The 124,352-nt window shown below is 43.1% G+C and overlaps 5 protein-coding genes across 5 annotated transcripts in view; 3 read left to right on the plus strand and 2 right to left on the minus strand.

The window, feature by feature from the left end:
• Positions 1-1,333: 1,333 nt before the first annotated feature.
• Positions 1,334-66,120, plus strand: LOC133527446 (CD109 antigen). Its single transcript, XM_061864463.1, has 32 exons — positions 1,334-1,524; positions 2,097-2,509; positions 4,384-4,564; positions 5,118-5,289; positions 6,017-6,129; positions 14,538-14,678; positions 15,469-15,697; positions 16,603-16,778; positions 17,724-17,894; positions 18,819-19,043; positions 20,149-20,326; positions 31,294-31,469; positions 32,320-32,430; positions 34,252-34,392; positions 35,472-35,621; positions 38,919-39,058; positions 39,398-39,561; positions 40,138-40,361; positions 45,542-45,718; positions 46,527-46,709; positions 47,587-47,823; positions 49,251-49,435; positions 50,647-50,749; positions 51,703-51,888; positions 52,514-52,615; positions 53,890-54,076; positions 54,364-54,590; positions 55,478-55,639; positions 60,995-61,188; positions 62,180-62,354; positions 62,553-62,658; positions 63,401-66,120. Exons 2-32 carry the CDS (start codon positions 2,118-2,120, stop codon positions 63,586-63,588), a joined length of 5,496 nt encoding a protein of 1,831 aa, XP_061720447.1. The 5' UTR covers positions 1,334-1,524; positions 2,097-2,117; the 3' UTR covers positions 63,589-66,120.
• A 1,360-nt stretch (positions 66,121-67,480) lies between these two features.
• LOC133527444 (ER membrane protein complex subunit 7) lies at positions 67,481-68,380 on the minus strand. Its single transcript, XM_061864460.1, has one exon. The coding sequence runs from the start codon at positions 68,222-68,224 to the stop codon at positions 67,556-67,558; it is 669 nt and encodes a 222-aa protein (XP_061720444.1). The 5' UTR covers positions 68,225-68,380; the 3' UTR covers positions 67,481-67,555.
• Positions 68,381-68,654: 274 nt separating this feature from the next.
• Positions 68,655-82,101, plus strand: LOC133527442 (beta-hexosaminidase subunit beta-like). The gene is made up of 7 exons (XM_061864457.1): positions 68,655-69,056; positions 74,844-75,030; positions 77,615-77,724; positions 78,373-78,581; positions 79,706-79,818; positions 80,384-80,588; positions 81,921-82,101. Exons 1-7 carry the CDS (start codon positions 68,895-68,897, stop codon positions 82,084-82,086), a joined length of 1,152 nt encoding a protein of 383 aa, XP_061720441.1. The 5' UTR covers positions 68,655-68,894; the 3' UTR covers positions 82,087-82,101.
• A 7,707-nt stretch (positions 82,102-89,808) lies between these two features.
• Positions 89,809-103,674, minus strand: LOC133527776 (nose resistant to fluoxetine protein 6-like). Its single transcript, XM_061864941.1, has 13 exons — positions 103,514-103,674; positions 102,357-102,496; positions 100,594-100,770; positions 97,621-97,766; positions 97,032-97,146; positions 96,458-96,545; positions 96,084-96,250; positions 93,975-94,160; positions 92,602-92,775; positions 92,027-92,180; positions 90,983-91,169; positions 90,673-90,815; positions 89,809-90,264 (listed from the first exon to the last, which is right to left on the minus strand). The coding sequence occupies exons 4-13, from the start codon at positions 97,697-97,699 to the stop codon at positions 90,091-90,093; spliced, it is 1,467 nt and encodes a 488-aa protein (XP_061720925.1). The 5' UTR covers positions 97,700-97,766; positions 100,594-100,770; positions 102,357-102,496; positions 103,514-103,674; the 3' UTR covers positions 89,809-90,090.
• Positions 103,675-110,255: 6,581 nt separating this feature from the next.
• LOC133527917 (uncharacterized) overlaps positions 110,256-124,352 on the plus strand; it is an 18,933-nt gene continuing 4,836 nt past the window's right edge. Inside the window, exons 1-9 of the mRNA XM_061865114.1 lie at positions 110,256-110,813; positions 110,882-111,167; positions 116,840-117,244; positions 118,822-118,873; positions 119,503-119,657; positions 120,152-120,231; positions 120,786-120,906; positions 121,776-122,220; positions 122,860-124,352. The exon at positions 122,860-124,352 is cut by the window's right edge and continues 551 nt beyond it. Of these exons, the coding sequence (XP_061721098.1) occupies positions 110,751-110,813; positions 110,882-111,167; positions 116,840-117,244; positions 118,822-118,873; positions 119,503-119,657; positions 120,152-120,231; positions 120,786-120,906; positions 121,776-122,220; positions 122,860-124,352 (3,100 nt within the window). The 5' untranslated portion in view covers positions 110,256-110,750. The remainder of the gene's footprint in view (positions 110,814-110,881; positions 111,168-116,839; positions 117,245-118,821; positions 118,874-119,502; positions 119,658-120,151; positions 120,232-120,785; positions 120,907-121,775; positions 122,221-122,859) is intronic.

Here is a 124,352-nt window from a genome sequence, read left to right on the forward strand (position 1 = left end):
GCCATTCTGACTGTCAGGATGGCGGGTGTACTGTTTTTTGATGATAACTTTATGTACCGTGAGGTACAATTTTTTTTAACGGAGGTACTAAATAGTACAAATTAGTTACAAAAATATGGTATGCTTTTCGTTTATTTTTATTTAGGTACACCCGCCAATCTGACTCTCACTCGAATATTGTTATTCTAACGATCTGCTGTAATTGGTGCATAGATATTATACGTGGCCACTATACTTGTTACTTTGCTAGCTTTGTTTATGTACTGTTGGTGTGTCTTATAAAATAAAATATAAAATAAATAAAAAATTCTTTGAAACGGAAAACTATTATCAGGCCCGAAATCGGGATTGTTTTCGTGCCCGTTACCGGGAAGTATGGATGTAATTGCCGCTTAAGACTTGATTGCGGTGACTGATATCAAATTTAGGGCTCTATGTATTGAACAACTTTTCCGAAAAAAACAATACGAAAAACGAATTAGACATACCTCTCTATCCCCAACAGTTTCGGCTAGTTTTAACGTTTTTCTTTTATGAATATGCTGATTTATTTTCTTTGTGTAAGTGATGTGATTGGTCCCATCATGGGCACGGGAAAAAATTGTACACAATGACCCTTGTTATTCTTAATCATGACCCCAGTATCACAAGCATGCAATTCATTATTCACACATAAACTTATAGGTACGCATGTATTGATGAATCATGCATTGATAAAACTAATGAACGTTTTTATTAGTTCTTAATTTAAAGATCATGATTAGGTGAATTGGGGTCCATTGCCTAGTCCGGACACAGCGTTACCTGGATGGATGTCATAGATGCTTTCAATTCTCTTCAGGGTTATAGTCTAGCACGTCTTGACGCGACTTCATGTCAACTCGCGCGAGATGCTGATACCAAGATCCTGAAATTTTGGAACTAAAATATGAAATTATGTTGAAAAAATTCGTTGGTAAAGCCCAACTCCAAACCGCCACGTTATTTATTCTCACGCTTAGACCATCCCATTTAATTTAAACTTATCAAAAATCCAAGAGTCTTGTAGTAGTCAAAGAGCATATAATCACTAGTAGTAATTTGTTTTTCCCGCGTCATCTTTAGTGCTACGTGCTTCCACAGAAAATATATCAAGACACTTCTTCCATACCATAGACACGCCATTCGTAAAGCTGAGAATACACGAGTTCATATTGGAGCGTTTTTTAAAACACTAGGGTTGTACTTTTTTCGGTGAATACCGGTTAACGGCTAAACTGCCGGGCGTGGTGCGGCTGCGCGAGCTGTGTGCTTGTGCTTTGCTTTTGCTATCCCGTCAACAAGTGAAGTGAGTAATAGGCGGTGTTAACGTAACTTATTTAGTTCAATCAATTAAAGTATTTTCAATGAAATTTGTACGCTAAATAAGTTTAAAACTTACATTTAAAGAGTTTTTTCATATTTAAGTAAAATAACAACACAAATGTGCCGGAGTTCCGTGTGTTAAAAGATAAAACCAGGCGTTTCCATGGGCGTTAACTTCAGGTTAAGTCGTTGTTAACTTATTATTTAATTATAATTACGGTTAAGATAGTATTAAACCCTTTCAGGCTTGTTATTTGTTGTAACAGTAGGTTAATTACTTTATAAGCCGGTGATAAACACTGAACTATGCGATAAACTTTGTGTTTACGTTGTCTAACGAATGTTATTTGAAACTTGAATCAAGTTTGTTTTTCCTGTTACTTTGTTTATATTTAACACATGTGGCTTCTTGAGAAATATATTAAGCTCTTAACCTAACCAATATGGATGTTAATCGAACTTAATAATTAGTACTTGTATCCTTAAATAGCATAATTTTATGCATAAAAGTAGTCGTGAATGAAATAGTCCTATTCAGGCATGAAATTCTTTTATCTGAATGTTGATGAAGTGTTTAAGTAGTCAAATCTTATCATTGAAGTGAACATCATTATATTACAATTGTTAATTTCATTTTGAAAATGATTTTGTTTACACATAAAAAATACATATTTTGTTTTGACACCTAAAATTAATTTGATTCAAATTTGGATTCTTATTAGATACTCATTATTTAACTATTATTGTTGCAGGCAGCTAACAAAATCGGAATTATGAATTTCATATCAATATACATATCATTACTGATATCACAATGCTATGCCCAAGATTACAATCCTACATATGACCCGAGCCAGCCGAGCCCAACCAATGACTACTTTAACACAAATCCAAATGACCCAAGATTTGATGACAAGCGATATGAAAATCCTTATGACCCTCGGAACCCAACAAATCAGTACAATAACCCATATGACACCAGAAATCGGTACCCAGACCAGAGGTACAATCAGTTTGATAATAGAAATGATCTAAATTATAATCAGAATAGAAATGATCCGAATTTTCCACAAGATGTAACTCCAAGAGCATCATGGGACATACAGAGGTCTTACAGTAGTCCTGGTGCTAATGTGGAAATGGAAGGACTTGTGGTGAGAGAAGCGTAAGTAGTATTTCTATATTATTGTCTGTGATTTCACACTTTGTGGAGAAAATTTAGCTTTCCCTAATTTCATACTTGGAAGTCACCTATCTGTATCTGAACTTATGTGAGTGTGTATGTATTTCATATATTTGTAACTCAGATATGTTTCAGCAGAGCTGTATAGGTTAAAAATCAAACACATATATTGACAATATTTCCTATATACTGTCAAGACATCTTATTTATGAAAAAAATGTGTTATACCCCACGAAAGAATAGACCTATAAAACATTTCTTTTGTGTTCTCTGAAAAATCTGTTAAAGATATTTTAATTTTATAATACTTATTATTTTAGTCACAGAATGGAAATTTAATTTAGTGTTGTTATTTTTTAAACATTTTTGTTCATAATTTAATAATAAAGTACTTACTAAAGACCTTAAAGCATTGTCTACCAGTCAGCTTTAGTCCAAGTGTATCGTAAGACGAGTCTCCACTTTCCGCGCGATTTATTTAACTGCGCGAAATCACTTTTTCATACAAATATAGTCCTCATTTTCCTAACTGGATATTAACATTAGGTATTGAAAATATTTTGACTAAATTAGTTGTATATCCATCACAGCTATGCCCTTACATTTTATTTTTTTCGAATTTTTAATTATTGCATTTCAAAATTTGTATGTAATCTGTTTTTCGCTCCAAATTTTTACAATGATCAAAAAAATCGAAAGAAGTCAAACGTTGGGGCATAGCAATAGTTAATATACATCAAATTATGTAAAAATATTTTCCATAATGTCATTATCCAGGGAGGAAAATGGGGACTACTTTTGTATGGAGAAACGGCTCCTCTTTCCTCTTAAATCTGCAAATAATCAGTATACCCATTAGACCCCTAATTTTACTAGTCCAACATAAGCCACCTGCAGCTTCACATCACGTGTCTCGCATTACGTGCCCGTTTTTATTATCAAGCACCTACTGTTTTAATAATTCTACATTAAGTATTATACAATAACAAATTAAATTAATTAATTTACGAACATTATGAGTAACAAACAACCCCATAAAAAAAGTCCTCAAACAGTGGGTGGTGATAGGAAAGACTGATTCACACCCTTCCCTTTAAGTGTTATTAAGGATATTTGATGCATCCCTACTGATAACATAGAGGACCCTTCATACATAGAAAATATTTACAGATAGAGAGGCGTATATTACAATGCTCTTATAAACGTCAAATTAAGCTAGAATCAGACCAAGCTAAGTAGGCAGTGATTTTCATAGCCCAGACGGTGTTATTCCTGAGCTCAAATTAAGTACATTTCTTTCTTCTCATTAACTCCATTTTGGAGATAATCAATGATTGATTTTTATCTGATAAGATCTCTACGAGCGTGTACACTTACCTTAGGGCCCGTTTACCTATTAATTAGTGTTTAGTACGTGAGTTTATACATTTGCTACTAAACATAAGCATCTTGGTTGATTGATGTTCTAAATGACATTGATATGTCACAATTTTCAATTGTTTGGTTGATAAATATAATACCCGTGTTACAATAACGCTATATGCAACAACTAAATCCTTTTATTAATAAAAAAAAAAAAAAAAAAAAAAATTAACTATGCCATTTAGTATCTTTAAACGTACCCATACCGCAAAGTTAACGGAATTCAATAAAAACATGGTGTATATAATGAAGAATCGCATATAAGATAATTACACCATAGAATCGATTTATTGTCGCAGTTATCAGTGCTCAAGTGCACAAAACGAATACTCTAGTCAGTACAGTAAAGTGCTGATTCATCCCACAGATATACAAATAATGCTATGGCGTTTGAACTCTCATCTCCCAATACTATCAACACCCTTCCCTTCCAGCACCTACTTCATAGTCGCCTCCCGCATGGTCCGGCCGGGACAGATCTACAAGATCTCTGCCAACATTCTGCGCGCGCGCATGCAAATGACCGTGCGCGCGTCTATCTCGCGCGACGGCGTCGAGATGACTGACGTTAGCATGAGGGTGAAGGAGGGAGTGCCGGAGATACTTAATTTGAGGGTAAGTTCCTTTATTTTGTCATAAATAATCTGCTCGTTGGTGCCCCAAAGTATTATGCCATACGCCTTGAGCGCACGCAACTACTCTCTCCTGTCAAAGTGATTAAACACACAAATAAATTCTCTTCCTGGGATTCGAAAACCTCATTAACCCAATCATCATACTAAAGGGCTTGAAACGAAGAGTTTTTAAAATCGATACACACGATACAAACGGTTTAAATTGCTTTATTTTATTAACAACAATCCAGGTCACTGAAGACTGATATCATGACCATATATGTAATTATCAGTATGCAAGACAATAAATAATGTTAATGTTACTCTGCACGTGATTTGCATGTGAAGCGATTGTCATTGGCAGTCGTCAATGTATGTCAATGGCGCATAATTAATTTAGAAAATAAGGAAAATAACAGATCGATTGGATTCACTTGTTACATTACGAGTACATCTATGTTACATTATGCTAAATTCGAAATTCTTTTTTGGCGGCGGCTAGGTTTATGTGACTTAATATGATTAGGAATGGTAAATCGTCATATCTTCTGCAGGTCCCACCGACAGCGGTTCCTGGCGACTACAAGCTCCGCATCGAAGGCCTATACCTTGACAATCCGTTCGGCGGGCGCGCCTTCGTCAACGAGACGGCTCTGACGTTCTCTCGCCGCTTCATGACCATCTTCATACAGCTAGACAAGCCCGTCTACATGCAGGGACAGACTGGTAAGATAACTTTTCAGGTCCCAGCAGCAGTTCCTGGCGACTATAAGCTTTGCATCGAACGAGACCGCCCTAACGTTCTAACAAAATCAGAGGATATCCTTCTCTCCCAATCCATAAGGAGTTTACCAACCTGCCTATGGCGCGACTTAAGTAAAGTTCCTTCAACTACGTACGGAACTTAAATAAACTAGTCAACCTTACTATATCCCCAAACTAAAATAAGATGCACTCATTATGCACCGCGTGTTTCGAGTCTATTGAGTTCATTCACTTATCTATTTTTAGATGTTTTGTAACATACAGATTTTAATTGTAATCATATGTTTAGTTAAAGATACTCGGTTGAAATATATTTTTATTATGCACAATGCATATGCATAAGCTTGGACAGAATGGAGTTGAAGGGCTGAGTGATTAAAATCGTCTTTAATTGTATCGTAATAAGAGTACCATAGTTTCATTCGGTACCATAAAGTTTGCCTCCGATAAACCTTAGCTTATTATTGGGCCCTTCTTTTTCTAGCACGCGACATTAAGTCAAGTAGTACCGAGTTGTCCATAGAACTCCTATCGGCGTGCGTATTTTGCCTTTTGATTCGAATTTATATGACTCCCCGCCATTGATCTGAACTTGATAGACAAAGAGTCTTTGTTCAATTAAATCATCTGAAACCCTGTTATGAAATGTCTGTTACCATATCATTATATATACATTATCGTTTGACAGTGCGTTTCCGCGCGATCCCGATCTCGACGGAGCTGAAAGCATTCGGGCGCGCCATTGATGTTTTCATCCTGGACCCCAATGGCCGCATCATGAAACGGTGGCTTTCGAGACAGGTGAGTACTTTACATCTCATACTTTTTGACGACCTGACTGGCCTAGTGGGTAGTGACCCTGCCTATGAACCTGATGGTCCCGGGTTCACGTGTTCCTGGGCATGGATATTTGTTCATTAGTCATGGGTGTTTTCGATGTATTTATTTATAAATATTTATATATTATATCGTTGTCTAACTACCCACAACGCAAGCCTTATTGAGCTTACTGTGACATAGTCAATTTGTGGAACAATGTGATATATAATATTTATTGATTATTGTAGTATGCGTGAAATGGAATGGCTCTCTGCGGTGTGTCGTGTCTGTGTATTGTTGAGTTCCAATAAAATAAATCTACAAAATTAAGTAGTTTTAATCCAAGATATAATATTGGCGACGAGGACATTCGGACAGCACGGCGAAGCAAATAAATTAACCACAAGAACAAAAGCGATCAGAAGTAAGAAATTATTTACTTAAATATATGTGATGGTAATGGCGGCTGCAAACTCACTGTGAGGTTATCTACAAAATACAAGGTACCTTAATAAGTCGTTATTACTCACATTCAGGGACCGGCCAAACGTGAAATGAAACGTAATGACAGATGTCAAGGCGGGTGATAAAGAAAATAAATTGATAGAAGACGCGGATGTCTTAATATCGTTGGTAAAACAAGGAAAAAGAAGTTATATTTACCGGTGTGGAAAAGACATTTTAATAAAAATAGTAAATGAAGAAGGTTTACAGTGCCCGCAAAATCCAACTGTCGACGCGTTACGGAAGTTGTTAAGTGATTACTACCAAAATAAAGGGCAAAGCCAACCAAAAATTTTAAAACACAATATCATGACAAACTACGAAATAAAACCATTTAACGGAGACAACTGGGAGGTCTTCGAGCAACAGTTAGAATCTTTAATACTCTTAAATGATGTACCAGAAGATAAACAAGTGGCATTGCTTATTACTAAACTAACCCCAAATGTATTTGAAACATTACAAATTCTGTGTAAGACAAAAAAACCAATAACATTAACTTACAAGGAGTTATGCGACAAACTACGAGATAAATATACACTAACTAAGACACCATTGTTAGACAGAGCCGAGTTTAGACGACGCAACCAACTACCTACTGAGACAATAGAAGAGTATGTGTTAAATCTCCGAAAATTATCTCGCAAATGCCATTTCAAAGACGAAGAAGACCAGATTAAAGAAAAACTTGTTGATGGAGTGTTCTCTAAACTAATTAAATTTGAACTGATGAAACAAAGTGCACAGGCAAAATTAGAAGATCTTATAAACCTAGCAAAAACAGTGGAGTCTGCATATAAGCAAGCTAATGGCGAAGAAGAAACAAGTAATATTTCATATGTCAAACCGAATTCCAGAACACCAAGACAGAGGTATGCACCCCCAAAGAAGAATAATACTAATAACATGAAAAGTAAGTGTTTCTGCTGCGGGAAAGATAACTACATTAAAAATGATTGTACACTGAAGACAAAGTTTTGCTCGGAATGTGGCCAACAAGGTCATATATTTAAAATGTGCCCAAAGAAGTATCGACACACAAATGTTTTGGATGTAGCAAAGGAAGAAAACAAAGAAGATCAAGGATTAGAAGAAGAAAAAAATTGTATGAAGAGTATGAAACTTATACATTTGACAGAGTAAGTAGAATTCCACCACATTTAATAGAGCTGACAATAGGACAGGGACAGAAAGTGCAGTTTGAAGTGGATACTGGTGCTGAAGTTTCAGTGATGCCCCTTAGTTACCACAAAAAATATTTAAAAGAGTATACTATGGAAAGATCGAAAGCTATATTTAGAAATTTTGACCAATCAGAGTCCCAGCCACTGGGCATTATTCGTAATATACCAGTTCAGTATAAGAATGTATACAAAGAATTAAATATATATGTGTCACATGACTCAACACCTTGTTTAATGGGTCGTGATTGGCTAAGTCAATTAAATATGTGGCCTCCAATTTTTAAGAGTGTAGCTTATTGTAATCCTAATACATTGGTTAAAAATGTTTCAGATGCCAAACAATTAATTGATCAAGAGTTCGCAGCAGTATTCAGCCCGGGGTGGGGTGCATTCAAAGGTGAAGCAATTTCATTAAAATTAAAAAAAGATGCTGTACCAAAGTTTCTGCCTGTTCGTCGTGTTCCCTATGCACTTCGAGATAAGGTAAAACATGAAATTGATAGATTACAACAGAATGGTCGCATAGTGTCCGTCGAACAGAGTCAATGGGGTACACCTGTAGTACCCATTATAAAACCGGACGGCTCTGTAAGACTTTGTGGGGATTATAAAGTCACTTTAAATCCAAATTTGGAAATAGACCATTACCCCCTTCCACACGTGGAGGACATTTTTGAAACCTTAAAAGAGGGAGAATACTACTGCGAGCTGGATCTTCGGGAAGCTTACTTACAAGCTGCTTTGACTGAGGAGAGCCAATTATTAACCACTATTGTAACAGAATTTGGGACATATAAATACAAATACTTACCCTATGGAGTTAATACTGGCCCTGGGTCATTTCAAAGACTAATGTGTAAAAAACTAATAGGTATACCAAACACAATTGTGTTTATTGATAACATCTACGTGGCAGGGAAAAGTTTGCAAGAAACTTATGAAACCCTTGTCAAAGTGCTTAATAGACTACAAGAATGCAATTTCAAATTAAAGCCCGAAAAATGTAAGCTTTTCACAAGCCACATAGATGTGTTTGGTTTTCGCATAAATAAAGAGGGAATGAGCCTAATAAAATCAAATATTGAGCCATTGTTAAATGTTCCAGCACCAACCAATCTAACAATGTTAAAATCATTTTTAGGTAAAGTTAATTATTACTCTAGGTTCCTTAAAGACATGGCTAAGATTCTTAGTCCATTATATGAATGTACCAAAATAAATAAATTCAACTGGACAGCGGATTGTCAAAAGTCTTTTGACACAATAAAAAATAAATTAGCCTCTGCAAACAATTTAAGACATTTCAACCCAGATCTCCCGATAATAGTAACTTGTGATGCTTCAAATTATGGACTAGCTGCCGTCTTATCGAACCGGGACCAAAATGGTACAGTTAGGCCCATAGCATATGCGAGCAAGAAATTAAACACAACTGAACAAAAATATGCTGCCATAGACAGGGAGGCCATGGGAATAGTGTTTGCGGTCACCAAGTTTTACAACTATATTTATGGCCGACAATTTGAATTGGAGACAGACAGTTCGGCTCTAGTCAGGATTTTTGGACCAACTAAAGGTATACCAAAAATGGCTGCAAAGCGGCTACAACACTATGCTATATTTCTCTCAGCGTTCAACTATAAAATTAAACATATAAAAACTAACAATAATCCAGCAGATTATTTGTCCAGAAATCCTGACAATAAAGAATGTCCCAGTCAACATGTCCATCCAATTTTTTATGTAGATAATTTGATGCATGTACTATATGCCAACAGTTCTGACATAGGCTATTTAAATTTTAAAATAATACAAGAAAATACAAAAAAGGATCAACTTTTGAGTAAAATAATTGAATATTGTAGAACAGGCTGGCCCAATAAAAATTTAATTAAATCAGAGCTTTTACCATTTTATAATAGGAAAACTGAAATAAGTGTGGATCAGGGCTGTTTACTTTGGGGACATAGAGTAATAATTCCAGAAACAAATCAAAAAGCAGTGTTAAAAAGTTTGCATAAAACACATTTTGGTATTATACGTATGAAAGAAGTAGCACGGTCTTACTTTTGGTGGCCAAATTTAAATTCAGAAATAGAAAATATAGGAAAGTCATGTCTCATCTGTTTATCAAATCTTAAAAATCCCATAAAGTCCCCACAATCATGGCCAACGCCACCTACGGCATGGTATCGACTTCATGCGGACTTTTTGGGGCCATATTATAATAAGATGTATTTAGTAATTATAGACAGCTATAGTAAATGGCCAGAGGCTTTTGAAATGTCAAACATGACAGCTGCTAAAACAATTGATGTACTAGATAAGTTATTTAGCCGATTTGGATATCCGGACCAACTAGTTACAGATAATCAGACTACGTTCACAAGTACGGAATTTAACAACTATTGTAAAGAGAATAGCATTAAACAAATATTTGCGCCACCGTACCACCCAGCGACCAACGGAGCTGCGGAGAGATTTGTACAAACTTTTAAATCAGCTGTTACCAAAATAAGAGAAAGTGGATGCAGCATTAATGCTGCAATCAATTTATTTTTGTTTGACTATAGGACCACACCTCAACGGACTACAGGTGAAACGCCGGCCCGTTTGTTGCTGGGGAGGGAATTAAGGAATAGATTTAGCTGCCTGAAACCTCCACCTATAATTGAAAGTTTATCTGAAAGGGAGGGGAGAGAGGCATGTAAAAGAAAAGTTAAATTTGTAACAGGACAAAAAGTGATGGTTAGAGACTATAGAAAGGGCCATAAACCTTGGATAGTAGGGAAAATAGTATCAGAATCTGTTCCAGATTTAACTTATATAATTGAGGTACAAGGTATGATGTGGAAACGTCATATTGATCAAATGGTGTATTGTAATGAGGATGTCGAAAGTAATTAGACTTAAGTTATATGTCGTAGGCCAAGTTGAACTTGTATTTATTTATAAATGATGCCAAGATATATGTACTTGTTTTGAACAACTTAGTAACCAATCTAGGGTGATTCAAAGCATACTATCTAATAACTATTGTTGTAGTTCTTTTAGGGCTACAGTAGGATTAATTAATAATCCTTTGCCATGTATGTAGACCTAAGTAAAACTAGATTAGTTTTAGGATTAGTCCGGGAGAGTGTAGTATGCGTGAAATGGAATGGCTCTCTGCGGTGTGTCGTGTCTGTGTATTGTTGAGTTCCAATAAAATAAATCTACAAAATTAAGTAGTTTTAATCCAAGATATAATAATTATATTACTTATAATTAATTCCTGAAAAAAAAATTAGTACAATCTGGGGTCCGTTTCAAGATAGCGTGCACCTTGCAGCTTGAAAGTATCTTTTCATTTCTCATGCTCTGAAAGAGGGTCATTGTTGTTCTAAAAAGTGTGCAGAAAGAGATACGTTTCTGCACTAGAGTATTTCACTTTTTAATTGCCTTTTTTACAAGCCTTGGAGACCCTCTACATTTCTAAGGATAATTTAATATCTTTTTTATATTTTATCTCTGACACTTAGAGACTTATACATCTCTGAAGAATTTTAGTATTTGTTGGTTTTATCTTTTTATCATAGTTTTTTTTTGTAATTTGACATTTAGAGACAGTATACATCTCTAATGAAGTATTTATTATTTCATCGATTCCAAATTGCTGTGGCCTATTTGCTGAATAAATGTTTGATATTTGAATTAGCGATAAGCAATTGAAATTTGGTTTTAAATGGATTTGTAATACCATTTCCATTCTGATATTGAACTCTCCATTCCATAAATAAAGTACCCTCAAATGCTGTAAAAACGTATACTTATTCATGTTTTAAAAAACACGTATTTTACTTTCCTCGTATTCGAAATGAAAAGTAGAGTGTTTAACTCTGGTGAAAGGCATCATTTCAGCCTCGGACCTCGGCAGAAATGAGTGCCTTTAATCCCTTGGTTAACAATTTACTATTCAAATGAAGCACAATCTTGTCGGGTCAGAGGTGTAGGGTTAGAGCCGGCGTAGCTTTATTTGACGTTAATAGGCGCATTGTAATATGCCTACGTGAATAATAAACTATCTTTCTCACATCTACTCTTCTTCTTTGCCTTGTCCCGTTATCTGGGGTCGGCCCTCCTCGTTCGAAGGCGCCAGGTTTTTCTGTCCTGGGTTGTCTGGGTGTTGATCTGCGCCCACTCCATGTCTTTGGTAACGGTTGTCCACCACGTGGCGACCTCCCTTTGCCGTTCTTTTTCTCTGGAGTGGCCAAGGCCTTTTTGACCGCATACTTTTCGTCGCGTCTCATTATATGCCCGAACATCTCAAACGATCTTTCTCACATCTACTGAGTTTTAGTTAAGACCTGCTGCAAGTTAAAGCTAAAATTATCAAACAACGACACAGACGTTGGACGTTAAAGAAATGACAGTATAGGTAGATGTCTTTTTTTACCATCACCAACAAGAGTCAGTTGTCATTATTGTATTGTATCGTTACCTAAGGTGTAAAAAATATAATTGAAATATCATAAAAAAATATAATTGAAACATTAATCGCTTTCACTGGGTAAGCCTGCAAAAAAACAACGAGTCAACTTTTTTAGAATCCGAAGCACTTTCCCTGAGGCCCTTGAATTAAGTAAGAATATGTTTTTGTTCACAAAAAAATTATAGAGACCTCTTTTGCAACGACTTAAGAACATTATTAGTTTTATTAAGTTACTACATATTTCTATTACCTATTGTTGAATAATGCCTTCAGTCATAACTACGGAAGGTGGAGGTAAGGAAATAAATCTCCATGTACCAAAAAGTGTCATCAAAAACCTTAGGGCTCCTCTACACGATGGCCCAGCGCAGGCCAGTCTAAGGGACGCAGCTATGCGGTGAAATGAGATAGCAATATCACTTGCTCCCTCTAACGCATAAATGCGTCCCTAGGACTGGCCTACGCTGGTCCATCGTGTAGAAGAGCCATTAAATAGGTGGCGCTACAATACCTAGAATACTTGAATAAAAAAATCAAATCATAGACAGCGCACTTCACTCCGTCAATAGCGCCTAGGTTCTTAGCTACTCTAGCGCTACTCTGGAGAGATTTGGAACTATTATTTATAGCTGACAGCTGGACACTTTTGCAACAGTTCTACCATAAGAGATGTCACTCCTCTTAATTTCACACTCCATAGTCATAACTGTAGTCGTTCACAATATTTGAAAATATATACATTTTTACTTTGCATGGATGGCATAAGTAAGTAAGTAAATATTCTTTATTGCACCAACAATTATACATTTTACATACATGTAAAACTACAAATGAATATGAGTACTGATATTGTCATTATAAAATATACGGGAAATTTTATTAGCTTTCCGAAAATATAAGTTTTATTGGTGTATGAATATATAACCAAATAATGATGAATTTTGTTCAGCATAGCTCACGCAAGTCACGCACCGTCACATAAATGGTGGCCGACCGTCGTCGACATTTCGTTATTCCTTGTGTTCTATTTTACGGATCAATTCGTGTGAGGTGTCGTTTGAAAGAACATTAAACGCACTATTATTGTTTGTTAACAACCGTAGTCATAACCGTTGTCGTTAGTTAGCAGCAGAAGTAGCTAAAAGAGTGAAGTATTCAAAATGATCTGAATAGAACTTTATTGTTAAGAATGTAAGAGCGTGTGTACATCATTTTGAACTTCCCGCTTAGCTACTTCTGTTGAGTAATCTGTCGATACCCCCCGTCAGGGGGGTATGAGGGGCCGCTACCGCGTCACGGCTGCGGCGGCTGTCGCGGGTACTTCTGCTGATGGCTGTATTTATGAGTACTGTTTGTTCATAATAGATCGAATTCATGTGTAAATACTGCAAAGTAACACACCTTCTCAATTTCAAACCATTTTGCACCTCTTTTGTGTAACCAAAGCAAAATATCACATTTACTGCCCCATTGTCCTTTGTTTGTTATGAGTTGTAACAGTGGATCAGATGTCCACCTGCTTATGATTAACGGCGTGACTAGAGGTGTGTTCAGATATATGTGGTCACCTTGGCAGCACTGATATATCTGATAATGTTTATACATTTATTAACACGTAACCCTTTTCCAGGCGTAGTGCGATTTATCGACCACATACGTGTCATTTTAATTTCAATCTTAGTATTCCGATTTAAGGTTCAAATTAGATTGGTCTTTCGGGAAATGTGACTAATTTTCAAATTAATAGGCGGGTCCACACAGAGCGAGCATACGCGTGAGGCAATTTCTTACTTGTTGTGTACAATGTTTACTTCAGTACTAATTCTAGCTATGCCAGGGACACACGGAAGAAAATATACTTGATATTTTTTACTATGCGTTTCGAAATAAACTGTCATCTTGTACTCCGGAGTTATTAATTAATACCACTATTGCGTTACGGCGCTGCATTATTTGTTTGATATATTGAGGAAAGAGATACCTAATCGAAACTCAAACCACGAAGTCCGGTCATTTTGACCTTAGTCTGATAATATCCTTTATCTCTGTAAACCCTTCGCAGTATACGCAAAATCTTCGTAAAGCATGTTTAATGTCAACTATAGTTCGTGTCTTCCACGTTAACGCTCAGATTTGTCATTCTAACTTTAATTACATAACATTACGATTCAAGGCACGCGTCTTCGTGAATGACACGTTTTATTGTTACTAACGTTTTTTTTTGTCCATAGAGTAACTTCGGTACAGTGAGCCTGCACTACCAGCTTTCTGACCAACCGTTATTCGGCGAGTGGACCATCCGAGTGGAGGCGCTGGGCCAGATGGAGGAAGCTCAGTTCTTGGTGGAAGAGTACTATCAGACCAGATTTGAGGTAAGAAAACATCGTCGATTTAAAAAAATTTATAGAGGAAACGTTTGAAATTTACCACCTCAATCGAAACTCGAACTTGCAGTTCTGGGACGCCAGTTTTCCGATCTATTATTTGAGCTACCTGATCTTAATTTGTTAGTCAGGCCTTTAGCCGGGTGCGTCTATTTTTTTTATTCGTCGGAATACTATCAGTCGTGGAAAGTTAGATAAAGAGTAGAGTAGATATGTCGTCTCATCATCTCTCTTATTATCAGACATAGAAGTTTTTGTGGCAAAATAAAGTGATTGACAAAATCAAATATCGACATGTCCGTTATCGATGTTACCTTAGCGTTATAGATATTTTTAACATTGTATAAAAAGATAGCTACCGCGAAATCCCCATTAGTAGTTTTCTTATTTTTTGACACTGTATTCTGCGGTTTACTTTTTTTTTAATACTTAATATCTGTAATAAAGAAATTATGGTCGAAATTGTAATTGATTTGCATTCTTGAAATTTCTCGGTAAATTACAGCAAGTATAATTTACATTTTTTAATTATTAATCTATGACTGACTTATCGATGTTATTATTTGTCGATGTTTCATTTTCTCAAGCACTCGTTTTTGCCACAAAAACTTCTATGTCTGCTTATTATAAATAGAAGAAATACTTTGCTAGAGAAGGAGATCCACTGTCTCTCTAAACTTATACCTATTGGACAATTTACTGCTAGTCTTAGCAGTGGTTTCAATAGGAGAAATATTATATGAATCTGTGATCACTATACCAAGTCTTGTATCCCCAGGTGAACGTGACAATGCCTGCGTTCTTCTTCAACACAGAGCAATACATCCACGGACGTATCATGGCCAATTACACCTCAGGAGCCCCCGTGAGAGGCAACCTCACTCTTAAAGCGACTGTCAGACCGATCCCGCAGTACCGCCCGCGGTACTATAGGGAGGGCCAGTTCAATAATAGAGGACAGTTCGGCGTACCGCCTGTGGGGTACAACAATAATCAGTATTCCAGAGGTGAGTATAATCTAGACGAAATTATGGTAGTGTATGTAATTCTAGATTATGGAGCCCTGCTGTCACCTTTGTGCAGGAGCACCTGGATGCCAGCCTGGACTCTTCGACTCAGTCCAAAGGCGCGCTGTACGAATCGTCAATGATCCCAAACTCACAAGCGGCATTGAGCCTTTAAGTCTACGGAGAGACTTTGCCTCCTTGTGTGTTCTACCGCTTGTACGATGGGCTGTGCTCTGAAGAGTGTTCATCCTCACACCCTAGAATCTAAATGGTCGCGCACTGTGCGGTTTAAGAGGAATTTCCTCCCGCGGACGCTCCGGCTGTGGAATGAGCTCCCTGCCGAGGTTTTCCCGACGGTATACAGTATGGGGTTCTTCAAAAAAGTAGTGTACAGGTTTTAAAATGGTCGGGAACGCACATGTAACACCTTTAGAGTTGCAGGCGTCCATAGGCTACCGTGACTGCTTACCATCAGGCGGGCCGTATGCTTGTTTGCCACCGAGGTGGTATAAAAAAAAAATCCCAACCTGTATTTACTACCATTAAATTTAAATGTTAGGAATGTTGCTAGTCGTTCAGTACCCCTAGTGTAAATAAATTCGATTTCGAAACGTGACGTACGCGTTTGCGTTTAGTCTCATTTTGTATGTGATTTAGAAAGAGCGCGCCAAGCGGGACGTTTTTGGAAACTCAAAATCCTATACAAAATGAGACTAAAAGCAAACGCGTTCGTTACGTTATGATGTCGATTAAATTTACACTAGGGGTACAGATATGTATCAGTAAAAAAAAAGTTTCTGTTTCCATCTACAAAAAAACGTAACCTATTCCTTAACTCAATACAGTTGAAAAATACGAAATAATATCAATTTATTCTAAGACTAACGCTATATTTCTATCGACAGTCCGTCCCAACTTCAACCCATACCTATACAACGAGAGCTACCAGCAATACGAGTACGGGTTCCCAGACGAATACGCCAGGCCAGACCATCGACATTTGCCAGGGCAACCCAACCAAATAGACCAGCCTGATTGGTGGTACGACCCGCAGAAGGTCTACACAAGGATGTTCAATTTTGTAAGTATACTGAGTACTCTTGGCTGTTTCGGTGCGACCAGCGAAGCAAAAAAAAAATGCGGCCTCAATGCATGCTGCTCAGAACCCTTACCCCCTTATTCATAAACGTCTACTAAAGTTGACAAGCCGCTAATAATCGTTTGTCCCTTTCCATCATACCAAGACGTCGGAAAGGGACAAACGATTATTAGCGGCTTAGTAGACGTTTATGAATAAGGGGGTTAGACGCTGGATGCAACGCTGCATATCCCACTGAACATATGGTGGCTCGCCATGCAGTTGTCCCGTAAAACCGGAAATCAGATCTGGTCACCCTAGGCTGGGCTATTAAAATCGCTGCCAACTTATCTTGGTCAGAGTCTACCTTAGAATTTAATATTCGTTCGATACATCGCACAAAATAGGGAGCGTGCATGAACTATAGGAGGCAGCACCGGAGCCGTCAGATTTTTGGCGCGAGGCGTAAATGTGATGTTTTTTTGTTCCGATGTAGCCCACAAGATGGCAGAACCTACTATGCACAAGAAAACACTTGACGTGTAAATGTGCCTGTTTATGGTTCCGATTCAGACCACAAGATGGCAGACCCTCCAACGCGCACGGTCCCTATAACCCACTTGAAGTAATGAAATGTTCTCAGTGAAAGTATTTGTGACGTTTTCAGGAAGACGAACCACACTGTCCCCATTTAGCTCGAAAACGGAGAAAATGAGCGATTTACGACTATATTAGCTATCTAAAAATGTTCATGGCTAAACTGAAAATTGTTACAGTTTAAGATATTATCTTATCAAGACTTAAAGTCTGCAGCGATTTTGATAGCCCAGACTGTGCAAGTGCTATTTGATGTATGAATTTATGACGTACAAACACTTGCACAGTTTGTGCTGTCAAGATCGTTGCAGAGTTATCTTGGTCTTAACTATATGCCCTTTTTTGTTACAGGATGAAAAATACCCGTTCTGGATGGAGAAACCGCATTTGTACGACAACCAGTACGGGTCCGATTATGCCAACCAGTACAACTCGTACAACACACAGAACAACGCCAACACGCAGTACAACAACTACTACAACAATCCATCGTACTACGACAAATTACCGTACTTGAGATATGTAAGTATTCAAACATATAATCTGTCAATAGCAGTGTAAACCAAAGTGAAGTAGGGCAACACTCAAAAAGCAGTATTGCGTGGTAATGCGCTAAGAGAAGCAGCAATGTACATCGCACCAAAAACATGTAAATATCATAAAATATGAGAAATATGATCGATATGATGATGACGACTGGTCTAGCCTTACTTACTTTTACTGCCAGCCTTTCTCTGCAGACCTAGTAGGTATTGACCCCCCCCCCCCCCCCCCTATGAATTCGATGGTCCTGGGTTCGAATCCCGGTAATGGCATTTATTTGTATGATGAGCACAGATATTTGTTCCCGAGTCATGGATGTTTTCTGTGTATTTATGTTTGTATATTATATATGTATATATCGTTGTCAGAGTACCCACAACACAAGCCTTCTTGGATAAATAGATACTAGTTTTGCAATTAAAAAAAATGCTACTTTGAAAACGTCAGACAGTTGCCAAAGCACAGTAAAGTGCCTTGTTATTACCCATGAATATAGTATTTAGTATGGATCGGCATGAGGGGTGGAGGGAACTGACAGAACGGGATAGTCTTATTGTATCTTTCAGTAGGAGTAGCAAAGAAAGCGCTATTATTGTTTGTCCTTGTCATAGTCTCACTTTTCCTTTCTGTCTACTTCTAAAAAGTCCAAAGTGACGTAGACGTTTTTTGTTGCCCACTGTTTTTATGGTGGCCAACAAATAACCCGACCAAATTACATAGGTTTTTGGTATGTTGTCAGGAATATTAAAACGTGTTTTTAATTTTGTCGCATTGCGTATGTTCTGTCCCTCACGGACGCATGCGGTATCCCATCTATACGACCGTACCATCTATGTCATTACCGTATTTTGTTTAAAATTACTGCTGAGTTATTCGAATATATTGTATCGAATTCTTCCTCAGTTCAACGGCACATTCGACTTCAAATACCCAATGTCAGAGCTAGCCCAGCTAGTGCCCACGCTAGACGGCGTGGAAGTCATCATCACAGCGTCCGTGGGAGACCCGTTCCTGGACGACGTCATCGAAGGCTACAGCATCGCGAGGATCTTCAACTCTTCCCTGGCTGTGACGTTCCTTGGTGGGACGCCGCAGGTGTTCAAGCCGCACATGCCTTTTGATGTCTACGTAAGTATCTTCCAGAGTTTTACATTAAGCATTAAACTTTTTAGGCACAAAGAAAGTTATGTATGCACGAAGGCTCTGGATGTAGTTATCATCATAGTGTCCGTCGGAGACGTTCCTGGACGACGTCATCGAAGGCTACAGCATCGCGAGGATCTTCAACTCTTCTCTGGCTGTGACGTTCTTTGGTGGGACGTCGCAAGTGTTCAAGCCACACATGTGCCTTTTGATGTCTACGTAGGCAGCCAGAATTTTTTGAAACGTCTTAGGGTTATCAGGCCCAAATATACTATGTATATATGAAGACCTTGGACAGGTGATCGTTACAGCATCTGTTGGAGACCCGCTCTTAAATGATGTGATAGAGGGCTATAGTATTGAGAGGATCTTCAATTCTTTGTTGGCTGTGACGATCCTTGGTGGGACACTGCAGGTGTGCAAAGTAAACTTTTAGGGTTTTCCATTAGATGTAAAGGTTGTCAGGACTATCGGGACTTTATTCATAAAACATATAAACCTCTATTAAATGTTGTCTCTTTCTGACAAACAGAAATGTCAAAATGATGGAACGGGACAAACCATCCATGGTTTGTTAGATTTGCCAAAAATTTATGAACTACACCATAAACACCGGGGTCTCTCCCAGAAGTCGTCGGCAACATCAAGGGTCTGCTAGGCTTCCTGGTAGAGTTGGGTTGGCAGGAGGAGTGCCGTCAACCCACCATCACGCAAAATAGGCGCGAATTGCGACGTCGAGTTGCGGAAACCCAGCCCGCGAATACGAATTCGAATACACCATAAACAGGATCTTCAGGACCCGTTGGACCTTCAGTGTATCGCTAGTACGGCGCGTGCGCGCCAGCACCAATGCCATCATAACTATGATTGCGAACAGGATTGACTGTCTGTACATTATGCACGTTGTGGGCTTCATAAGCCCAGCAATGGTGAATTATTGTGGTTTTAGTTAAGATATTTATTGTTACTAACATAGTTTTTAAGTTTTACTGTACATAACTAACATTTTACGAACCACGAGCTTGAAATAAACGTTAATTTAATTTAAACGCACATATTACGAGTGATCGAAAGTATAATTATGGAACAGATGGTCGTGTCGTACCACGACGGGTCTCCGCTGCCGCGCTGGCAGGCGGCCGGCGTGTCGCTCACCGTGCACGTGACGGTGGAGGGCCGCGGCGGCGGCGTGGAGCCGCAGCACCCCACGCTCGTGCCCGGCCACGACGCAGTGTGGCGGCTCAAGCTCGACCTCTATAAACTACTCAGTAAGTAGCTAACTGTACTGCCGCGCTGGCAGGCGGCCGGCGTGTCGCTCACCGTGCACGTGACGGTGGAGGGCCGCGGCGGCGGCGTGGAGCCGCAGCACCCCACGCTTCGTGCCCGGCCACGACGCAGTGTGGCGGCTCAAGCTCGACCTCTATAAACTACTCAGTAAGTAGCTAACTGTACTGCCGCGCTGGCAGGCGGCCGGCGTGTCGCTCACCGTGCACGTGACGGTGGAGGGCCGCGGCGGCGGCGTGGAGCCGCAGCACCCCACGCTCGTGCCCGGCCACGACGCAGTGTGGCGGCTCAAGCTCGACCTCTATAAACTACTCAGTAAGTAGCTAACTGTACTGCCGCGCTGGCAGGCGGCCGGCGTGTCGCTCACCGTGCACGTGACGGTGGAGGGCCGCGGCGGCGGCGTGGAGCCGCAGCACCCCACGCTCGTGCCCGGCCACGACGCAGTGTGGCGGCTCAAGCTCGACCTCTATAAACTACTCAGTAAGTAGCTAACTGTACTGCCGCGCTGGCAGGCGGCCGGCGTGTCGCTCACCGTGCACGTGACGGTGGAGGGCCGCGGCGGCGGCGTGGAGCCGCAGCACCCCACGCTCGTGCCCGGCCACGACGCAGTGTGGCGGCTCAAGCTCGACCTCTATAAACTACTCAGTAAGTAGCTAACTGTACTGCCGCGCTGGCAGGCGGCCGGCGTGTCGCTCACCGTGCACGTGACGGTGGAGGGCCGCGGCGGCGGCGTGGAGCCGCAGCACCCCACGCTCGTGCCCGGCCACGACGCAGTGTGGCGGCTCAAGCTCGACCTCTATAAACTACTCAGTAAGTAGCTAACTGTACTGCCGCGCTGGCAGGCGGCCGGCGTGTCGCTCACCGTGCACGTGACGGTGGAGGGCCGCGGCGGCGGCGTGGAGCCGCAGCACCCCACGCTCGTGCCCGGCCACGACGCAGTGTGGCGGCTCAAGCTCGACCTCTATAAACTACTCAGTAAGTAGCTAACTGTACTGCCGCGCTGGCAGGCGGCCGGCGTGTCGCTCACCGTGCACGTGACGGTGGAGGGCCGCGGCGGCGGCGTGGAGCCGCAGCACCCCACGCTCGTGCCCGGCCACGACGCAGTGTGGCGGCTCAAGCTCGACCTCTATAAACTACTCAGTAAGTAGCTAACTGTACTGCCGCGCTGGCAGGCGGCCGGCGTGTCGCTCACCGTGCACGTGACGGTGGAGGGCCGCGGCGGCGGCGTGGAGCCGCAGCACCCCACGCTCGTGCCCGGCCACGACGCAGTGTGGCGGCTCAAGCTCGACCTCTATAAACTACTCAGTAAGTAGCTAACTGTACTGCCGCGCTGGCAGGCGGCCGGCGTGTCGCTCACCGTGCACGTGACGGTGGAGGGCCGCGGCGGCGGCGTGGAGCCGCAGCACCCCACGCTCGTGCCCGGCCACGACGCAGTGTGGCGGCTCAAGCTCGACCTCTATAAACTACTCAGTAAGTAGCTAACTGTACTGCCGCGCTGGCAGGCGGCCGGCGTGTCGCTCACCGTGCACGTGACGGTGGAGGGCCGCGGCGGCGGCGTGGAGCCGCAGCACCCCACGCTCGTGCCCGGCCACGACGCAGTGTGGCGGCTCAAGCTCGACCTCTATAAACTACTCAGTAAGTAGCTAACTGTACTGCCGCGCTGGCAGGCGGCCGGCGTGTCGCTCACCGTGCACGTGACGGTGGAGGGCCGCGGCGGCGGCGTGGAGCCGCAGCACCCCACGCTCGTGCCCGGCCACGACGCAGTGTGGCGGCTCAAGCTCGACCTCTATAAACTACTCAGTAAGTAGCTAACTGTACTGCCGCGCTGGCAGGCGGCCGGCGTGTCGCTCACCGTGCACGTGACGGTGGAGGGCCGCGGCGGCGGCGTGGAGCCGCAGCACCCCACGCTCGTGCCCGGCCACGACGCAGTGTGGCGGCTCAAGCTCGACCTCTATAAAACTACTCAGTAAGTAGCTAACTGTACTGCCGCGCTGGCAGGCGGCCGGCGTGTCGCTCACCGTGCACGTGACGGTGGAGGGCCGCGGCGGCGGCGTGGAGCCGCAGCACCCCACGCTCGTGCCCGGCCACGACGCAGTGTGGCGGCTCAAGCTCGACCTCTATAAACTACTCAGTAAGTAGCTAACTGTACTGCCGCGCTGGCAGGCGGCCGGCGTGTCGCTCACCGTGCACGTGACGGTGGAGGGCCGCGGCGGCGGCGTGGAGCCGCAGCACCCCCACGCTCGTGCCCGGCCACGACGCAGTGTGGCGGCTCAAGCTCGACCTCTATAAACTACTCAGTAAGTAGCTAACTGTACTGCCGCGCTGGCAGGCGGCCGGCGTGTCGCTCACCGTGCACGTGACGGTGGAGGGCCGCGGCGGCGGCGTGGAGCCGCAGCACCCCACGCTCGTGCCCGGCCACGACGCAGTGTGGCGGCTCAAGCTCGACCTCTATAAACTACTCAGTAAGTAGCTAACTGTACTGCCGCGCTGGCAGGCGGCCGGCGTGTCGCTCACCGTGCACGTGACGGTGGAGGGCCGCGGCGGCGGCGTGGAGCCGCAGCACCCCACGCTCGTGCCCGGCCACGACGCAGTGTGGCGGCTCAAGCTCGACCTCTATAAACTACTCAGTAAGTAGCTAACTGTACTGCCGCGCTGGCAGGCGGCCGGCGTGTCGCTCACCGTGCACGTGACGGTGGAGGGCCGCGGCGGCGGCGTGGAGCCGCAGCACCCCACGCTCGTGCCCGGCCACGACGCAGTGTGGCGGCTCAAGCTCGACCTCTATAAACTACTCAGTAAGTAGCTAACTGTACTGCCGCGCTGGCAGGCGGCCGGCGTGTCGCTCACCGTGCACGTGACGGTGGAGGGCCGCGGCGGCGGCGTGGAGCCGCAGCACCCCACGCTCGTGCCCGGCCACGACGCAGTGTGGCGGCTCAAGCTCGACCTCTATAAACTACTCAGTAAGTAGCTAACTGTACTGCCGCGCTGGCAGGCGGCCGGCGTGTCGCTCACCGTGCACGTGACGGTGGAGGGCCGCGGCGGCGGCGTGGAGCCGCAGCACCCCACGCTCGTGCCCGGCCACGACGCAGTGTGGCGGCTCAAGCTCGACCTCTATAAACTACTCAGTAAGTAGCTAACTGTACTGCCGCGCTGGCAGGCGGCCGGCGTGTCGCTCACCGTGCACGTGACGGTGGAGGGCCGCGGCGGCGGCGTGGAGCCGCAGCACCCCACGCTCGTGCCCGGCCACGACGCAGTGTGGCGGCTCAAGCTCGACCTCTATAAACTACTCAGTAAGTAGCTAACTGTACTGCCGCGCTGGCAGGCGGCCGGCGTGTCGCTCACCGTGCACGTGACGGTGGAGGGCCGCGGCGGCGGCGTGGAGCCGCAGCACCCCACGCTCGTGCCCGGCCACGACGCAGTGTGGCGGCTCAAGCTCGACCTCTATAAACTACTCAGTAAGTAGCTAACTGTACTGCCGCGCTGGCAGGCGGCCGGCGTGTCGCTCACCGTGCACGTGACGGTGGAGGGCCGCGGCGGCGGCGTGGAGCCGCAGCACCCCACGCTCGTGCCCGGCCACGACGCAGTGTGGCGGCTCAAGCTCGACCTCTATAAACTACTCAGTAAGTAGCTAACTGTACTGCCGCGCTGGCAGGCGGCCGGCGTGTCGCTCACCGTGCACGTGACGGTGGAGGGCCGCGGCGGCGGCGTGGAGCCGCAGCACCCCACGCTCGTGCCCGGCCACGACGCAGTGTGGCGGCTCAAGCTCGACCTCTATAAACTACTCAGTAAGTAGCTAACTGTACTGCCGCGCTGGCAGGCGGCCGGCGTGTCGCTCACCGTGCACGTGACGGTGGAGGGCCGCGGCGGCGGCGTGGAGCCGCAGCACCCCACGCTCGTGCCCGGCCACGACGCAGTGTGGCGGCTCAAGCTCGACCTCTATAAACTACTCAGTAAGTAGCTAACTGTACTGCCGCGCTGGCAGGCGGCCGGCGTGTCGCTCACCGTGCACGTGACGGTGGAGGGCCGCGGCGGCGGCGTGGAGCCGCAGCACCCCACGCTCGTGCCCGGCCACGACGCAGTGTGGCGGCTCAAGCTCGACCTCTATAAACTACTCAGTAAGTAGCTAACTGTACTGCCGCGCTGGCAGGCGGCCGGCGTGTCGCTCACCGTGCACGTGACGGTGGAGGGCCGCGGCGGCGGCGTGGAGCCGCAGCACCCCACGCTCGTGCCCGGCCACGACGCAGTGTGGCGGCTCAAGCTCGACCTCTATAAACTACTCAGTAAGTAGCTAACTGTACTGCCGCGCTGGCAGGCGGCCGGCGTGTCGCTCACCGTGCACGTGACGGTGGAGGGCCGCGGCGGCGGCGTGGAGCCGCAGCACCCCACGCTCGTGCCCGGCCACGACGCAGTGTGGCGGCTCAAGCTCGACCTCTATAAACTACTCAGTAAGTAGCTAACTGTACTGCCGCGCTGGCAGGCGGCCGGCGTGTCGCTCACCGTGCACGTGACGGTGGAGGGCCGCGGCGGCGGCGTGGAGCCGCAGCACCCCACGCTCGTGCCCGGCCACGACGCAGTGTGGCGGCTCAAGCTCGACCTCTATAAACTACTCAGTAAGTAGCTAACTGTACTGCCGCGCTGGCAGGCGGCCGGCGTGTCGCTCACCGTGCACGTGACGGTGGAGGGCCGCGGCGGCGGCGTGGAGCCGCAGCACCCCACGCTCGTGCCCGGCCACGACGCATTGTGGCGGCTCAAGCTCGACCTCTATAAACTACTCAGTAAGTAGCTAACTGTACTGCCGCGCTGGCAGGCGGCCGGCGTGTCGCTCACCGTGCACGGGACGGTGGAGGGCCGCGGCGGCGGCGTGGAGCCGCAGCACCCCACGCTCGTGCCCGGCCACGACGCAGTGTGGCGGCTCAAGCTCGACCTCTATAAACTACTCAGTAAGTAGCTAACTGTACTGCCGCGCTGGCAGGCGGCCGGCGTGTCGCTCACCGTGCACGTGACGGTGGAGGGCCGCGGCGGCGGCGTGGAGCCGCAGCACCCCACGCTCGTGCCCGGCCACGACGCAGTGTGGCGGCTCAAGCTCGACCTCTATAAACTACTCAGTAAGTAGCTAACTGTACTGCCGCGCTGGCAGGCGGCCGGCGTGTCGCTCACCGTGCACGTGACGGTGGAGGGCCGCGGCGGCGGCGTGGAGCCGCAGCACCCCACGCTCGTGCCCGGCCACGACGCAGTGTGGCGGCTCAAGCTCGACCTCTATAAACTACTCAGTAAGTAGCTAACTGTACTGCCGCGCTGGCAGGCGGCCGGCGTGTCGCTCACCGTGCACGTGACGGTGGAGGGCCGCGGCGGCGGCGTGGAGCCGCAGCACCCCACGCTCGTGCCCGGCCACGACGCAGTGTGGCGGCTCAAGCTCGACCTCTATAAACTACTCAGTAAGTAGCTAACTGTACTGCCGCGCTGGCAGGCGGCCGGCGTGTCGCTCACCGTGCACGTGACGGTGGAGGGCCGCGGCGGCGGCGTGGAGCCGCAGCACCCCACGCTCGTGCCCGGCCACGACGCAGTGTGGCGGCTCAAGCTCGACCTCTATAAACTACTCAGTAAGTAGCTAACTGTACTGCCGCGCTGGCAGGCGGCCGGCGTGTCGCTCACCGTGCACGTGACGGTGGAGGGCCGCGGCGGCGGCGTGGAGCCGCAGCACCCCACGCTCGTGCCCGGCCACGACGCAGTGTGGCGGCTCAAGCTCGACCTCTATAAACTACTCAGTAAGTAGCTAACTGTACTGCCGCGCTGGCAGGCGGCCGGCGTGTCGCTCACCGTGCACGTGACGGTGGAGGGCCGCGGCGGCGGCGTGGAGCCGCAGCACCCCACGCTCGTGCCCGGCCACGACGCAGTGTGGCGGCTCAAGCTCGACCTCTATAAACTACTCAGTAAGTAGCTAACTGTACTGCCGCGCTGGCAGGCGGCCGGCGTGTCGCTCACCGTGCACGTGACGGTGGAGGGCCGCGGCGGCGGCGTGGAGCCGCAGCACCCAACGCTCGTGCCCGGCCACGACGCAGTGTGGCGGCTCAAGCTCGACCTCTATAAACTACTCAGTAAGTAGCTAACTGTACTGCCGCGCTGGCAGGCGGCCGGCGTGTCGCTCACCGTGCACGTGACGGTGGAGGGCCGCGGCGGCGGCGTGGAGCCGCAGCACCCCACGCTCGTGCCCGGCCACGACGCAGTGTGGCGGCTCAAGCTCGACCTCTATAAACTACTCAGTAAGTAGCTAACTGTACTGCCGCGCTGGCAGTCGGCCGGCGTGTCGCTCACCGTGCACGTGACGGTGGAGGGCCGCGGCGGCGGCGTGGAGCCGCAGCACCCCACACTCGTGCCCGGCCACGACGCAGTGTGGCGGCTCAAGCTCGACCTCTATAAACGACTCAGTAAGGAGCTAACTGTACTGCCGCGCTGGCAGGCGGCCGGCGTGTCGCTCACCGTGCACGTGACGCTGGAGGGCCGCGGCGGCGGCGCTGGAGCAGGGCGGCCGGCGTGTCGCTCACCGTGCACGTGACGGTGGCAGGCGGCCGGCGTGTCGCTCACCGTGCACGTCGGTGGAGGGCCGCGGCGGCGGCGTGGAGCCGCAGCACCCCACGCTCGTGCCCGGCCACGACGCAGTGTGGCGGCTCAAGCTCGACCTCTATAAACTACTCAGTAAGTAGCTAACTGTACTGCCGCGCTGGCAGGCGGCCGGCGTCTGTCGCTCACCGTGCACGTGACGGTGGAGGGCCGCGGCGGCGGCGTGGAGCCGCAGCACCCCACGCTCGTGCCCGGCCACGACGCAGTGTGGCGGCTCAAGCTCGACCTCTATAAACTACTCAGTAAGTAGCTAACTGTACTGCCGCGCTGGCAGGCGGCCGGCGTGTCGCTCACCGTGCACGTGACGGTGGAGGGCCGCGGCGGCGGCGTGGAGCCGCAGCACCCCACGCTCGTGCCCGGCCACGACGCAGTGTGGCGGCTCAAGCTCGACCTCTATAAACTACTCAGTAAGTAGCTAACTGTACTGCCGCGCTGGCAGGCGGCCGGCGTGTCGCTCACCGTGCACGTGACGGTGGAGGGCCGCGGCGGCGGCGTGGAGCCGCAGCACCCCACGCTCGTGCCCGGCCACGACGCAGTGTGGCGGCTCAAGCTCGACCTCTATAAACTACTCAGTAAGTAGCTAACTGTACTGCCGCGCTGGCAGGCGGCCGGCGTGTCGCTCACCGTGCACGTGACGGTGGAGGGCCGCGGCGGCGGCGTGGAGCCGCAGCACCCCACGCTCGTGCCCGGCCACGACGCAGTGTGGCGGCTCAAGCTCGACCTCTATAAACTACTCAGTAAGTAGCTAACTGTACTGCCGCGCTGGCAGGCGGCCGGCGTGTCGCTCACCGTGCACGTGACGGTGGAGGGCCGCGGCGGCGGCGTGGAGCCGCAGCACCCCACGCTCGTGCCCGGCCACGACGCAGTGTGGCGGCTCAAGCTCGACCTCTATAAACTACTCAGTAAGTAGCTAACTGTACTGCCGCGCGGGCAGGCGGCCGGCGTGTTCGCTCACCGTGCACGTGACGGTGGAGGGCCGCGGCGGCGGCGTGGAGCCGCAGCACCCCACGCTCGTGCACGGCCACGACGCAGTGTGGCGGCTCAAGCTCGACCTCTATAAACTACTCAGTAAGTAGCTAACTGTACTGCCGCGCTGGCAGGCGGCCGGCGTGTCGCTCACCGTGCACGTGACGGTGGAGGGCCGCGGCGGCGGCGTGGAGCCGCAGCACCCCACGCTCGTGCCCGGCCACGACGCAGTGTGGCGGCTCAAGCTCGACCTCTATAAACTACTCAGTAAGTAGCTAACTGTACTGCCGCGCTGGCAGGCGGCCGCCGTGTCGCTCACCGTGCACGTGACGGTGGAGGGCCGCGGCGGCGGCGTGGAGCCGCAGCACCCCACGCTCGTGCCCGGCCACGACGCAGTGTGGCGGCTCAAGCTCGACCTCTATAAACTACTCAGTAAGTAGCTAACTGTACTGCCGCGCTGGCAGGCGGCCGGCGTGTCGCTCACCGTGCACGTGACGGTGGAGGGCCGCGGCGGCGGCGTGGAGCCGCAGCACCCCACGCTCGTGCCCGGCCACGACGCAGTGTGGCGGCTCAAGCTCGACCTCTATAAACTACTCAGTAAGTAGCTAACTGTACTGCCGCGCTGGCAGGCGGCCGGCGTGTCGCTCACCGTGCACGTGACGGTGGAGGGCCGCGGCGGCGGCGTGGAGCCGCAGCACCCCACGCTCGTGCCCGGCCACGACGCAGTGTGGCGGCTCAAGCTCGACCTCTATAAACTACTCAGTAAGTAGCTAACTGTACTGCCGCGCTGGCAGGCGGCCGGCGTGTCGCTCACCGTGCACGTGACGGTGGAGGGCCGCGGCGGCGGCGTGGAGCCGCAGCACCCCACGCTCGTGCCCGGCCACGACGCAGTGTGGCGGCTCAAGCTCGACCTCTATAAACTACTCAGTAAGTAGCTAACTGTACTGCCGCGCTGGCAGGCGGCCGGCGTGTCGCTCACCGTGCACGTGACGGTGGAGGGCCGCGGCGGCGGCGTGGAGCCGCAGCACCCCACGCTCGTGCCCGGCCACGACGCAGTGTGGCGGCTCAAGCTCGACCTCTATAAACTACTCAGTAAGTAGCTAACTGTACTGCCGCGCTGGCAGGCGGCCGGCGTGTCGCTCACCGTGCACGTGACGGTGGAGGGCCGCGGCGGCGGCGTGGAGCCGCAGCACCCCACGCTCGTGCCCGGCCACGACGCAGTGTGGCGGCTCAAGCTCGACCTCTATAAACTACTCAGTAAGTAGCTAACTGTACTGCCGCGCTGGCAGGCGGCCGGCGTGTCGCTCACCGTGCACGTGACGGTGGAGGGCCGCGGCGGCGGCGTGGAGCCGCAGCACCCCACGCTCGTGCCCGGCCACGACGCAGTGTGGCGGCTCAAGCTCGACCTCTATAAACTACTCAGTAAGTAGCTAACTGTACTGCCGCGCTGGCAGGCGGCCGGCGTGTCGCTCACCGTGCACGTGACGGTGGAGGGCCGCGGCGGCGGCGTGGAGCCGCAGCACCCCACGCTCGTGCCCGGCCACGACGCAGTGTGGCGGCTCAAGCTCGACCTCTATAAACTACTCAGTAAGTAGCTAACTGTACTGCCGCGCTGGCAGGCGGCCGGCGTGTCGCTCACCGTGCACGTGACGGTGGAGGGCCGCGGCGGCGGCGTGGAGCCGCAGCACCCCACGCTCGTGCCCGGCCACGACGCAGTGTGGCGGCTCAAGCTCGACCTCTATAAACTACTCAGTAAGTAGCTAACTGTACTGCCGCGCTGGCAGGCGGCCGGCGTGTCGCTCACCGTGCACGTGACGGTGGAGGGCCGCGGCGGCGGCGTGGAGCCGCAGCACCCCACGCTCGTGCCCGGCCACGACGCAGTGTGGCGGCTCAAGCTCGACCTCTATAAACTACTCAGTAAGTAGCTAACTGTACTGCCGCGCTGGCAGGCGGCCGGCGTGTCGCTCACCGTGCACGTGACGGTGGAGGGCCGCGGCGGCGGCGTGGAGCCGCAGCACCCCACGCTCGTGCCCGGCCACGACGCAGTGTGGCGGCTCAAGCTCGACCTCTATAAACTACTCAGTAAGTAGCTAACTGTACTGCCGCGCTGGCAGGCGGCCGGCGTGTCGCTCACCGTGCACGTGACGGTGGAGGGCCGCGGCGGCGGCGTGGAGCCGCAGCACCCCACGCTCGTGCCCGGCCACGACGCAGTGTGGCGGCTCAAGCTCGACCTCTATAAACTACTCAGTAAGTAGCTAACTGTACTGCCGCGCTGGCAGGCGGCCGGCGTGTCGCTCACCGTGCACGTGACGGTGGAGGGCCGCGGCGGCGGCGTGGAGCCGCAGCACCCCACGCTCGTGCCCGGCCACGACGCAGTGTGGCGGCTCAAGCTCGACCTCTATAAACTACTCAGTAAGTAGCTAACTGTACTGCCGCGCTGGCAGGCGGCCGGCGTGTCGCTCACCGTGCACGTGACGGTGGAGGGCCGCGGCGGCGGCGTGGAGCCGCAGCACCCCACGCTCGTGCCCGGCCACGACGCAGTGTGGCGGCTCAAGCTCGACCTCTATAAACTACTCAGTAAGTAGCTAACTGTACTGCCGCGCTGGCAGGCGGCCGGCGTGTCGCTCACCGTGCACGTGACGGTGGAGGGCCGCGGCGGCGGCGTGGAGCCGCAGCACCCCACGCTCGTGCCCGGCCACGACGCAGTGTGGCGGCTCAAGCTCGACCTCTATAAACTACTCAGTAAGTAGCTAACTGTACTGCCGCGCTGGCAGGCGGCCGGCGTGTCGCTCACCGTGCACGTGACGGTGGAGGGCCGCGGCGGCGGCGTGGAGCCGCAGCACCCCACGCTCGTGCCCGGCCACGACGCAGTGTGGCGGCTCAAGCTCGACCTCTATAAACTACTCAGTAAGTAGCTAACTGTACTGCCGCGCTGGCAGGCGGCCGGCGTGTCGCTCACCGTGCACGTGACGGTGGAGGGCCGCGGCGGCGGCGTGGAGCCGCAGCACCCCACGCTCGTGCCCGGCCACGACGCAGTGTGGCGGCTCAAGCTCGACCTCTATAAACTACTCAGTAAGTACCTAACTGCACTGAAGTTTAAGTTTATGTCTTCTTCTTGTCTGTTACCTTCCGTGATTCTTCTCAATTGATGGTCTCACCAGAAGATCAGACCTGGACGCCACCAGCAACATGCTGAGATGAGGCCATTTCGTGGCACTTTATACTTTCTATGTTTTTTGTTATATTATGTAATTTGGCTTGTCTTGTGAAAATAATCTATTCTATAAAATTGCCATATTGGGTCGCTGCAGGCTTAAGTTCAACGGACTTAACAGATGAAATGACTATTTTTACTTAATTTTTCCTTTAGAACTCCAAAACGATCCGAACTACCGAGACGTCTTAAACGGCGTGACCGGCGTCCGCCTGAGCGCGTCGCTCAGCGACGGCGGCGGCGCGCGCGCCTCCGCCGACCTGCACGTGGTCGCGCACTACAGCCCCAAGCACCAGCACATACGGATATCCACCAGCACCACGGACGCGAGGGTAAGAACCTGACCAAATCTGAAACAACGCTAGGATGATGACTACCGCAACAAGGGTGAGGCAGTATACGGTCGCCCACTATAGCCCCGAGCACCAGCACATACGGGTATCCATCGGCACCACATTAACCAGGGTAAGCAACGAGGCCCAGCAAAGCCATTGCTACGCTGCCATCAACGTATACTTACGGACTAGGTTAGGATACAAAATACATTAATAAAATCACGCCTAGCCACAAAACCCGGAAGAATTCAATGCGTCAGAAGAAATAAAAAAATGATAAACACCTAGAAAAAAAAAGAAGCAAATTGAACTGAAAACTATCGGGGAACACATTCGGGATAACCTAACTTACCTTAACTCTCTTCACAAAGCAAATTCAACTAAATTATCGGAGAACCCAAATTCCGGCTACCTAATTTACCTTAACTCCCACAACTGTACTGTTAAATTAGAAAACTTGTTCAATTGTGTACATTACTCTCGCACAATAAAGTACATGTTGGAACTAGTTACTTAATGATTACTAGTGTGATTGGTAATGGAGTAGAATAATCCTGGTCAAAGCACCAATTGTTCAATGCACCTAAAAGTATCTACCAATATGCCCAATAAATTCCGTCCTTGCCAATTATTTGTATGATAATGGTATAATACTGTCTTCAACTTTACCGAATTTATTTATTTAAAATTTATTGCACATAATATATAGAAAAATGTACAACAAATGGCGGACGCGGTGCAGAGAGAGAAAACAAAATCAATGAATTAAAAAGAAAAGCAAACTAATATACTTATAAACTACATATATCACATAAATGATATAGGTTAACATTATATTTTTGTTTAGGTGGGCGAATACATAATCTTCCACGTGCAGACCAACTTCTACATAGAATCTTTTAACTACGTCGTTATGTCCAAGGGCATCATTCTCACCAGTGGACAAGAAAATATGGAGGTAAGTTTTTTTTTTCGTTCAATCCTATAGTTTCATAAATCTGGAGGCACGGCAGTGCCTCCGCCAAGTCGACCAAAAAAGCGGCACGGCCGTGCCATCCTTTTCTCGAAGCAGTTCAGGCCATTTTCGACCCCCCTATGACTTCGTTGTGGATAAAACTAAAAGCCTGAAATTTCAGTAACCATGCAGGCTATGTATAAGCAGTATATTTAAAATTTCATTGAATATGAACTAGTAGTTTAAGAATTATAACTAGCCAAAGTTTCTTAATTTTGTCACTTACTGACTGACCGATCATCAAAACTCTAAGGCACTTCTAGCAGACATAAAAACTTCAGATTTAGAATACAATTACCCCCTTATTCATAAACGTGTACTAAAGTTACGATGCCGCTAATCATCGTTTCCGACGTATTGGTATGATGGAAAGGGACAAACGATGATTAGCGGCATCGTAACTTTAGTACACGTTTATGAATAAGGGGGAGTGTTAAATGTATAAATCAAAGAAAAACTAAAATATTTTGCTCGTAAAAGTTTCTGAATCTTTTTTTTTTATTGAGAGGAATAAGAATTAAACTTCTGCATCTACATTAAATGAAAATTTTAATACATTTGCGACAGTGTCAATAAAAAAAACCGGCTAAGTGCGAGTTGGAATCGCGCACGAAGGGTTCCGTACTATTACGCAAAAACAGCAAAAAGTCACGTTTGTTTTGTTGTATGGGAGCCCCACTTATTTAATTCTGTTTTTGGTATTCGCTGTTATAGTGGCAACATACAATACAATCTGTGAAAAATCCAACTGTCTAGCTACCAAGGCTCATGACATACAGCCTGGTTACAGACAGTGGTCTTGGTAATGGGGTTCCGTTCTTACCCTTTGGGTACGGAACCCTAAAAAACTGTCTGGAGCTGTTTGTGGAGACCGGTCTGTTTTACACGGGGTACAGGTTATGTTAAAGTATGTAACTTTACTTTTGAGTGACATTAACGTGAGACACTTCATTCGGTTCTTGTCTGTTTTAATTTTTTTGTCTTTTAATTATTTATATAAGAATTCAAGCCTTGGTGACCCTCTACATCTCTAAGGATAATTTAATATATATTTTTATATTTTATCTCTGACACTTAGAGACTTATACATCTCTAAAGAATTTTAGTATTTTATGGTTTAATTTTTTTATCATAGTTTTTTTTTTGTGTAATTTGACATTTAGAGACAGTATACATCTCTAATAAAGTATTTATTATTTCATAGATTCGATATTTGTAATTGTTTTTTTATTTTAATTTATTGTTTGTAAAAATGGACATGTAAAAGTGCCCCTGTGGCCTATTTGCTGAATAAATGTTTGATATTTGATATTTGTCAGTAAAATTATTAGACTTAAGAGTTACGGACATGACTGTCATGATCATGACTTTGTCCTTGCTTGAATAATGGACTGCTGTTGTCGCGAATGCAACTTATTATCATATAAAAATATTCCCAATGCAGTAGCTAAACGCAGCCGTCGGGCTCGGCTAGTATTCGGAGGCTTTTCAAAAGCACCAACAGGAGCGCTCCACATATTCTGTATCGCGGCCAATTAGAAGCACCTAAATTTAAACCACTTTTTGTACTGATCAAATATTGCATCACTCCTTCATCAGCCTCAATAAGCAACACCCACTTTCTACATTTAACCGTTTTGGCAAGAACCCTTGTAAACCAGTACCTTCACTTCATTATAAATCGAAGTTTTATTTGTGTCGTCGAGATCCTGACCTGCATGGCGGCTACATATGTATGTGTATTAAACAATAATTATGTTTCAGGATGGCGTCCGAACGTTCGCGGTAACGTTGTCTGCGGAGATGGCGCCCGTGGCTACCGTGGTGGCGTGGGGCGTGGAGCGCCACGGACGCGTGCTGGCCGACTCGCTCACCTTCCCCGTCAACGGCATCTCCCGGAACAAGGTACCGTGCAGTGTACACCTTGCTGCGCACGTCACGTAGCGGAGGTCACCGGGTGTCTGTCTCCTAACGCAGCTCGCTGAACACTACCCATGCCCGCATCGTGGATATAAATATTTTTTCACCACACCGGTAAAGGTCCTCTTGATTGTTCAAAAACTGATGAGAAAGTTGCATTGTATCCACATCTACATCCAGGGGCTATGTACTGATGATTTTAAATTATAAATATTTAATGACGTTCATTTGAATTTGTTTGATATCTTACAGTTAATATTTTCTTCGGGTTGGTCTAGTGCAACTCGCAACGCTCTATATTCCTTTTTTGAAGCACTGGCTACGCTCGTGGTTCCATTTTGGAATCTTTCGCTCGAGTATCAATATTAGCACGAGTGGTTAAACAACAACTTTGCCCCCTTGCAAAACAAATAACTATTGAATTGTTATTTTTAGTTTGTTTTAACAAAAAAGTAATTGATTATTACGATAAAAAAAAATTACGTATCTTTAGAAGCAATTTTCATGAATTGCTACAATATTTTTAAAATTTTAGTGGTGCGTTTAGACCTATATTCGTGATTTTTTTCTATCGAGCAAAAGTTGTTTAATCAGGTTTCTAATCGATGAAGTTACCAGAGAAAGGTCTCATGATTTCTGTGCATATTCTTTGGAAACCGTATTATGATTTATAAAAGCACTACGATTTTTCGAAAATTCTATTGACTGAAGCCACCGCGCCATAAAGCACAGAATAAATAATAATACTACCGTACACAAATGACACTTCCTACAAAACCGAAGTTTGACAGCGATTCAGGGACGAATTATGCTGTCCCTTTCTAATGTATGGCACTATCCCTTTCGGATATTTAGGGTTGTCAAAATTCAAGTTATTATCTTATCTGTGGTCGTGCACGCATAGGGACGTCAAGTTGTGCCAACCGGAATAATTGCTCGGAACAATGCTGAGCCAAGAATGCCCGAAAGGAGAAGTGTTGCCCCACTGGTTAAAGCAAAAATGGCCGGTTTCGCAGTATGTGACATTGCAAAGGAACCTAATTAAACAGCTTTCTTGTTTTCAGTTCTCAGTATCTATTAACAATCGCAAACATCGCACGGGCGAGCGAGTGGAGATCGCCATATACGGCGAGCCCGGGGCCTACGTCGGTCTGTCGGGCATCGACAACGCCTTCTACACCATGCAGGCTGGCAACGAACTCACGTACGCCAAGGTAACTTATATACTAGATTAAGATTGGATATATTTATTTATTAAATAAAAAGCGGCTAAGTGCGAGTTGGACTGGCCCATTAAGGGTTCCGTGCCCTTTATGACGTATTAAAAAAACTACTTACTAGATCTCGTTCAAACCAATTTTCGGTGGAAGTTTGCATGGTAATGTACATCATATATTTTTTTTAGTTTTATCATTCTATTATTTTACTACCTACTTACCAAGTTTCAACAGTATTGTTCTTATTGTTTCGGAAAAAAGTGGCTGTGACATAAACGGACAGACAGACAGACATGACGAACGAACGACATAAGGGTTCCGTTTTTTGCCATTTGGCAACGGAACCCTAAAAAGTCAACATTAGAACACAAAAAAAAAACTGTAACGCAAAAAAAGAGATGTCAATGTATACATAGCTAGAACCAATCTAGGTATTGTTAAATGTCAAAAACAAGAAAAAAAATCTAAAATACAAAAATAATTACGTTTTGACCACCATGACATTAATATGATGATATATATAAAGATTCATTTTAAATTATCCAGTGGTCGGCTATTGCAAATAAACATTTTATTTTATTTTTAAATAAATTTTTAACCATATTTAAATTCATCCGAAAATAGAAGAAAAAGCTCACTATAAAAGGTATAAATATTTAACCATAACCTATTGAAACAAATATTCCTCTAGAACTATTTATTGAAGTCTGTCAAATACACATTTGAAAATACAGCAGTTATATATAAAAAGTATGTACCTGATGGCCAGTTTCAACAAAATTGTTATTATTTTCTTAAAATGAGTTTTTTTTTCTACAGTGTGTGTCTTTCATAACGACATTGGTTTTAAGTAACGATAGTTTAAAGTGCTGTTAACAGTTTTATCAAAAGAATATAACGATTGCCTTTAATAGTTAAGCGTAATTAATTAAAAAAAAAAATCTCGAGCAGCAATGTAATGCAAACATTTATTTGACGTTTCAGAGAGGAAGAGCTAGTTTCGTTTCCATTTAAATTCGATTAAAACATTAAAGTAACTCGGAACTGTTGCCGACGTTAACTTATTTACTGAATTATTCACTACTAGAAAACACTGCAATTTAAAACATACGCGATTTTACCACACTAGCACAACAAATTTACATCAACAAATCTTTCTGTGTCTTATTGTTAGCCACCACATTTATGAATCGCATTATTCACCGAACTAGACTGATACCAAAAATCACTGCACATACATTTATTATCACTTCTTAGAAATCACATTACCTAGTTCAAACATGCTTATTCAATTTATTAGGAATGTCTGTGTTGATCAACAAACTCGATGTTATCTTGACACTTCAACCCAATCAATGTGAAGTTATCAATCGGTACTTAAACGAAACAATTATCTGATTCCGCCTTCTTAGTTAACACAAAGTTACCTACTTACACCAATCTTTTGACTGCACTGGCTGGTATGACAGGATGCAGGTAGGTTGACCTAAAATATTTAGGTGACTTTTTCATGAAATTGTCATGTCATAATTTTCTTGCCAAAATGCCACGACCATCGCCTTATACCTCGCAAGAATTAGCGGATATGATTATAAAGTATGGCGAAGCTATGCAAGATGCTAGACTAGCGTTAACATTATATCGGGAGCAATTTCCAAATCGTCGAATTCCGCAAAACCCCAGAGTCATAGTCGGTGCATTGCAGCGTGTCCGGGAAGACATGCCTATTACTGGGAGAATCCAACCGTTGGCAAATGGACCCCGTCTTCATGTTCGTAATGAAGAAATTATACTGGAACATTTTTCTGAAAATCCAGAATGCAGTACAAGAAATGCCGGGCGACATTTCCAAATGAAGCACAAAACAGTTCACAGGATTCTCAAAAAAAACTTGCAGCATCCTTACAAATTTTTAAAGGCACACGCAATATTGCCTAGGGATTCGCTGCCACGTTTAACATTTAGTCGCTGGCTATTGAACAAACACAATACCGACCACCAATTTACCTCAAGAGTAATATGGACTGATGAGAGTACTTTTACTCGGAACGGCGTGTGGAATCAGAGAAATACACACTATTGGGCAAGAGTAAATCCTCGTGTGCTAAGAGAGACCGGTCATCAATACCGATGGGCTGTAAACGTCTGGGCAGCCATTCATGGTGACCGTATAATAGGTCCAGTATTTATCGACGGAAATCTCAATGGCGAAAAATTCCTGGAATTGCTTAGTGGTCCATTGACTAATTATTTCAATTCGTTGCCAGAAGAAGCACGGGAGCTGACTTGGTTGCAAATGGACGGAGCTCCGGCACATTCATCAGTTCGCGTGCGTAATCATTTGAACTTAATGTTTGGAAACCACTGGCTCGGTAGATTTGGGCCTCGACGTTGGCCAGCCCGTTCACCGGACCTCACGATGGTAGATTTTTTTTTATGGGGGGCCATAAAAAACGAAGTGTATTCGAAACCACAAATATCTGTTGAAGATCTTCGGAACAGAATAACTGACGCGTTTCAAAAACTTCAGCAGAACACTAATTTTGAAAGCGTACATCAGTCTCTCATACGCCGATGCAACACTTGCATCGAAATGCAAGGACGTCACATCGAACATCGTTATCTTCGACGAGTGAATCGCAGAGATTGATTTTATTTTTTGAATAAATAAAAACTTTTTAATCTTTTTTTAATTTTTAATCGAACTTTGACCAAGAAACACTTGCGTAGTTTCTCCTCAAGCAACTTTTGTGAGCGAGAAAGAGAGGAGAAACTTCGCAAAGTGTTTCGCGATAGCAGGGCGGTTAAGTCCTTTTCTTACGAACAAGGTCACTTGTCATGATCTTTGACGGTCTTGTCAATCAAAAGTGTCACCGACATGTACGATGTAGGTAATTGTAATAGGTGTCAGGATGTCACTAAGAGCGAAATTTCAATGAAATCACATGACAATTGTTAAGTTTAATTTATTACTGATACATTGCGTGCCCAATTAATTTGTATGAAAATTTTTATTTTTTATTTTTTAACTAAAAATGCTAATTTCAGTTCATTAGGTCTTATACTTTCAGCCCTTGAAATTAGTGTCGTTATGAAAGACACACACTGTATATATTAATTTTACGGTTTACCAAACGTATTTATGAAGCGCGAAATGGTTTGGAGAGCTTAGGTCTGCCTTTATAAGCATCGAGAGCGCTGACTCGAGGTTTGAGTTGACGTCGCGGCGCGGGCTGTAGACGAATTAATTAAATTATTCACGATTCTCGTAGCTGACATTTAATTTTTTTACAGGTGATATCACAAATGTCCCACTTCGACGAGGCGACCAACGGGACGTTCGCGTACACATGGCGTTCACATATTGGCGTCGCGGACCAGTTGGTTTACTTCCCGTCCTCCACCTTCGGCATCGACGCGAATACAACCTTCGAGTAAATTATATTTTTATTTCTTTTGTTATTTCAGCAGTTTACAGGAACAACATGACGTCTGATTCCCTTTTTTCTTTCCTAGATATTTTTTTATTCTTATAACTACCGCTATGAAAATACGCTTTAAATTGTCGACATTTTAAATTTGTAAAGTAGCATCAATCAAAAAACATTACAGTAAACATGGTACCTATATGTAACGATAGTTTTTTGTAAGAAAGTTGTTAAAAATTGTACATAAGCGTTACGTCATTCTCTTTTTGAATACGGATCCAATTTTTTTCCATATGTTTAGATCCGGATTACATTTTAAGATTGGCTTTACTATGCAATCTACAGGTACGCCGGCCTAGTGGTGTTCAGCGACGTGCCGGTGACGCAGCGGCCGAACGCCTGCAACGCGTCGCTGGGGCTGGGCTCCTGCCTCGAGGGCGGCTGCTACCCGCTCGGCAAGCGCTGCGACGGCGCCTCGGACTGCGCCGACCACACCGACGAGGCCAACTGTAAGTCTGTCACATGGGTAACGGTAGCGGTCCTAGAGTGCTCTCAGGACCCTAAGGTACTCCACATTAAGAAACAACAGCGGTCCCAAAGTGGCTTGAACTCCCTGAGAACGCTGCGATGGCGTCTCGGACTGCGTCTACCATACCGACGACGCCAAATGCAAATGATAATGCTTAGCCACCATACTAAACAGCTTAACTTTACCATTATCTTTCATAGGCTTTCAGATTGTAATCAGTTCAAGCATTACATTCTGGAAGGTTGAATTAAGAGTTGCATCAAATAATAAAATTAAAATTGTGCTTTTTATAATATACTATTTGGTGCAACAAGTTCATACTAAGGGTTCTTTGACTCGACTTCGTCTCGTTTTGTAACTTTGGACCTTGATATTTAAGACCTAATTATGTACCGTTACACATATTTATTATCTTAAATAGAACAAACACCTACAATGATAACTACAATCGAAATAAGCACCTAAGAGTAAATCACCTTTGTTCGTAGATCTTTGCCTAGAAGTTAGCCTTTTGCAACATAATGTACACAGTGCTTATTCATGTCTTCATCCCCAGGCCAGCACGACAACAGCTTCGAGCTGTCCCACTTCCGCAAGTTCCGGTTCAACCGCGTGCAGCGGCAGTACGACAACGTGTGGCTGTGGCGCGACGTGAACATCGGGCCGCACGGCCGCTACGTGTTCACGGCGGACGTGCCGCGCGTGCCCGCGCACTGGACCGTGTCGGCCGTCAGCATGTCGCCCACCAGCGGGCTCGGCATGCTGCATGAGCCGGAGCATGTGAGTAACAGTACGACAACGTGTGGCTGTGGGAGACGTGAACATCGGGCCGCACGGCCGCTACGTGTTCACGGCGGACGTGCCGCGCGTGCCCGCGCACTGGACCGTGTCGGCCGTCAGCATGTCGCCCACCAGCGGGCTCGGCATGCTGCATGAGCCGGAGCATGTGAGTAACAGTACGACAACGTGTGGCTGTGGGAGACGTGAACATCGGGCCGCACGGCCGCTACGTGTTCACGGCGGACGTGCCGCGCGTGCCCGCGCACTGGACCGTGTCGGCCGTCAGCATGTCGCCCACCAGCGGGCTCGGCATGCTGCATGAGCCGGAGCATGTGAGTGACAGTACGACAACGTGTGGCTGTGGGAGACGTGAACATCGGGCCGCACGGCCGCTACGTGTTCACGGCGGACGTGCCGCGCGTGCCCGCGCACTGGACCGTGTCGGCCGTCAGCATGTCGCCCACCAGCGGGCTCGGCATGCTGCATGAGCCGGAGCATGTGAGTAACAGTACGACAATGTGTGGCTGTGGGAGACGTGAACATCGGGCCGCACGGCCGCTACGTGTTCACGGCGGACGTGCCGCGCGTGCCCGCGCACTGGACCGTGTCGGCCGTCAGCATGTCGCCCACCAGCGGGCTCGGCATGCTGCATGAGCCGGAGCATGTGAGTAACAGTACGACAACGTGTGGCTGTGGGAGACGTGAACATCGGGCCGCACGGCCGCTACGTGTTCACGGCGGACGTGCCGCGCGTGCCCGCGCACTGGACCGTGTCGGCCGTCAGCATGTCGCCCACCAGCGGGCTCGGCATGCTGCATGAGCCGGAGCATGTGAGTAACAGTACGACAACGTGTGGCTGTGGGAGACGTGAACATCGGGCCGCACGGCCGCTACGTGTTCACGGCGGACGTGCCGCGCGTGCCCGCGCACTGGACCGTGTCGGCCGTCAGCATGTCGCCCACCAGCGGGCTCGGCATGCTGCATGAGCCGGAGCATGTGAGTAACAGTACGACAACGTGTGGCTGTGGGAGACGTGAACATCGGGCCGCACGGCCGCTACGTGTTCACGGCGGACGTGCCGCGCGTGCCCGCGCACTGGACCGTGTCGGCCGTCAGCATGTCGCCCACCAGCGGGCTAGGCATGCTGCATGAGCCGGAGCATGTGAGTAACAGTACGACAACGTGTGGCTGTGGGAGACGTGAACATCGGGCCGCACGGCCGCTACGTGCTCACGGCGGACGTGCAGCGCGTGCCCGCGCACTGGACCGTGTCGGCCGTCAGCATGTCGCCCACCAGCGGGCTCGGCATGCTGCATGAGCCGGAGCATGTGAGTAACAGTACGACAACGTGTGGCTGTGGGAGACGTGAACATCGGGCCGCACGGCCGCTACGTGTTCACGGCGGACGTGCCGCGCGTGCCCGCGCACTGGACCGTGTCGGCCGTCAGCATGTCGCCCACCAGCGGGCTCGGCATGCTGCATGAGCCGGAGCATGTGAGTGACAGTACGACAACGTGTGGCTGTGGGAGACGTGAACATCGGGCCGCACGGCCGCTACGTGTTCACGGCGGACGTGCCGCGCGTGCCCGCGCACTGGACCGTGTCGGCCGTCAGCATGTCGCCCACCAGCGGGCTCGGCATGCTGCATGAGCCGGAGCATGTGAGTAACAGTACGACAACGTGTGGCTGTGGGAGACGTGAACATCGGGCCGCACGGCCGCTACGTGTTCACGGCGGACGTGCCGCGCGTGCCCGCGCACTGGACCGTGTCGGCCGTCAGCATGTCGCCCACCAGCGGGCTCGGCATGCTGCATGAGCCGGAGCATGTGAGTAACAGTACGACAACGTGTGGCTGTGGGAGACGTGAACATCGGGCCGCACGGCCGCTACGTGTTCACGGCGGACGTGCCGCGCGTGCCCGCGCACTGGACCGTGTCGGCCGTCAGCATGTCGCCCACCAGCGGGCTCGGCATGCTGCATGAGCCGGAGCATGTGAGTGACAGTACGACAACGTGTGGCTGTGGGAGACGTGAACATCGGGCCGCACGGCCGCTACGTGTTCACGGCGGACGTGCCGCGCGTGCCCGCGCACTGGACCGTGTCGGCCGTCAGCATGTCGCCCACCAGCGGGCTCGGCATGCTGCATGAGCCGGAGCATGTGAGTAACAGTACGACAACGTGTGGCTGTGGGAGACGTGAACATCGGGCCGCACGGCCGCTACGTGTTCACGGCGGACGTGCCGCGCGTGCCCGCGCACTGGACCGTGTCGGCCGTCAGCATGTCGCCCACCAGCGGGCTCGGCATGCTGCATGAGCCGGAGCATGTGAGTAACAGTACGACAACGTGTGGCTGTGGGAGACGTGAACATCGGGCCGCACGGCCGCTACGTGTTCACGGCGGACGTGCCGCGCGTGCCCGCGCACTGGACCGTGTCGGCCGTCAGCATGTCGCCCACCAGCGGGCTCGGCATGCTGCATGAGCCGGAGCATGTGAGTAACAGTACGACAACGTGTGGCTGTGGGAGACGTGAACATCGGGCCGCACGGCCGCTACGTGTTCACGGCGGACGTGCCGCGCGTGCCCGCGCACTGGACCGTGTCGGCCGTCAGCATGTCGCCCACCAGCGGGCTCGGCATGCTGCATGAGCCGGAGCATGTGAGTAACAGTACGACAACGTGTGGCTGTGGGAGACGTGAACATCGGGCCGCACGGCCGCTACGTGTTCACGGCGGACGTGCCGCGCGTGCCCGCGCACTGGACCGTGTCGGCCGTCAGCATGTCGCCCACCAGCGGGCTCGGCATGCTGCATGAGCCGGAGCATGTGAGTGACAGTACGACAACGTGTGGCTGTGGGAGACGTGAACATCGGGCCGCACGGCCGCTACGTGTTCACGGCGGACGTGCCGCGCGTGCCCGCGCACTGGACCGTGTCGGCCGTCAGCATGTCGCCCACCAGCGGGCTCGGCATGCTGCATGAGCCGGAGCATGTGAGTAACAGTACGACAACGTGTGGCTGTGGGAGACGTGAACATCGGGCCGCACGGCCGCTACGTGTTCACGGCGGACGTGCCGCGCGTGCCCGCGCACTGGACCGTGTCGGCCGTCAGCATGTCGCCCACCAGCGGGCTCGGCATGCTGCATGAGCCGGAGCATGTGAGTAACAGTACGACAACGTGTGGCTGTGGGAGACGTGAACATCGGGCCGCACGGCCGCTACGTGTTCACGGCGGACGTGCCGCGCGTGCCCGCGCACTGGACCGTGTCGGCCGTCAGCATGTCGCCCACCAGCGGGCTCGGCATGCTGCATGAGCCGGAGCATGTGAGTAACAGTACGACAACGTGTGGCTGTGGGAGACGTGAACATCGGGCCGCACGGCCGCTACGTGTTCACGGCGGACGTGCCGCGCGTGCCCGCGCACTGGACCGTGTCGGCCGTCAGCATGTCGCCCACCAGCGGGCTCGGCATGCTGCATGAGCCGGAGCATGTGAGTAACAGTACGACAACGTGTGGCTGTGGGAGACGTGAACATCGGGCCGCACGGCCGCTACGTGTTCACGGCGGACGTGCCGCGCGTGCCCGCGCACTGGACCGTGTCGGCCGTCAGCATGTCGCCCACCAGCGGGCTCGGCATGCTGCATGAGCCGGAGCATGTGAGTAACAGTACGACAACGTGTGGCTGTGGGAGACGTGAACATCGGGCCGCACGGCCGCTACGTGTTCACGGCGGACGTGCCGCGCGTGCCCGCGCACTGGACCGTGTCGGCCGTCAGCATGTCGCCCACCAGCGGGCTCGGCATGCTGCATGAGCCGGAGCATGTGAGTAACAGTACGACAACGTGTGGCTGTGGGAGACGTGAACATCGGGCCGCACGGCCGCTACGTGTTCACGGCGGACGTGCCGCGCGTGCCCGCGCACTGGACCGTGTCGGCCGTCAGCATGTCGCCCACCAGCGGGCTCGGCATGCTGCATGAGCCGGAGCATGTGAGTAACAGTACGACAACGTGTGGCTGTGGGCGACGTGAACATCGGGCCGCACGGCCGCTACGTGTTCACGGCGGACGTGCCGCGCGTGCCCGCGCACTGGACCGTGTCGGCCGTCAGCATGTCGCCCACCAGCGGGCTCGGCATGCTGCATGAGCCGGAGCATGTGAGTAACAGTACGACAACGTGTGGCTGTGGGCGACGTGAACATCGGGCCGCACGGCCGCTACGTGTTCACGGCGGACGTGCCGCGCGTGCCCGCGCACTGGACCGTGTCGGCCGTCAGCATGTCGCCCACCAGCGGGCTCGGCATGCTGCATGAGCCGGAGCATGTGAGTAACAGTACGACAACGTGTGGCTGTGGGCGACGTGAACATCGGGCCGCACGGCCGCTACGTGTTCACGGCGGACGTGCCGCGCGTGCCCGCGCACTGGACCGTGTCGGCCGTCAGCATGTCGCCCACCAGCGGGCTCGGCATGCTGCATGAGCCGGAGCATGTGAGTAACAGTACGACAACGTGTGGCTGTGGGAGACGTGAACATCGGGCCGCACGGCCGCTACGTGTTCACGGCGGACGTGCCGCGCGTGCCCGCGCACTGGACCGTGTCGGCCGTCAGCATGTCGCCCACCAGCGGGCTCGGCATGCTGCATGAGCCGGAGCATGTGAGTAACAGTACGACAACGTGTGGCTGTGGCGCGACGTGAACATCAATATATCAATAAAAAACGGTGCTCTATCCCAATATGTCAGTAGTGGCACGCAAAAATCCGGGGCGTAGGCACATGAGAAACTGCATCGGTTCCAGAGTGGCTACCTTGAGGTACTATACATTAACAACAACAGCAGTCCCAGAGTGGCATGCAAGAACCTTGAAGTATTCAACATAAAAAAAACAATAGTGGTCCCAGAGTGGTCTGAAATATTATTGTATATGGGTGCTTGCCTGATATTAAATCAATTTATTTATTTTAAAAGGAACTTCAGGCATTCCAGGATATTAGAAACAACAGTGGTGTGAAAGTACCCTGAGGTATGCGAGTCTGACACTGTCCACTGGATACTGCGCCTAATGGGTAATGTTTTAAATAACAAATTATTAAAAAGTGTCAGTGTTTTGTTTGTTAACATATAAAAAAAGTTATCTTTATTTAAACTGTTGTTCGTTCTTATACTGATGTATTTCTTTCTTTACAGTATGTGGGAGTGTTGCCATTCTTCATCCAAGTGGAAGGTCCCGACCGTTGCCGCCAGGGCGAGCAAGTGGGCCTGCGTGTGGTCGTGTTCAACTACCAGCCGCAAGCGGTGGAGGCGGTCGTCGTACTGTCTGCTTCACCTGACTACAAATTCGTGCACGTCGAGGAGAATGGCATCGTGAGTACCTGTAGACTGCCTCGAAGTTGGCTATTCTACATAGGAAACAATAGTGGTCCTAGCGTGGCCTTAGGCCCTGAGGTACTCCATATGAAACAACTGCGTGGTCGTGTTTGACTACCAGCCGCAAGCGGTAGAGGCGGTCGTCGTTCTGTCTGCTCGGAGAATGGCATTGTGAGTACCTGTATACTGCCAGTCTTCGAAGTTGGCAGGGCAATTCTACATAGGAAATAATAGTGGCCCTAGCGTGGTTTTAGGCCCTGAGGTACTCCACATGAAACAACTGCGTGGTTTTGTTCGACTACCATCCGCAAGCGGTAGAAGCGGTCGTCGTTCTGCTTGGAGAATGGCATCGTGAGTGCCTGTATACTGCCATACGTCCAAATAGACAAGGTTACTCTATTTAGGAACGCACAAGAACCCTAAGGTATTCCACATAATAAATAACGACGGTCCCAGATTGACCTAAGGGCCCTGGGGTACTCCACATAAGAAACAAACGTCTGGAGGTGTTCAATCAATAATCGGATCGATCGTCTCCGGATCGGAGGGATCGTCAAAAATTTATTATAGAAAAAATAGTAAAAAGGTAGGCAACGCGCATGTAACACCTATGGAGATGCAGATGTCCATAGGCTACGGTGACTGCTTACCAGCAGGCGGGCCGTATGCTTCTTTGCCCCCGAAATGGTATAAAAAATTAATAACTGCACAAAGTTTCAAATAAGCTATAGACCAACAGAGTCTCGCATTGAAAGAGCTCTTGTAGAAGCCACGATAGTAGTATAACAAGCGTTGTATCCCCCAGGTCCGCTCGTACAACCCGCGCACGTCGTTCGGCGAGCACCAGTTCTTCGTGTACATCGCGGCCGGCGACGCCGCCACCGTGCACGTGCCCGTCGTGCCCACCCGCCTCGGCGACGTGCACGTGCACCTGCACGCCTCCACGCTGCAGGGCCAGCATAAATACACCAAGAAGATCACTGTCGAGGTACGCTAGGCTACATAGATAAACATTTATTAGCTACAAATTTGGTTAACGAATCTGATAGTGTCAATAATTCATGAAAAATTCTAACCAACATCAAAATAATGTCTGTCATGGTTATTATTATTACCTGTCATGGTGAGTGTTATGGATGAGTTTCCGACCATAATACTCAGCAGGCTAACTTGTGAAGCCTTGTGAAAGTCCGCTGCAGTTTATTCGGTTCAGCAACTTGTTGCTGACTCAGAGACTATGTTATTTTGATTTACGCACAAGATTTTATCATTCTAAAAATTTGTAGTGTGTACTTCGCCTTATCTACGTATCTAGTAATGCACGTGGCATTACTATATAATGGCATGTTTGTTATTTTCTAACTATAAATCTGTACTCAAGACAAGACCAAGTAGTTCTTCTTGGACCAAGTAGGAAATAATAAATAAATCGTACAGTGTTTATTTTTGATAAAACCGCAAACTTAAACTAGACGTAGGTTTTAGTGTTATAAAACAATTCTGAAAGATTTTTTTTTGTCTACCAGAGCATAATTATTTTTTAGAGCGGCAATGTATATCGTACATCATGGTCAGTTGTGACGTGTGCGTCATTAAATACGTTTTGAGTTAAAATAAAGTAGTGATACATTGCTTGCTGAATTATTTTGTATGAAAAAAATAAAAGTCGTCAATTTTTTATAAAACCTATGAAAGTGTGTTCATTAAAGCTACCCTTTGATTATGCGATCGTATCAAATTGACGCTGTACACTAAGCGTGTGTGAGTAACGCGTAGTACACACACTACATAATCTTAATCGTTATTTCAGTATTTTTTCCTTTGCTCCTTCATAATCGAACGTAACATTTTACCATTGTCCACAGGCGGACGGTCTTCCCCAGCACCGGCACCAATCAGTCCTCCTCGACCTGTCCAACCGCGCCTACGTGTTCCAGTACATGCACGTCAACGTCACCGAGACGCCCATCATCCCCTACGAGGTCGACCGCTACTACGTGTTCGGCTCCAACCGGGCCAGGGTTTCTGTTGTTGGAGACGTGGTTGGGCCACTGTTCCCCACGATGCCCATTAATGCTACGTCCCTACTGAGGCTACCCATGGTGAGTCATCTAGGTATACTACATAAGTAATAACAGCGGTGCAAGGGTGGCTTGAGAACCCTGCGGCACTCCACGTAAGGAACAACTGTGGTCCTAGAGTAGCTTAAGAACCCTGAGTAAATCCACGTAATAAATAACAGCGGTCCCAAAGTGGCTTAAGGTGCCTGAGGTTTCCTCATATAAGACTTGTTCCAAACATGCTTACAGTCAAGTTTATAAATATGTAAATATTTCCTGAATCTATTGCAATAAGGTTATAAAATGTATACATATTTATGAACTCGATTGTACATGCTGCGATACATGTCATCAGTCCCAGAGACTCATAACATAAGGGTCCTAGGGTACTAACAACAGTTCCAAAGTGGCTTCAAGACCCCGAGAAAAATGTGTCGCAGGACTCGCAGGCAAATTGTAAAATTCCGCCGTCTACAAACGGTGTCATCATTTAACGTGTTAATTTAAGTTCGTTAATTTACCACGCGTGGCGCTCCACATTAAAACAATAAAAAAACGCTGGGGTGTTCATCAAATCTGGAGTTCGTCGGACTTACTCGGGGCGCGGAGGGCGGGGGAGGCTTTTGGATCTGGGTGACTCCACGGCTCCGACTTCTCAATTGCGCTCTACGGGTAGGACAGACAAGACCACGTGGATAGTTAGGTTGTCTGATGGTTTTGGATGCCATTGAGATTTTGGTGGCCGTGAGGATGGTGGTGTGGTATAAAAGTTAATATAAATTGATAAAACAGCAAACCATGGTCACCCCCAGACAACCAAAACGTTACGTTGACACTAGTCAGCGTACTAAAAATTTGCCTTCGGCATTTGCACAACGTTTCACGTTCGTAAACTTATAAATGGCCGAATCATACAATTTGACTACGACATCTGCATATTATTGTATCAAACATACTTGAATCATAAATAAATAAATAATAAATAAATATTATAGGACATTATTACACAAATTGACTAAGTCCCACAGTAAGCTCAATGAGGCTTGTGTTGAGGGTACTTAGACAACGATATATATAATATATAAGTATTTATAAATACTTAAATACATAGAAAACACCCATGACTCAGGAACAAATATCCATGCTCATCACACGAATAAATGCCCTTACCAGGATTTGAAGCCGGGACCATCGGCTTCGTAGGCAGGGTCACTGCCCACTAGGCCAGACCGGTCGTCAAAATCATTCCCTACGAGATCAAGTGCTAATAATATCTGCCCCTTTTTGACCACAATTGAACGAGCTACGTGAATTCTTACTGTAACGTAACGCGCGAGAGTATCAAATGCCTTGTAAAAGTCAAGTCAATGCATACGAAACACTAACATCGAAACTGCTCTTCATAGTATCCATATAATCCAATACACTCACCATGATAAAGACGTATTAACCCATTAAACTTATTCCAGGATTCAGCGGAACAGAACATGTTCAGCTTCGCCGCCAACATGTACTACACTCTCTACATGCGTCTCATCAATCAACGCAACAGGACCTTGGAGAAGGACGCGTTCTACCACATGAACATACTTTACCAACGCCAGTTGTCCTTCATGAAGCCCGACGGGAGTTTCAGCCTGTTCCGAAGTGACTGGTGAGTACTTCACACTGAACGTGCGTCTCATCAACCAACGCAACAGGACCTAGGAGAAGGACGCTTTCTACCACATGAACATACTTTACCAACGCCAGTTGTCCTTCATGAAGCCCGACGGGAGTTTCAGCCTGTTCTGAAGTGACTGGTGAGTACTTCACACTGAACGTGCGTCTCATCAACCAACGCAACAGGACCTTGGAGAAGGATGCGTTCTACCACATGGACATACTTTACCAACGCCAGTTGTCCTTCATGAAGCCCGACGGGAGTTTCAGCCTGTTCCGAAGTGACTGGTGAGTACTTCACACTGAACGTGCGTCTCATCAACCAACGCAACAGGACCTTGGAGAAGGATGCGTTCTACCACATGGACATACTTTACCAACGCCAGTTGTCCTTCATGAAGCCCGACGGGAGTTTCAGCCTGTTCCGAAGTAACTGGTGAGTACTTCACACTGAACGTGCGTCTCATCAACCAACACAACAGGACCTTGGAGAAGGATGCGTTCTACCACATGAACATACTTTACCAACGCCAGTTGTCCTTCATGAAGCCCGACGGGAGTTTCAGCCTGTTCCGAAGTAACTGGTGAATACTTCACACTGAACGTGCGTCTCATCAACCAACACAACAGGACCTTGGAGAAGGACGCGTTCTACCACATGAACATACTTTACCAACGCCAGTTGTCCTTCATGAAGCCTGACGGGAGTTTCAGCCTGTTCCGAAATGACTGGTGACTTTCTGGTAGTAGTTCATGCCGGCGACTTTCAATTCGAAGATCTTGGGTTCAAATTTAGGCACATAAAAGTTTATTGTATGGAATATCATTTGATTTGATATTTGCCCTGTTGTGAGACGTATATAGACTGTTTATGATATGCCCAACCGATTGGTCAGCTAGTCGTATATATCCATAGTATATTAAGTCTAGTGCCGGATTCAGACATTTTGATGCCCTAATTCTGACTGAAAAAAAAAGACTTACTTTTTAGACCTTGGTGCCCTTTTTTTTCCATGGTCGTCTATCAGATTTTATCGATTTCTACGACTATGGTGTCCTAAGACGTAGTACCACAAAAACAGCTAAAGTAGGCAGTGAATCTGATGGACGACTACTTAGAGAAATGGGCTTATTCGTTAAAGCGAAATTAATTAGGCCCTATTTTAGTTGTTTCAATATATAAATAATTCCTATCTTGTACAGGAACCAATCTGCCTCGAGCGTGTGGCTGACGTCGTTCTGCGCCAAGATCTTCCAGGACGCCTCGTTCAACGAGTGGGAGAACTTCATCTATATCGACCCGGATGTAAGTTTGTTCTTAGGGACTTCCCTACTACTTAGATTAAGACAATAGTGGTCGACCGGTTCTCCATACAAACGTATATGGTCCACATTTTCCTCTCTGGCAATTGACATCTCTTGACAATATGTAGAGAGAAAGCAAGATAGATATGCACCCTTCGTTTGAGTTTTTTCGTTTTTTTTGTATTATAAGGCGAAGGCTGGACGTACAATACTGTGATTTACTGATATTTATCAAATATTGATCTTTAGCATAGTATATAGGATTACAATATTTATCACGAGATTTATTTATCTCAGTTTGTGATAAACATTGTGATTCATCAATATATTAGAATACACGTATAGTAAGTTATATTGCGATATGTCAGTACCTTCGAGCAACATCGGCTTCAAACACGTCGGAAGGGAGGAGCCTAAGCGATATCTTACCGAACAAATCATTCTGCCATTTTTTGCGAACGTGCACACAGTCGCACTTCTTACTCACTACATACAAATTCCAATCTGTAATGACGACACAAATACCTAGAAAATGACACACGTCAAAGACATATCATGCACACCTCGATCTCTTTTTGTGTACGGACGAGTCACAACATGCACCGCCATAGGTTGTACCAATGCTTCGGCAGAGGGGAAATGGTATGAATGCCGTCTCCCTTCCCGGAGTTGCTCGAATGTCAGTACGCTTCGCGACAGCTATAAAGACTGACGGCTGAACTCTACGAAACACGTTACAGTTACACGTGATCAGGATGTGAGATTGTGATTCAGTATTTACTACATCAATGGATCATACTGATCTCAGTATTTATTGTACGTCTAACCTTCGCCTAAGAGTTAAGAGCAAAAAACTAATTCCATATAAATTTAACAGTGCAAAATTCAGTATTAGCTAGTACCTTATTTACAACCTTTCTAAGAGGAACCTTCATATTCCGTTCCATGTTTTAGGTAATCTCGCAGGCGGTGTCGTGGGTGCTGGAGCACCAGGCGGCGGGCGGCGCGTTCTACGAGGTGACGTGGCTGCCGGACCGCAACCAGAACTCCACCATCCACGTGCCCCGCGACCACCCCAAGATACGCGACATGCTGGGCATCGGAGGGGTCCGGGACGTGTTCGGCTCCGCCGCGACTGAGGTCAGTACACACGTTGAAGGGTCTGCCATCTTGTAACCTAAATTTGATATTGTCACTTCACGCTAAAGCAGGTGCTGCCCCCTACAGTGCACGCACGCTTCCTTGTGCATTGTAGGTTCGCCATCTTGTGGCCGAATTCGGAAACTTAAACTTGACATTTACACTTTATGCCAAGAACTATATTACGGAGTGTGGAATTAAGAGGAGTGGCATCTCTTATGGTAGAACTGTTGCAAAAGTGTCCAGCTGTCAGCTATAAATAATAGTTCCAAATCTCTCCAGATTAGCGCTAGAGTAACTAAGAACCTAGGCGTCATTGACGGAGTGAATTGCGGTCTATGATTTGATTTTTTTGTTCAAGTACTCTAGGTATTGTAGCGCCACCTATTTAAAGTTTTTTGATGACACTTTTTGGTACATGGAGATTTCGTTCCTTATCTCCACTTTCCGTAAACTATATATTATACTACTCTTTGGCTAATAATCAAGGGGCTCCTGTGCTGCCCCCTACAGTTCATGTACGTTCCCTCTAAGTTTATTAAAGGTGGATATTTAAAGAATGCGAACCAAAAAACCGTGTGACTGTCATTCCGCTAATTATTGCAATACAATTTTTTTTTCTCAGATAAATAACACAATAATACTACAACGGAACATCACGCTGACTGCTCAAGTAGTCATTACCCTCGAAACCGTCAAGAATCTCAAGGACATCGGTGTCAGAGAGGTAAGAGCCAGAAGAATAAATTAATACAAGCCCGTTTTTGAACTATTTTTGTAGGCTTAGACTGTTTTGGTTCAGCGATCCAAAAAGAATCTTGGCCTCCAAAACGAAAGAACGCCACCTGTCCCAGCGCGGTTTCCTGCCATGAATTGGCATTCAGCCGACGCAGGTCCGCCTCCACGCCGTCGCAGCGGCGGCACCCGGGGCGCCCGCTCGGCGACGGCCGGCTGGTCGCCCCAAGTACGCTTCCTTGACTGCCCGATCCTCCGCCATTCTGAGTAGGTGACTGAGCCGGCGAAATCTGTGGGATTTACACCGATGATAATGGGCTCAGCCATCAACTCCTCGATCTCGGCATTTTTCCAGATCCTCCAGGAGCCATCGTCACTTCGGACAGGTCCCGGGATCTTCCTGAGCACTTCTTTCCGCTATCAGGAGCTGACTTTCCTTTTTTTGAGTTAGTGTCCAGGCCTCAGCCGTACATAAGAATAGGCCGAATGACGGTTTTATAGATTCTTAATTTTTTTAGGCTTATAGAAATTTTGCTTCCGTCTTTTTTTTACAAAAACCGTTTTTAGTGATAGATCTTTAGAAAAAAAAACATAGATCTAGAATTATGAATAGACTTCAAAATCTCACAAAATGCCACTTTAATATGTTTTACGAGTTTTCCAACAGAAACTTGCTTTAAGCTGAGTAATTTATCTAAAGATTCTAAAGCCTTGAAAATGTATGTATTTATTTCACAGAAAAACAAGACATTATTTTAACCCCACAAGTAACCCTTATTTTCTACACAAACAACAACTTTGAACCCTTTTTAAGGCATAAGGGTGTCAGAAATTATGCAAAACCCTACTCCGTTGGCTCAGCGACCCAAAATGAGACTTGGCCTCTGACTCAAGACAGCGCCACTTTTCTTGGTCCTGTGCGATTTCTCGCCAATTGTTGACTCGAAGTTGTTGTTTGTTGAATTTAAACTCTAACTTTTACATAGTCCAAAATCAGGTTGGAAATGTATTCCCTCTGCCTTATTAAGGCTTAAACTTCATATCTATTAAAGTTCATACTTTTTTTTATTTAATATTAATACATATTAACCGTCAACATTTTATATACATAAGACAAATTAAATAAACTTCAGTTTTCTTGAACGTGTGAGGCATATTGTTGCAGATAAGTTCGTGATCGTTTTGGTTAATTTTTCAGTGAAATTGTCCGATTAATAGTTGTGGTGTGTAGCGGGTTTTATTTAGTATTAAACGTTGTCTCCCCAGGGTCTGTCGGCGCGCGTGTCGCAAGCGCAGCAGCGCGCCGTGTCGTGGCTGGAGCAGCACCTGAAGCTGCTGCAGGACTTCGGCGACCCTTACTCCATGGCCGTGGTGGCGTACGCGCTCACCGTGGCCAAGGCCTCCAGCTCCGAGCACGCCTACAAGCTGCTCAAGGGCTTCCAGCGAGATGAAGGTATACATGCAGTACCAGGGTCTGGACCATCTGGACGCACTGCACTCCCGCAGCTCTGCTTTCAGCTTCGCCAAGCCCTCAGCTCCGAGCACGCCTACAAACTGCGCGGTATCGCGTCCTTGGTACTCAAAGTATTAAGGCACAGTCAAGCAAGCGAGAAAAAAAAACGTGTCATGGGCTAGCAAACGTCGGTCTTGTTAAACAATAAGAATTTTTTACATAATACGTTATCATACATTGGTATAGTTTTATAACGCACTTTTTCATAAATATATCATTGTTTACAGGTGGACTAGTGTACTGGGGAAAAGAGCGCGTCCCGCAACCCCCCTTCAAGATGGAGAACCAAAAACCGTTCTTCCTCCCCCGCCTGCCATACAAATACGACTCGTACAACATCGCCGCCACCGCCTACGCGCTGCTCGCGTGCATGGACCACCAGGACAACAACGAGGCCATCGTCATGTGGCTCAACTCCATGAGGCTTACGGACGGCGGCTGGGCTTCCACTCAGGTAACGTACAGTCACGGACTTTAATCGTTGAACCTACCCCTAGATGAATCAACAATTGAAGTCTGTAATATTGCCTCTGTAATAAGCCGTATGATTATAAACTTAAACCTTATGGCAAAGACAGGTCAATCAAGTGTCGGTTAAGGTTGCTGTTTGTACACGACTCATACAATACTTGATTGGAAGCTCCACATTGCTCGGATCGAAAGCAAATTAGCATCATTTGTGTTCGCGTTAGGCATTCTAAAAACAAACACCGATCAACAATATGCACAGCATACTATGGGTACGCCTATTCCGTATTAAGCTACGGCATTTTGCTTTGGGGAAACTTCTGATGCTTAAAAACTTATCATGCAAAAAAACTTCGAGCGCCAAATAACCTCGACTGAAATGACTTCCTTTCTTCAATCATTTGGTTAACAATCTACTATTTCAATGTACTTTCGTCCATTCGATTTTACTGTCTTATTTTAGGATTCATTCAACATCACACCCATCTCGACCGTCATGACCTGACGAATGGAAGCAAATTTTTATTTCGATTGTGTGGAATAGTTGGTTTCCCAATGAATGATTGTAATCTTAAGTTAATATACCTGGACGACCGAGCTTTGCTCGGTTATAACTATTTATTGTAATATGGTGATGTTTAGGTGATATAAAAAAAAAAAAAAAGTTAATCATCGGGCGGGATTCGAACCCATAACACTGGTTGTTTCTTGCCGTCCGCGTCATAACCCGCTGGACCAGATGGACAATGACCGGCAACACGAAATTAGCGACCATATTTTGCGACGAAAGAAAAACGCATGAAAACTCGAAAATACGCGTTTTCCCATGTACAAGAATTGCTCGTTTAAAGGTATAAGATATGTAATCCACAGGACACGTACGTGGTTCTACGCGCGCTGATCGAGTACACGAACCGCAAGCGGCTCCGCGACGTGTCGGCGCTCACCGTGACCGTGGACGCCGTCGCGCTGAAGGGCGCCTCGCGCGTGCTGCACGTGGAGAACGACAACCTCGCCGTCATGCAGTACATCGACGTGAGTACAACACATGCTTATTACAAAAAACCTATACTGTGAATGAATATTTAAACAACCAACAATAAACGTAAAAAAATTGAAGTCGCCTCGTAGAGAAATTTCTGCAACACGGCTCGTTCTGTACGATCCCGCCTACACAATAATCAGGACATAGGGATATATGATACTTTTTATCACTAAATTAATACCCTTAGGGTGCGTTTCCCCCAGATATGTGTGAGGATGTGTAGCGAGGGATGTGATTGTTAAGAACCAATGAAAAAACTACACGCTAAGCGAGCAAAACAAATTAAGTGATTCTACGCATCTTCGCTCATCTGGGGTGGAAACGCAGCTTAAAGGGATGAAATGGGAATTGGAAGTTAATATTCCAATATTAAAAAGAGAAGGGGAATTTAACTCCAAATGTGAAGGAAGGTGCGGGTGATCACCGCAACAACATCGCTTTGTTAGAGCTCCCGACAAATCAACCTAAAATAAATATAAGAACCGCGATAACCAACCAGTGAAATATACCAAACTCTTCCGGACGAAAAGACCTATCTACTAGTGAGAGCAGTTTTCTAATATATCGAGTACCTTTGAAGAAATTACAGTGTTAAGTTTTAAAAATATCGTTAGCAAGCACGGCCAACGGCCGGCAGTGGTTGAGAGTTCAGTGACCCGTGAACTTCGCGCATCTCCGTCACCGATCGGCCGACATCGCAAAGCACAGCACAAGTAACAGCGCCAGAGTCGAGCTGCGTTACGCACACCCTGCCATCGAGTGAGTCATCTTATACGTTATCTTGTTCACATCTGCGCTCTGCGCTGCACTTGCTAAAATGAAATGCAAAGCATGCGATGACGCTATTAATCACCTGGAAATACTTAATTGTGTTGCTTGCAATGGCTGTTACCACTACAAGTGCTTGAACATCACAACAGCGCAATACATGGCAAAAAATTATGAATTAAAACGCATTTGGCATTGTGATGCTTGTATGAACATAACCCGCAGGCGGAGAAACGATGACACACCTGTACGATCACACATCCCCTCGTCCCTGAATGAAACTACCATGTCTGTAGATGACCTACTGGCTCTTGAAGGGGACGCAGGAGGCGACACGTTAAATAAAACACAGATACATAATACTTCTAGTAGCGAAGAAATTACATTATCAAGCATTAATGCGTTGCTAACGGCCAATAATAAATCCTTAATCAGCAATATGAACACCGCAATACAAACACAAATAAACCTAGCATTTAACCAGTTTAACAAGGAGATTTCCCAGAACTTTACACAAGTGTGGGCTGAACAACAAAAATGTACAACAAAAATCGAGGATATCAGTAAACAAATCCAATCACTCGAAGCAGAAAATTTCATATTAAAATCTGAGCTCAGGAATCTTGAGAACCGTCTATCTAGCCTAGCGAAGAATACACCAGACAATGCACAAAATAATAATAAGAAAATTGTATTATATGGACTGAGTGAACACCACCATGAAACGCAGGACGATTTATACGGCCGTGTCACCGATGTTTTCTATGATATTCTAGGAGTCAATGTTAACACATATCTTGAAGATGTGAACAGAATTGGGAAGCGAGGTCCTCGCCGTCCCCTCGTTATCGAGTTCATGAGTAAAAGGATGGCAAATTATATCCTAGAGAACTCTTTTAGTTTCAAGAACACCGGCATTACTATCTCTGCATACCTAGATAACAAGGCCCTAGAGGAACGAAAAACGTTAAGAGAAATAATGCTAGAAGCGCGTAAATGTGGGAAATATGCAGTGATTAGACACAATAGATTATTCATCGAAGGGCAAGAGCATCGAAGCCAGCAGTATAGGCCACAGCAACAGCAACGAATTCCAGATCCAAACACAAATACAAGTTCCCTAACATCAACAGCGACCCAAACCATAGATGCTGAAATCGGCGCTATAGCGCTATCGGTGCCCGAACATTCTTCGTCGAATACCAGTCCTAATCCAAATAATCCATCGACGCTACTTTTTCGTACCTAAAAACAATAACAAAATGAATATACTATTCCAAAATATGCAGAGCCTAAAAAACAAAACCCATATACTGGAATCATTTTTAACAAATAAAGACTATCAAGTACTATGTTTAACTGAAACCTGGATATCGGAGCAACAAAAGGATGTAATCCAGATCGAAGGTTATGAATTTGCAGCGGCGTATTATCGGAGCGAGCGACCGGGCGGAGGAGTGGCGATTCTACTACGGGACGGTATCGATTATATTGAAAGAACAGACATTTCAGAATTATCTATCGAGTATATAGTTGAATGCTGTGCGGTTGAAATCACGCTACATAACATGTGTATAATTAATATATATAGAGCAGATAGGAATATAGATACCTTTTTCGAAGTATTAAGTAACATTCTATCAAAAATTAAATTCAAACAACAAAAAATGCGAATTATTATTGGAGGAGATTTTAACATAAATACTATTATAAATTCAACATCTTCGGAAAAGCTTTTAAACGATATGTTAGAATCAAACTTAAGACAAATTGTCAAACAAGCGACCAGAGTAAACGATAAGTCCTCCACCTGCATAGACCTCATATTCACGAATAAAACAGACCATTCAGTGAAAGTCGAAGAAAACGGTATCTCTGACCATAAAAGCATAATATATAGTTGTCAAACACAGAACTTACAGGAAGTAAACAAACAACGTTATACTTATAAACGTATATTTAGTACGAACAATATGCTGAATTTTAAAGGCGAACTAAGTAACATCGATTGGGATGACGAAATTTTATCAAGTAACGACGTAAACCAAAATTACAACAATTTTCATAACAAAATTCAAGAATTGCTCAATAAATATATCCCGCTAAAACGTATAAAAATAACATGTAAAAACAATAAATCGCCATGGTTGACTGTCGGGCTAAAAATAGCATGTAAAAATAAAAGATTCCTTAGGATTGCCAGAAATCACACAAAAAACAAAGAATTCATATCTTATTACAGGAATTATGAGAAAATTTTAAAAAAATGTGTGCAATCATCCAAAAAGTTAACTTTTATAAAACAAATGAAACAATCAAGTAATAAAATTAAATCCATGTGGAATATCATAAAAAACACTACATCTCAAAACAAAATTTCTAAACACAAAAATATAAACATAAAAATCGGTGATTATGTTGTAGAAACGCCCAACCAAATAGCAAGGACTCTCAACGAATACTTTGCATCAGTAGGTGAGTCATCTCCGGCAGGTAGCAGTGCCGGCGCGAACGCTCCTGCACAAGCGGCCGGCCGCCCCGTCATTATACCCACAATAAACTCAATAATGATTAGCGAAGTAACCGAGCGCGAAATTACTTTACTTATGCGACAAATGAAAAATCGAACTAGTTCGGGCATAGACGACATTCCGTCGATACTGATTAAATTATGCACTACTGAATTGGCGACCCCGCTTAAGTTTTTAATAAACCAATCTTTTTGCGAAGGAGTATTTCCGGAACTGTTGAAGATCTCAAAAATTAAACCTATCTTAAAACCGGGCGGTAAAGAAAACGATCCAAGCCAATATAGGCCTATTGCACTTTTACCGACCTTCTCTAAACTATTTGAAAAAGCCATGAACATACGAATTTATAACTTTTTTGAAAAATATCAGATTTTTGACAAAAATCAATTCGGCTTCAGGAAACAACATTCGACGACTCTTGCGATCTACAATTACGTTCAGGAAATACTTAATTATCTAAACTCAAAAAAATATGCCGTAGGGCTACTCCTGGACATGTCCAAAGCCTATGATCGTGTCTCCCATAATATTCTACTTCGGAAACTATACGATATGGGCATCCGCGGAAACGCTCATAAATGGTTCAAGTCATATTTACAAAATCGCAAACAGTGCGTACAAATTGATTGGTTTTATAAAAATACGGGTGTAGTAAAGGCGATAACCTCACCAATGCGAGCCACGACCTGCTCAATTCCTCAAGGAAGCGTGATCGGATGTGTCCTATTTCTGGCATATATCAACGATTTGCCAAAAATTATGGAATGCAAATGTGTGATGTTTGCGGATGATGTCTCCTTGCTACTAAATTGCGCGGATAGTACCGAGTGTAACGAACGCTTGCCACAAATCACAGAAACCATAACGGAGTGGCTTTCAGATCACAATCTTGAAATAAATTTAAAGAAAACTAAAATAATCCAATTCAGGCCTATCCAAAAAAAACCACTGCAAATGACATTACAAACAAAAAACGAAATTATAGAGGAAGTAAATGAATTTAAATTACTAGGAATTAAAATAGATACAAGTTTAAACTGGAAATCACATATTCAAAATATAAAATTAAAGTTATCGAGCTTTATATATGCGTTAAGTGTGCTAAAGGTCAACACTGACTTGGAAACCGCTCTGTCAGCATATTTTGCGTTTGCGCACGCAAGGCTCCAGTACGGTGTGATTCTGTGGGGGGCCAGCACTGATGTCCACCAACTATTCCTGTTGCAGAAGAAATGTATTCGCATACTTACCAACACGCATATACCAGATAGTTGTCGACCGCACTTCGCTGCATTAAATATTCTCACGTTGCCCTCCATATATATATTGGAAGCGGCACTCTTTGTTAGGAATAATTCGCATCTTTTCACAATAAAAGTAGTTAACTCGCAAAGAAGGAAAAATGATAAAATTGAAATACAACTACCCCCAACAAAATTATAAATGTTTAAAAAAGGCCCTTACTACCGATGCATTCTTATCGCAAACAAACTACCCGAAAAAATAATTAACGAAATAGAAGACAACGTGTTCAAAATGGAACTAAAAAATTTGCTCCTCAAAAAATGTTATTATTCCATAGACGAGTACCTGAATGATGAATCTTTGCCCAAATAAAATTATGTATAATAATAATAAATTATATTAAATATGTTTTTAATATAGTTAATGATAATTTGAATTTAATATAAATAATACTAATTTATTAATGTTAATGTTTCTGTGGGAGAGTATTTACAAAATAAATAAATATAAATAAATTAATGGCAACTATTAAGTTAAAATAATAATAAAATATCAAATGTTATCTTTTAATTTTATGCCTTGAACATAAGTATTTTAATTTTATGTACATATGTGCATGCACCTCCTAGTTTTAGTGTAGTTTAAGATATACTTGCTGTGCCCTAACAGGGTTCATGTGTGAACTTGCCCTAATGTAATACCTGTTATGTACCACATGATTAATATGCAATAAATAATAATAATAATAATAATAGTATAGTAGACAACAAATTTAAAATTGAGTTTTTCTTTCTTACACAGATCCCAGAAGCGTGGGGAACGGTGAAAGTGGAAGCCCGCGGTGCCGGCTACGCCATCCTGCAGATGTCCGTGACCTACAACGTGGACATCCCGCGCTTCCAGACCGACCCTCCCGCGCGCGCCTTCTCTCTACTCGCACACGCGCACTTCTACGGGCGGAACCAGTCGCACATCGAGTACCAGGCCTGCGCCAGGTTGGTAGATGAATCTCTGTCAATTGTCAAACAAATCAAAAGGTATGTTGGCCTACTGGTTGAACGTGTATCGAATGCGGTCCAGCAAAGATGTTATACTAATTCTATTAACAGATGTTATCAAGCATCGCAATCGTTATGAAACGGAATCCGAAATGGTGTTGCGGGAAGCCTCTAGGACTAAGAACTTGCCCCAAAAGTAGCTCCGCGACTGGAGGTTGTAGAACACAGCGCCAGAGTTCAAGCGGTCAGATTGTTTAACAAGATGCCTACAGATTTTAAAGTTTTAAAATGCTCCGCAACATTTAGAGATAAGTTAAAATTATATTTGTTAGAAAAATGCTGTTATGACATTAGTGATTTTTAATGAATACATATTATTGACTGTCTAATAATACTTATTATTATCAATTGATTTATAAATTTGCTTTGGCTGATTGTAGAAATGTATTAATGTCATAATAGAATTTATTATTTGAGCTTTTTTTTCTTATTGGTATTCTATTGTATAGGTGTACTCACTGGGTTAATATTAATTGTATATATGTATAATGAATATTCAAACACGATGTAAATTGTTCTTGTATAAATAAACTGAAACTGACCAACGAGCTGCCTCGCATGGAAACTGCCACCCGAGGCAAACGCACGCGCGGCTTGAGGCCTCGGGCGAAGCATGTCTTTGTTATAAAAGCGTGCCTTCTTATACACCCAGGGAAATTGTAGAAATGTTTAGATAAATTCTGTAGTTCTCAACACGGTTTATGGATTGAATTATCTCGATCAACCAGCAATAAATAAACTGATCAACATTTAAAATGATCATTACATAAAGAGTTCCCAGCTTTTTCATACAAGCAAAATTCAACAGAATACGATGTCTCGATAGATAGTTTGGTGCTATTAAATCAAAATTCTAGATTTTTATTTTGAAGCGTGTATTGAATTACGTAGTTGATGAACACTCACCTAAAATGAATAATTTGTTTAGCTGGACGTACCTCGAGGAGTCCCCCCGCTCCGGCATGGCGGTGCTGGACGTGGCCATCCCCACCGGCTACATGATCCAGCAGCAGCGCCTCGACGCCTACGTGCTGTCGCGCCGCGTGGCGCTGCTGCAGCGCGCCAAGTATCTGCCCGCGCAGCTGCTGTTCTACTTCCACTACGTGAGTCCTTGTTGATACAGACCCCTACTTTATGTTGGAGAGAGATCTAGACACAGCTCACAGGCCCTAGCCTCCTAAAGCCCAGCCTTGCAACGAAACGGTGCCACCATACCTTTGGCCTTTAATCTTCTAGATGGCGCCACTTTTTGATATTTAACTTGATAATTTGATATTTAAAAAAAATTGGTTTTTATACAGTTGGACTCGGAGATGACGTGCGTCAACTTCACGATCGAGCGCTGGTTCCCGGTTGCCAATATGTCTCGCTTCCTGCCTATCCGCGTCTACGACTATTACGCGCCCGGTATGTATAGTGTCAATGTTTTTTTACGACCGGTCTGGCTTTGTGGCTATGAAGCCGATGGTCCCGGGCTCGAATCCCAGTATTTATTTGTGTGATGACTATTGAAGCAACTGTTTTTATTCACCGAACGAAGAACGATTGTTCGCTCAGAACTGTTCAGAGCACCAAGTGAAAACGTGGCTATAGTGTTCTGAACAGTTCTGAACCAGCAAAAGTTCGTTCGTTCGGTAAACGGAAACACATGCTTCCATGGGACAAGCAAACAATTGTTCAAAACAAAATGTTGGCTCAGAAGACGAAGTGAAAACGCGGCTTTACTTACTACAGAAACATAAATATTTTTCATTTCTCATGCTCTTAAAGAGGGTCATTGTTGTTGTAAAATGGATTTGCTATACTACATCCTGATATTTAATTTCCATTCTATAAATGACGATACTTTTACCTAAAATGGTTAATTGAAAACGGGGGCTGCGGGGTCAAGAAATGCTAGAAAAATAGTCATGTTTAAAAAAAAATACATATTTTAATTTCCTCGTATTCGAAATGAAAAGTAGAGTGTGAAACTCGGGTGAAAGACATAATTGCGGCCTCGGACTATTGGCGCTCGAACGAATTGACTCGGCAGAAGTGAGTGCCTTTCACCCCTTGGTTAACAAACTACTATAGTAACTTATTTGTCTTATTTTGCCTTCCACTACTTGATAAGACCGTACACCAAATAACGAGTGGTCTTTCCCAGAGCGCTACAACGAGACTATCTTCGACGCGCTGCCCACGTACCTACTCAACATCTGCGAGGTGTGCGGCTCCTCGCAGTGCCCCTACTGCTCCGTCTACAACGCGGCGCCCGCCGCCCCCTCCGCCGTCGCTGCGCTGCTGCTCGCGCTGCTCGCCGTGGCGCGCCATCTGTGGGGCACAAACACGTAACACGCATAGGGAATATAGGGACGCGCATCATCTATACTCTGTATCTTTAGGTTACAATGTAAACAAACAATATCAGGTAGTTGTAACATTTATTGGTTAACCAACTAAATACAAAACCGCCCGGATCTGTCACTGAACGACCTGACTTTAACCTGCATTATTCAATCATGTTGTGTTTTCATCTACCCTCAACGGACTTAAGGAGCCATTTGAGGATAGATTTTGTTTATTTTTATTTAAATACCTAAAAATACGGAGTGTAATAATTGACCATTTCTAAACTTTCTTGGAAGGAGATAAGGTTTACTGATGGTTAAGTGTTGTTTTTAGAACATTTCTATTATTTGGAGTGTTTCCACTTAAACGTGATCGACAGTAAATAAAATCCAATATAGTAGTGTTCGGTATGTAAAGGTGAAATGTTATAATTTGATAAATAGATCCCTTTTAGACCTATGAAAGATTTTTGTATGATTAAGCTTGATAACAATGTTTTATAGAGTCTGTGCGGAAAGAGAAGAGTCGTAGAATGTATGAGATCTCTTACATTCCACGACTCTTCTCTTTCCGCACAAACTAGTTTGCAAGGATAAACATTTGTGGTCTACCTCCCCATAAACTATACCATTAATTGCTGATAGGATATATCAGTAAAATTATAGTTTTTTTAAAGAAATGATGTAGCACTACTAAATAGTAGAAAATATCTCATCATGGTATCCATGAATTACTCTGTATGAATAAATACCTAGTTTAGCTCCAGTGAGTTGTCTGCACTCTATGCCTGCATTGACTGAATTTGAATCTCAAATAGTTCATGAATATCTAATAATGTATACTAACTAAACAATACATAGGGACAATTCCGTACAAGTGTTCATATCATCGACAAAGCAGCGCTTGATTTTAGTTTCAGCAATCAAAATCATGTTTTTTTGTATAATTAAAAAAATAGAAATATACGCTCATGTACGGAATTGGCCCTATGACGGATTTGGCAGCATTGATCTTACTTATAAGTTATATTTTCATCTTCCAATTAAACATCGCCAATACCGTACTTATTTTCTTTTCTATGTATAAAATACAATATACACGTTTTGTAATGTGTAAAATTTTATATAAAAAATATAGATTTAGGATTTCAATCATATTGACATATTATTTTGTCATATGTATTGGCAGCTAAATGTACCAAGGCAGTTATTTGAATATGACTATGAACTGCATTTATGACCTTTGATTAATGGTAGTTTATTATAGAATCTCTTTGTTATTGTATAGTTTAGATGATTTTTATTAACCACCGTTTGATGTTAGCTTAACAATATTATGATTTAAATTTGCTTTTGCTGTACTAAACTATGCCTACTGTCTGAAAATATTCCTTTAAAAAAAGACATTTCATTTTCTTTTCTAGTGTACCTGTCTTTGTAGACGTAAAAAATATAGCAACCTGACTATTATCTGACCGTGTCCTATTCATTCCAAAATATTTAGTATTTAGACTAAATCAGACTAGGCTTAGTAATAGGCGGGTCCACACAGAGCGAGCAGCCTCGGGAGGAAATTTCTTCGCGCGGCTAACGCTTGCCTCGCGCGGCCGTTGCTCGACAACTTTTGCCTCACCCGAGCCAATTTGCTCGGCAAGATGTTGCTTTTCTTGTACATCTGTACATACCTGTCAATGTGAATGTTTTTTCATGTCCATCAACATCTTTAACTTTCTCGTTTTTCACACACATTTTAGTTGTAGGTATTCTATTATACTCGTCTTCTGTTATGCCGATGTTCTATTCGTTGGTGCTGTCAGCATTTATTTCCTTCTTTTCATTTAAATTTGTTCATACTTATCTTTATAATATACTGCAACATATCTGAAATGAACATTCTAAAACTTCTAAATTGAGAGAAATAGTTTAAAATGTAGCATAAAATGCAACCTTGCCTTTTGGAAAAAAAAATTATGGCATTACAACCAATTTAATGTATATAATTTTAGACCTTAGTGTGTAAGCTTAGATGTAAGAATTCTTTTATTATTTCCCCTTTGTCATGATGAATGAAAACATTGCAATACTGAATCACATGTCAATAACATTGCCTTGTTAGTTTTGTATGAAAAAAAAAATTAAATCACAAAATATTTTTGTAGAGAATTAAAATTATGGAGTTACGTAGACATAAATTAAGTAGATTGTTTGTGATTATTTATGTAAAATTTCTAATCAAAAGACAATATAAAAAAAGATGAAATGTTATGCAAAGTTGATGTACAAAATGTAATCTCCCGTCCAGGTGTATCTCGTCAAATATAAAATATATTTAATAACATATTATGGAATGAATCTCAAGCTTCATAATGTTACTTAAGTAGTTTCCGTCCAAATTACCAATGACTGATTTTTTATTATTTTTTTATATGTATTTGTGTCTAAGTTGTACAACTTGTACATGGTTAGTAGGAATGAAATCTCAATTTTGACTTCATAGATTTATTTCCAAATAAAAACCTTATGCAAAATATCTAAACATTTGTGTTTATTTAAAATATATCCCTGCAACACTTTCCCCTGGATATTTATTTTGTGTTGTCCCTTTGGTAATCCAAAATAATAAGATCCACAGAATATTTGCCAACAAGAATTATTAAACAGGACTACAAGTCATTATTAAATTCCAAAAAAATAAGGCAAAATATACAAAGGCCAATAGCCGGGTCCACACAGAGCGAGCATACGCGCGAGACAATTTCCTCACGCACAAACTGGCCAGCGCAGACATGCCTCGGCCGAGGCAGCGCGCTCGGGCGAGGAAAACGCACGCGCGGCCTAAGCTGAGGCACGTCTACACTGGTCGGTTTGTGCGTGAGGAAATTGCATTGGATGTACGTGCTTGCTCGCTCGCTCTGTGTGGACCCGCCTAATTACATTTTGCAGCAAGGAAATTAACCTCTGGTATGCTTAGGAGCAGATCTGCTCCATATATATTCAACCAAATCCAACTTAAACATGAAGATGTCATGGTTGCTAAATAAATTGGCAAATTTTTGACAGGTGCATACAAAAAGTTAAAGCTGGGTTCAGACAGGTGTAACATGTAATGTAACAGGAATTTTGCGTGAGGACAGCACTATGAGCATTACATGTAACACTTGTGCTGGATCCATTGACTGTGGTTTTTTATTGTGAATACAAAAGGAGCTCGCAGCTGCACCCATAGATTGATGCTATATTACATGTAATCTTTCATTACACATTACACCCGTCTGTGTACATTGTGTAATCAAATATTGTAATGTCACCAGTTGAGAAGTTCAAATAAATATCAAAGTAAATCAACCACAGCCAAACAAAATGACTAGGTAACCTGAGACCAACTTGGTTTAAAATCAAGTTTGAATAGACAGTTCACTTACAAATGTTTTGCCCAAATGTACAGTTAAAGAATTTAATTTGTGACCCATTTCGTACCTTGCACAATGACAATAGTATGAGGTCTCTGGCGAGTTTCATGTTGTTGTCACTGTGACAAGGTATGAAATGGTACTGAAATTAAATTCCTTGACCGTAAGACCGAGGAAAAGAAGAAACTGCTATCAACATCACAGACAAAAATAACTTGATGTAGTGCTATTCCAAAGACTAACAGATACAACTGGAAATTCTTAATTGTACTATTATTTTAACTGGATCATTGTAAAGTGTAAACTCCATATAATGTCACTAGATATAACAATTCACTCCCTATAATGTCAATATTTGTTGGCTATAGTTGGTTGACTTTAGTGTTAATTTCTCTCTATATAATGAAAAATCGATAGTGTCAAAAAACGTCTAGTCCCTTGAGTGTGACTATGTAGAGTTTACACTGTATTTATAAATAATGGACATTTAAAAATGATTTCTAATTTATTCAGCAAGAAAACTACACAATGATTCATGATAAATTAATTAACTATTTTAGCCTATTGTCTCTTCTTGATCTGCTTAGTCTTAGCAGTAGGTTTCGGGGCACCTCCGCTAAACAAGTTGGTAAACATTTCAGACATCTCAGGCATTTCACCCATCTTCGCCAAATTGCTAATCTGCTTCAAATCTTCTTTAGTCTCCGGATCATTCATCATTTTAGGCAGAACCATGATCAACAGGAGCGGGAGAACCATCATGATCACCATGGGATTGAATAGGAAGTCGGTCAGCCTCCATTGTTCGCGGACTTGGAAATATCTGAATCTGTATAACACTTTCATTCTCAGTGGATATGGCACTTGTATTACTTGTGACGTTTGCACGAAATTGACTTTCCTGGCGCGGTATTTGCCTTTGGAGTTGATTTCAACGCGCAGGGGCTCGTACATGTAGTCCGGATGGACGGCCTCGACGATGTAGGAGCCCGAAGGTACATTGTGTATGATGAAAGAGCCGTCATCGCGAATGAAGCCGATGTACTCGCCTCCGTTGACGTGGATGCGCGTGTCTACCTGCCAGGTGCCCACGTTAGGCTCGTCCGCGGGGAACACTCGCCCTTCGATTACGTATCGGCCGCTCCCGAGCTCTTCTTCGACGGAGTTGGAGACACATATTACAGCCCCTATAGAACACATGAACCCGACAAGCGGTAGCGCCATAAACATTTTGTAGGGATTGATTGGTTACCGGAGACTAAATTATTTGCCCTTGTTTTCTCACTAGTTTGTTGTTCTACGATTTATCATGAATTTTTACTACTAATGCTAATCACAGATAATATCTCTTTGCTAGTGTCAACGTGACGTGACTGTCAATCCTGTTTGACATTCTGTCTGTGTGCTGTAAGATGGCTGTATGTGCCATTTTCCTTGTCCTAAAAAACACGATGACACAAATTGTCTCTGTACCACAGATTCGCGCGATTATTTAAAGTTTTAGGTATTTTAGGTTAGCAACCTTTTGAGCAATACTTTGCATGAACATGGACTAATGCATTGGTGAATCAATCTTAAGGGAAAAAAAACCGGACGTAACCTTTTCCGGGGCTAGCTCTCCGTCTATTTGTACGGTCAACACAGCTTTAAAAAGAGTCCCATATTACGATAAAAATAAATGCTTTAGTAACATTTTCGTCTATGGACAGTTCATAAATGTCAGATTGAAGCGCGATAAAGCGTATTTATCGCGTTATTGTATACATTCCCGTGTTTATAAGCTATTAAACGCATGTTCTGCTTATCTGTTTTGTAATAAGGATGTACAATAACATTCGATTGAATCGTTTCCTCAGTTGAACGTTCGCCTGCCCGCGGGGAGGTATACCACTACACCGCCATGAATTGTATCATATTTTTAAACATATTTGCCGCGTTTTGGGCTCTTGTGATCGCCGAGTCCGTGTATCCGGCTACTAAAGGGGAGGTGTGGCCGAAACCTCAGCACCAAGTGAAAACAAATACGGTTCTTACATTCGACCATAGGCAATTTCAAATTAAGGTAAAAATGTGTTCTTACATTTTTTTTTCATAGTGCAGGCACTGTGCAGTTTAAGAAGAATTTCCTCCCGCGGACGCTCCGGCTGTGGAATGAGCTCTGCCGATGTTTTCCCGAGGGGCTACAGTATGAGTTTCTTAAAAAAAGGAGTGTACAGTTTTTTAAAGGGTCGGCAACGCGCATGTAACATCATCATCATCATCATCATCATTTTTTATTCAATAACAATATTACATTGTGTTTGAAAAATCTTAAATCTAGGCACATGCATACAAAAAATATTTCAAAAACAAACATCATAAAAATAAATATTAAAACTAATTCAAATATATCGCCCGCTCAAATAGGTAGCCCAAAAATAAAAATAAAACATGAATAGTAATTAAAAAAAAAATTGTCATTAAAATATTAGAAGAAAATAAAAAACTAAAAATATCAACAAGTAAGAAGAAAAATTAATCAAATAATATCATTTAAAAATTAATTAAGAAAATAAAAATAAAAATTGTAACATGTCAGAATAAGAAAATAAATTATAAATTAAGAGAAAAAAAAAATGTCACCTAGTAAAATAAATAAAATAAAAAAGTGAACAAGTAAAAAGACAAGAAAAAATTAAATATTATTATGTGAAAATTTCCAAAAAGGCGCAAAAATACAAACATTTATGTCAGCAATTAAAATAAATAAATAAATAAAAATTTAATTCCCTAAGTCATGATAAAATAATTCTTCAATAGTATAAAAACATTTCTGAAGTAAAAACGCACGTAGCTTGATTTTAAAGGTATCGGGGTCACAAATAGATTTGAGCTCAACCGGTAATTTATTAAAAACTTTAACAGCTTGATAGCGAGCACAATATTCTGCTAGTTTAATCTTAGGAGTAAAAGGGCGGTTTAGGTTCTTTGTCCTTGTTGCCAATCTACGCATCCTAGCATCCTCTGTTTCGCTTGTTGTCAGAGATTTGACTAAATCTGTACATAGTATTAAAATGTATAGACTTGGCACAGTAAGAATTTCTAGTTTTTTAAAAAAATCTTTACAGGACACCCACTGGGGTTTCCGCACCATTATTCTAAGTGCTCTTTTTTGAAGTAAGAAAGCCTTTTTTATATTATAATCATAAGTAGCTCCCCAGAATTTTATACTATACCTTAGTTTGGAATCAACTAAGGCATAATATACTGCCTTTAATTGGTCTATCCCGATTAATTCTCTTAGGCTCCTTAAAGCGTAACAGGCGGAACTAATTGATTTATCTATTTGCTCTAGTTCCTGCTTCCAATTAAGAAATTGATCAATATAGACTCCAAGAAATTTTACAACTTCAACAGAACACAAGACCTCATTTTCAAAATCGAGTTCAAGTTTATTGTAGTTCCTGCGATCACTCTTAAACAACATGATGCTTGTTTTATCAGTATTAAGTATTAGGTTGTTTTCTTTGAACCATGCATGGAAAACCGCGAGAGCGGCTCTTATTTTGTTTATTAGGTCATTTTCGTTCTTGGCACTAATAATTGCGTTCGTGTCATCAGCGAATATTACTACTTTCAAATCTGTTAAAGCGGTTTGTATATACTTTATGACATCATTAATGAATATAATAAATAAAATAGGACCTAAAATAGACCCTTGTGGAACGCCTCGTGTTACAGCGGTAATTCTAGACTTAAAAACTCTCTCTTGGTCATTTACTATACTCCTAATCTCAACATACTGTTTTCTATTTTGTAAGTAGTTTCTAAGCAGGTCAAGATTTTTACCTCTAACTCCATAATATTCTAATTTTTGTAAAAGGATCGTGTGGTCTACCGTATCGAAGGCGGAGCTCAGATCCAAGAAAACTCCCGCTACCTTTAATCCGTTGTTAAGGCATTGTACTACGTCGGTAAGTAATGTATCTATAGCGTTCGTTGTGCCGATATTTCTCTGGTAACCAAATTGCCTAGGATCTATTATATTATGCAATCGCAGATGTGTACTGAGTCTTTTTTTGATGATTTTTTCAAACAACTTTGACATCACTGGTAACAGAGAGATAGGTCGGTAGTTTTTAGGGTCACTCTTAGTATTCTTTTTATGAATAGGAAGGATCTTAGCTGTTTTGAGCTGATCAGGAAAACTGCCCAGGTCGTAACACTTATTAAAAAAGTATGCTAACACCCCTGTAGTTGCAGGCGTCCTTAGGCTACGGTGATTGCTTACTATCAGGCGACCAGTATACTTGTTAGCCACCGACGTGGTACAAAACTCAAAGGTTGTCTGGAAAAAATCATCTTTTAGCGATAATGCCACACCTGTTGCTACCTAGTTTTAAACGTGGATTTAATTTCCTTTGTAGGTATTTTTTTTTCTTTTCACCATCCACTGACAATGCGCGCCCCATATAGATTCTGTACCTCAGTATACAAATCTAGTACAAACTTTTAATTTTGTTTCTATAAATCGACTCACGCTTGAACTTCTTATACTTACTTATGTGTTCCAATTAACCTTCCAACTGTTCAAGTATTCCATATGTATAACTGTTTTCTGTATTTTTCTCTAAATTTTAGGCCTAGTGAAATAATAGTCGTTTCAGGTGTAAGGGAGGGGAATACGGTCCATTTCGAAATGCAAAAAAAATGTTTTTGAAGTGAAAACTTCTTTAGCGGCGCTGTGCACATTTTGTGATGGGAAAATAATGTTAAACTCGCGTCAGGCGTCACGTGACCGTCAGATTGAAAATTCGTAAGACGGACACGTGACATAATGATGACTTGCAAACTGAATGTCATCGAAGCCTGGTTACTTTTGAAAAATCGTATCTCATTCAAGTGTGACATTTTATTTTCTTCATAATCAAAGTGCTGTCATAACGGTTAAAGAGGTTTAATCTATATTAATAATTTCGTCAAGGGGTACGGTAGACCCGAATGAAATTATACTCAAATGAAAGAGCGTTAAAAAATAAGAGTTTTGAATCGACTACATATATTGGCAAAATTCGGATTATCGCGTATTTTGCATTTAAAAGTGTTAATTTAATGACAAACACATGACAAAAGGTAGGCCATATTTAATTTGGAAAATGACAGCGACGGGTGCGTTTGGAAATTGTGAACACGTTTGCGACGGCATGTTGGTTGGCATCCAGTGTGTAAGATGCAAAAACTTTTTTTAAAGAATGACTATGTATGTCACTGTTTGTAAATGATGTATAAAGTAAGGCGCGGTAAATAAAATTTTCTATGGGAGGACAACATTTTTAACCGACTTCAAGATTTCAAAAGAGGAGGTTATCAATTCGATTGTATGTTTTTTTTATGTTTGTTACTCCATAACTCCGTCATTTCTGAACCGATTTTTAATATTATTTTTAATATTATATATATACAGATTGGTCCCGTTTTTGTCAAAACTCAGTTTTGATGATGGGATCCATGAGGAATCGAGGGCACTCTTCAAAAGTTCAAATGTGAAAGGCATACATATAGTGATTTTTGTATTTTCTTTAACAAATGAAGCATTTACGTTTTAAAAAGTGACATTTGATGAAGTGGAACTGCTGATGATGATCAGAATGGAACTCTTCAACGACGCATAGTACACGTTTGGCGATTTCTCCTCTTCGCTGTGTTTGTTAAGTAAATTAGATTTTCAAGACAATTTTTTGTCAGGTTCGAGTTCTGACGATGGGGTCCATGAGGAATCGAGTGAACTCTTCAAATATGAAAGGCATACATATAGTGATTTTTGTATTTTCTTTAACAAATCAAGCATTTACATTTAAAAAAGTGACATTTGATGAGGTGGAACTGCTGATGATGATCAGAATGGTACTTCTTCAACGACGCATAGTACACGTTTGGCGATTTGTCCTCTTCGCTGTGTTTATTAAGTAAATTAGATTTTTCAAGACAAATTTTTGTCAGGGTTGAGTTCTGACGATGGGGTCCATGAGGAATCGAGTGAACTTTTCAAATATGAAAGGCATACATATAGTGATTTTTGTATTTTCTTTAACAAATGAAGCATTTACGTTTTAAAAAGTGACATTTGATGAAGTGGAACTGCTGATGATGATCAGAATGGTACTCTTCAACGATACATAGTACACGTTTGGCGATTTGTCCTCTTCGCTGTGTTTGTTAAGCAAATTAGATTTTAAAGGCAAATTTTTGTCAAGTTCGAGTTCTAACGATAGGGTCCATGAGGACTCAAGGGAACTCCTCAAATGTTAAAGGCATATAATATAGTTATCTTAGTCAAGTATTTACATTTGTAGAAATGACATTTGATGAAGTGGAACTGCTGATGATGAACAGAATGGAACTCTTCAATGATGCATAGTTCACGTTTGGCAATTTGTTCTCTTTGCCAAGCAGTTAGGTTTTCAAGGCACATTTTTATATTTCTATCCTATTTCGTTTTTTTAATAATTATCTGGTGCTTTATTTCATGCATGGTGTGAAATAATTTATCTTAAATACAGTTGAATACCCTATTGCGGGTATCTTACCAGTCAACCAATTAGGGCAAATCTGAAATGTGTCAAGGTGGGTGCAGTGGCAAAAAAAACATGTTACCTCCTTTTCGACATAATTAGGCGTAGGACGCTGTCTTTTTAATTTCATTGTATGAAATCTAAAATCAACAATAATCGTTCTTTCACCGGTCTCCCTCATTGAAGTCGATTTTTTTTTCTTAAGAGGCTGTCAATACCTAAAGCGCGCACACTGTCTATTTGTATCGGAGTAAATGAGATAGCACTATCGCATGTTACTGGGCCTGGGCAAGGGAATAATAAGAAAAATATTTAAATAAAAAAAAGTGGATTATTAGTGTAATATTTTACTCAACCACGGTTGAGATATAAATGTTTTGAAATTGTGATTTTAATTGCAGACCCATAAGTCAAAACAATAAAGACATAGAACCGTTTAATTGTGATTTTAAGACCAATCTTTGCAATTATTTTCTATCGAGCCGATTTCGTTCAATCATGTATCAAGTACAACCACGGTCTTTGAAATATAATTAATTATGAACATACATTTTTCTTACTTGACTAAAACAAATAGTCTTTCTTAAAAAACTGTTTAAGTAACATCAATTTCAAGGACATTGGGTGTTGACAGCCTCTTAAACATTATATAGCCGCATTTTTCTACTGACTAACTGAGTGTGCCAGAGTTATTATTTTACCCGAGCAAAGCCGGGTTTTCGTCTAGTTGTTATTATAATTGTGTTGTATAGCAAAGAGTTGTATAGGGACCGTGCGTGTTGGAGGGTCTGCCATCTTGTGGCCAGAATCGGAACCATAAACATGTACATTTACACGTCACGTGTTATCTTGTGCATAGTAGGTTCTGCCATCTTGTGGGCTACATAGGAACAATAAACCTCACATTTACGCCTCGCGGCAAAAATCTGACAGCTCCTGTGCTGCCTCCTACAGTTCATGCACGCTCCCTGTGTCCATGATTGTAGATAGGTACTCAAATTTTTCCTTACCAAAAAGTTAAATAACAGAAAAGAAGCGTGATTGTGTAGGCTGTAGTCCTGCTCACATTTGGTCTATACAAGCTTACACGCGCGTACCGTACGGTCACGTCTGAAAATATCGATACGGACAAAGTACCAAAAATATGTATACACTACCCTAATATATGGGCCATAAGGTCGTATATACATATTTTTGGCACTTCGATCGTGTCGATGTTTTCAGACATAATAATATATAACACTAGTTAGTATTAGATTTGATTCATTCAGGAATTCCATTAAAATCGAATACCACAGGTAATCGGTGTGACCTGCTCGCTCCTCTCCAGCGTCGTCTCGCGCTACTCGCACGTGTTCGCGCGACAGAGCAAGCTCGTGCTCGAGCATGCTCGCCCGCACACGTCATCGAGCAGGCTCGCCGAGCTGCACATCAACCTGACCGCGCCGTGTGAAGACTACCCGCATTACGGCATGGATGAAAGCTGTGGGTATTGTATACGAAAATAAGTGACACAGACATAGTAAGAATACGACGCGCTTTTAGTTGCTACATATAAAGGTGGAGTGAGGCATCAGACATAGTAAGAATAATAATGCATCGAGCTCTTCTTTCGCTTAATGTAACTAAAAAAAAAATATTTTCCAAGTAGGTATTCATTTAATAATAAGTATTTATTTCCAATATTACAATGCGCTTATGAACGTCAAATAAAGCTACGACGGCTCTAACCCTAACCTTACAGTGACCCTATGACCTGAGAAGATTTAAATCCCTCCTAAATTGTAGGAGGGTATGCCTATACGGGACGGACATGAAACTCGGCGGGACACATCTTTTCAAAACATTACATCTTATAATTATCATATAGTAGGGTATTTTTTTATAGAAATTGGATGCACAGATTTCTAATGCAGGACGTTATCATTGCCAAACATCCCTCCCTATCCATGATAATAATCGTTTATTTTATAGTATGCTCGAGAAATGAATTTTTGCTTAACAACCGTTTTGAATTTAGAATCTGAAAGTTCGGTGATATTTTTTCCTTGTATCTCTCTCTAACCCTAACCCCTCATCTGCCCGCTCCTCTTAAGCGTGATTTCGCGCTATTCGCACATGTTCGCGAGCATGCTCGCCCGCACAAGTCAGCGAAGTGTGAAGACAACCCTCATTACGGCATGGATGAAAGCTGGGTATTGCGATTTTCACATATTTTGTTTGTAATTCTCATTTAATTATTATTCTTCCTAGCTCCGTCCTTCGTTCTCCCACGTTCTGCCTATCCTATCCACCTACCTACTTAGTCACGTACGTCATAAGTTCTGTCACAAAGATTTTTACTGATAAAAAAGCTATAGGTGCAGATCCCTTATTAGGGTTCCGTACCAAAAAGGTAAAAAAGGAACCCTTATGGTGCGACTCTGTCCCTCCGTCCGTCTGTCACAACGCTAAATATCTCGAGAACTACTTAAGCTATCGATTTGAACAGTTATGAGCAACGCGAACCTTGACACGTTGAAAGTATTATTTTTATTTTTAATAACTATAGAAAATGCCCAATATGAAGAGGGGGCAAAATTTCAAAGTCTAGTGATAAGGTCAAGTGGGGTATCATTTGAAAGAGCTTAAATTGTACATTCCAAAACATTTTTTTTATTTTTTTTCGGAGTGAAAAAAACTGATTTATTGACGAAAATGTGAAAAAAAATACCATTCCCTCCCCCCCCCCCCTTATCTCCGAAGTTTACCGAAAAAATATTATAACTTTTTTACACAATATTAACATTACTATAAATTTTACAGGAAAAATAATTAATCAGACCTCTATCTGGGTAACTTTTTTTTAATTAACATAAAACATTTCCGAACACTGTTTGCAATTTCACTAACTTGATAACTCATTGCCTATTCTCGGTCTCGGCAAGAATCTCGGCCCATTTTGGCCGAGAGCCGAGACCGAGATCTCGGCTCGATTTTTGGCCGAGAATGCCGAGACCGAGACCGAGACCGAGATCTCGGTCGGACCTTACTAACTTCACGTGTGTTTATTACACTTGAAATGTCTATGACATTACATTAAATATAGCTTTTTCAAATAAATAACTACTTATTTTTGAAATCGGTTCACACGATAGAGAATTATCCTCGAAAAACCAACATACGTGCACATCGCGCAAATTAGTTAGACAATTTGCCGATAGATGGCGCTGTACACAATTATACTTAGTAAAGGTACCTACTTCCGATCAAAAGTCTTTCGCCTTTATAGTTGTACGAGATAATTCAAAGTTTGTACGGAACCCTCGGTGCGCGAGTAAAACGAACTTGACCGGCTTTTTTTTCTTATATAATAGGTATATGGGTAGAAAGCTTATTTAATGCTGAATTACTTACAACGTAATTGAACGCAATGTTCTGTCTAGTCTTGCATAATTCTATGTAATATTCGTTTAGGAAGGTTATTTGTTATTTAAATTATTAGCATAAATACCAAGACACTTAACACGAGGAAAATATAATGCTTTTTTAGGTCAATAAGTTCTTATCGCCATTCAACGCATTTCAATGTGAATTCAATAACATAATACTTATGTTTATTTGCTAAAAGTATTTCATATAGGTACACGTGTAACAAATGAATGGATACTTATAGTTAGTTAGGTACGACATAAAATAAATAATAATAAAATTCATGCCTGTTGCAGTCCTATTTATTAACTGCCATACTGTGTAATTTTTTGAATAAATAAAATAAAAATATGACTACCAGTAGCATAACGGGACAGAATAGGGAGCGTGCATGAACTATAGGAGGCAGCACAGGAGCCGTCAAATTTTTGGCGCGAGGCGTAAATGTGATGTTTATTGTTCCGATGTAGCCCACAAGATGGCAGAACCTACTATGGACAAGAAAACACGTGACGTGTAAATTTACATGTTTATTGTTCCGATTCAGGCCAAAAGATGGCAGACCCTCCAACGCGCACGGTCCCTATACCTATTAAATTCTTCGTGTTTAGCGTTCTGAAATACCTATTGTAATTGATATTGATTCCCAATTTTCCAGATAACCTAACAATATCAGAGGTGTCCACCCTGAAAAGCGATTCCATATGGGGCATTCTGCGAGGGTTGCAGACTGTCCTGCACTCGTTCTATTTCTCAAATGACTACAAGGTAAGATTTTAAAATCAGGTATTACTAACCAAAAGGAGAGCTATAGAGGGTCAGAGAGAGTTAGGTGATGGTAAGATGGGTGTGTGTGTCTGCGCAGGCGGGCGCGATGCATGATCAACGCGCTCACTGAGGTGGAGGGGTGATATATATTCCCCACGAGTCGAGTCCCAGACCGGACGACCGCTGGCGAGGTTGCGGAAGAGTACTTCGGCGTTCCTGGGACCTCGCCCTATAGCACTGAGGCAGCAACAGAGGGGTTTTAGTGGGTAAACCATGGGTCTCATCAGCCTATATGGGAGTCCCAGATAACCATCCCAGGCCCGTCCCGACGCCTGGGTGGTATGCGAAACGCATTTCCCATCTTAAAAAAAATGGTAAGATGGATGCAAATTGCCAATATTAAAGAAAACATGAGATGACAAATATGACCTCGCGTCTCTTTAAAGTCCGGTGAGCTCCATCTTAGGTTCTGTCTTCGAAAATTACATAAACATGCTATTTTCATCTTAGAAACTGGTGACACGCATAAGGGTAATTGACTGATGAGTAAATCATATATATCCTTGATATGTATTATATGATTTACTTATCACACCAGATAAAGTTTTTTTTTGTATAAGGAACTGAGTTAAAACTTATTATTTGTAGAGAATATTAGTAAATGCGACGGAGATATACGACTTCCCTCGTTACTCGCATCGTGGGCTGCTGCTGGACACTTCACGACACTACATCTCGCTGCAAAACATCCTGCTGACGCTAGACGCCATGGAGATGAACAAGATGAACGTCTTCCACTGGCACATTATCGATGACGACAGCTTCCCGTATCAGAGCAAGAAGTTTCCGGAATTGAGGTTAGTAGAAAGTATTCTCCGGTTCTGCCCCCAAATGCAGTTCACTGGCTGTTTCGTTACCTGTGCAGTATTGCGTAAGTATGGTGCCTGCAATACGGCCACATTTAATTTCGCCACAACATTTATTTGTTGACATTGAATAAAATAAAAAAAAACTGTTGATGCAGCCGTTGCTAGGGGATGCACTAGACTGCGTAACGTAACGTTTGATTTTATTCCTCATACATTTTCATACCCCGGGCTTATATACGTATGGTATAAAAGTCCATTCTTAAGGAGCAAAATCCAAAAATGAAGAAAAGTATCATTTGAATTTCGGGCACTATGTACGGTTCATATGACTAGATAGAGTCCCTCCTACCCATCTGAAATCTGCTATACCCTTAATACCCTACCTTTACCTTGGACCACCCCTTCTAAAAATAGTTTGAATCTATGCCATCTATGGTTTGAATCCAGAGAACCTTTCAAAAGGCCCGTACAGAGTGTAATAGAAATAGTGGAGATCCGTTTAGGGGCATATTGAGTATCATATTCTAATTAGGAAAAAGTTAAAAAAAAATGTTTGACCCAAAATAAAACTATGGGGCAGGTCGTCCAAGTCGGCCAACCCTTCATACAAAGGTCAAAAAATTTTCGCGTCAGATATTTATTTCTTCAACTTTTTCTAAGTAGAATACGATACTGAATATGCCCTTTATTTTTTGTTACACATTGTAGACGTGCACTGCACGTGTGCGTTGTAATTTATGATTCCTCATGTTTAAGAGACGTGACACCAATACAACCAATGGGGTTGGCCGGTCGAAGTATTAAACAGATGGCGCCATCATAGCTTGCCCTGTCAATCCCTAGAATTGTATCAAATTCTTGTTTTTTTTTTTTTGGAATTTTGTGACCTGGATTCCAGTACTTTAAGCCAAATCTCATAGAACAAAACTAGAGACAGGGGCAAGCTATGATGGCGCCATCTATGCAAACCTTTGACAGTTGCCAACCACATTGACCACGGGTCAAATTCGCAAACGGTGTGAAGTGTTTTATAAAGGTTCATACATTACAATGCGCATGCATCCGGTGTCCTGCCTTTAGTATTGGACATATTTTAAAAAGTTTTTTTTTAGCGAACATGGAGCGTATTATCCTACAATGGTGTATTCGAAGGCAGACATCGTGCTCGTGTTGAAATATGCCCGTGAGCGCGGCATCCGGGTGGTGCCCGAGTTTGATGTTCCAGGTATTATTGAATATCAGTTTTACTGTTTTATTATCTTCCTGACGACTGATCACCTAAATACGCCAGTTTAAATTTAACTCGGCCAAATTGACAAAAACTTAAACTTAAGGGCTTTTATGTACTTCTTTTATTGTTTTGTGTACTTCTTTAACTTAAACTTAAGGGCTTTTATGTACTTCTTCTTTTATTTCTATGAAAGTAAAGTAAAGTAAAAAAGTAAAAATTGTTTATTTCAAAAAATATTCACTTGGATACACTTTTTACTGACCTTTTACTGACCGGGTGGGTGGGTGGGTGGGTGTGTGTGTGTGTGTGTGTGTGTGTGTGTGTGTGTGTGTGTTTTGCAAACAAGCATACAGCCAATAAATACAGCAAATATTAATTAACGTTTTTAAAAATTTCTAGCAAATTTGGTGGTTGGATTGGATCAACCTACCTAATAAATAAAACTTTTACCACAGAAGTCCTAAACCGTAGACAGAAATGGTTGTTTCTCCTATTGCGAACTTTTCACTTGTCATGTTCGCTGCTTGTCATCGCCTAAAAATAATAATTTATCAAACAGGTCACACCGTGTCTTGGGGGGCATCGCACCCCGAGCTCGTGCTAACGTGCGAAGACCAGTGGAACCAATCCACCACGAGTGCAGCCTTGAACCCCATTCTCAATTCCACGTACGAGCTGCTCGGAGACCTGATCAAAGAAGTGCAGGACTTGTTCCCGGACAAGTACTTCCATGTTGGTGGGGACGAGGTCAATACGAAGTGTTGGTGAGTGCTAAGTAGGTACTTATCATTCATAGTAGTTGTCTTGAAGTGTAATACACGTATGTATACTTACCGAACAACGATCTATGTGCGGTTCGAGTCATGTTTGTATTTGTAGAACGTAGTTAGCTGTATACACTAATATCTTTTTTTTTATACCACAACGGTGACAAACAATCATACGGCCCGCCTGATGTAAGCAGTCACCGTAGGCTATGGATGCCTGCAAATTCCAGAGGTGTTACATGTACGTTGCCGACTCTTTAAGAATATGTACATTCCTTCTTCGAAGAACTTCATACTGTAGCCCTTCGGGAAAACCTCGGCGTAGCTCATTCCACAGCCGGAGCGTCCGCGGCAAGAAGTTTAGCTCTAGGGTGTGAGGATGAACACCCTGCCGCCGGCGAGCGGTACGGGGATAGAAAGCGGCCGTTGGCATCATGTCAAACAATTCTTCGTAGCACAGCCCATCGTACAAACGATAGAACACACACAAGGAGGCAAAGTCTCTCCGTAGACTGAAAGGCTCAATGCCGCTTGTGAGTTTGGGATCGTCGACGATTCGTACAGCATGCCTTTGGACTGATTCGAAGGGCCCAAGCTGGCATCCAGGTCATTCCAGGTACTTCTGACCAAAGGTGACAGCAACACGCCATATGGGACTGACTTTGAGAGTTAATTGTACCGTTGTCGAGAACGTTCTCTCTATTGTATGGGAAATGTTCTCGCTCGAGAATATTTCCCATAGTAAATCGAGAATGTTCGCGAGAATGGCACAACTATAGGTCTGACTTGCGATTTATAAAGCATCAGTCTTTGCCCTGGAGTAAAGTATCGCTTCCCTTTATTGAGCACACCTTTACTCCTTTTCCTCGCTTTAATCCATTGCCACGTCCTTATTGTTATTTATTTAAACTTTATTGCACACTAAAAATTAGTACAAATAGCGGACTTAATGCCTTCTCTTAGGCATTCTCTATCAGTCAACCATAGGGCAAAGCAGAAATTCTGGAATGTGGGTGCAGTGAGAAAAATAATTCAGAAAGCAATTTTTGATAACTCCTCCATGTCGGATGTGCGATGATCGCTTGACCAAGGTGCGGTACGTCTATCTATTAGAGGTTTAGAGCTTTTTTATTGATGCGATTATTATGGCACATCTACTGAGGATGTACTTTCCACAATTGGTCGTTGCATGTCAGTGATTTGAAGTTATCTAACTAAGGAATGAATGCCGCAGTGAAAGTTCCTTAAAATGTTTCTTAACCTCGTATTTCTAACTAGGCGTAGTGTGGCTTTAGGACACACTCGTTAATCTAATTATTTTCTTTCCAGGGAGAATGATTCGACAATTCAGGTGTATCTAAAAGAACACAACATGACAGTCACGGAGTTGTTCCCCATGTTCATCGACAGACTGTTCCGACTGATTGGCAGTAGATCGCAGCCCATCGTGTGGGAGGCAAGTTTACAAACATTAATTTTTCAACTTTTTATATAAGTTGAAAATGCCATCGTGGGAGTGCTGATGTAGACCGGCTGCAGCGTCACGTCCGTCTTGCCAGCGAAGCGCGCGGCGGTTGTACGTTCCGCTCAAAGACATTATCCCTCGGTCTCTTTCCCACGTGCCTGCGGTACTCGAGTCGAGCCGGCTGGTATGGCCCGGGACGATGGTAAGCAACCCGACGGAATGTCACTGATACCGTGGGGTTTGGGACGAGATCCAGGGGGCGCCGTAAGCCTTCAGTTAGAAGTGCATACACTTGGAAAAATTCGACCTATGCCGCCGTGACCCCTGCGGCCGAATGGCTCAGGCACCGGAGCTCTTGGTAATTTTTTCTTAGTATATGACATTTATTTCAGTTTATAATTTATATATACTTGAAATAACATCAAATTAAAATATTTTCTGAAAATAATTTAATTTGTTCTAATACTTCTGAAATATAAGCTTCAATCGTTAATTTACTGTTTTTGTTCAAATTCACGGCGCCACTTGGGTACTTTTCGCGCTTTTACTACCTCTCTATCCCTCTTGCGGATTCGAGAGATAAAGAAGCAGATTACGAATTTTGGATTTTAGATTTTTGCGGGAGGCCCTTGGGTTGGGTTGAACGCGAACGTTATTTGTAGATAATTTCTCACTATATGGACCGAGGATAGGGGGGTGAGATTAAGAAACCTAACTACTATGATTGAGTAACTGTAGGTTTTTTAACTTTTTTAATACCACGACGATGACAAACACGGCTCTCCTAATACAAAGCAATTGCTGTGTGCTTGTGTAATGAAAACTTACATCAGAGGCTCAAAAAATGAGAGTAGATCTTTTAAACATAATCCCACCAATGACAGAGTGTATCATATGCTTTCAGGAAGTATTCGTGAACGTGACATCCTTACCAGCGAGTACGCCCGTGCAAGTCTGGAAAACAGAACCCATTAAAGGCAATGAACAATATGATGATCACGGCAAGCACACTGTAAACAAGGTATGTTTATAAACTTATATTATTTTACAAGCTTTTATTTAACTTGCCCTCTTAGTATGTTGGTAAGTTAGTGAACGTAAAACAATAAAAGTAGCAAATTATTGTATGTAAAATCGTTGCCAGGTAGCGCACTAATGATATTAAAAAATACTTCGAAGTTTACTATTAAAATAAATAAACTATGACATGACTAATACTTATGAACAAAAACGCCATTTCATAGGTAATGACCCAATACTTAAATTTAAAGGTCTTAGAAGCCGGCAAAAAGGTAATATTATCCGCGCCGTGGTACCTGGACAGCGCGAAGAAGTCTTGGAAGGATTACTACAACGGCACGGACCCGCATGCCATGGTGAATGACAAATCTTTGGCCGAGAACATCCTCGGCGGCGACGTCTGCATGTGGGGCGAGAAAGTCGACGACAGGAACATAATTAGCAGGTTTAAAAGCAAAATAATGTGTTCCCATGTATTTTTAGGGTTCCGTACCCAAAGGGTAAAACGGGACCCTATTACTAAGACTCCGCTGTCCGTCCGTCCGTTCGTCTGTCCGTCCGTCTGCGCGTCTATCCGTCCGTCCGTCTCTCACTAGGCTGTATCTCATGAACCGTGATAGCTAGACAGTTAAAAATTTTCAAAAAAAAAACCAAATACTAAAAAGTACGGAACCCTCGGTGGGCGAGTCCAACTCGCACTTGTCCGGTTTTTTATATCGAGTCGCTGGCAATAGCATCGTAGCATATGGAGGCCAGTAACTCCGGGGGTATCGTATATACGTTATCGACCCTTCCCGAAGAATCCCGTACTCTGTTTGTATAGTCCCCGGGGAAAACCTCATCAGGGAGCTCATTCCACAGAAATCTCTAAGTGTCACGTGAAGTCCACACAGTTAACGCACTCATTTTAAAACGGCATGCTTAAATTACATGTACTGTACTTGGCATAAACATTTTTTCCACTGTTACTTTGAGGTCTGCAATAACACTTAAAGACTTGTATTTTCTATCTTCATTCATCTTAATTTTCCAGAGTATGGCCTCGGGCTAGTGCGGCAGCTGAAATTCTCTGGAGCTCCCCGCCATTCGTCGTGCCAACTACACATCACAAGAATGTGAATAGTAACCGTATAGAAGAACATACGTGTCGGATGATTCGACACGATATCGGCGCGCAGCCCCCCAATGGACCTGGCTTTTGTGTAGTTAACCCACGTCGTCTATAATTTACACAGGGATCCATAGTTATCGTTATCACATTAATTCAGTTTCCGGATGCGGTGACGGCGACGGTGTGATGACCTGATGACTGTCTATCAGTGGTATTACTATACAGATGTTGTGAATAATTGTTTTTCATCGTATTTTCTCGGAAACGTTCGTATTTGTCATGTTAGTTCAGTCAGCGTCAGTACTTTTTGTACCGAGACTGACTGAGATAGCAATTCACGTTCGTACGTTTCCGTGAAAATACGATGGAAAATAATGATGTACTTACTATTATTATTATAACTTCGACATGGTAATAATTTCAATAAAAAAACATTTCGTTATAATTTATTATTTTATTATAGACCGCGAGCCAGGAACAATTTCCATGACCACCTCCTGGCTGAAAACTCGTGTTGTGGTAAACGGCTAGGTATGATGAACCCTCGTGGACGTCAGCTGCGAGTTGATGAATGGCTGCCACCGAAACACGTAAAACAAACAAAAAAAATTGTCACCGCCTCCCGGTTGATACTTTGTCAAATGATAGTTCATATGCTGTTGTTAATTTAAATAATCGTCAGCCGGTTATATCGCGGCGGTAAGTTTAATAAATAAATAAATAACAAATCATGAAACTTTGCATGTAGCATTTCATCAGGCGTAAACGCCTGAAAAGCCATCAACGGATTACGCAATTTACACATTACGCATACTTTGCTTTGCCGCACATAAAGCGGTAAGGCGCATATTTTTTACATGTTCATTTTACAGCTGACGGTCATTCCACCGTGATAGAACCCGCTGACGGCAGCTTTAAAACAGCATCTAAACTATCATCTGACAAAGTATCAGCCGGGAGGCGATGACTGACGAAATATGCTCCTGGCCCGCGGTCTATTATAATCAGTGATCGGAATTGGGTGAGCTAAAATACCTATTCTTCGCAAGAAGTAGTGTATTATTGCTGGTTCTGGCGATTCAAAGTGTGTTAATGTCCAATCTAACAGGATAAAATAACACAATAACCATAGATTTATAACTAGCCTAGATGCCTAGTCTGTACATCCCTAGTGAAGCCATTTCGAGTACGACATTATGTCGCCCTCGTGTCATCGTATCCGAACGGCCCTCGCAGTACTCAAGGTCGAGTTGGTTTGTGTACACCTCCCGGTTATAAATTAAAAAATATAAGAAAGATGGTTGTTTGTGCGGTGAATTGGTGTCACAACACATCAGTGAATAAAAACAAACCGCCTGATATAACATTTCACGCGTAAGTATCCAGTTTAATGTGATATTTTTACGTAATTGTAAATACAAAAATCCAAATTTTCGTCAGCCGCCATTACTAATAAATGTTGCCAGGTGATATGAATCTTTTTTCCTCCAAATGAGGCATGACGATTACATTAATAAAATTAATATGCTTACTTTAAGTTCCTTGTATGACTATAGAAAATATTCTTTTTTAGTTTTTCATTCTTTTATTTCAAATTATGTTTTGTCTTTTATAAAATTACAGTTTAAATTCATATTTTTATTTTGTGTGATATTCGTTTTAGATTTCCGACTGATCCGCTTCTGTCTGCGAGATGGACGGAAAAAATTAGATTAAATAGGAACGATGCAATATGGAAACCGACTAAACATAGTCGAATATGCTCTCGCCATTTTGATGAGCAAGTACCTAAAGTAAATTTTATTTGTGGAACACAGGTGTTACAGTTAAGGTCTGTAAAAACGAAACGCAACTGTCACTGTCGCACTTATATGGAAGACTGATAGAGAGACACAAAGCGTTTCGTTGTTCGAAGCAATAGCGATTGTCACCTTGGCTAGGCCTGCAGGTACAATTACGAGTACTGACGATAAATAGTTATTTGTTTTACAAGTGGAAAAGTTGTTGTTTAACCGCTCGTGCTAATATTGCTACTCGAGCTAAATAAAGATCCAAAATGTCGAAAAATGGAATCTTGAGCGTTGCGAGGGTTTCAAGTTACGAGAGTTAAACAAATTTTGCCCCAAGTGAAACACAAAATTTTTCACCACACTAACCCGAAGAAAATATTAGTCAAATAAAATCAAACCAAATCAAATCCAAATGATCGTCATTAAATATTTATCATTTAAAATCATTATTCCAAAGTCAATTCTACCAGCTATTATCTGTGAACATTTGTAAAATAAAAAAATAAACGTTTTTTTATTTAAACATTATTTCACAAAGTACAGAAATGCAAAGTCCTTAAAAGAAACCTTGAAAGCTTTTGCTACAAATTTAATATCTACATACACACTCCCAAATGATTGATAGCCAAGTATAAGGATGTGGTTAAAATCCATCTACTTTAAGGGGAATAAATGAACTCTGGCAACCCATGTTTGTATATATGTGTGTGTCGCTGAGCGTAAGACACGAGCGTCGCACGCACACATCGATCGAGTTTCGGCTTCACTTTTGGCAGATTAGCCTTATGAGGACTAACTGTCTATGTGTGATAGGTCAGTGACAATAACATAAAAAAATTACAATAATAACTTTGTTTTTTTTTTTTTTATTGGTAGAGTAGGTGCACAACACTTACAATACATTTTGAATCATAGTTCCACAATGAGAAATCGGTTAAAAATGAGATTTTAAAGTGCGGTAAACTGTTATCAATTATCATTCAAACACTCTCCCATACAAACTCCATGTGTTAAGTAGTGTTGAGTTGCTCACTCGTGAGGCACCTCATTTGTACCACTCACTTTGTTAAATTGTCGCAGAACTTCACACCGCATAAATGTCATACATCACTCCTCAATTAATTTTACTCATTTACTCGCGCGCATCACACACAGCTCTTACCACTCAAACACTTCAAATTTAAAAAAAAACTCTCAGCCTTTCAAACTCACTCGCGTTCCTCACAACTCGCAAGAGAGTCGCGAGGCGCTCGGTGCTCGCCGACATTCAAATGAAGAAATGAGTCATTGACGTCATCGTATTCATCGCTCACACTAACAACTGCCCAACTACAAACCTTATTGCAAGGACAAAAGGTCCACCGAGAAATGCGTTGTGTTTGTACCAGTCACTCGCCTCACTGTGACATCTCCTCAAAAATCCTTTCAAAATGAAACAATGAATTAGATTTACCGAAAGAGGGAGTGAGACAGACACGCGCCGTGCTTCAATAACACCTCATCGAAAATACGTTAAAAATGAAACACGAAAGAAAACAAGCGTAAGCGTCCGCAAGCTTGCATACATATTACGCCATTTTGATCCTAGCATTGCTAAGTTACTTGTCAAAAGCGAAAAATCTAAGTCATCAAAGAACCTACCGAAGAAAGTTTTTTCTCTCTGTCGCACTTGTAATTTCATACGTAAGTGCGACAGCAAAGCAAAACTTCGTGGTTCGCGGTAGGCCTCCATATTTGTTAGCTATTATTGTACTAACGCGCTTACCAGTATAACCTGACCTCAAGACTCATATTGCTGGTGTCATGTATAATCTGAATCAATTAGACTGGACAGTGAAATGGTTACTTGATAAGCGATTGAAATGCCTACCAAGTCTCACTGGGCATTTACGAAGCTTGCTTAAAAACAGTTATCGTTTAAGAACCAAAATATTATTTAAATTATTGAAATATAATATAGTGGCGTACACAAAATTTGATAATTTACATTAGTTTATTAATAAAAAAAGTAAATATAATTTGTATAGGTGAAATAAACATGTACATTTTAACGATTTGAATTTGTAATACTTTTTGTTAACGTGCTTCGTATAGTATTTCGATCATTTATGATTTTGACATATTTATAGTACGAGAAACTCGAAAAAGTTGTTCGTAATCTTTAGTTGTGTTTTATAAATAGTGATCAGTGACCATTCTTATAATTATGCCAAAATAACAATATATTAACATTGTTTTCGCGATAAAATATACCTGTGGGTCTTTCGTTGTGTCTTTTGCATACAAAAATCAAGTGTATGTTACACGCCGGTGGCATTACCGCTCGAACGTTATTGAGGCTTTCGTTTGTTATCATATTACAATGATATTACTGATAAATTATGAGGTGGTAAGTTAGTAATTTCTATATAATAATGGTACAACAAATATTGGATTTATTCTCCTTAGTTTGTTAATTGTTTGTTTGGTAGTTTATGGTTAGTATTTATTTCAATATATGAATGTTAAACTTAAAATGATATCAAGTAGCAAAAATTGATACTGAACAATCTAACAATAAAAATAATAAACTGCTAAATTAGAACAAGTTTCATAAAAGCATCAAATTAAGTTGCAATAGGATGTATGTATTTTAACTCCTTAGTTTGATTCTTAAATTTATGTCTTCTGTTGTTAAAGTTCTGTTTTAAACCTCCAGAATTGCACTCCAATTAAATAATTAAAAGGAAGTTTAGCAATGCCTAAATATGTATTTACATTAAATATGGTTTGCTGCCGTTGGAGTTGATGGAATAGTCGATGCTGCAAAAGTGCTAGTACCTCTCCTCATTTGAAGTAAGACATTGTAACACCTCATTTTAGAGAATGAGGTACTCATACAAACTCATTTTAAATTGATGTCCTACCCATCACTAGTGTTAAGCATAAGCTACATCACCAGCCGCAAAAAAAAAAACGTGCGCCAGAACCAGCAATAATATACTACTTTTTGCAAAGAATAGGTATTTTAGCTCACCCAATTCCGATCACTGATTATAATCGTCCAGCATGGCCTCAGGCTAGCGTGGCAGCGCCGGCATCCGAAGCATACATTAGTATATGTAATTATCCGAAGTACTCTGGAGCTCCCCGCTATTCGACGTCCCAGTGTACACAACAGCGTGAACACAAACCGTCTGGAAGAACGCACTTGTTGTATGATTCGGCTCGACATCGGCGCAGCCGTAGGGGGCTACGGACCTGGCTTCTGTGTCATCCTAATCATTTGTAATGTAACACAGGTTATATTTAGTAGTTTTTGCCGTTTAGATTGATCATAGAAAAAGCGAATACGTTATCCTCACATACCTGGTCACATAGGTAACAGAAAAGTAGTTTTCTTTTTTTGTGACAATATATAGTATGTACAATGGAACGACCTTACGCCGGCGAAATAACACTAGGGTGGTATCACGCCAATGAAACACCAGAGCTTTGTACAGGTTACGGTGCTTGTGCAGTATGTTAACCGTCTAGAGTCCATCTAATCAAACTTTGGACCAATTTGAATACATCAAATTGAGGCAGTGTCATTATAAACGTCATATTTCATTGAGATTTGGTATTAATGATAACATTGCCACATTTTGTTACTCTAAATGCCATGCAGAGCTAGCTTGGTCCAACTCGGCTTCGAGGAAAGAAGAAAGAAAATGCATCCCCCGACTGGAGGGGAGGCCCGCTACGGCGCTACTTTGTATGTCTGTAGATATGCCGTTTACTGCGTGGGGGGAGGGGGGGGGGGGGGAAACCAATGTACTATATTAGCTACAGTACTCTGACATATTAGTCTTTCGAAGAAAAAACCAACTTTCTTTTATTTTTGTTTCATTCTCAAAAACCATCGTAGTACAACACATCACAGGTTACCCGCTCGTCTCGTTATACGTTTTCCATTCTCTTCTTTCACGTAAGTACATACATTACATTATTTTCTTTAACGCATTCATAATAACTAAAAACATATCAAAACATTCAGAACTCAGGAATGTTCTGTTTTGAGATTCATAAAACTCGTGATTTCTATTCCAGTTGACTCTTCTTTTGAAACGTTTCTCGACCCCTGCGTTAATACTAGAATTTAGTAGTAACATCAGTAGGGGCGTCTTCAGCGGCTTGCTCCTTAGCCCCGGCCCTCCGGGGCGCGAGCGCCGCCTTGAGCAGCGCGGCCACCGGCGCCTCCACCGCCACGAACAGCAGCGCGCCTGAGCCGAAGGACAGCAACACTGTCGCTGCCAGGATTGTTATCTGTGGAAAATCAAAAATTGCCATTGAGGAGGCGGTATCAAAGTTGATTCTAAATTTTAAACTTCGAGGTCCTTTTTTGGCTGAAAATTGTTGACTCCTGGGACTCGAAGGCAGCTGTAATGCACTCACTAAAATATAGAGGATATTGAACGCTACACACGCCTTAGTTTCAACTTTGTTTAATTCAGTCGTCCTAACTGGCATCGGAACTAGGATCCTATAAAAAACCTAATTAATGCAATCAGTCAGACTCTTACTAAACGCAGTTACAAGTTTACGATTTGGGATAATTGGGATGTAGGATTCTGAAGATGCCTGCTATTTAGGAACTCCGGTGATCGTGGTAGGCCCTCAATGCCCAGTGTGTAAACAACCTATATGACTGAGTGATTGGTAAAAAATAAGCACCACATTGTAGTCGGTTATGTAGGCGGGCAGACGAGCTGTGCCCACGAGCCCGCGTTGAAACATGGAGTGCACGAGGAAGCCGGCGTACGCCACACGACCCGTCCACGTGAAGCCTCGCCATTCGAGGAGGTAGCGAACTACGCCTGCAAACCAGATAATTAAGTCACTCCTTTAGTCACGATGATCTCAGAGTATGTTGACAGAAAACCAAGGGCTAAGCTGCCCTGCTAAGATAAAAAGCAATATTTCGGCTGGAAGTCGCCCATATAGAACAAAGCCATCGGATAGGGTGACGCTCACACTGACTTACTTTTAACCTTAAAGATGGCGCTGATGATCAGCACAACGATGCATAGCTGGAAGATGGGCTTGTGGACCGAGGCGTACAGTACTCGCGCAATGGTGGAGGGCTCGAAGTCGTCCATGTAGAATAGGCCACCGGAAAGGATTATGCTCACACCGACAGGCGGCGCCAGCCATGTTAGCCATGCGTATTTCTGGAAGATTTCAAGTATCCGGTCAATGAACTTGCTCGTGCGTCGTGGCCTGTATACATTTAAATGGAGGTGTTCACATATAGAACGGTAATCGTCTTATTATGGCTTGTACATTTACTGACAACTACTATCTGTCGTTACGTGGGAACGCTGCCATACTCCTATACTGTCACATTAGAAATTTCCTAACGCAACAGTACATACCTAAGTACTTTTACCATGCTTCATCTATTCTCGAGTTAAAAAAAGTGTTAAGGAAAGGAGATTAATGCCTGTTTACCTACGTGAAGTAAAGTTGCGGCGATGGCATTGCTAGAACCATTAAACTAAAACGGTACGAATGATTATAAATCCATTCGTGTGGGAATATTCGTGGTTGTCGACAACCACGACAAAGTAATTGAAGGGTGAAGACCGGAATGTGAAAAAAGCGCACTTCGGCCGCCTAGCAGGCTTTCGGCAGATTTTCCTGTCTGACGCCCCAGGTATCGCTGGAACAATATGATGGAGGCGGATCTGCGTGAACTCCGAATCAACTATTGACAAGAAGTAAGAAAGGACCGAGAAAATTAGCGTTGTTTTGTGTTCAAGCATCAATTTGGCTCCCTGGGCCAAGTGCCAACGATGTAAGCAGTGTTGGCCGAAACGTTAGTGCAAGTGACCACCATTAAAAAATTGAACCGTAAACTGTAACCGTCCCTTACGGTTTACGGCTCAATTTGTAATAGTTAATGGTCAGTTGCAATTAACGTTCGACCAACACTAGGTGTAAGTAGTTTACATAACTAAACATTTAGTGATGGTAGTTGGGATGGCTGTAGTAAGTAAGGAAATATGTTAGTGCCAAGTCGAGTAACCTGTAGTCGCTCAGAGACGGCCTTCTCGTTGTTGAGCCAGTGGTAGGCGAGAAGCCCGCCGGCGATGCCCAGCACATACGTCGACATGTTCGTGTGGCCACGCACGAAGATTATCTGGAACTCCCTGTTGTACCGGAAATAGGTGCGGAGTGATCTGAAAATGTTATTAATATAAGTAGAGTGTCATCATTATCTTCTTAGTGTTCTGCTTACTTTTTTCCCACTGCTCACGAAGAGAACCTGGGATCCTGTCAAAAATTTGGAACAGGTCAGGCACTTTTATTAAAGAGTACCATCCGATCAGATCCTCCATCCTAACCAATAAACTTTGTCAATATTGTACTCTGGTTGACGGTAAAAAAATAACAACAAGAATGAATCATAACGTGCCATATCCATGGAATACCTTTGTCCTTCGGGTATGATGAACCTACTCAGGAGAGTTGTGTTGAACAGCGACCAGATCCTAGAAGTAGGTGTACGGGGCGGGGATGGCCAGCTAGATGACTCAACGCCCAGTGCCAGCAGCTGCGTGCGCCACTACAGTGGACGGCTGAGACACGCGTATGACTCACTCAGGAGAGTTGTGTACAACAGCGCCCAGGTTCTGGAAGTAGGTGTGCGCGGCGGGGATGGCCAGCGAGACGGCCATCAGAACACCCAGCGCCAGCAGCTGTGTCCGCTGCTTCCGGCACACGATGCAGACTAGTAGACCTAACCCGAACAGCTGCGTGTCCGCTGAAAGGTACCTGTTTCATTCGTGGTATCTTTACTCTTAATTTTGGCTAATAAAGTCTAGGTAAATAGTTTTTCACCACATGACCACACCAACTGGTAAAGGTCCTCTTGATTATTCAAAAACGAATGAGAAAGTTTACATTTTGTCCACATGTGGGGCAAAGTAATCAGATGCGAATTTTAAACTGTTTCCTTATATTAGCTAGTAGAATTGACTTTTAAATTATGATTATGAATGATATTTCTTTATTACGTTCATTTAGTAATCCTAGTAAGGGCATTTATGTGTGTGTTCATCACCGATATTTGTTCCTGAGTTATGGTGTTTTCCATGTATGTATATAAGTATTTATATATTATATATATCGTCGCCTAGTACCCACAGCACAAGCCTTACTGAGCTTACCGTGGGGCTAGGTCGATTTGTATAAAAATATCCCATAATATTTATTTGGATTTGATTTTGTGTACCTACTATTTAAATAGTGTTATGTTTTATCTCTTTAAATTAAAGAACGTAAAACCACCCAAATATATTTGTGTGAAAATCCGGCCCTGTTTTTTACCTGCTCTTCGAGAAACATAACATTGCTTCCTTGGCGCTAGCTAGCCGTGCGCTCGCATTACCAGTGCAAGCGAGGTCTTCGAATACGTATCTTTGTTTCGGATCGCAGTGTCACAAGTTAAGCTGGTTTGAGAGCATTTAGTCGCCTACCTTAGACGCACCAATAGAGATCAGACAGCTATTCTGTTAGAATTCTGTATTAATTCATAATGAATCTTATTCCGTGCTCAGTAGAGTAGTAATTCAATAAACGCTACCTATGCGGCCTCACCATTTTTTCATAGTGGCACGCGCCTTTGCGGTTTTTAAACAATAGATAAGACGATAATCCGTAGAAGCTCACGGAGAAAAATAGAAACTATACTACAAGCTTGAGTACACCTGTAACGCCAATTGTATAATTGTAATTTCTTCTCTTCCTAGTACCTAATACTGGGAAGAGGAGACATTAATACCCTTGCCGTTGCTATGGGCATTATAACCCCTAAGGTTATACTGTAATGGGTAAACTTCTTGAAGTTCATTAATTCACCCAAGACTAGGTGAATTTTTCAACTGCATAGCTTCCACATGACTGAGAGTCATAACCGCATAAGGTAGTTTACGGCAACGAGCAATTTACGAAATGATCCTGTAAAAACTTACCAAGACTGAGGAAAGCAAGGCATCTCCTCCCACATATAATTATGGATGTAGAGCAGATGCGCCCACCAATGTTTGCGGCAGGCGTCTGACTCGCTGGTCACCACCAGCTCCCACTGCGGCCCGTCGCCCAGGTGACGCATCAACGTCATCACGGTGAACATAATCAGCGCGTAGGTCGGGGTCAATCTGAAAGGAAGCTGGTTTAAAGTAATACGCTAAAAAGGCTAAATTTTAATTTTAATTTTAATTTTTTTTTAATGCAACAATGTAAACTTACTCTGGCTTTGCTGAGAGGCAGGGTGAGTTTATTTGCTAGGAAATGCAATAGGTAACTGGTAAAATTTCATAATAGTGTTTGACTGAAAATATTTATAACTGGTTATTTCGTTTTCGGTTATAACCATTTTGCATTCCCTATTGTTGGCGTGTCATAGGCCGGGGAGTAGGGCAGAATCAGGGAATACTATCTACTCACATCATACCGAAAACATACATATTTCCTCATTCCACAGATGACATGGTACTAAATCCACCAGGCGGTGTCCTTGAGAAACACACCCACACAAAACCGTCGCATTTACGCGCTGCTTCCGGTATCTCGCAACCAAGTGCTGGAATAATATCCCTCCCCCATTAAGAAGCCTTAAAACAAAGCAATCGTTTAAGACTCATTTTAAAATATACCTTTTAAATAAACAAATTGCAGGAATTCCGCACGGGTATTTGGTTGCAGATTACCAAATGTATGTGTACAAACATTTGAACTTATTGTAGGTCGTTTTCTACTTCATATCTGTACCCCTAGTATAAATTTATTTTTTAGCGTAACGGCACGTACGGACGTACATACGTCACGTCACGCTGTCAAATAAATTTACACTAGGGGTTCTGATATAATACTATACACCAACACGCATCACCACACTTTTACATAATCCATACTACGACACTTATTATTATTGAATAGGCAAGCTTCTAATTATTTTTTAAATTTATATTTTGTGGTCCATCGATAATCTGTTCGTGATCTGAGTTCAGTGGGTTCTAGGTTCTAGCAGAATTATCAGTGCTTCACCCGAAAGAGTGTAGCGTATCAGATCCCTTTTGTTTTGCTGCATGCAACGCATACATCAACATTCAACATCTGCCTTTTATTGATGCTTTTTAGTCTTTATCTTATTTTTATTACTACATGACTTTGATTAAAGTAGATACTTACTTAAATAATATATGTGAAATGGGTTTACCTCAAAACGTAAGTACTTATAAATTGTAATTTTTAGTAATGTAATTATTGTACTTTTAAATAAAATGAATGTATTTTTATGCTACTTGAAATTTACCTGACATGTAAAATATTATTTTTTACTAATAAATGCTATCTATCGTTGTGGGTTTTTTTATATACTACGTCGGTGGCAAACAAGCATACGGCCCGCCTGATGGTAAGCAGTCTCCGTAGCCTCTAGAGGAGTTACACGCGCGTTGCCGATCCTAACACTCCGCACCCTCGTTGAGCTCGGGCAACCTTAATCACCGGCAGGAACACAACACTAGGGTCTAGTGTTATTTGGCTGCGGTTTTCTGTTAGGTGGAGGAACTTCCCCAGTTGGGCTCTGCTCTAGATCTGGAATGACATTTACTGTGCTGTGCCCTACCACACAAAGCGAGATGACATTCACAGTGCCCATACCTCTCTTTTGGACGCAGTTTAAGGACATACCCGGGTCCAAGTATTGCTAATTGTTTCTATTATTTTTTGTTTATATGTGTGTATTGTGGCAAGCTAATAAATGGATTATCTATCTATACCGCTCAAAGAGTAGTCTTGCTTGATACACTATTAACATTATGCTTTACTATGAGTTTGTCAACATGTCTGTCAGTCATCTCACAAGTGACCTTCTAAACCCAGAGGCGGCGCTAGGCGTGGGCGACGTGAGCCGCCTCCTACGGCCTCGCGGTCAGAGGGGCCTCGCGCCTCAAATACATATAACTGGGTAGCAACGTAAAAAAATATTAGTTATTTCTTGCGCCACCAGAGGGCCTCGCTATGTGTACCTTGTCCACACCAAATTTTGGTCTTGCCCCGCCACTGCCTAAACCTACCTCAGCCACCGTAAGATCATTCCCTTGGGCCACTCCCACAAGCTAACACGATGTTTCTCCGCGTGCAGCTCGAAGTTGAACGCCAGCAGGAAACCCGACATTACGAAGAACGTGTACGTCACTAGTGTGCCGTTGAGAAGGATGTACTTGGTGGGGTCGTTGAACATCTGGAATCCACAAAGTATACACGATATTTTTAAATAAATCCATCAAAAGTACGAGTATTTAGGTACTTTGTTCTTGCACATGGCGCATCGCGTAAATACCGGCAAAGTGTGCGGATTTATTTATTTCAGCATATACTAAAATTGCGTGTTGTGGTCACTTTTATAAATGAATACACTCGTAATGTAGAATAAGTCTTAGGTACTTACGTTTTCGACGAAGTATGGATTCTTGAGGTAAAAAACAACAAGCACTAACACGGCGTGCGAAAAGAAGACGCAAACCATCGTTAAAGATCTGTTGACAAACGTTTAGTTAAGTTTACATTTTATGCCTGTCAAGCTATTTCCGTCAGCAGAAAAAATGGGCAAATTTAAAAAATGTAGGAGCGAAGGGTATCCAGCCATATAAATTTTTAATTTCGCGCCTTTTTCTACTGACAAAGTTGATTGACATTACTTGTAATCGCCAAAAAATTCAGAGGCCATAGACAACTATCAGTTCCCAATTCCCATAGATATGATCAGACTAATTTAGGATTTGGCGGGATAGTCCGTGGATGGACTTTAATCGTACCTTGAGTAGGTAATTAAATGTAAGGTGTACATAAAAAAAACCGCAAATCGATGTACCTACAGTTAGCCATTTGGCACACGCATACTAGAGGTCAAAACATATTTTTTGACCCGCAGTTCCTAATAACTATTAACTATAAAAAGTATATAAATAATAATAAGGGAAGCTGAATATTTTGTGAATGATGTGGACTGTAAAAATGTATACCTCAATCCGTTGATGATTTTGAGCCGGTTGAGCCTGGGCTCGGGCCCGACGCCGCTGGGCGCTATCAGCTTACGCCAGTTACGCCGCATAGAGAAAGCCAGTAAATACGGATTCCCTTAAACCAACAATAATAATTAGGTAGTCACTTGAAATAATATGTTCCGCAAAATATCTGACACGATCTTTTTGTAGAGACATAAGAGCGTGTTATATATTTTTGCGGCCTTCGAAGAGTAATTTATTATTATTACTTATTTCAGGTACTTGTATTAAATACAACTAGCAAACGCAGGCTTGCGAGTCGCAGACGGCTCTGGTTAAGTTTTAAAAAATGTTTAAGGTCTATGTGTAGAAGACCGTCTAGAGGAGGTAAGACCGTCTACAAGTTGGTACACAACTACACATACTCCACTTAAAGAAGGACGGTAGAGTAGAGCAGAAGGAGCGAAGCTCTTCCTTGCTGACTGTGTTGAGCTCAGCGACGTACATATTCAAATACGAGAGAGTTTGCCCTATGACGGGCTTCCCACCCAAAAATATAGTATGCCGATCTTCTACACATTGACCTCGGTAGCAAAATTATACATACCTGCCGCATCCCCATTGATAATGTCGTAAGAAGTCCCAACTGCGTTCAGTATGATCAGAATCAAATATACGCCTGACATGATGTAGTCTCCGGTGCTAAAAATCCTTTTGTCACCGTGCCTCTTGCAATATAACACCTCGGTTAACCTGAAAATTATGACCGTGGAATGGTGATTTGTTCATAACTCTGACCAATGAGACAAAAAGATAAAATCCATAGAGTCTGTACGGAAAGAGAAGAGTCGTGGAATGGATAATAAATTCCACGACTCTTTTCTTTCCGAACAGACTCTAGCAGAAATTTAAATATCAACCTCTGTCAAATCAACGACGCGTTGCTCAGACCCAAAGAGTAAAGTCTCAGACCAAAAGGAATAAACGTGAATTCAAATAAGCCGCTGAGTGCTTGTAGCTGTCTTTCTAATGTTATTTTAGATTATGAGGTAAAGGTACGACTGTTACACATGCTCTGCAATACCATACTAATAAGAGTGTTGTTTGAGCATTTCGCTATTCGGCGCTAAAAAGCATGTTAAAACTAGTACGCCCTAAACACACATGCCAGACTGCCAGTAGGTAGCATTTGCTTAATAGTAGCATGCTTTCATGCTACCTAATAAGTAGCATGTGTAACAAACAATATCTCCGGGCCATTTATTTTTTAGCATTTTTTTAATCCATAAAGTAAGGTAAGACCATCCCACGGACAAGACAAACACTTGTATGGCATCCTCATACTGTTTTGTCTTGTCCCAACCAAAATAAACTATGTTCGTCTTACCCCACCTTATTTAATTACAGTTGATGAGTTGATTATCATATCGGATATTGGAGTGTAAATGTTCTGTGTTATTTTTAGCTGTAATTTGCCGGGCGACAAAGGTGATACAGTAGGTACTCATAATTATTAACAAAGATGAAACCACATATTATAATTACATATAATTACAGACATTCTACAAACATTTGTACAATGTCTACATGACCCTGACCTGACATCTGTAATAACATGTGTTATTATCATTGAATACTGATATTATTAGACTCTAGCAAGAAGATTACAGAATGAGAGATTCTAAACCTTTTCTGTGAAGACCACAGCAAACAACTTAGACTTTGATACAACTTCATATCACTGGCATATGCAGGAGCGACAGAGATGCAGATAAACAAATAGCGAATTTAGTTTCTCGCGGTAGGTCCTCTGACATCGAGCGTTTTTGTATTATATGAAAACTTTATTTATTTGTTATAATACCATAATAGGTACAATTTTTTTTAAAGGTTTTATAGTGTCGGTTGAAGACACAGGGCCCTCGCCAATGATACGGGCGACCCTGTGTCCATGGTGACATTTTTGAAATGCTGGTTTGATTTATGCGATGCCGGGTCCGGCATCACCATCAGTCAAGAAGCAATGGTGATGCTCGAATTGAAGACCCGGCGTTGTTGTTATGAGTTTAGATGGACCCATGGTCCCCGCGTTAAATACGGGCGGCCATGGTTCCTGGTTGAATTTTATGAAGATGGGAGTTTTTGATTTAAGATGGGGGGTTATTTTTATTTTAAGATGGGAGTTTGATTAGAGTAGAGTTATGTTAGTTGTGATTAGATTTATGTTGTTGCGAAGATATTTTAGTTGAATATGCGAGTTGGGACCGCAGTGGATGTTGATATCAATATTCGACGGACGCTGCTGCCCATACGTCGATTTTCCCTTAGTCGCCTTTTACGACACCCACGGGACGAGATGGGGTAGTGCTATTCTAAAACGCCGGCACCACACGGCGGAATAGGTACAAATTATGGTGAGAATGTCGATAAAATTATTTTTGCATTAATTGATTGAAAATTATTTCTTCTACGATATCTATTTAGAACTAGGTTTGGTTTGGAGCAAAGATGTCATTGAGAAATGAAGGTTCTTTAACCCTTTGAACGCCACGCGTATCGTACGCGGCGCGTAATCGTGATCGTGAACCTTGTCGGTACGCATGAAGGTTGATAGGTTATAGCCGCGCGCGTCATATGACGTCTCTGGCGGCCAAAAGGTTAAAGAGCCATTTTTTATTTTGTCTAATCCTATCTGAATTAAATTTGTAGCAGAAACGAATGGCATAAAATATAAAATATTCCAGAAATAAATTAAAACAGTAAAAATTTACTGTCCCTGCTATATACTAAATTAAAGTAGCAGAAACGAATGTTATAAAACAAATTCCAGAAAAATATTTAAAAGAGTAAAATTCACTGTCTCGTGCGAGGCTTGATCTCGTCAATCTGGGTCACCATCGCTCTGCTAACCGATCTACCGAGACTGCACTCAAGGAAATCATCATCTTTTGTTTGTCCTAGCTTATTGCCACGGCTCATGGGGGGTCCGCTTGGCAACTAATCCCAAGAATTAGCGTAGGCGAAAGCGCCTGCCATCTGACCTTCCAACCCAGAGAGTAAACTAGGCCTTATTGGGATTAGTCCGGTTTCCTCACGATGTTTTCCTTCACCGAAAAGCGACTGGTAAATATTAAATGATGTTTTCAAAAACTTATTGGTACAAGCCGGAGTTTGAACCCGCGACCTCCGGATTGCAAGTCGCACGCTCTTACTGCTACGCCACCAGAGCTTTTACTTCACTCAAGGACAATCCTATATACAGGATGTTTATCGTCACCTGCAATAATTTACGGGATGAATAAGTATATTTTACTATGGGACCAACCCCGATATCACGAGAAGAAAATTTACTCTCCCATAGAAAATGTCAAGGTCAGACAGCCAAAATGTATGAAACCGACAATTTTTTTCGCGATTTCGAGGTTGGTCCCGTAGTAAAAGTTGCTCAGTATACTTGCTTGTCAGTTGCTTTGTTATATAGGTATATATTCACCCCGTAAATTATTGCAGGTGACTAAATAAACACCCTGTATCTAATCCCTATCCTAATCCTAATTCTATTTGGAATGTAGTAAGTTACCTGGCGTTTAGCTTGTATCCTTTCCACAAGGAATTGTCAACACATTCCTCAAGGACTGATCTTAGGTCCGCTTCGTTCTCTAGACTTCTGTTCTTCACAAAGTCCTTGCAAGCGAACGCACAAAGCCCGGTGCACTTTCGTGTGATTGTAATGTTTTCTCGTGTTTTCTGAGTACTCCTGTAAGGGTCGTAAAAGTTAGCATAGTTATCTGGTTTAATATGGCCATAGAGAAATATAAGTAAAAAAAAAGTGGTTGGTAAATCCATACATCAGTTTTCTTACAAAACCGCGAGTTATTTCGTTGTCGACATCTAGCCTCCAGTAGCGGGATTTATCAGTACTGCTAGTTGACAATAGATGTCGTGACGAACGAAAACTAATGCTCAACAATTTACAGCGAATATTTTAACCGGATTAACCGGAACTCTAATTTAATTCCTTCTGTTTGTAATATTAGCTGTAAATTGTTTTGGCAATACATTTTTGGTCATTCGCGACACTTGTGACATCTGGTGTCAAGTAGCGGAACTGATAAATCCACTATTTGACGTTAGATGTCGACTACGAAATAACTCGCGTTTTGGTAAGGTATATATGTATGGAATTACCACTCTTCCCTTTTTTTACTTATATTTCTCTATGATATATCTAAATTTTAAACAAAGTTACTTTTTTACTTCTACTATTATTAAAGTTACTTATTGCTCCGTAAAGTAGGCCAGAGGGCGCCGTAAGCGTTTAATAGATTGCATATAATTGAGAAAATTCGACCATGCCGCCGTGGCCCGGGTGGCCGAGTGATCTAGGCATCTGTCGCGAATGCAGAGGACGTTGGTTCGTTTCCGGCCCAGGGCACTGGAGCCCTTCAACTTTTTCTATGATATAGGAGGCAAACAAGCAGACGGATCACTTGATGGTAAGCGAATACCGCCGCCCATGGACATCCAGAGGGGTTGTAGGTGCGTTGCCAGCCTTTAAGATGGGAGTACGCCCTTTTCTTAAAGGTTTGAAGGTCGTATCGGTCCGGAAACACCGCAGACGACAGTTAATTCCAGCGTACGCGCGTTCACGTACAGTTGAGGACTGCCAACCATCTCAGTGGTGAGGATGGAATGTCGACAACATTCGTAGGGCGATGGCGAAAAGAAGCAGCAGGGATTAATCCGAACAATTCCTCGAAGCACTCTTTGTTATACATGTGATACAAAGAAAAAGAGTTACTTATGGTCCGAATTATAAATGGCCTTAATATTTAGCAATATTACTGTACTTTCTGTCCTTTGAAAGTCTGTCAAGGAGTTCATATGAATACATTACAATTAAGAAGTAAAATTAAGCAATATTCAAGACGTGGGGCACTTCATTACTAAACTTAAATGATGTTGGGAACATGTGGCCAGGCAGAGTGATGGCAGATGGACCAAAATGTTCGGAATGGTAGCCGCTTTCAGACGACAGGAGCTCCTGATGGCATCCGTTAGCTCGTTGGGTGGACGACATTCGAAAGATTGCGGGTCACATCTGGATAAGACTAGCTCAGAGGGCCTGCCGCCAACCACGTTCAACGTGTTGCCTCCTTGTAACACTTACGAACGAATCTACAAGTGCGACAGATAGGCAACACATCCAATGTGGTTCACGGTAGGCTCTCTGGACCGGGAAAAATTGCGTGCTCGAAGCTGCTTAGGCCTTTGCCTATAGGTACTCATGCAGCAGTGGACGATAAAAGACGGATATAATGCTGAAATCTAATAAGTAGCTACCTGTATCATCAGCATGAGGTCGGAGGGTTCCTTGGAGTAGAGATCAGCGTCGACGAGACAGTAGGTCCCGCCCGGCTCCATCACACAGGTATCGTAGTCGTCCATCTGATACAGTTCTGGCATTTTGCTGTACTCGGTCACTGAAATCAAGAATTCGTGATTCATGCTTAGAATTTTACAGCTAATGTCATTGAGGTACTATGTAGTACGTATAAATCAATGGTTAATGTAGATGGCACTTTACGATCCTGTACATATATGTCACTTGGTCCATAACATATTTATATATCCCTATAAGCTCCAAAGTTTACGTAACACTTGGCATGAAAACTTAGGGTCGTAACGTAATATTATTCATCGTGATATTATTTGTACAGAGGCTGGCGGCTTCCTCGCACAACGTATCAGTATTGCGATACAACGAGGAAATGCCGCCAGCATCCTTGGTACAATGCCTCGAGGGCCTACTTTAGATATAAGCTAATAGTTATAGTAATCATCTGTATATATCCATTATATTGTTATTGTAAATTTGTAGAGTTGGAACAAATAATATCACGATGTTACAGCCGTGAAACTTGGCTTTATATATATATATATATATATATAGGTATATATCAAATCTTGCAAGTTAAATGTGACCCACTTCCCGACTTCCAATGAAGCTGAAAATTTGCATACCTATGCAACTTAACTGTGTTTGGGTTTTTTATAATTGTCTCGATGAGTATTAGTTGCCTGTGGAAAGGAAAGTACAGTCAGCGATAAAAGCTTGTACCAAAAATGTTTTTTTTTTTTTGCCAAAAACTTATTTACAAGCTATGTAACTATGCAGCTATGTACTTATATGTTTGTTACGGGTCAAATCTTGCAAGTTAAGTTTGATCCACTTCACGGTTTCCAATGAAGCTAAAAATTTGCATATATATGTAAGCCGGGTGACAATGTAATGTTATGGTACCATCGAGATGGTCTGATGATGGAGACAGGAGGTGGTCATAGGAACTCTGTGATAAAACAATGCAACCTAAATGTGTTTGGGTTTTAGAATTGTCTCGATGAGTATTAGTTGCCTGTGGAAAGAAAAGTACAGTCAGCGATAAAAGCTTGTACCAAAAATGAAATTTTTGACATAAAATTATTTTCTAAAAACTCACAATTTAAGTAATGGATGACAGCCGAAGACTGATGCACCAGAAATAACAACAGCAGCGACTTCATCTTGTATTTTCACTATCAATAACACTGTTCAAAAAACGTTCGCCGGCCGCGCCGACTTCTTCACTAATAGGAAAACAATGGAAGGATCCATGTAGTTATTGTATGGTTATTTTATTTTAATTATACTTAGAGTTGTAATTATTTGATTAGCATATATGAATAGTATGTGCATAAACATACAAATAGAATGTTAACCTTCGTGCTCATACTAACATCTTTTCGGTATTTTTCTACAAACTTTCTATTTACTTATATAATTTGAATGGCATACCATGTCGAAATGATCTATTGTGAATCCCACTTTCAGGTAAAGGTTCCCTCGTTGTCTACTTTTCGTCATTCGAATGATTAAATTGTAGCAATTAAGGCCTTGGGCCCGTGGTAATTGATTTGATGAGATTGGCGCAGGACCGGGATAATTGGCGTACTAGAAGAAAGGCCTATGCACAGCAGTGAGCGATAAAAGGCTGATATGATGGTATGATGAATTGTTCATCGTTGATAGTGAGTCAGCTTTATAAACACTTTGTTGTTTGAGATAGCATGTTAATTCTAATGCCAATATTTTTATGCCACTTGGGGCTAAGACCTCGTGGAGTTCTAATCCTAACGTTCTTTAAGAGCAATTCCTAGCTGAGCAACTTTTCAAATCTCGAATTGTTGAAGCTATGTTTCTGTCGCGCTGCGGTGGGCGGGAGTGCATGTGTGCGATAAGGACAACTACAGCTCGGACTAAAATTCCCAACTCAAAAATCGATGTTTCGCTTTCGACTGTCTCCTCCTCCAAAATGCAACCAATCATTATAAAATTATAAAAACTGCAAGAGGAAGAAATAATCTATGCCGCTATGTTTCGATTTTTTGGATATTTGTTGTCATATTTGTATACTCCGCCTTTTTTTGCAGCCAACTCAATTGAGCCGTTTTTGCGATTTTCGAGGCGCCGCTGTAAGTTACTTCAAAATAAAATAATCCAAAAAAAGCAAAACATAGCTGCACAGATATTGATGATATTGATCTTATTTGAACAAATCATTGCTCTAAGTTAAAAACAGTCGAAACAGTCGACAGCGTTTTTATTGAAAAATCGCAACTAATGCCAGACGGCGAAAGAATATGCCGTTTCCCGGACGCCAGGTGATCGCGATTATTTAAGCGAAATTGAACTTTTCGGGATCCCGCGTAAGTCCTTATTGCATTGGCGAAGCTGACGGCTGGGGCCGTGGTTGGCGTCCTTTTCAAGACTTTCCGATAACGTCCACAGGCGTCTGTGGCATTAATAAGAGGGTTATAGTCTCTGCTTGTGCGATAGATGAAATGGCGTTTCGTAAGAGGAAGGAACCCTAAGAAAATTATGTCTGCTTCCTTGATCTTTCCATCCCTTTTGTTAAACATATACATTGTGACCTTGAGACTCTTAATCGACTATAAACAAATATTAAGGCACAGCGTATGTAATATAATATTACTAATATTTCCCTGAAATTAGTTAAAATCCTCGACTCTTCTCTTTCCACACAACTCTACCTTCTAGGAGTTCTAAGTAACCAATTACTAACAGTACTAAAATTTACCAATAGTTGCTAATACTGAGGAATATAATATATTCAGTTATTTAGGTTAGTCGCTATAATTATTATTAATTGTTTTTGTATTATTGCTATCATGTTGAGACTGTACAGTTGCGACTGACGAAAAGTGTAATGCTCAACAAGCAGGGCCGGATTTAGGGGGGGGGGGGGGGGGGGCAACCGGGGCTACTGCCCCGGGCCTCCACAAAAGAGGGGCCCCCCACAATAGAGAATTCGGTAAATTTACCATTTTATTTGGAATAAATTTGGGGCCAGGGGGCCTCCACACCTTTATTGCCCGAGGCCTCCAGACCTCTAAACTAAATCCGGCATTGTCAACAAGTCAACAATTTACAACTAATACTAAGAAGGAGTTGAAAATAGAGTTCCGGTTAATCCGGTTATAATATAGCTGAAAATTGTTGAACATTAGATTCGTTCGTCGCGACATCTATTGTCAAGTAGCACTACTGATAAATCCGCTACTCGACGCTAGATGTCGACTACGACATAATACTCGTAATAAGCGTTTTGGTAAGAAAACTGATGTATGGAGTGAGCACTCTATGCTTATAATACTCTATATTAATGTATGGGGCCGCAGAGCGCCATCTACTTCAGCGATATTTTTTACTGACTTTACAGTTACACCTCTTAAGAGGAAAGTAGTCCCCATTTTCCTCTCTGGATATTGACATTATGGAAAATATTTTTATATAATTTGATGTATATTAACAGTAGCTATATATATTTTCAAAATTAGGAGCGAAAAACAGTTCTCATTTTTTTTAATGCTCCTATTATAGTTGTTAGATTTGTAGCTGGCCCTCAACGGCTTATCTTTTGTCCATTGTTAACTAAACCGGCGCGTGCCACTACCTACAAATAAAAGGGTCGTATAATTCTAATTGGCACCTGAGCGCGGGCTAATCTAACGCTCAAAAAAACCAGTGTAGATGTGCTCTCCGATAACGCGCCTTTGTTACGCATATCGAGGACACATTTTAAGCTGGTTCGGTAGCGTTCGACTCGCCGGCACTCAGTAAACGTATAGGGACCACACAAGAACTCGCTAATTATTTTTCCATTTGTTCATTTTGAATCTTATTTCAATTACAATAGGAGTTGTAATTAAATAACCGGTTAAAGTGACCGGGCCCTAGGGCCAGGGGCATAGCTGTGGTATACGACAAATTTTTGGACCCGGGTACGTCCAAAAGAGAGGTATGGGCATTGTGAATGTCATCTCGTTTTGTGTGGTAGGGCACAGCCAGTGGATGTCATTCCAGATCTAGAGCAGAGCCCAACTGGGGAAGTACCTCCACCTTACAGAAAACAGCAGCCAAATAACACTAGACCCTACTCATAGTGTTGTGTTCCTGCCGGTGAGTAAGGTTGCCAGAGCTCAACTAGGGGGGGCGGGTTTAGGGTCGGCAACGCGCATGTAACTCCTCTGGAGTTGCAGGCGTACACAGGCTACGGAGACTGCTTACCATCAGGCAGGCCGTATGCTTGTTTGCCACCGAAGTAGTATAAAAAAATTGGGTCAAAATATTCTCAATAATTTTAATATCCAAAGAGAAAAATGAGGACTTAGTTTGTATGAAAAGCGGATTTCGCGCGGGTCCTCCACTTTGTCGTAAATAACTCTTTCAACAGTAACTAACTGACACATGAAGCAAGCAAATTAATAATAAAAAATAAAAAGCATTTATTTCGGACAAGATCCATATACAAAAACACAAAACAACAAACCAATTAAAATATTTTCATATAAATTACATAAAATAAAATTACTTAAATTAAAAATACGAATTAAATTAAGTTAATAATAGGAACTTGCTCTTAACAAAACAATCAAAATATTGTTTTGCTTCGCTGAAAATAAAATCATAATTACTATTCACAGTACTACTTGCTACCCGCCACCATTGACCTATAACATGTCATGCGCAGGCGTCTATGACGATGACGTAGTTTACCTTACAAGGTTACAGAGGGCTTACCGCGAACCACGTTCTACGTGTTGCCTCCCTGTCACACGTACGTGCGAATTTACAAGTGCGACAGAGAGGTAACACGTCGAACGAGGTTCGCGGTAGGCCCTCTGATCCCCCTTAATCATAAACGTGTACTAAAGTTACGATCCCGCTAATAATCGTTTGTCCCTTTCCGACGTATTGGTATGATGGATGGATGGATGTAATTCCATTATCATTTCTCGATTTATTTAACTTTTACCTAAAACACATATATTTTAATTTCCTCGTAAGTATTTGAAGTGAAATAGTTATATTTACGATACAAGTGCGAAAAATAGGAAATTCGCAACGAGTGGCTATAAATTAAAACACGACCGAAGGGAGTGTTTTAAATCGACACGAGTTGCGAATTACCCATTCGCACATGCATTGTACAACGTTTTACAGTACATATAATAAATAATAAATAAATATTATAGGACATTATTACACAAATTGACTAAGTCCCACAGTAAGCTCAATAAGGCTTGTGTTGAGGGTACTTAGATAACGATATATATAATATATAAATATTTATAAATACTTAAATACATAGAAAACACCCATGACTCAGGAACAAATATCCATGCTCATCACACGAATAAATGCCCTTACCAGGATTTGAACCCGGGACCATCGGCTTCATAGGCAGGGTCACTACCCACTAGGCCAGACCGGTCGTCATACCCTTTAAATTTTCGACATAGTTACATAATGTGCTAATTTAGGGTCTCCCCAAACTAGTCGACGCCGTTTCGGCAAATCGCGTACGGAAAAAGCTTTATGTCAACGCAATAAGAGCGAATAAGTCGTAAATCGGCTCGGCCCACGCGAAACGACGTCTTTCGACGGGAAAACGGCGTTTTGCCGTAAAGCTGTTCGCATTCGTACGACTCTGTTTGCAGCCTACCGCACACGTTCGCATTCATAAATCTCCTTATACCGCCGTACGGTGCCGGAAAGAGTTGAACGGCTCCGATCACGGCCGAGTACCTACGATAAGGACCGGTCAGAGGTGGCGGAAGCCGTTCAGCGTCTTCGACGGCCGAACATAGCTGACGACGGCCGAACAGAGCCGATGACGGCCGAAGTAGCTACTGATGCGTTTGTATTTGTTCATTTGAATTATTACCCACATTAAAATCTGCAATAGATCTGACAACACGGAAGTAATAATGACGGAGGAACATTTAATAATATTAGTCGGTAAATATAAGTGTTTATATGCCGTGTCTGACTCTAAGTATAGTGATCTATATTGCCACAAAGAATCAACCCACGGTCGCCTCCGCTTTTGCTGCTGTTCTAGCTCTTCCAACAAGTAGGCTACGATAAAAATGCTGGTAAGCCTTTTTTTCCATGCCCGTCTACGTAAAATATCCATCATCACAGGTTATATAAGTAACAATTACCAAGGAAAATAATCTTACAGGTCTGTTCAATTTCAAACTCAGGTGTTACTAACAACCAGTCTCCAAAAATGAGATTTACGATTGCCGATCACCCGCTGTCCTACATCTGTTCGTCGGACTCAACGGCTGTACGTGTGCTGTCTGACGTCTCGACGGCAGGACGGAGCACGGGAGAGCCGACCGTCGCTTTACAACTGTTGCGATAGCAAGTCGCAGGCGATCGGGCGTCTCTACGGCCGCAAGGGGGATGAGACTGCTAAACGCAGGTGTCCAACCGCGGAGACGGTCGATCGGCTAAATGCGAATAGTGTGGTGTAAAACACTCGGCGAAAGCCGACTCCGCGTCGACTGGTTTGGGGAGACCCTTACGCACTAGTAGCTCCATATGTACTGTAAAGTAGGTAATAATAGTCCCTACTTCCTGAAAAATTAAAGTATGATGATTTGTAATTTTAAAGGTCTCAGAATAATTCATACAGCTTGATTGACTTAATAATTTGTAATTTTTATTGTGATTTTAATTTTTGTTGTTTGAATTATTTGATTTGATTGCATGACATGATGTATCATGATTTTTTGTATGCTCAATTGTGATTATTGCTAATTTTATGTCACGATTTATATACTCACTGTATTCTGCAAATAAATAATTTGTATTTGTACTAATTATTGGTAGGTACCAACTGTTGGTAGGTGCCAACTATTGGTATGTGTCAACTATTGGTATGTGCCAACTATTGGTAGGTGTCGACTATTGGTAGGTTTCTACTATTGGTACGAGTAACTACCAACTTACTAATTAAGTATGAATTTTCCCTTGTACAAAATGTCGCAACAAATGCACAAACATTTTTTTTTAATACATATGTATGGTAAAACATTGTAAGGTTTAGTCAAATTTAAATCTCATTCAATTTTTAAGATGATACGAGTGTGTGATATAAACTATCCTTTATGTACCCAACAGCTTACTTGCTGGTTGCTTGGACTGTCCCGAGTTTTCTATTGGATGATAAGCCTTCGTGCCTACATGTTTTAAATGTGCCGCTTTTTTCTACTGAAATGAAATGGCTTGACAGGCTATATATATCATTATTGTTTTTTTGATATATAATGTTCTTAGGTATAAGAAATATAATATCTTAGACTAGTCCTGTAAAGTTACATTTTGCGTATTGAATAAATTGAAATAAAGATGATCAAAAATATTTTATTAAACAAAAGTAGTTAATTGTAATTGAACAAAGATAAAAATTTTGATTACAAAATGTAAATAGTAGTTCAAAATTCAAAAATTGATTCTGCAAGTAGGTCTCAAGGGCTCTTTTACAAGTCAATACAACATTTATAGTAACATCATATAGTGACATGAAAAATACATAACAACATTTATAAATACAACAGCCAATACCTGGGTAAACATTACATTATAATAATCTTAAAATAAATAATTGGCGAAAAAAAGAGAAAAGTAACTTGGCGACATAGTAATAATAAGCATACGCGACATGACATTAAAGCTCTCCAAGGGGCCTCTACGTGTTGGATCTATATCCCCACGCAAGCCTATCAAAAGACCGGGATTTGTAGGCCCGTGACATCCAAATAAATAAAAAGCATAAGCCACAACAGCTGCCGCTGTCACTGTCACTGTCACACTTCCGCAAGACTGCAAGTCATAGATGGTAGGATCGTATAGATAGATGTGCTATCCCCGACAACATACCAAAATTTACGTAATTTGGTCGGATTATTTGTTGACCACCATAAACCATACTATTCAAATTAAGGTGGGGAATAAAAAAAATGAAACTGTGACAAGGACACACAATAATGGCACTTTCTCTGCTACTCCTATAGAAAGATAAATAAGACTATCCCGTTCGGTCATTTCTCCACCGCTCATGCCCAGTTATACTAGATTTATGCTTTTGTTATATTATCGCTCAGTCTGTTTGGGCTTTAAATGCACTGTATGCGCAAAGTTGGCGCCACTGTCGCGCAAAACGTAGTGATTATATTATATTATTATCTCTGGTGCAGTGCAACCGCAAGAGCATAAATATTTTGTCTTTGGCTTTGTGTAAACAATAGTTTGAATCGGGTACCTCGTGTTTATTTAATTAAGAAATGGTATTCAGCATATTTATTGCCTAACTAACGTAAGATATGTCGGGTTTCCTAGATGTCAAATATCCCTTTAAGTCGAATCTCGGCCTAAATCCTTTTAAGGTAAGTTTCAGTCACTTCGCATGTGATGAAAACATTGGTGTGACATTGATTTGTGTATAATTTTTTAGACGTGGAAGAGACAATGGTGCATATTGAGGCCGAGCCCGACGTGTGCGGGCGGCGGGTCGTTGGCGGTGTACTGCAGCGAGGCGGGGGCGTCGGCTGGGGCGGTGGAATTGCCTCCAGACAGCGTGGTACGGCGGGCGAAGTCCCGTAGTCGGCCCTTCGCTTTTGCTGTGTTTTCGGTGCAGGAGCCGCACAAACCGCGCATCCTGCTCGCGGCACAGACCCTGCAGGATGCCCAGCTCTGGATGGACAAGATCAGAGCCCTCTTGGACGGCAAACAATTACTGGGTGAGTACTCTACCTTCATTGTTTATTTTTATGCTGGTCAAAGTTCAATTCGAGTTGTAAAGATGTTGTAGCGTATATTTGAAAACATTTATGCTGAAATTACAAACATACTTTACACAAATGTATGTGTGGGTGTGATTGTAGTGAAAGTGATATTTGTTTACTAACATTACAAAAATATTTTTTATTAGAATTAAAATTGCAAATCTACAAATCACCTAGTACTCCACAGAATGTGCATGGTCCTAAAACCTACCAACGTCATTAGATTGTATGCTAATTCCAAGCATTTAAGAACATTACCATACAAATGTTTAACCATTGTCCAAGAGTCCAAGTGTGGAGTGTTGTGAGTTAAAGGCCTATGTGATGACGTTAGAAGTAGTTTATTGGGCTAAAATTTTAGCTAAAGATGGGTAGATAGATACACCATTAATTCGTTTGCCACAATACACATATATAAACAAAAAATAATAGAAACAATAGCAAAACCAAAATAAAATTAAATAAAGAACAAAAACCATCAATAAAAGGTAGGTTTGCTGTGTGTTTTGCAGCAAAACAAAAGGGTTCTGGCTCAGTAATATGCTTCACTGTTTTGGGTGGAGCACTGATAATACTGCTAAAACCCAGATCACAAACATACAAAATGATTGCTAACCTTCTTTACAAGATCTTTCTTTTTGGTTGATTTTGGTGCCTCTTTGCACTGTTTGTCTCCCTAGCCTCCCACCTCTATACTTTTCACACAACATTTGTTTCAAATATAACTCGTCTACAAACATTTCTGGAAAAACAATAGTAATGAATGCATTAGAAAGTACTTCTAATAGTCAAATGACCACTTAGCTATTTTTGACTCACTTAGCTAACCTTAAAGGGGGGGGGGGGGGGGGGGGGGTGTCAGATGATAGTTGTTTTCATAAATGCCTATTTCTCTATTTGTAAACAGATTCTTACAATTACACAGCTGAGCAGAGCACCTTAGGCTTAGATTACGCCTACCGTCTACATGGAAAACCGTTATTTGCTTCACAAATGCTGTTACATATTCGAGCGACAGATAGGCAGATAACATTTTTCGATGTTGGCAGTTGGCCCTCAGACCTTTAACTTAAAATACAACTGGTCAAGTCCAAACTGAACTTTGGACTACATTTGTTTTTGTTCCAATAATCTGATTTATTTGTCAATAACTATGCCAATTGCTGATAGTCACTTGTTTTTGCTGACAGCAGTGCTCCGTGTTCATGTCCATTTAGTATTTGTACATGTTTATGTAAACAGTTTTTGTTGTTAAACTGGTATATGCGGGTTAAGTGCAACACTCATGCATGTACTTGGAATGTTAGATAATGATGTGAGTAACATTGCTTGTATGATGAGTTAAACATTCCTGATTTAAATCAATGAACGCACTGATAACTTTCTGTGAATTTAAATATACTCCGTGTTCCGTTAAATTCGGGGTATGGCAAAGTTAAACTAAATGGCATACAAGTAATTAATTATTGCATATAGCGTTGTTGTAATATTACATTTAACTCAACCAAACAATTGAAAACTGTGACATATCAATGTCATTTCAAACATCAATTGCCCAAGACAGTGACTTATAGTATTTACGTTTACTAGCAAATGTATAAGTTCGTACTAAATACTAATCAATATGTAAATAGGCCCTAAAGCAAGTACTCGTAAGAGTCTTATCAGATAAAAACGAATTATTAATTATCTGAAATGGAATTAATTAGAATATCGGTGTCTTTAACCTTTTGAACACTTTCTCTCTGGCATAAAAATGTGGCATACACGCCGACATCACAACTAGTGAGAAACGAATTTAAACCTTATCTCTCAACAGTAAAATTGCTTTGACAGTGTCTGCCGTGACCTCTTTAGTGGTCGTTGGCGTGGCAGGCACGACAGCACACGACCACTTTAGTGGCTCTTGGCGTTCAAAGGGTTAAGAATGTTACTTGAACTCAGGAATGCACCCTTGAAATTAACGGAAATAAAAAACAAACGGTGTATGTTTACCACAGCAGTCTGTGTTTGAAAACAAACAACTTCCCAAGCCTAGGGCTCCAAAATGACTCCAAAATCTTAAAAAAATTATTGGCTATGTCCATCTCAATCACAATGCAAAAACATTAAAGACCAAAGCGCATCACAGATTCCAAACTTGTGCAAACTGGAACTCATTTGGCTATTCTTATTATATGTGTAGGATGAGCTGCTAAAGTTCCTAACAAATTACAAAATTTGAGTTCTATGGACACCCCACCACTGTTCCTCTTCAGTTGGTCCCACAATACTGAGGATCGTGACATCATGTCCATCTGTTGAAGACGGAAGTTCCTCCATAGGATTCTGTTCCTCGCCAAGCGCAAGGCCTCGTGCACCCACCACTGTTAGAGATAGACATACTCCTAGACAAATTTTAACTCTCCAAAGTTGTCAATATGCCAATATAATTTTAGTAATCTACAAGGTTTTCCAAAAAAATCCTATGATGATTCATTTGAAGACAAGTCACATTTCCCTTCCCGAAATTGCATTCTAATTTGAACCTTAAATCGGAAGGCTAAAGTTGAAATTCCTGGAAAACGGCTAAAGAAATTCAGCCGAGTCCTCATATAATCACACGTGTCATTTCCCATTTGCTTGTATCTATTTTAGCATTGTTAGCTAAATGCCTGCGTCTAATAATATCCAATGTAGGTATATCAGTGCAATGTGCATTATATAAGTAGTTGTGTAATATATCTGTTGATGTCAATAATGTGCTATTAATAATAAATAAAATACATAAATCTCTTTAAAATATGATTATAAAAGACGACCAGTTTGGCCTAGTGGATAGTGACCCCGCCTACGAAGCCGATGGTCCCGGGTTCAAATCCTGGTAAGGGCATTTATTCGTGTGATGAGCATGGATATTTGTTCCTGAGTCATGGGTGTTTACTATGTATTTAAGTATTTATAAATATTTATATATTATATATATCGTTGTCTAAGTACCATCAACACAAGCCTTATTGAGTTTACTGTGGGACTTGGTCAATTTGTGTAATAATGTCCTATCCCATCAAAAACAATACTTGTCAAAAAAACCAAGTCTCGCAACTCAGTTGTTCTGCGGTAAAAAGTTGTGAGATCTATGTAATACCAAGTCGGTTATTGATTTATTAAGTCTCTACTTAAGCGACTTTCTGTCTTAATACGTCCAGTCTCTAAGACCACGATCGTGGTCCATAACAATTGAAAATCAATTGTGTCTGGAATCTCCGTACTCGAAGCATTAAGTTGTTACGTAATAATTAACAGCATCTTATAGTGACGCATATCAATATTAAAATTCTTTAATGTTTTATATAAATATATTGAGACTTGGCCATCGCACTAAATAATTGAATTTTACATGTGTTTTCAGGCGATTGAATTTACACGTGTTTTCAGGCGTTATCTGGGGGCACGGAGATAATATTTATTTATTATTTATTTAAAAGCAGAGGCTCAAATATGGAAATACGAACCGCATAGTTGTGTAGTAAAATATAGATCCGGACGATAAAGTGCCAAAAATATGTATACACCTTAATATATGGGCAATATGGTCGTGTATACATATTTTTGGGTCTTTGTTCGTATCGATATTTTCAGACGTGACTGTGCTCACTGCGGTACATGGTTAAGCTATGCACTATCACAAACACGTATGTGACGTATTGAGAATTTTGCTTACTTTGTTTGATTAGCTCTTTATGCATTGGGGTTTTACTTTTAAGCCCGTCACAGACGGAGCGATAATATATATTAATATACCGTAAGATACCGACAGATATAGTATAGCTAAGCACCATTGATACAAAAATATATCGTAATATTCGTATTATACCAAGCTATATCGCAAGGTATCTTAAGATGCCTTGCTATAAGATATCTTTTAGTATATTATCGCTATTATAACGGGCTTTATTTCCGAGTCTTTCTTATTCATATTTCAATAATGATATGTAATCATAAATTAATACTGAGATTCGTAAAGTGGTGCAATACATTGTAACCGTAAATTTGATACTTTACATAAATGGCGCTGTACGGAGCTACACTTTTTAATTATACTGTATACAAATTAATTGTCAAACATTAGCATGTAATCGCCTATGAATTCAATTCAGAATGCGCCAATGCAATTTGGCAGGGACTTATACCGTATAGTCATAGAGAAATATAAGTAAAGAAAGAGTGGTAACTCCATACATCAGTTTTCTTACCAAAACGCGAGATATTTCGTAGTCGACATCTAGCGCCAAGTAGCGGAATTTATCAGTACTGCTAGTTGACTATAGATGTCGCGACCAAAGAAAACTCTATTGCTCAACAATTTTCTGCTAATATTTTAACCAGATTAACCGCAACTCTAATATTAGTTGTAAATTGTTTTGACAATACATTTTTCGTTAGTCGCGACACTTGTGACATCTGGTGTCAAGTAACGGTACTGATAAATGCACTACTTGACGTTAGCTATCGATTACGAAATAACTCGCGGTTTGGACTCCAGGGCTATAACCGCGAAAATCGAGGTTCGTCAATTGCGGGCATTTTTCCCTGTCACTCTAATTACGTCTTAGTGAGAGTAAAAGAGAAAGATCCCCGCAATTTGCGAAATTCGGTTTTCGCGGTAGGCCCCCAGGGCTATAACCGCGAAAATCGAGGTTCGTCAATTGCGGGTATTTTTCTCTGTCACTCTAATTACGTCTTCGCGTGAGTGAAAGAGAAAGATCCCCTAGAAGACCTGCTAGAATGAGTTGCGTTCTCGCACGCGACTCCATACGTATTTAGTATGATTTTAAGTATGGACTCGCGCAGGAGAACGCAACTCATGCTAGCTGGTCAATTGTCAAGTTTGTGACTACTACAATATTTTGCACATTTTTTCTCGTGCACTGTACGACGCACACTGTCTTACTGCTTAAATTGAACGAGACAGGTGTCCAGTTACCAACTAACGACCCCTGACTCATAGTTTTCATTAACCATGTTATGCAGTGGACATATGCATTCCAGTCATTAAGGCAATCATTTACCATTGTGAATCATTTCATTACGCTGGTTGTTTATTTTTGGGGGCAGTTTTGATAAGAATATTTAAACTATTTCTTCCTACATTATTTTTGTACTTTAATAGAGACAGTATATCTGACAGTTGAAGTACATTCCTATACAGATAAAATGCACAAAACTATCCCGTACAAAACGAATAGTTAAAAAAAGAAAATACGCATTACCCATACCAGAGAGATGAGTAATATTTTTTTATACAAATAGACCAAACTATGGGATAAAGCTTTGTGTCAGCCCTTTATTGGCAATTTACACTTAAAAGCAATCACAACGGCCATTTTCCATAGAAATTTGTTTACATTGAACCCATTTTCAATCTATCACTGAAACACAAACTAGTAAAATTATAATCTCTAAGTTCGGACGACGTCGAAACCATAGTTTATACACTGTCTAAAAAACCCTACAGACCACAGATAAAACGATTCTGTCTCGGACCAAACAGAAATATGTAGTATAATAGTTTGTCTTTCGATTTTGCTTTTTAAACCATCAAAACTGCCCTCAACTCTCAACCTCGCTTCATCTCATAATTCCAGGCTCCGTCCGCGACTCATTCTCAGTGACCATCATGAGCAGCTCGCTGTCCCGCAAGCTCTTGCTGTGCGGCGACGGGCAGCTCACCATCACCGCCGACGGGGTTGTCATCGCCCGCTCTCACGCCATACCTACGCTCGTACCGTGGAAACATGTCACAGATGTGCAGAGTGGTAGTGATAAGAATAGGATTGTTGTCGGAGTTAATAGGTTTGTGGTTTTTCTTGTGCACTTGGGCCCTCTGACTTTGTATGGAATCGGTGCGATATCAGTATTACTAACATTTATATCTTGTCAAAAACAGCGCGATTTTATACATCAAGCGATATACAAAGTCGCTGCAGAACCTGTTAGACGTGCGGATATTAAAATGACAGTCCTTTTGGACCGATTTTACTACCAAATCTGTTGACCGGTGAACCGTTGTATTGTGCAAATTGGATTGCATTGTATTATTTATGATTTGCATGCAATTGCTTTTTGTATATGGGCAATCAAACTGTCATTTTAGTGTCTGAGATATAAAAACAGGGCTAAAACTGCGAAAATCGAAGTTCGTAAATTGCGCGCGTCATTCCCTGTTACTCTTATTACGCCTTCATTGGAGTAAAAGAGAATGATCCCGCAATTTGCGAATTTCGCTTTTCGCGGTAGGCCCTCTGCGCTATCTTGGCTTGGAAGCGGGGTTGCGTTGCGCCTCGCCCCCATGCAGCTAGGTCTGAGATACTGCGTACTGTACCGGTTTTGGACCGACGGGTCTGGAGGGTTTTAGGTTGGGTTTGCATTGCACTTGTAGTGATAAATATAAACACATTTTTGCTGCCACTGGACTATTTTACGTAGACTTTACTAGTTCAAAAGGGTTCATAATATTTAATTTTATTACTCGACTTTACTATTTACGTTGAATCCACTCATTTTAATTTGTTATCGTATAAACTATAAAAGCGTTGATAAACGTAGTTATGTGCTCAATTCTCATTTTATTTTGTATTTTATGGTTTAATTCGACATTAACCAGTCAAAACTAATTAAATTTATTTTATCGCGTTGGTACAATGTACACAATATTACCGCAAACTATTGATCTAATAGATAATTCAGTTTCCTAGTAAACAACTTCTGGGAATTCTATAAATTATCTTCCTACAGTTGAGCATTAGACTTTAAACTTGTTAGTTTGTTTGCAAATACGTTGTCCGCTGACTATAAAATGTGGCTTTGGTAAATATTTTATATTATTAAAAGTAACTGGTTTCTTTAACAATTATTCAAAGTATAGGGTCATTGGTATTTTTCGCGCGTGTAATAAATTTTTTTCTCAAAAAATCACAATTTATTTATTGAGTTTGATACATATTTACTTTACCTACTTCTTGAGTAGAATATTGTAGCATATTCATAACAGAATGCTTGTCATATTTCATTCACTTTCATACGCTTTTACATAACATACTCATTTTACTTACTTGCATTTAGTTGTATTTATGAGGTGAGGTCAATACGGATAAGTGTAATATATGGGTAAGTGCGGCTGGCCGTCACATTGGGCCTGTTTACTTATTGATTAGTGTTTATTGCGAGTTCATACATTTATCAGTAAACGCAAGAAGCAAGTAGCAAATATATGATTCGTAAACGTATCGCATCACTCATGCGCAGGGTGCGCGGGAGCCACAACACCATCCTGAGGGTCATAAGTGAGAAAACGGACTGCCCCATTCTGGGACACTGGGTTCGAACGCATGCGCAAGTGCCGGGTGTTCCAGGGGGGGGGGGGGGGCAGATACTTAAACTAAATTATTATTGTTATTTATTACTTTTTTTGGCATGTACAATACTAACATACTCGTAGCTTAAGTGTTATGTAATTATTATTAATACTCACTCTATGGATTCTGTCTGAGATAAACGATTTTTTTTTTTAGTTATGATCTCGTAATAAACACTAACAATGTGTAAACGGGCCCCAATGTCGCACCAGCGCACCAGCCCCTATCGGGCCAGCCGCACTTGTCCCTATGCCACTCGTATTCGTATGACTGTACTTACCTTAGACTGATATTCAGAATTAGACAATTTTGAAAAAAAATGATGACAAAGTAACTCAATATTTCTTAGACTTATGCCATAACGCAGAAAAAATAAAAAAGGATGACGCCAGTTACCTCTGTCTAATTCCAATTATCAACTTACCTTATCTATCACAGTCTAATGTATTTTTGGTACAATTTCATGAAAATGTGTACTGACTTAGTCCAACCAATGAGTGAGGTTCCCTCAGTTCCCTGTCACTTTAACCAATAATCTTTCAACTCCCGCCTTCGCGATATCGCGTCACGCGATTTCATGCCAAATGTATATGAAACATTTAAAACGTCTAGACGATAGAGGTTATGCACGAACTTAAACTGTCGTGAGTCATTCTAACACTAAGCTAATTATACGTTTTACCGAACGTATTTTAGTCACTCGCGTCGCGCCACATGTTTGAGAGAGCCTAGGTCTCCATTTTCAACCACTAACAGTGCATTAAACCGTATAATAAGCCTAGTCAGGTTATTCTCATTTAAAAGTGCTGTGATTTGAGGAGTAGCTTTCATTTATTCAGATGGATGGTCTTGGCACGATTTACTTCGAAATCTACTATTTTTAAATCTTTCAGTGGTTTCCATAATGGCGGTTCGCTGACGCTGTCCAGCCCGCTGGCTATAGAAATAGCGACAGCGCTTAATAGAGACTCCGCAGGCCGAGCGAAGAACAACAAACGGCTGAGTAGGAGCGAGGGAGACTTGCGGGCTACTTCTGACGGAGACTTAGGTAAATAGTCTTTAATAATATGTCTTTTTAGCATGGCTCCGAACCCTTAACAAACAAATTTAAATCGAGCAGAAAGCATGAAACTTGGCGTGCAAGTTTATCCAGCAATTAAATAATTGGAAGTGCGAGCAAGCCGTCCAAGTGGTTGTTTCCTTTCCTCCCCCCACTTTTGTAATTCGAACTATAGTTTAATAATATATAAAATAGAACTTTGGGAACAAATCAAATTATTTTAGTAATTAACCGTGGCACGACGTCATATCGTGCCGTAGCACTTCTTCGTATCGTGCCATGACACGCCGTCGATCGTGCCACGACACGACGTCCAATCGTGTAATTGTGTTTAGGCCCGTATATACCTATCCAAATCCGATTTACAGTTTTTCATTAAGTCAGTAAGCTTCGTGGTCTATTAGTTTAAGTTACTCGGTTAAAAAGCTCTTTATCATGTCACAATTGTATAACATACTTATAAATAAATTCGACATGTGCAGGCGATACTCGACGCAGCAGTTGGTCTACTAGCGGACCAGCGGAGGTGGCGCTCGACGATACTGATCTAGTCATGATGAAGGTAAACCTAACAGGCACTGTTTAAATTACTTCGACACAATGTCCTTTATAGCGTTCTTAACATCCTAAGACCCACGGTCCTGTATAGTACTAATTAAGGTCAAAACGGATAAGATCGTCTATCAGGTAAGACTGTCTATGAGTACAAGCTCTTTCGTCGCTTCTAACTCTTGCGTTTGTACACATATTCCATTTACAGAAGGTCGGCAGAGAAGGAGCGAAGCTCTTCCTTTGTGACTGTGTCTGAGCAGGCGGGTCCACAACAGGGCGAGCATACGCGCGAGGCAATTTCCTTGCGCGCACAAACGGCCAGTGTAGACTTGCGTATGAAAATACCGTATGCGAGTGCCTGCAACTTACGTATACAAATACGAGAGTTTTTGTCTTACGTAGGTCTTCCCAGTTAAAAATGTTATACGTCGGTCTTTCCCACATTGACCTTACTTAAATGTAATTTGAACCATTTTCAACCAAACCGGACCATTTCCAATCAATAAATAATTGCGTAACATCAACTTTAGGTTGATTATTAAACATGATGTGTTGTGTGTGCAGGAAGCGCCTGGACAGGTGCAGTTATCTCGTTGCGCGGCGGCGGGGCACCTGGCGTCGCCGGCGCCGCGGCGCGTGGCGCGGCTGCAGGCGCACGCCGGGGACGACGGGTATGCCTGGCTCTGTCTGTAGTTGGACTAGGAGAGCAATACATGTGTGAAGGAGATGCCCACATAGGTGCAGTCAGTAGTCGCGGCTCGCGGCGCACGCCGGGGACGACGGGTAACTTGTAGTTGAACAAACACTTGGACTGGACGCAAGCGGCGCGCGGCCAACCAAAGCCGTTCATATTTTTACTCGGGACTTAATTTGCTGCGCACCGCTTGCGTCCAGTCCGCGGCCAAAGAGCACGAATTACTGTAATGCCAAATGTCTTCTAAAGCGTCGAACCTAAGGCATGTTCTACCCGTAACGATGTATTTCAAGGTGTCATAACTTTCTGCATTGACGCAACAATCCTACATGGAACTTGATCTCCAATGACAAAAACTTTCGATCGAAAGTGCGTAGCCAAGATGCCAATCGTTCACTCCGTGGCGAACGATACGGTAATCTCTATCTATCCCTCCTACGGATCGGCATCTTAGCTACGCACCCAATGCTGTGAATACAACCCCTATTATAATATAACACGCTATCGTAAACCTTATTGATATGCTCGAAAGTAAATTTTAAACTGGAAACTTGCGCAACTGTGGCTGTTTTTGGCGGTTAAGCCTTTTTAAGGAGGGAATATATTTTCCACCTGATTTTCAACTTTATTTCAAAATGATAGAGTACAATTTTCCATACTTTCTAACACCCTTGTGCCTTATAAGAGAAGATGTCTTATAATGAGTTGTTTTCTTATACTTCGTCAAGCGATACCTAGGACGTCCACAATTCGACCAGTTGGACCACCAAATTTTTTTTCTATTATAGCCTTTTGGTCGTGGCACCCAAATGCTGTTTATTTGCTTGACTTGTTTCTTCACTGCTGTGTTGTTAAATGATTTGGGTGCCCGCTTGCCAGTCGGCATCGGCCTCCTCCTGCCTTCTCCATTCGTTCCTGTCTCTGGCAACCCTGCTCCATGTCTTCCAAACCTGACCACCAAAATACACTCCTAACGCTGCCTGTAAATATTTCTTTAAAGATAATTTATTTCTCTTACAGTATGTCGGACCGCCGCTCCCTGCTGTCCGTGGCGTCCGGCATCTACGAGGAGATCCCCGAGCTGCCCGACCAGCTCTACACCAAGATGTCCCGCGACCAGCCCGCCGGGCCCGCGCCCAGCGGGACTAACAGTGACAAGTGCAGTGTGAAGTGTGCGACTAGTGTGGAACGTGTGTTGAGGCTGGAGGAGCCCACGTACGAGTCGGTGGCGGAGTGTGTGTATGCTACAATGAGGAGGACCGGGAAGAAGTACCCGCCGCCGCTGCCGCCAAGGTTGCCGTTCGGGTGAGTGTGTGTCCTGCCTGTAGTACGGTCACGTCTGAAAATATCGGTACGAAAAATGTGCCAAAAATATGTACACACGACTTTATTGCCCATATATTAAGGCAGTGTATACATATTTTTGGCACATTTTTCGTACCGATATTTTCAGACATAACTGTACTAATTACTTCAATGTAGCTGTGTTAATTTTAGCTTTATATCCTTTATATTGTTACCTAGCGCTATATATTGTAGATTTATCCGTAGGTAATCTAGTAATCTGTGGATGATGTTGTTGGTCTCACACTTTATTATTCTTTGTATTCTATTTCTGTGTCTAAACCTGTGTGTTACTGTTTTTTTGTCCCAAATAAAAATAAAAATAAAACTATTTTCAATAGCAACAGAGGCTACATTTCTTCTGTTAGGTTCAATAAAAAAAAACGTTTCTTTAACTATTGCTTTAATATTCAATTACCAATGTTTTCGTATGGTAGGCTTTAGGAGGATCTACGATAAAAAAATGTGACCAAAAGAGAAGTCAAACTATTGGTTCGCGTTTCGTTTTGATTACGGTAATTTGACAGTAATGCCAAAATTACAAAGCAGTACATAAGTATAGCATAGACAAGCTAAAGTAACAATTTTTTATTTTTGCAGCACAATGAAGCTTGGTGAATCCTGGAATTCTCGCATCAATACCGGGGATGCCGTGACGCGGCACAGCTCGCTGGGCTCCCTGCCGCGCTGCTGCAGCGTCAGCTCCACCTCCTCCGACTCTAAGACCAAGACCCTGCCCAAAGGAACCCGTCAGGTATGTATGCATGACCCTGGAACATCAACACTGGGCCTCGAGCACAGCTCGCTGGGCTCCCTGCCGCGCTGCTGCAGCGTCAGCTCCACCTACTCTGACTCCAAGACCAAGACGCTGCCCAAAGGAACCCGTCAGGTATGTATGCATGACCCTGGAACATCAACACTGGGCCTCGAGCACAGCTCGCTGGGCTCCCTGCCGCGCTGCTGCAGCGTCAGCTCCACCTACTCTGACTCCAAGACCAAGACGCTGCCCAAAGGAACCCGTCAGGTATGTATGCATGACCCTGGAACATCAACACTGGGCCTCGAGCACAGCTCGCTGGGCTCCCTGCCGCGCTGCTGCAGCGTCAGCTCCACCTACTCTGACTCCAAGACCAAGACGCTGCCCAAAGGAACCCGTCAGGTATGTATGCATGACCCTGGAACATCAACACTGGGCCTCGAGCACAGCTCGCTGGGCTCCCTGCCGCGCTGCTGCAGCGTCAGCTCCACCTCCTCCGACTCTAAGACCAAGACCCTGCCCAAAGGAACCCGTCAGGTATGTATGCATCACCCTGGAACATCAACACTGGGCTTCGAGCACAGCTCGCTGGGCTCCCTGCCGCGCTGCTGCAGCGTCAGCTCCACCTACTCTGACTCCAAGACCAAGACGCTGCCCAAAGGAACCCGTCAGGTATGTATGCATGACCCTGGAACATCAACACTGGGCCTCGAGCACAGCTCGCTGGGCTCCCTGCCGCGCTGCTGCAGCGTCAGCTCCACCTCCTCCGACTCTAAGACCAAGACCCTGCCCAAAGGAACCCGTCAGGTATGTATGCATGACCCTGGAACATCAACACTGGGCCTCGAGCACAGCTCGCTGGGCTCCCTGCCGCGCTGCTGCAGCGTCAGCTCCACCTACTCTGACTCCAAGACCAAGACGCTGCCCAAAGGAACCCGTCAGGTATGTATGCATGACCCTGGAACATCAACACTGGGCCTCGAGCACAGCTCGCTGGGCTCCCTGCCGCGCTGTTGCAGCGTCAGCTCCACCTACTCTGACTCCAAGACCAAGACGCTGCCCAAAGGAACCCGTCAGGTATGTATGCATGACCCTGGAACATCAACACTGGGCCTCGAGCACAGCTCGCTGGGCTCCCTGCCGCGCTGCTGCAGCGTCAGCTCCACCTACTCTGACTCCAAGACCAAGACGCTGCCCAAAGGAACCCGTCAGGTATGTATGCATGACCCTGGAACATCAACACTGGGCCTCGAGCACAGCTCGCTGGGCTCCCTGCCGCGCTGCTGCAGCGTCAGCTCCACCTACTCTGACTCCAAGACCAAGACGCTGCCCAAAG

The sequence above is a fragment of the Cydia pomonella genome, chromosome 18 (assembly GCF_033807575.1).
Source record: "Cydia pomonella isolate Wapato2018A chromosome 18, ilCydPomo1, whole genome shotgun sequence".
Classification (NCBI taxonomy): Eukaryota; Metazoa; Arthropoda; class Insecta; order Lepidoptera; family Tortricidae; genus Cydia; species Cydia pomonella.

Coding starts and splice junctions, on each gene's coding strand:
- LOC133527444 (XM_061864460.1), bottom strand. CDS start 68,224: ATGTTTATGGCGCTACCGCTTGTCGGGTTCATGTGTTCTATAGGGGCT.
- LOC133527442 (XM_061864457.1), top strand. CDS start 68,895: ATGAATTGTATCATATTTTTAAACATATTTGCCGCGTTTTGGGCTCTT. Junction 75,031..77,614: donor TTACGGCATGGATGAAAGCT/GTGGGTATTGTA, acceptor CCAATTTTCCAG/ATAACCTAACAATATCAGAG. Junction 79,819..80,383: donor GCCCGAGTTTGATGTTCCAG/GTATTATTGAAT, acceptor TTTATCAAACAG/GTCACACCGTGTCTTGGGGG.
- LOC133527776 (XM_061864941.1), bottom strand. CDS start 97,699: ATGTCAGGCGTATATTTGATTCTGATCATACTGAACGCAGTTGGGACT. Junction 94,161..96,083: donor ATGATCTTACGGTGGCTGAG/GTAGGTTTAGGC, acceptor GCTTCCTTTCAG/ATTGACCCCGACCTACGCGC. Junction 90,265..90,672: donor ACATAACCGACTACAATGTG/GTGCTTATTTTT, acceptor GATTTTCCACAG/ATAACAATCCTGGCAGCGAC.
- LOC133527446 (XM_061864463.1), top strand. CDS start 2,118: ATGAATTTCATATCAATATACATATCATTACTGATATCACAATGCTAT. Junction 45,719..46,526: donor ACGTCGAGGAGAATGGCATC/GTGAGTACCTGT, acceptor TGTATCCCCCAG/GTCCGCTCGTACAACCCGCG. Junction 49,436..50,646: donor AGCCTGTTCCGAAGTGACTG/GTGAGTACTTCA, acceptor TATCTTGTACAG/GAACCAATCTGCCTCGAGCG.